Source organism: Jaculus jaculus, chromosome 5 (assembly GCF_020740685.1).
Source record: "Jaculus jaculus isolate mJacJac1 chromosome 5, mJacJac1.mat.Y.cur, whole genome shotgun sequence".
In the NCBI taxonomy this organism is placed as follows: Eukaryota; Metazoa; Chordata; class Mammalia; order Rodentia; family Dipodidae; genus Jaculus; species Jaculus jaculus.
Window position 1 is genome coordinate 29,720,510 of NC_059106.1, and position 144,179 is coordinate 29,864,688.

At 42.2% G+C, this 144,179-nt stretch overlaps 1 protein-coding gene and 3 pseudogenes across 1 annotated transcript; 2 read left to right on the forward strand and 2 right to left on the reverse strand.

Moving 5' to 3' along the window:
• Positions 1-25,309: 25,309 nt before the first annotated feature.
• Positions 25,310-95,164, reverse strand: LOC101600050 (zinc finger protein 883-like). The gene is made up of 8 exons (XM_045148948.1): positions 95,001-95,164; positions 81,735-81,861; positions 72,581-72,673; positions 58,744-58,838; positions 37,860-37,977; positions 30,520-30,612; positions 28,780-28,877; positions 25,310-27,293 (listed from the first exon to the last, which is right to left on the reverse strand). The coding sequence occupies exons 1-8, from the start codon at positions 95,019-95,021 to the stop codon at positions 26,022-26,024; spliced, it is 1,917 nt and encodes a 638-aa protein (XP_045004883.1). The 5' UTR covers positions 95,022-95,164; the 3' UTR covers positions 25,310-26,021.
• LOC105944095 lies at positions 59,756-60,759 on the forward strand (annotated as a pseudogene).
• LOC105944097 lies at positions 64,340-64,713 on the forward strand (annotated as a pseudogene).
• LOC123461364 lies at positions 71,178-71,298 on the reverse strand (annotated as a pseudogene).
• Positions 95,165-144,179: the final 49,015 nt, after the last annotated feature.

Sequence of the window (144,179 nt, forward strand, 5' to 3'; positions counted from 1 at the left end):
CCCGGTTCGAGGCTCGGTTCCCCAGGTCCCACGTTAGCCAGATGCACAAGGGGGCGCATGCGTCTGGAGTTCGTTTGCAGAGGCTGGAAGCCCTGGCGCGCCCATTCTCTCTCTCTCCCTCTATCTGTCTTTCTCTCTGTGTGTCTGTCTCTCTCAAATAAATAAAAAATTTAAAAAAAAAAAGAAAATTGTGTATGTCTGGATTTTCATGTGGATTGTAAATGTTATAAATCTGAAGATCGAGATTAAAACTTTAGAATATTACATGTTCTGTAGGGCTTTTCCCATCAGCTTCTTAAGATTGAAGTTGGTGTAGCTGGGCGTAGTGGCACACACCTTTAATCCCAGCACATAGGAGGCAGAAGTAGTAGGATTGCTGTGAGTTCAAGGCCAACCTGGGACTACAGAGTGAATTCCAGGTCAGCCTGGGCTGGAGTGAGACCATACCTAAAAATAAATAAAGATGAACACCCCCAAAAAAGAACTTTGACAATGGGGATGTTTGAACGTTATTGGGATTTATTAAAAACTATGGAGAGGCTGGCCATGGTGGTGCATGCCTTCAATCCCAGCACTTAGAGGTAGAGGTAGGAGAATGGCTGTGATTTTGAGGCCATCCTGAGACTACATAGTGAATTCCAGGTCAGCCCAGGCAAGAGGGATATCCTACCTTGAAAAAATAAAAAGGGGGGAAAAACTAAGGAGAGTTTTTAAAGCTGGTTGTGGTAGAGCACACCTTTAATCCCAGCACTTGGGAGACCAAGTGTATATACCCATTGTCTGTCTGTCTGTCTGTCTCTCTCTCTCAAATAAATAATAAATAAATAAACCTTTAGAAACTAACAAGAGTTTTCTGGGCAATTGAAATAGAATGAAAAGGCTTATGTTGGGGCTGGTGGCATAATATTGTGGTAAACTATATCCTCAGAAGATGCAAAGACATGAGTTCAATTCCTAACTCTGAAAGTAGAGCAAGTCCTATTTTTAAACTGTAGATCATGGTACCATGTGGATAAAATGTAGGGGTTGTGAAAAATGTGACAACACTAAAAGGTTTCTTTTAAAAACTGTATTTTATTTTTATTTATTTGTGTTTGTGTGAAAGACAGAGAGAATTGACTGGGCACTTCAGGGCCTCCAGACACTACAAATGAACACCAGATGCCTGCACCACATTGTGCATCTGGCTTACGTGGGTCCTGGGGAATCAAACCTGGGCCTATTGGCTTTGCAGGCAAGTACCTCAACTGCTAGGCTCTTCAGCCCAAAAGTTTTTGATCTGCAATGAACAAATATTGACTCAGAATCTAATATGTAATGAATCAAAAATGTTTCTGACAGGATGGAAAGATGGCCTAGTGCTTAAAGTGCTTGCCTTCAAGGCCAAAGTACCTAGGTTCAATTCCCCAGGACCCATGTAAGCCAAATGCACAAGATGGTGCATGAATCTGGAGTTCGTTTGTAGCAGTTGGAGACACTGGTGCACTCATTCCCTCTCTGTTTCTCTCTCTCTCTCCCCCTCCCTACCTCCCTCTCTTTCAAATAAATGATTTTTGTTTTTTAAAACAATGTTTCGGGTACCATGATCTCATGTAGCATCAGGTAACTTCACTGCAGCCTTTCGGGAAAGCTCATGTGCATGCTGCACTGTGCATGCCATCACGGCTTGCAACTGTGACAAGAACTCACAGCCTGAGGTACCTTGGCTCAAGGTAAGGTATGTTACAAACATTGCTGTTTATATTGCATGGATTTTTCCACACTTATAAGACTCTAATGATATAAGGACAGATAAAACACTTAATATTTTCTGTTTAAATTTTTATTTCCTTATTTATTTGAGATGGAGAGAGGCAGAGAGATGGAGAATGGCTGCACCAGACTTCTATCCACTGCAAACCAACTCCAGATGCATGTGCCCCCTTGTACATCTGGCTTAGGTAGGTCCTGGGAAATCAAACCTGAGTCACTACTTTTTACAGCCCAGTACCTTAACCACAAAACCATCTCTCCAGTCCAACTTTTAATATTTTGCCACCATTAGTCCTTGGCATTGAAACATCAAATTAGTATATAGATAAATTTTGTTATATTGGGCTAATGAGCAAATTCAATTGTGAGTGTGAAAGTGGCTTTCCTTTCTAGCAGGTGGTAAAATTGTATGCCTATCTGGTAAATTTTGCGGAGGGGGATTCTCAAGGTCAGGTTTAACTCTGGTAGCTCTGGTTGATCCTGAATTCAATATGTAGTCTCAGCATGTCTTGAACTCATGGCTATCCTGCTAAATTGGTCTCCCAAGTGCTGGGATTAAAGGTGTGCTCTACCACATCCAGCTTAAAATAAACTGTTAGTGGTTTCCTTTTTCAAAACATCTTTAATTTTTTTCAATGTTCTTTAGATGTTACTACCTCAAAATATCCCAAGGGTGATCTGGAACTCACTTGATACATTAACTCTCAACTTTTTCTGTAGGTTCTGTTTCCTTGTTGTTGCTTTCTTGTCTCATCTCTCAGAACTGGAGTACTGAAAGAGCTTGACTGCAGGAAAGCAACATGGAGCGTAGATCGCATCAGCACTGAGAGGGGAGACTTACTCAAAGGAACTACCAGCGGTCAGATGCAACCCAACAGTCACCTGAGTGCAGGATCGGGGGGCTCATTTCACAGTGCTTGGCGTTTACTACAGAGACCTATCACTGGTCAGAGTACTGAGGGTAAGTGGCCAGACGAGCTGGACACAGGGCAAGTGGGACGGGAAGCAGAGGACATACTGGGACACTTTGACAGAGTATTACATAAACTAGAGATTCAATTCAAAAAAATGGAGGAAGGGACCTCCTGTCGTCCTTGACTACACAACAAACAGAACATGGAATACTGGGAGTCAGTTGATTAGAATCCCATGAAGGGAGCTCAGTAGGCAGTACCCATCAGCGTGATGATGATGTGGTGCTGCTGTGCCTCAGCTAGTGAGGAACATGTTGAAAAGAAAAAGAAGAAGAGAAAGAAGAAGGGACGTTTGTCCCGGGCCTGGGACCGCTGTTTGCACCCACGGCGCCGACACCATCACGAAAACAACAGGAGGCCAAAAGAAGGAACTGCTGATTCCACCTATAAGCAGAATCCCGTTGGCCAGGTAAGCGGGCTGATCCTCCCAGTCTCCACTAATGTGGTCTGGAGTGAGTGTGATTGTGCTTACCCAGCAGACCTCAGAATGAAGTGTGAATCCTTAAGAGGATCATCAGAATGAGGTGTGAGTCACACAGGAGGATCACACATGTCTTGAGGTAGAATGCTTCCAAGCCTACAGGAAGCTGTGTACCAAACTGAACATAACCTTCTTGTTCCCCCTAGGGTCACATGGACATGACCACTGATAGCAGCCAATTAGCAGTAGAGCCTGTTGATCCTGCAGATTGCAGGCTGGGGCATGATGACCAACCAGGCCAGGTAAATACCCTTGTTAGCCCAGGTCTCCACCAAGTTAGGTCCAGCAGGGGTGTGTGAAGGAAATTCCCATAAACCTCATCATGAGCATGAGATGAGAAGTGTCTCATCATGGGTTATCACTTGGGAGACTGTTTCTGGTCCCTGCCCAGGCACCCTGTTCACTCATTCTAAACTTGACCACCTCGTCCCCTTTAGGATAACATACACATGGCCCACTCTGAGCGCCGGCTGGCAGAAGAACCGGTCCAGGCTGTGAGTAACAGGCTGGGCCAGGATGACCCCTCTGGACAGATATCTAATATCCTCCTCTGGGGTGTCCACCACATTTGTTGTGCATGTGTGTGGGTAGGAAAGTGCCATAAACCTCAGATTGTGCATGAGATATGGAGTGGTTTGTCTCACCACTATTTTACTCTTTGTTTTGAACTTACTGTCTTGTCCCTTCCCAGGCCTCCTGCACTCTGGCCCCTCTGGGGAAGACTCTCCAGCAAGGCTCCGCAGAGAACCTGGAGCCCATTGGGGATGATGTGCCCAAAGAGTACCTGTGCCAGGTATCTAGGAAGAAAGCCCCATGGGTCATTCCACACTTGACAATATGATGTGTGGCTATGGTGGCACTGGGAATATCACTGCGGCCTCTGTGTGAGCCTTGGCACAGACAGGTTGGGAGTCAGGAGGCATTTTTGTACTCAGAGATTTCCCTTTTTTTTTTTTGACTATGATCAGGTCCACAATAAATCCCATCTGAAGGCCGATGTCATCTCAGGCACCCTTGACCTGGCGGCAGGCGCCAGCCCCAGTGAGGCTGACACTCCAGGCCAAGTAAGCAGCCTTCTCTCAGGACTCGAGTGAATCAGGAAAAATTAAAAATGACTTTAAGACTGAAGCACTAGATAACCTTTTTCCTATGTGACCCTTTCTCCCCTGTCATTGTCCCAGTGAAATTTGGCTGTGGGTTCCCCATGCATGGAAGTCATTCCTGAACAAACCTATGTTCTCCTAGGTGAGACTGGATCCTAAGGTGGATATCACCATCTTCATGCCTCTTCTTCAATGCCCTTGTTTTCCCCCAGTCCCTCTCCAGATGTTTTATTATCCACGCCAGGTAAGCAGTCTTCTCTCAGGTCTCAAAATCTTTGCTTCTGAATATTTGGAGGGTTTACGCTAGTCAAAACTCACAGTCAGCATAAGACTCCAGCAGTGTGCCACTATTTTCCTGGGTGAGAGATCCTCTCATGGCCATTTCCAAATAAAAATCTAGAAGGGGCAGGTTTCCACAACACAGACAGAGAATCTCCCGGGCATGGCTGTGGGCTAGTATGTGATGCTGGGCTGACCGTAGATATCATCATGTGCAGGAATCACCTTTGTGACCCCTGGTTGCCCAAGGCACTCACTGTGGGTTACTTCTGCCTGGAGATTATCTATGTTGTTGTGATAGAATGCTTGTTAACTAAGAGACACTATGTACCATCCCTCTGACTGAACCTGACCTCCTTGTTCCCTTTAGAACCACATCCACTTGGCCCACGCTCACTGCCGGCAGGCAGCAGAGCCAACCCAGCCAAGAGTGTATAGGCTGGACAGTGATGCCCCCTTGGGACAGGTAACAAGACTTCTCCTGATAGTTCTGCACCAACTTGTGTTGTTCATGTGTGTAGATACAAATGTTCCATAAAGGTCAGCATGAGCATGAGATGTGGAGCAGCTGGACTCACCCCTATATTCCTGTGCAGCTGTAAAGTTCCTGTTTGATCCCTCCTTAGGCCACCTCCTCTCTTTCACTTCTAGGGCAGCCCCTGCTGTAGGGCTCACAGGAGGACCTGGTGCCCATTGGGCTTCCTAGGTCCACTTGTTACTGTGTATACTGAAGAGCACTTTCTGTGTAGTTGTTGCAGAATGGTTGGTAGTGAAGACAGAGTTTAGTACTGTCTGCCTGACTGAACTTGACACCCTGTCCCTGTCAGGACCACATGGACATGGTGCACACTCCCTGCCACCAGGCTGGGGAGCAGGCACAGCTGGCAGAATGCCTGCTGCACCAAGATAACACATAAGCACAGGCCATTGCTATTCTTGTTCCAGAACTCCACAAAGTATTGTCCTGGGGGTGGATATGTGGTAAAGTCCCATAAACCTCAGAAAGAGCATGATAGGACACTGTGCAATGAAGCTTACCATTAATTTTTGTGCATTGTGCTTCCTTTCTTGCCCTTTTCCAGGATACTGACACTCCTGCCCTTCTTGGGGAGTCTTCCAAAGAGGCCTCACCAGAGGACAGGGCACACACGGGGGATCATATGTCCAAGGAACATCAGTGCCAGGTATGTATTCAGAGGGACCCCACTCTACAGCTTGTTTCAGAACCCAGAGGGTGATGCGCAGGGGTAGTGTTACATAGAATATCCACGAGGATTTCTGTAGGGTTCTTCCCAGTCTACTTTGGAGTCAGGAATCATTTTTGTACAGCCTTGGTGATTTCATTTCCCTCGTTGACCACCCTTAGGGGGCCAGCGAGTTCCAGCCTGAAGCTTCTGTGATCTCTGGCCCATTTGATGAGACAGCAGAATTCCACCTACATGACGCTAATACTCGAGGCCAGGTGAGCAGTCTTCTCCAGGGAATGGGTCACCTTTCCTTCTGAAGGATTCGGAGTGTTTCCATCAGGAAACACTCACAATGACCAGGAGACTCTAGAGGTGTGCCAGTAATGTGGTGTCAGATGTTCCTCCCCAGTTCCTTTACTGGTCAAATGGCAAGGGGGCATGTTGCTTCTCCAACCAAGGGGGAAATGCATCTGTGCAGGCCTGTTGCATCCTATGTGATGCTGGAGTTTAAGGTGGGTGTCACCCTGTTTGGGCGTCTGCTATGATGTCCCCCTGTGGCCTCTGGACAGCTAGCAGGACTGGAAGCCTGAACATTGGTGGGGTACACAATGACCCCAACAATCAGGTTGTTGCAGTCAGGTTCACATTGCTGGTAGAAATCACCCAACCAAAAGCAGCTTCTGGGAAAAAGAGATTTATTTTGGCTTATAAGCTCGAGGGGAAGCTCCATGATGGCAGGGAAAAACGATGGCATGAGCAAAGGGTGGACATCACCCCCTGGCCAACATAAGGTGAACCTAGCAACAGGAGAGTGTGCCAAACACTGGCATGGGTAACTCGCTGTAATACCCATAAGCCCACCCCCAACGATACACTCCCTCCAGGAGGTGTTAATTCCCAAATGTCCATCAGCTGAGAACCTAACATTCTGAACACCTAAGTTTATGGGGGACACCTGAATCAAACCATCGCATTCCTCCCATGGCCCCCATAAACTGATATCCATACATGATGTAAAATACAATGCATTTAGTCTGACTTTAAAAGTCCCCATAGTTTTTGTCAATCCCAATGATGTTCATACATCCCCATAGTCCAAGATCTTTTAACTGAGCCATAATACCAAAAAATAACCTCAAAAAACCCATAATGGCACAGAATAAATATTCACACTGCAAAAGATGGCATTGGGCATAGAGAAACATTCAACCAATACATGATTTAAAACAACCAGGGCAAATATCAAACTGTAGCTTCAAGTCTAACAACTCTAGCCAGTGACAAACCTCCAAGTCTGATAATTCTAACCAGCAACAAGTCTCTGGCATTCCAATTCTGCCCCTCCAGCTAGGCTACTCACAGTCCTGGGAAACTTCATTGGGGCCGGCAGCTCTCATTGGCAGCCATCTCATGGTCCTGGCATCTCCACTGGGTCTCCACTGCAATCCACGGTTCATCCTCATGGCCCCATGGGGTCTCTATTCAAGCAACCAGCAAACCTGCTTCACACTGCCCATGGCCATTTCTAAAACACAAGACCTTGTTACAAACTCAATGACCCTCTTTCCAGCATTTCCTATACTCCACGATACCAGGTAGGGAGCCAATTTGTTAATCCAGGGGGGAATAAAGCAGACTTTGAAGAACAGGCCACTCCTTGAGTACCCAGGCCTCTTCAAAAGAGTCTACATTCTTGTTGCCCCAGTGCAGGTCAGCTAGCCCAGTCTCATAGGATGTAATCTCTCAGTTGCAGCTGAATGGGCAACAGTTCACCCAAAGATTTTTCTTTCTGTGCCATATCCCTCTGTTCACACCAGTTCATTTCTCTGCAAAGCAACCCTGCACAACTTCTCAGGACACAGGCATTATAGCAAGCTTTTCACATAAACTGCTAGCCCAGTCCAAGCACAGCTCTTTCTCACCCTCATGAGCCAAACCTCACAGTCCATAGTTCTGACCAGAATAGTCCATTGAGCTGTACTTACAGCAGTGCAAGGCATCTCTAAGGCCAAGGTTTCAACTTTTTCCACTTTCCTCTTGAAAATCAACTCCAAAAAGGCCAAAGGCACACAGTCAGCAATCTCACTCCTTGGTACCACTTTACTGTTGCAGTCCAGTTTGCATTGCTGGTAGAAATCACCCAACCAAGAGCAGCTTCTGGGAAAAAGATTTATTTTGGCTTACAGGCTCGAGGGGAAGCTTCACGGTGGCAGGGGAAAATGATGGCATGAGCAGAGGGTGGACATTACCCCTCGCCAATATAAGGTGGACCACAGCAACAGGAGGGTGTGCCAAACATTGGCATGGGGAAACTGGCTATAAAGCCCATAAGCCCGCCCCCAATAATACATTACCTCCAGGAGGCATTAATTCCCAAATAGCCATCAGCTGGTGAGCTAGCATTCATAAAACCTAAGTTTATGGGGGACAACTGAATCAAACCACCACACAGGTAAACAATCTTCTCTCAGGTAACCACCAACTATATGCCAGCCTGTGTATGGGTCCATATACCCATGCACCTCAAAATGAGCCTGAGATACTGAGAAGTACGTCATGCCACTCGCTTTCAATAGGTGACACTTTTTTCCTTCTGCAGGTTGCACCCACTCCCACTGTCTCTGCACAGACCCTACTGGAGGTCCCAACTGAGGCCCTGGAGCCCATTGGGCCTCATGTATCCAAGGAACACCAGTGCCAGGCATATACTGAGATGCCCCGTGGGTTGTTCCAGACCTCAGAATGTGAAGTGTGGGGGTGGTGTGACAGGAAATATTTCAAAGCCTGTTGGGAGTATAGACACATGCTCACAGTCTCAGTGATTTCATTTCCTTTTGTCCAACTTCAGGGGGCCAAGGACTCTCTTCCTGAGGCCTCTGCAATCTCAGGCACACTTCCCCAGGTGGCTGAGGACAGCCTGGATGAGGCTGTCTTTCAAGGCCAGGTAAAGAATGTATTCCCAGCACATCATGCTTTTGGAATGTCTGTGAATATTTATTCAACAAAATGTCATAATGACCTGAAGTCGGGCACTGCCAATATTTCCCTGAGAGTTTTAGTATCACCAGTGATCACATGGGGCCCAGGGGGTTTCCCCATCCAAGTTGGAGTTCTCCTGGGCATTTCTGGACACGTGTGTGATATTTGTTCATATTTGCATACCGTCCTTTGGGGAGTATCCTATGAAGCCCCTTAGCGGACTGTGGCCCTCGCTGTGGGTCATCTGTGGGAGATGATGAAGAGCGAAGAGGACTGCCTGTGTAGTAGCGGGAGAATGCTTCGTAATCCTGGAAAACTGTGGTATAATCTCACCCACTGAACTTGACCTCCATGTCCCCATGTGGACCACATGGATGTGGTTCATGCTCCCTGCATTCTGCCAGGTGAGCCAGGCAGGCAGACTAATTGCAGCCTGGGCCAAGATAACATGTCACATCAGGAACACAGTATGTCACTCACAGTTAAGTGTTCTTAATGATATTTGACAGTGAGAAGAAGCAAGAAATGCCAGAATGGCCAGGGGTCACCCAGTGACTCTTCTCCATTTTCTTGTCCAAAACATCATTTCTTTCCCCCTTATCAGCCAGCGACCTTCATTCCTTCCTTAAGCATCATTCCACATCCAGGTGGCTACTAAAATACCCCCTTTCTTTTCCACGCACTCTCTAGAGGTTATTTTTGTGTGTGAGAGAGAGAGTGAAAAATATGTAGATTTTCTTGTACTTTCATCTCCAGTCATGGGGCACAGCAAGCAATTTGCTACCACCTCCATGACTGATCCCTCCATCTATCTACCTCTAGAGCCCTACCGAATTGGTGTGTAGTCCAAGGCGTTCATCAGTTGAGGGCGACCCGCTTGCAGATGGGTGTCCGGGACAAGCCCACGCCAAAGACCAGGTTTGCACTCTGGGTGGACGTTCTGTTTGGTTTTCACATCATGGGGGGGTTTCAAGAGCCACTTTGCTAGTGTTTAGACTGATTGAACTTTTCCTCCATGCCTCTGCTCAGGGCAAGATCACATGCCCTGCAGTGTCTACTAAACACAGCAAGCTTTCAGCCCCCTGTGATGACATAGTTGAAAGGTACCTGAAAGTTGTGATATTTACCCTGCGGCATCGAGATTTCCGCTGTGTCCATTCATTCCTCAGGACTTACCGGTTTTTCGCCACCCCCCAGCATGTCCTTGAACTGCTCTTCAATTGGTGAGTCCGCACATCACTCCCAGAGGTTTCTGATCATCTCGCCCACTTCTTAGGTCTTCTCTGTGCATCTTAGAGCCTATTTCTTCAACTGCCCTCTTGTCAGTACACAGAAGTTTGAGACCAGATAATGCTCACTGTGGTGTAAGGCTGGAATTGTGCTTTACATGGCTAGGTATGCTGTGTGTGTGAAGCTTTGTGACAGAAAGAGATTTCATGCCATAGGCCTCTATTTCTGAGACCTCTGGCCAAATCTTCTCATAATTCTAAAAGAATACCTGAAACTCATCTGCCAATGCATCCAGAGTGGGGGGTGTTTTTGAGGGGATGCTGCATAACACATTGTCCCGAGACTTCCACAAAAGACCAGGCTGGGATTCCCTCACTGAACAAAATGCAGTGTCTCTGCTCTGTGCAGGCCCAATTCCAGGAATTCAGACACTGGATATATATAACAGGCTGCAGAGCCTACAATCCTTTAGCGGAATCCCTCTCCTCTTTAAATAAATGCCCAGGCATGTGCAAGAGATGGGACTTTCTCATCGACTTGCCTCTTGATTCTCTAGTGATGGATTTTCCCAGCTGACTTCTCAAGAAGAAAACTACATAAAAGGGTGAGTGCGATTTGCGTCAAGAAACCTAACTTACAACCTATACAGTGGGCTATGTGAAGAAGTGGGTTTGGGGACAAAGCAATCTCCAAATCCCTCACAGCTGTTCTGCTTACGATCCAAATCCTGAGTCACTGTCTAGAAGAGCAGGATAGCACAGCTGGTGTGAGGTCATGGCAAGGGAGGAGGCCACACCTGACTGCTGTGAGACTCTGTCTTCTTACCAGTCACTCACTGGCACATTTGCTCCATTTTTGGTGTTTATTTATTTATTTATTTATTTTTATCAGTGCCTGGGCAACAGGAGGACGGAGGCTCCTGTGCTCTTGGACCTCACCTCGTCCATGTTCAGTGGGCTCAGCGGCTGCTGCATGAGAGTCTCCTTGAGAAGAGACTCTAGTGGGGATATGCAAGGAGAGGCCAGGCCTCTGACTCAGGTGTCCTTTTTTTATCCCAATGCCATCAGTACCTTCTTGGAATGCTGGATGGACAAGTATCCGGAAGATTTTGTGAAGTCTGTGGACCTGGAAACCATGAAGCAGCTCATGGATTATGTTCAAGATGACCTGACAGACTTTAATCTGGTGCCACGTGTACAGTTTCTCCTATCTCAGCTTCAGAATCAGGAGTCAGGTGAGTCAGGGACTAGGGTGAGGAGGAAAGGGATAGGCTTCTACGAACCTGTGAGCAAGAGTCGGTACAGGCGCAGGGGCAGGGACAGAATGCAGAGCCTGTGTTGACAGGAGTTGGACAGATTTCCTAATGTTTGGACATGAACGGGAGATGGGCTGGCCGTCTGTGTTAGGGATGGACAGCTTAGGAGAAGGCGCTCATCACGGTGGTGTTGGCCCTCCTGCATATCCGCTGTCACATCTCTTTATACCCTGGTCTCTATCAGCTGAACCTCAGTTTCCCTGCTTAGATCCTGCAGCCCTCAATACCTACTACAGAAGCTGAGCTCCAGGCTGTTCATTTACTGTCAGGGAATCCATGTACAAGGCTGCCAGGACCAGCTTGAGCACCATGGGCCATGTGTGGCAGTGGTGGTCCTGGCAGCACGCTTGTTTCATGCCGAGGACCTGCGGCATCTCTCACTACGTCAGAGGAGACATCCTGCCTTTCACTGTTCCATCCTTTGCTGCAGTGGTGCTTATTCCCGCAACAAGGATCATGACACACCCACAGATCCTACGTGAGCCTTTGTATCCACTAGGCAGAAAGGGCCGGTTCTGCCCCCTCTAGAAAATACTCTGTATTAGCTCGAGCTTGATTCCTCTTTGCACAACCATTTTGAAACTGGCGTGACAAAAAGGCTTATTTTCTGGTCCTTTGAATCAAGACACCAAGGGTGAGGACATTGGCCAAGGGCTCAATGTGCAGAAAGTGTGTTGGGTTCAGAATATCCCTGGACTTTTGTGAGTGACTCGTATCTTTTAGGGGCTATGGTTGGGCCCCAGTAACAGAAGACACCTTCTGTGGGGACAACAGCTGGCAGACAGGGCTCTTCTTGGTCTTTCAAATGCTGAGGAAAGGTCATGATCTTGTGGATATAGTCCTTCTGGCAACTCCAGTGCCTCATTCCTTCTAGAGGACTTCCATCAGCAAAAAATCTTTTTCTGTCCTTAGATTCTGGGACTCTCCCAAGTGCATTTTCTGGACGGATAAAATCCAAGCCGGAGTCAGCACGTGAAGCAGCTGCAGAAAATTTAGAAGCCAACGGCGCTGAACACAGCCCAGTGTGTGCGAGCAATGCAGCGGCTTGGCATGGACCCTCAGAGGCCCCCTCGCCTCCTACGCAGGCTACCGCTTCATAGTCCTCATTCTGTTCTAGTGAAACACAGCGTTTTCATTTTATTTTTATCTTTGCAGTGTGTATTACTTCACTGTAAATGTTATTTGAAATAAATTCTCAGCATTTCTCCTGTGTATCAATTCAGGGGCTTGACATCAACACCCCATGCTCTGTGGGTTCTAGTCATGTCTTCCTGCAGACTAAATCCGGGAGCAGACCACATGGGTCCTGGGGGATGGGGTGGGTGCGCGGGTCTATGCACAGGCCATCCTGCAGCAAGGTTGAGGAAAGTTCCTGCCTGAGAGAATGCTGGTGAGGCCACGAGAGGTACAAGCAGTGCAGACTCTGGGAGTAAGGTGCCAGATGTAGGTGCAGTTAGGTAGACAGACCCTATGGTCAAGAGAACTGTGTTTGCTAGAAAATGAGTTCCCTGTAGCCTTGGCCCTCCATGTCTGTGTACCAAGCAGAAGTCCCTCCGCGGTGTGTTCATGATGAATGCCATGCAGTGCTACCAGGGGCTCCTGACAACGCTGAGCAGAAGGCAGTGTGCACAATCACCGAGGCCAACATGCAATGCAGAGTGTGAGGAGAGGGGCGGTCAGGGTGCACAGAGATTCATTCTCTTGAAGAAGTTGACACAATAGTGATTTTATTCAATGATTGCTAAGGTTTCCCACAAGGACCGAGGTAAGCTGGAGAAGACCGGGAGTGGGAGGTTTACACGTGACTCTCCTTTGGTACTGATGGGCAGGGATGCAACTGCCATCACCGTGCCCATGGGACTCCTCAGCCAATGCCATCCGTTACTATGTCAACGCTGGTCCCAGTCCCTGTGCTCTTGGCATCTCAGGTGCTGAGTCCTCATTAAGAGACACACAGTGTACGCAGAAAACTATACGCAGTGTTTAGTACTTGATCAAATGCAATGCCATGTAAAGTACTTCCTATTCAATTAATTCCACATTTATGTCTAAATCCTTAAACATATGCAGATTCATAGAACGTAGATGACATGGTCCCTCATGAAAAGTTTGGTGTATTCAAGAACAACATCCTGGAACTCCTCAAGGTGGTACATCATACGTCACTTCTCTGACATGCAGTTTTATTCCTGGAGCCTTTCTCTTAGTGCACTGGGACATCGTGAGCCCCATCTCAGTGACACACTCCAAACATCCATGCAGGGGCAGGCTGATATCTATGATTATGAGCGGCATGGATACATTTTTACATGAGACAATGCAACCCCATGCCAGGTATATCAGCTTGAACTGGACGTGCTAATTACAACCTTCATATCAGGGCAGGTTGCTACAGGAAAGAATACCAATAAAGGCAACAATATAAAGCCTGTCCCCTTAAGACCAAAATATGATTTGTTAGATCTCACTGACATACATCTGTTATGCCACTCTAAATAAGTTGTGTGTTTGGTATTTCTCATTTTATAGTGCCTTTCCCCCTTTCTTCTATTTTTTTCTTTGTTTTGCCTTACCACTCCATCTTCTCTCCCTCCCTCCCTCCCTCCCTTCCTTCCTTCCTTCCTTCCTTCCTTCCTTCCTTCCTTCCTTCCTTCCTATCTATCTTCTATCTATCTGTCCATCTGTCTGTCTATCTATCTATCTATCTATCTATCTATCTATCTATCTATCTATATGTATCATCCAATTTTATCTTTCTGGCAGGGTGAAAAAAACAATAATACCAAAAAGAATACTGAACATCAAAAATGAGGCTGGTGGTATCATCATTCCTGATTTTAAGATATATTACATGGCGCACGCCTTTAATCCCAGCACTCGGGAGGCAGAGGTAGGAGGATCACTGTGAGTTCAAGGCCACCCTGAGATGACAGAGTTAATTCCAGGTCAGCCTGGACCAGAGTGAGACCCTACCTCGTAAAACCAAAAAAAAAAAAAAAAAAAAAGATATATTACAGACCACAATTAACAGAAAAAGAATGGCATGGGTACAAATAACTATCTTGAAGATCAAGGCTATGTAGTAAAAATCTAGATATATATAGATAAGGAGCTATAGCCATCTGATTTTTTTTTTTTTTTGGAAAAAAGAGGTTTATTTTGGCTTATAGACTCAAGAGGAATCTCCATGATGGCAGCAATAACAATGGCATGAGCAGAGGGTGGACATCACCCCCTGACCCACATAAGGTGGACAATAGCAAAACGAGAGTGTGCCAAACACTGGCAAGGGGAAACTGGCTGTAACACCCATAAGCCCGCCCCCAACAAAACACTGCCTCAGAGGTGTTAATTCCCAAATCTCTATCAGCTGGGAACCTAGCATTCAAAATACCTAAGTTTATGGGGACACCTGAATCAAATTGCCACATTTCCTTATGTCTACAAGTAGATAATGAAAAAGGGTATTTGTTGGGAATTAAAAACAGATTCATGAGTTCCAGGATCACAAGGGGAAAAAATTACTATTCCTTTTATTGTTATTTATTCAGATGTGGAATTTCCAAACGATTATCCCTCAGGCTGTCTCCTGGGATGTGTGGACCTAATTGATTGCTTGTTCCAGAAGCAGTTTAAGGAGCAGGTAAGTAACGAGTGCTTTCCTTGGGCAGGTTCTGTATTTGCTATCACAATTGGCTCAGAGTTTGTGTATGTTTTTTTTTTTTTTCAGTTTCTTTTTAAAAAATATTTATTTATGAGAGAGAATGGGCATACCAGGCCCTCTAGCCACTGCAGATTAACTCCAGATGCATGTACCACCTTCTGCATCTGGCTTAAATGGGTTCCAGGGAGCCATCTGATTTTTGACAAAAATTTATACTGGAGAGAAGACATTCTCTTTTACAAATTCTGCTGTCAAAACTGCATACCTATATGAATGAAAATAAAAAAAGTAGGATGACAATAAGTCCTGGTCAGTATTAATACACAAGAATCTAATACCAAGATCTAACCATCAAACCTATAGACCTCAAAGTCCTTGATGCAAAAGTGGGGGATACACTTCACCACATAGGGAGAGGCAAAGACCTTCTGAATACAGCCACAATTGCTCAGCAAGAAAGGCCAAACTGCTGGGACACGTGAAATTTAAAACGGTTTTATACAGCAAAGGATAGGGCAAGGAAGCCACTTACAGAAGGCAAGAATATTTTTAACGTTTATACATCAGACAGAGGATTAGTATCTAAGATATACAAAGAACTCCAAAAAATTAAATAAAAAAATGCAACAATATAACATAAAAATGGACTATAGAATTGCACAGAGCTCCCTAAAGAAGAAATACAAATATCCAGTAAAGATCAAAAAACATGTTTTATATTTTTAACCATCAAGAAAATGCAAATTAAAAATAATTTGAGGGTCTGGAGGGATTTCTTAGTGCTTAAGCCAAAAGGACCCAGGTTCAATTCCCCAGGACCCACATAAGCCAGCTAAACAAGGTGGTGCATGCATCTGTAGTTCATTTGCAATGACTGGAGGCTCTGGTGTGCCTATTTGCTTTCTCTTTCTCTCCCTCCCTTTCCTTTTTCCTCTTTGTCAAATAAATAAATAAGAATGAAATACATTAATAGAAAAATTGAGATAATATATCCTTCCTGTCAGATGGCTGCCATCAAGAAATCAGATTACCATATGTGCTGGGAAAATGTGGAGAAAGAGGAACTTTTCTCCAGTTTTTTCTAGGATTGTAAACTGGCATAGTCACTGTAGACAATAGTGTGGAGGATCCTGAGACAATCTCAAGAGATTTACCATATGGTCGAGCTACATTACTCCTTTGCATATATTCTAAGAACTTGATTCCTTACTACAAAGATGCTTCCTTTTCCATTTTTACATCTGCTCCATTCACAGTAACTGGGAAATGGAACCAGTCTAGATGCCCATCAACTGATAAATGAATAATGACGATGTGGTTCTAGATACATAAACATAATGTTGTTTTATTCATTTGTAAAAAATGAAATTATGAACTTTACAAGTAAATGGGTGATTCGAAAATGAATGTATTTAGATATCACAGGCTTGGAAAGTCAAATGTTGCATGTTCTCTCTCATATGTGTATCTAAACTTCAAATGTTTACATTTCAGTGAGGAAGCTAGAAAGCACCCATGAGTGGAGAGAGGAAAAGGCCTAAGGGGAGGACATTGTAGATATGTAAGCAGAGGAGCAGGAGACAGGTGGAGAAGTGGTCTAGGTAGGGAGAAGGGAAACAAAATGGAAGATGTTATAAATAGACCATATGGAAACCTATGTCTTTGCTAGCTTAAGTTATCTTTGTTAGAAAACAGTCAGCCAGGGCAGAAGTATCCTGTCAGGGTGGATATTCAGAAGCCATAGATTGTTACAAGACAATTTCATTATCAGTGTGGGATACCTTCCAGGGAGTTGCCAGTTAAGAAGACCCCATGCCCTCCAAACTTAAAGACTATTGCCAATGTTCTTCATTGCCTATGAGAACTAGAAGGCAAGCACCTATTGCTGAAGACTCCACATGCTTGAGCTGCAGGTCACTGAGAAACTGGGCTGGAGCTAAGCTGGAAGGTGCCTCTATGTTGACCTGCTGTCAGGATGCCTGAAAGATCCATGAGCCTACTGGGGGTGAAAAGTCATCAACAGTCTTATCCAGCAGTGGCCTCTATAAGCTTTATGCCTGCAGGCCAGCCAAATGCCCCAACCTATGCAGTGGTGATTATGGGAAAATCAAAGAGCTCAGCAATGAAATATTAAAAGGAAATAATAAATTTACATGACCCCACAGCTCAAATGGGAAATGGGAGAAAAATTTCTGAGCATAAACCTCATTATTTTAAAATAACATAGCAGCTAGGTGTGGTGGTGCACGCCTCTAATCCCAACACTTAGGAGGCAGAGTTAGGAGGATTACTGTGAGTGTGAGGCTACCCTGAGACTCCATAATGAATTCCAAACAGGAAGCTAGAGAGATCACAGCTCAGTGATTAAAGTGCTTGATTGCAAAGCCTCTTGGTCAGGGTTCAATTCCCAAGTCCGCATATGAATTCAGATGCACAAAGTGGTGTATGCATCTGGAGTTCAATTGCAGTGGAGGATGTGTGGTACACCCATACCCTCCCTATGTCTTCATCAAAAGAATGAATGAAATATGAGAAGGTTAAAAATGGAAAAACATGAAGAAATCTGGCCCTTTAAATATACAGGCACCACCATTAAGAATGAAACAAGCTGCCTTTTGTGTGATCAAAAAGAAAAGACATGAATATATGGTTTCAGTGCAAAACACACATGCAGGTTGTGAAAAGTAAAAAAATTATGTGTCACAGTACAGTTAAAATGAGAAAAATCCAAAACAAATAAAGTTCTAAACACTTAAGAGTAAAGCCTACTGCTACATACAAAAGAATATCCAGGGCTACTGAGATGATTTAGCAACTAAGTGAACTTTCTGGGCAAGCACAAGGGCCTGAGGAAGTCTCAGAGATCGATTGCTGAAATCCCATCCACAGGTCCCACATTTATCGATGGGCATGACAGTGACGGGCTGACTGCAGTCCTGTGTGGAACAGAGAGTGGAGAATCTGTGAGGTTCATAAAAACAACACAAGCTATGGCATAAGTTGGGATCACATAAGAACAGGCAGAAGAGCAATGGAGGGAAAGATGTAACATTCCCTTCCAACCACAACAGGCAAGGGATCACCTGTCTCACAGGTAAGCCCACAGGGTATAGCATTGGAACAAATACAGGCATATACCATATATCTCGCAAACTCACACACACAATACCACCACCACATTATAGACACAGGCAAGGCCTCATCTTAATACCAATAACATCCTTCAGAGAATTAGAACACTGAGCTAATTAGTATTTCAACTGCCACAAACAGATGTAAGCACAAAGATCCCAACTGTCAAAAACCTTGACCCAAATGAGCAAATCAGAAGTTCTTGTGATTACCACTCAAGGAAAACTACAAAGGTCATAGGAAAAACATAATTGTATTGACATAGAGATCATCTGTAAATGTAATATAACATACAATGTGAATACTGAAATCTGCATATCCAGGGTGATGTTTTCCATCTAATATATCCAACAAAGGCAAAGTGCTAAAAACAGTGTCTGTGGTCATATTAACAGATAGAACATAATGCAAGGAAAAGGAATGGGGAATGCTGTAGTGGAAGTTGCGATGTCAGTCTATCTGCTTCTGGGCCGCAATGAGGTCAGCAACGCTGCACACCATGTGCTCCCTGCCAGGATGCTCTTACTACACATGGAATGAGCCAAAATAAAATCTATCCTCTTTTCAAGGTGTTTCTCTCAGGAATTTTTCAGAGTAATAAAAGCGTAAATCACACATTCAATGACCTAATCCGCAATGGTTTCAAGAACTTATATTACAAAGGTACTTCTCATATATACATTGTGTCAAGTAACATGACATCTGTAGATTAAGGGAAGACAGGTAACAGACTCCATCTTAAAAAAACAACAACAACAAAAAAAAAAAACATTTATTTTTTATTTATTTGAGAGAAAGACAGACAGAGAGAATGGGCACTCCAGAGGTCGCAATTGAACTCCAGACACATGCACCACCTTGTGCATCTGGCTTACATGGATCCTGGGAATAGAACCTAGGTCCATTAGGTATCCAGGCAAGTGCCTCAACCAATAAGCCATCCCTTCAGCCCTAGACTCTCTCCACCTTTTTTTAAACATATGTAGAAATCAAGTAAAAAGTTGGCAAATTTTTAAATATAAGTCCTGAAACTATGTAGGTCCTAGAATATATAGGAATCATTTCAGGACAATCATGTAGACAGAGTGCTTAATATTTGAGGAAAAAAGCAAAGAGAAGCAAAACTCAACAAATGGGATTACATAAATCTCAAGATCATCTCAGCAAAAGGCAAACAATTAATAGAAAAAATACACATGCAGACTATGAAAATATTGGCAAGCTGTCATTTCCAGAATAGATAAGAACTTTGAAAACCTAAATAGGAGAAAATGATTTGATTCAATCTGGGCAAATGGCCTGAAGAGACGTTTCTCAAGGAAGACATACAAATAGCCCATAAACAGCAACAATGATTCCACTGAAATGAGCAGTGAAGGGCCAACAAAAGCCACCCTGAGGAATCGTTGGTAACTTAGGAATAACAAATGCTGAAAATAGTGAGAAATGACAGGAACATGAGCTAGTATAGGAAGAGATGTAGTTTCATGCATCATCAAAAAACTAAATTTAGGACTGGAGCAAGGGCTTAGCGGTTAAGGAGCTTGCCTGCAAAGCCAAAGGACTTCAGTTTGAATCCCCAGGACCACGTAAGCCAGATGGACAAGGTGACACATACATCTGGAGTTCGTTTGCAGTGGATGGAAGCCCTGGCATGCCCATTCTCTCTCTCTTACACACATACTGTGCCTCTTTCCCTCTCTCCAAAAAATAAATAGAAATATTTTTTAAAAGCAACTGAATTTAGAGGAGAGGCAATATAGCCCAGCAATTCAAGGTGCACTTGCCAAAGCTTACCAGCCAATTTTCAATTACCAAGACAGCCATGTAAACTGCAGGTCAAAAGTGGAACAAGCATATGGTCTTTTCAGCAGCAGGATGTACACACCTCAGTCAGTCACAGACTGACTGCCCCAGTGTGGGGGACCACTAAGCAGTAAATCCTGAGCAGCCCTCAGGGACCATCCCCATTGTGGGCCAGCTGGGTGGGGAAGATTGCCTGGCCCTGGCCAGTGTCAACGTCAGAAGTCTCATGTGCAATGAGGGGCTGGTGGGCAGCTCCTGAGGCTGACGCTTCACCTCAGTAACCCTGCCCTGCCATTGCTGCTGCCCAGCGGAGAGGAGCAGGGAAGCCAAGAAAGAAGAGTCTGAGCAGTCTGCTGCTAACATGGGCTTTTGTCTTTTTGACTGAACCTCCTGTATGCGCTCATGGAAAGTATGCTGCTGGTCTTAAAAAAAACCCAGCTTTATGTACTTTTTAACTTTCTATCTGATCAGTTACTATTAAGCCATATAGCACCATGAGATTGATAAATGATGTTTCTTGCATACAGTCTCTAGTCCTCACCCTCATATTTCATGAGTCACTTTTAGTCAGAATCTTTACAGGAGTATTTTTTGTATTCATTGAAGTATTTTACCAGTTTTTTTTTTCTTATAACAAATAATTTCCAGTGTTCTGGCAAAGGCAGAAAGGAGAATGAGGTCAGACTGACTTGTTTATATAGAAAGACCCCATCTCAGAAAACCAAAAATAAGTTCATTAAATTTGTAATATTTATAAACTAAAACCAAAAAGTATTTTTTAAAAATTTTTATTTATTTATTTGAGAGCGACAGACACAGAGAGAAAGACAGATAGAGGGGGAGAGAGAGAATGGGCGCGCCAGGGCTTCCAGCCTCTGCAAATGAACTGCAGACGTGTGCGCCCCCTTGTGCATCTGGCTAACGTGGGACCTGGGGAACCGAGCCTTGAACCGGGGTCCTTAGGCTTCACAGGCAAGCGCTTAACCGCTAAGCCACCTCTCCAGCCCCCCAAAAGTATTTTTAATCCCTATCTTACAACTTTGGGGCTCCTCTCTCTCACTCTATCTATCTATCTATCTATCTATCTATCTATCTATCTATCTATCTATATATATATATATACACATATATATATATACACATATATATATATACACACACATATATATATATATATATATATATATATATATATATATATATATATATATATACACACACACACACACACACGTTTTTACGTCAAAAGATATGACTCTGGCATTGCTATTGTAAGAAATTTTTTTTATGTGCATAAAGAAAACTTGATATGTACATGTAGCAGCGTGCTACTCATTCATAAAAGGATGAAATCCTACCATTGCCAGTACATGGATGAGCCTGAAGGGCTTTATGTTAAGCAAAATGAGTCAGACATTAAAAGAAAGTTATTTCAAGATCTTTGATGTGTGATCCCATGGAACCAGACAGGAAAATGGTGAATTTCAGAGACTGGTGACAGGTTGGGACTAGAGGGTAGTCAGTAGAAGTGGTCCTGGGAAGGAATACGTTCTGAAATTCTGTTTGTTCTACAATAGTGTGATTATAGTTTAACAGTGATGCATTGTGTCTTAAAAAAACCCAAAAAACTAGACATGAGGATTTCAAATTTTATGTCAGAATTGAATTATAAATAATTACCATGAAATAGCAGACACAAAGTGCTTTCTTCTTTGTCCCCTTTCTCTCTCTCAGTCAACGTTTTATTACTGTGACAAAATACTTGATAAAAAATTAACTTAAAAGAAAGAAAGATGCTTGGCTTGATGGAGCATGCCTTTCTTCACAGCACTCAGGAAGCAGAGGTAGGAGGATCGCTGTGATTTCAAGGCCAGCCAGAGACTACATAGTGAATTCCAGGTGAGCCTGAGCTAGTGTGAGACCCCTTCCTTGGAAAAAAAAAGAGAGAGAGAGAGAGAGAGAGAGAGGGAGGGAGGGAGGGGGAGGGAGATGGAGGGAAAAGGGAGGGAGAGAGGGAGGGAGAGGGAGGGAAAAGGGAGGGAGAGAGGGAGGGAGAGAACAAAAGGAACGGTACATTTTGTGAATTTTCTAGGTTTCCTTCCATCCCTGTGGGAAATGGGGTGAGGCAATGGATGCATGTGGCAGAGAGGGCTGCTGGTCTGACAGATGCTGAAATAAAGAAAAAGAGAAGGGGCTATGGTGCCAGAATCCTCCTTAAGGGCACATGTCCACAGATAAAACTTCCCCCAGTAGCACCCTTTCCTAAGGTTTCCACTCCCTTCCAATAGGACTACCAGCTGAGGACCAAGGCTGCTCATGTGTATGTACCTTGGGGGCAGCAGAGGGACATTTAATGCAAAGACCATAGCATTTCCTTTCCATGCCCCAAAGAAGAAAGAGCTCTAATTCATCCTTTGCTCTGTTTTTCTCATCACTGTAGTTGATTTGGCCACTAGTGGCCTCAGTGTCTCTTTAGATTCTGCTTCCAGCCTGATAGAGATGGTGCTCTCTGTCCCACGCTGGAGAAGATGCAGAGATGGGAGTTCACCGTGGGAGGAGAGCAGCTAGAACCACGCTGCAATGTAGTGGTGGAGCACCTAGAGCATGTCCAGAATTTGTCTTTACGTCACTCAAGCATATCGAGACCCAGAAAGGCACTCATTCTACAGAATTCTACAGAGGCAGGAGGGCCCTCACTACAAAATCCAGGAAGGAGGGCTACAAAGAACAGGTGCATATGCACCTAAGACATGGTTTTAAGTTGGCTTTCTGAGAATCAGTGCCTCACCACAGCCATCAAGCTCTGTGAGGTGGTGGATTTGGAGTGCAACTGCTCTGGGGACAGGAAAGCCTCAATGTGAGTGACACACCACCTTGGCTCACCATGCAAACAAGAGGAAGGCAATGGGACCACTGGGAATAGCTCCCAGTTTTACAATGGAAGAGGGAGTTGGGTCACCAATCAGGTGCTTTTCAGGACACTGTTCTGTGTTCATATTCATAGAAAAATGTATCTGCTTCCCATGGCTGTGGTGACACTGACGACATCCACTTAGGAACTTGTATAGCTCTCTGCACCCTAAGAACATCCACCGCATGTTTCATTTGCCTTTCATAGAAGTTAAGTCGTCCCCTCTCCTTCCAAGTGGAACAATGAGAATGCTAACTCCCCAGCATATAGACATGAAATGAGAGTAAATGTTGGCTCATTTCGCATTAATATTGAGAGATTCAGGTTGGAATGAGGACTTCCACTCTTCTGCAGAGGACCTATTCAGGAGGGCTTTATCTTGATTATTTTTGTCTAGACTAACCACAGTATGTTCAACCTTGTGATCACCCTCATGGGTGTAACTGGTTTCATATGTATAATGTACAGTAAGATTTTGTCATTGGGAGGTTTCTTACCAAGTCAGCTTTAGTGTCCATCAGAAAAGTCAAACTTTCCCTTCCAATCCCCAGTTTCACCCGAAGTTCCTTTTATTTCCCATCAGGAGTTTTTAAAGGCCTGGATGTCCACTGAACATGGGAGACAAGTTGAAAAATGGTGGCCAGTAGATCAGCCAATTTGATACGTCCAACCTGATTGCATGACCCCGTTTGCCTGAATTTGATAGATTTGAGGTGAAAAAGAGAGTGTGGGACCAGGAGCACCATGGTGGCTGCTCATTAGTTCTCATGTCAAAGGAAACTCTTACATGGTATTGGCCAGTCAGGGTCTGAGTAGCATCCCCAACAAAAATAACACAGTGTGTGGCAATAGATTGTAGACATGTCTGTAAATTAAACTTTGTATAGACTATGGGCCCCGAGGATCCAGGGACCCACATCACCCCTGCTAGCCTGACAAACTCAGTGGAAATCATAAGCAATTCTTGAGGAGAAATATATTTTTTTAAGAAATCCAAAACACCTGAAAATCAAATAAAATGATTTTATTGAATTAGATATTAACTTTAAATACACACATTTTAATAAACATAAAATATTAAAATTTAAAAATATTTCTTATTTGAAAGAGATAGAAAAAGGCAGAGAGAAAGAGAATGCACACACTAGGAACTTCCAGACTCATGCACCATCTTGTGCATCTGGCTTACGTGGGTCCTGGGGAATTGAACCTGGGTCCTTTGGCTTTGCAAGCAAATACCTTAAACACCAAGCCATGTTCCCAACACAATACTCATACTTTTATTGTATGGTTTCTGTGAATGTTACTTGAAGTAAATAACCAGGACCCTTATATGTTTCAGCTACGCATACACACCACTCCAAACAATGCAGTGAGTTGGATTCTCCCTTGATGCTTATGTGGTCAGTTTTAATTCAAATGTATCCCTGATCATATGCTGGAAGTACAGTCAGGGAGCGATGCAGCTTGAAGTAGTTCAGAAACCAACCCCTCGCCCTCCTACTCCCATAAAAAGATGCCCCAAATAACTCCAGATGCTTTGGGCATTCTTGTTCAAGTAGCCTACTGCTGCCTTATAGTGTATTCTGTACTATGTTTTAATAGAACTCTTTCCTACTCTATTTGTGTATGCTTTTTCAATTTGAATGAGAGGCCAATAACCTGAAAACAAGTGGAACAAACAAATACCCTTGACAGTATTCTTGGTAACTAGAAGCCAGGAGACAAGTTCAACCTTTGACTCAAAAGTACACTAAATATTTCCAGATTTCCCTCTCAATCTTATGAAGCTCAACAATCTTCATTTGACAGCAGAGGCTGACAACTGCTTGAATTAAGTTTGTCGTCACCCTGCTGCTGCTCCCCTACTTTGCATGCATTGTATGGAGCAGGTGAAGGCAGATTAGATGCCAGGACTCAGTCTCTGGGCAAAGAGCAACAGTTGCAGAGGGCAATCCTAAGCCACCTGCTTTCTTGGGATGGGACAAAGATGAACCTGAAGAATGAGAGGCAAAAGGTGCCTTCCTCCTCCAAGTATAAAACAGACTTACAACCAAAACAATTCAGTGTTTGGAAGGAAGGGCATTGCATGCCTCCTTTACTGGGGGTTGTAAATGACACACAGCTAGCCAACTGAATTCAATAGCTAAAGAGACTTAGGACAACTGAGACTTACCTGCCCATTTCCAACACTATCTCTGCATCTGCATCAGAACTACTTGATGTTCAACTTGCTGTTTGGAGGCTCGGGTAGGAGAAGTCCTGTCTCCTCCAACACAATACAGTATCAGGCTAACAGGCATGTATGGTTAACCCCACCTTTATCACATGGGTGTTGAGAATCCAAATATAGGTCTTGTGTTTGAACAGTTAGTATGCTTACCAATAGAGGAATTTCTACAGGACTCTCAATTTGACATTTTACTGAATGAAGTATTATAAACATGAGAAAACCCATTACTACAATATGAAATCAAAGATTAAACAATCATGACCTCAGATATGTAATTATAAAATTTATTACAATGACAACAATGAAACAGATGTACAAAGTGACATTCTAAATTTGCTGCAATTTTCCATAATTGCTTATGTTTACAATGGGTATGTAGACATAAATGGTCAATACACAGATGTCAGTGAAGGCCTTCCTGGACCTTGCTAGGAAAAGCTTTCCACATTGTATATGTTCATAGGTGTTCACATACGTAGGGATTTCTCTTGAGGAACAGAGAGATACTCCTTGTAAGTGAAAAGTTTCTCACATTCTGTGTATTCATAGGGCTTCTCACATATGTAAGTTCTCTGATGATGGATGAGTACTGACTTGTTTTAGAAAGCTTTCCCATATTCTGTACATTAACAGGGATTCACACCTGTGTAAGTTCTCCCAGGAGCAATGAGGGTAGGGCTACAAACCTGTATTCGTTCTCTAATGTCTAATGAATGGTGAGTCCTAATAGAAAGGTTTCCATATTCTGTACACTGACTGGGTTTCTAACTGGAATGACAGCTATGATGAAGAGCGAGGTACTCCTTGAAAGTAAAGGCAGTCTCACGTTCTGTGCCTTTGTGATGGATCAATAATCTGATATTTAATGAGTGATGAATGGTTATATAAACCTTTCCCAAATTCCATACATTGACAGGACACTTACTTGCATGACTTCTCTCATGAAGAACGAGGTGTGCTTTCTGAGTGAAAGCTTTACCACATTCGGCACTCAAAAGGCTTGTCGCCTGTATGACTTCTCTCATGTACACTGAGGTATGCCATCTGAGGGAACGCTTTCTCGTATTCTGCACATTCATAGGGCTTCTCAGGTTTATGAGTTCTCTCATGTCTAGTGAGAGTTGACTTTTCATAGAAACGTTTCTGACATTGTGTACACTCATAAGGCTTCTTACCCATATGAATTCTCTGATGACGACTGAGGCGCCACTTTATAATGAAACCTTTCCCACAATCTGTACATTCATAGGGCTTCTCACCACTATGAGTCCTTTCATGTTTAGTGAGTTCTGACTTCTGATAAAAAGCTTTACCACATTCTGCACATTGATAGGGCTTGTCACCTGTATGACTTCTCTGATGACAAGTGAGGGTCAACTTCCGAGTGAAAGCTTTCCCACACACTGTACACACATAGGGCTTCTCACCCGAATGAGTTCTCTGATGACAAATGAGGGAATCCTTTGTAGTGTAAGATTTACCACATTCTGCACACTGATAGGGCTTCTCACCTGTATGATTTCTTTCATGAACAGTAAGTTTTGTCTTCTGAGTGAAAGCTTTTCCACATTCTGCGCATTCATAGGGCTTCTCGCCTGTGTGATTTCTCTCATGAATAGTGAGTTTTGCCTTCTGAGTGAAACATTTCCCACATTCTGCACATGCATATGGCTCTGCACCTGTATGAATTCTCTGATGTCGAATGAGATGACATTTGATAGTGAAAGCTTTGCCACATTCTGCACATTCATAGGGTTTCTCACCTGTATGAGTTCTCTGATGACGAATGAGGAGCCACTTCCTAGTGAAAGCTTTCCCACATTCTGTACATCCGTGGGGCTTCTCACCTGAATGTGTTCTCTGCTGTGGACTGAGATCTAACTTTGTGTAGAAGGCATTCCCACATCCTACACACGCACAGTGATTCTCACCAATATGGATTAGTTGATGTTGAGTGAGGCACACCTGGCTAGTGAAAGCTTTACTATATTCTGTACATTCAGAGTGCTTCTCACTTGTGTGAGTTCTTTGAGGACTGGTGTTCTGTAACTTCAAGAAAGTTTTCCTGTTCTCTTCAACCTCATATTCCTTCTTCTCCCTCAGAGACTGACATGGAGTGTGAGTACAGTTATAATCCAAAAATCTTTTGCACGTTTCAGACATCAGATTACTTGTGTGCTGTGACTCCTGGTAACACACTGTCATACATTCTTTACCTTCATAGCATTTTGTACTGTCCCAGATTTTCTGATGAACAATAGCATAAGTGTAGAGATAAAAAGAAAAAAATAAATAAATAAACTTGTTAGATTTTTCATATATATATATTGAGCAGGCAATTACCTAGCATGTCTTCCTGAAATTTTGTAAGCTATGATTCATTAGTACAATATTTCATACAATCAAGTTTCATTTTTCTCCTATATGTAAATTGTAATTTTGAGAACATGATCCTACATACATCATGTTCAAAAATTTATTTCCTGGCACATGCCTTTAATCCCAGCACTTGGAAGGCAGAGGTAGGAGGATCACTGTGAATTCAAGGCCACCCTGCAAATACAGAGTGAATTCCAGGCCAGCCTGTGCTAGAGTGAGGCCCTACCTCAAAAAACCAAAAAAAAAAAAAAAAAAAAAAAAAAAAACCCAAAAAACCCCAAAACAAACCAACATCATTTCCTTACAAGATCCAGTTCTTGAGCTATACAAATAAATGACATCTAAATAGTGACTTTAATGTATGACTACATGTACTAATATGGCCTTTGTTTAGAATGTTTTTCCCCAGGGGAATATATTGAAATGGCTTAGGAAATGGCTCAGTGGATAAATTCACATGCTGCAAATATTGATGAGACAACTTTGATTTCTCCACATTCATACAAAGTGGCACACAGATCTGTGATCTCAACTTGTCCACATCAAATGGAAAGTTGAGCCATATAGTCCAAACATTCATGGGTCAGTAGACTGGTGCACACCAAGAAAAGGAGCCAAACCACAATGTGAAACAAGGTCTCAATTGAGCGGAAGGAGAAGGCGCTACCTTCATATCCATGGCTAGCACACATTCACACTCATATTTACATACTCCCAAGAACCTACATATTCACATGCATCAAAAGATGCATTCAAAGTATCACCATGAAATTGGATTATTCTTATGTGGCTTAAAATCCTCAGGATGTCTGAATGGTTGTCGATGAATTAAAATTGTCTCCACACCACTTCTTCTCAGGCTCTTTATGCAAAAATTGTACATCTCATATGTGTTCACTTCTATTGCAAGTATGTATACATGATGTGTGCATCCAAAGGTACGCATCTTTTAAGCCAGAGGCAATTAAGACATCTTCCTGAATTGTTCTCCTCTTCCATTTGGAGAGAGGGTCACACCAGGACCTGACAGTTATAAAATTCTTCCCGGTCAGCAAATCCTAGGGATTCAACTCTTTCTATACTGCCATATTATAGGTACATGCCACCACATGACTACTTTTACATGGGTATGTGAAGCCAAACTCAGGTACCCATGCTCGGGCAGCAAACACTTTGCTCACTTAGGAATCTCCTCATGCCTGAGTTAAGTTCTTTAGGAAACTTTCTCAAACAGTGTCCACTCATTGTATAAAGATTTTAAGTATTTTGAGAACACATAGGAAAATCTGTTGACAACAATACAAATATATTTTGATGCATAAATTATTTGGAAACAAAAACATATTTAACTTACTTCAACACTTTCTTCATATAATATCTTGCTATTAGTGATTCCACCTTGCCACAAATGGCCTTTGTGATTTTTCTCAGTGGTGTCAATTGGGTCAGTAACTAGGAACATCAAATGACATTAAGAATGTCATTATATATAATTACACTTGACATTTTTGTGCAATGACATTGTAATATTGTGCCTTATTATCCTCACAGAAGTTGTAAAATAGTATTGACTTGTCATAGCTTTAAATTTTGGTACATTACTATTAAAAATTTCTTTGTTTTCCTCTATTGAAAGATACGAAGATAAATGTCCACCTTTTCTCAGTTTCTATGTTGTCTTTATATTATAACTTTCACCTTTTGTTTTCTTAGTTGAGCCATTCTCTATTTCATTAACTTAAGATAACATAGAGTATCCAACATAGCAGCAATTTGCACATGCCACATGGGAAGATTTTCTTCACCTAGCTACAATTAGGAGGCATGGATGGTTAAACATTTTCTCATTCTCAGAGGGAACATAGGTGACAGGAAGGATTCTAGTACACTTTCCCTTGAATTTGTTCACTTCATCCTGAGAAGAAAAAATATATAATTTTTGGTGGAGTTATCAAGCAAATCATCTATATCACAAAGAAGAATGCTTCTCAAAAATTATTTTTTCCCTTTCATGTTTCCTATAACCTATTAATCCCTTTGCACTACGTACTCTTTAGGTAAAAATAATAGCTTTTAGCCAGGCGTGGTGGCACATGCCTTTAATCCCAGCACTCTGGAGGCAAAGATAGGAGGATTGCTGTGGGTTTCAGGCCACCCTGAGACTACACAGTTAATTCCAGGTCAGCCTGGACATCAGTGAGACCCTATCTTGAAAAACAAAAAAAGAGCCATCAAAATTATGGACTGGAGAAATCCCAGCACTCGGGAGGCAGAGGTAGGAGGATTGCTGTGAGTTCAAGGCCACCCTGAGACTCCATAGTGAATTAAAGGTCAGCCTGGGCTAGAGTGAGACCCTACCTCGAAATACCAAAAAAGAAAAAAAAATTATGGGCCGGAGAGATGGCCTAGCAGTTAAGGCATTTGCCTGTAGAGCCAAAGGATTCCAGTTCAACTCTCCGGGACCCACGTATGCCAGATGCACAAGGGGGCCAATGTATCTGGAGTTCATTTGCAGTGGCTGGGGGCCCTGCATGCCCATTCTCTCTCTCTCTCTAATGAATAAATAAAATATATTTTAAAAAGTAATAACTTCTACTGAAAATGAAATGGGGCTGAACAGATGGATTAGTGGTTAAGGCCCTTGCCTGCAAAGCCTAAGGACACATGTTCGATTCTCCAAATGCCACATGAGCCAGACGCACAAAAAAAAGTGAGGCAAGCGAAAGGTCACATGTGTCTACAAAGTAACACAAGAGCCTGGTGTTCGATTGCAGTGACTGAGTCTCTGGCACACCTACTCTCTCTCTCTCAAAAAAAAAAAAAAAAAAAAAAGAAATGAAATGGGTGACAGGGTGATAAGACACTGTTAAGACACTGTGCTTACAATACAAAGTCTGGAATCTATTCAATTCCGTAGCACACCAGGAAAAAAAAAAAAAAAAAAAAAAAAAGAACAGAAACAAAACACGGAGAATGGGGAATTCTTTCTTTAGGACTAGATTTAGATACAAGTTGGTGAAAACAGCTCAATATAACTCATATTGAATGTGATCCTTTCTTATTGACTTCCCTTGCTCAGTATTCAAGCACTGACCTGGAGGTTTCCAGACTGAAGCTCCTGCTATACTCCAGGGCCCAAATCCATGCTCCAACTTGAATATCACATCTGGCTTGGTCATGCAGTGCCCTGTGAGTGGAAAATGATATACATATTATGCCAGAGTATAACATGAGAGACAACAGCTCCAGTGCAGGGACTGTGCTATAATTAGTGAATTAGAAACTTCATTGAGTGGGTTTAAAATTATATTCTTTACACTCTACAATATAACTTACAACTGACATAAAATAGAGAACCTCTCCTACACCATCTGCCAATATCAGGAGCACCTCTGCAGAACTCAGGCCTCCAAGAGACTAGAGGCAACCCCACACACACCTCACAGCATCCTGCACAGCTGATGTGAAGAGCAGACTGAATTAACCAACTGAGCCAAGCTTCACCAAAGGGGGAATCAACTTCACATTCAATGCTGGTGAGATAAAAGGTCACCACTAAAGGTTACTGGGCAGTTTTACATGAGGCAACGCAACCCCCATGCCAGGTATATAGGCTTGAACTGGAAGTGCTAATTACAACCTTCATAGCAGGGGAGGTTGCTACAGAAAAGAATACCAATAAAGGAAACAATATAAAGCCTGTCCCATTAAGACAAAAAAAACTGATTTCTAAGATTTCACTGATAGACATCTGTTATGCCACTCATAAATAAGTTGTGTGTTTGATATTTCTAATTTTATAGTGCGTTTTCTCCTTTCTTCTATTTTTCCTTTCTTTTGTCTTGCCACTCCATCTTAGCTCCCTTCCTTCCTTCCTTCCTTCCTTCCTTCCTTCCTTCCTTCCTTACTTCCTTCCTTCCTATCTATCTATCATCTATGTGTCTATCTGTCTATCATCTATGTATCTATATGTAGCATCCAATTTTATCTTTCTGGCAGGGTGAAAAAAAACCACAAATAGCAAAAATACTGAACATCAAAAATAAGGCTGGTGGTATCATCATACCTGATTTTAAGATATATTACAGACCATAATCAACAGAAAAAGACATTCTCTTTTACAAATGCTGCTGTCAAAAACTGCATACCTATATGAATGGAAATAAAAAATAGGATGACAATAAATCTTGGTCAGTATTAATATACAAGAATCTAAGACCAAGATCAGACCATCAAACCTATAGACCTAAAAGACCTCGATGAAAAAGTGGGGGATACACTTCACCACATAGGGAGAGGCAAAGACCTTCTGAATACAGCCACAATTGCTCAGCAAGAAAGGCCAAACTGCTGGGACACGTGAAATTAAAAACAGTTTTATACACCAAAAGATAGAGCAATGAAGCCACTTACAGAAGGCAAGAATATTTTTAACGTTTATACATCAGACAGAGGATTAGTATCTAAGATATACAAAGAACTCAAAAAAATTAAATTAAAAAAATGCAACAATATAACATAAAAATGGACTATAGAATTGCACAGAGCTCCCTAAAGAAGAAATACAAATATCCAGTAAAGATCAAAAAATATGTTTTATATTTTTAACCATCAAGAAAATGCAAATTAAAAATAATTTGAGGGTCTGGAGGGATTTCTTAGTGCTTAAGGTATTTGCCTGCAAAGCCAAAAGGACCCAGGTTCAATTCCCCAGGACCCACATTAGCCAGCTAAACAAGGTGGTGCATGCATCTGTAGTTCATTTGCAGTGGCTGGAGGCCCTGGTGCCTATTTGCTTTCTCTCTTCTTCCCTCCCTCTCTCTCTCTCTGTCACTTTCTTTCTTTCTCTTTTACAAATAGATAAGTAAAAATGAAATATATTAATAGAAAAATTGAGGTAATATATCTTTCCTGTCAGGTGGCTGCCATCAAGAAATCAGATTACCATATGTGCTGGGAAAATGTGGGGAAAGAGGAACTTTTCTCCAGTTTTTTTCTAGGATTGTAAACTGTTATAGTCACTGTGGAAAATAGTGTGGCGGATCCTGAGACAATCTCAAGAGATTTACCATATGGTCGAGCTACAGTATATATTAGTATATATACTGTATATATTTGCATATATTCTAAGAACTTGACTCCTTACTACAAAGATGCTTCCCTTTCCATTTTTACTTCTGCTCTATTCACAGTAGCTGGGAAATGAAACCAGTGTAGATGCCCATTAACTGATAAATGAATAATGATGATGTGGTTCTAGATACATAAACACAACATTGTTTTATTCATTTGTAAAACATAAAATTATAAACTTTACAAGTAAGTGGGTGGATCAGAAAATGAATGTATTTAAATATCACAGGCTTGGAAAGTCAAATGTTGCATGTTCTCTCTCATGTGTGTATCTAAACTTCAAACGTTTACATTTTATGTCAGTTGGAGTAATAGAGGTGGAGGGGAGGAAGCTAGAGAGGGCCCATGAGTGGAGAGAGAAAAGGGCCTAAGGGGAGGACATAGTAGATATGAAAGCAGAGGAGCAGGAGACTGGTGGAGAAATGGTCTAGGTAGGGAGAGGGGAAACAAAATGGAAGATGTTATGAATCGACCATATGGAAACCTATGTCTTTGCTAGCTAAAGTTATCTTTGTTAGAAAACAGTCAGCCAGGGCAGAAGTATCCTGTCAGGGTGGATATTCAGAAGCCATAGATTGTTACAAGACAATTTCATTATCAGTGTGGGATACCTTCCAGGGAGTTGCCAGTTAAGAAGACCCCATGCCCTCCAAACTTAAAGACTATTGCCAATGTTCTTCATTGCCTATGAGAACTAGAAGGCAAGCACCTATTGCTGAAGACTCCACATGCTTGAGCTGCAGGTCACTGAGAAACTGGGCTGGAGCTAAGCTGGAAGGTGCCTCTATGTTGACCTGCTGTCAGGATGCCTGAAAGATCCATGAGCCTACTGGGGGTGAAAAGTCATCAACAGTCTTATCCAGCAGTGGCCTCTATAAGCTTTATGCCTGCAGGCCAGCCAAATGCCCCAACCTATGCAGTGGTGATTATGGGAAAATCAAAGAGCTCAGCAATGAAATATTAAAAGGAAATAATAAATTTACATGACCCCACAGCTCAAATGGGAAATGGGAGAAAAATTTCTGAGCATAAACCTCGTTATTTTAAAATAACATAGCAGCTAGGTGTGGTGGTGCACGCCTCTAATCCCAACACTTAGGAGGCAGAGTTAGGAGGATTACTGTGAGTGTGAGGCTACCCTGAGACTCCATAATGAATTCCAAACAGGAAGCTGGAGAGATCACAGCTCAGTGATAAAGTGCTTGATTGCATAGCCTCTTGGTCAGGGTTCAATTCCCAAGACCACATATGAATTCAGATGCACAAAGTGGTGTATGCATCTGGAGTTCAATTGCAGTGGAGGATGTGTGGTACACCCATACCCTCCCTATGTCTTCATCAAAAGAATGAATGAATGTTCCAAAAAATATGAGAAGATTAAAAATGGAAAAACATGAAGAAATCTGGCCCTTTAAATATACAGGCACCACCATTAAGAATGAAACAAGCTGCCTTTTGTGTGATCAAAAAGAAAAGACATGAATATATGGTTTCAGTGCAAAACACACATGCAGGTTGTGAAAAGTAAAAAAATTATGTGTCACAGTACAGTTAAAATGAGAAAAATCCAAAACAAATAAAGTTCTAAATACTTAAGAGTAAAGCCTAATGCTACATACAAAATATCCAGGGCTACTACTGAGATGATTTAGCAACTAAGTGAACTTTCTGGGCAAGTACTTGGGCCTGAGGATATCTCAGAGATTGATTGCTGAAATCCCATCTACAGGACCTCCATTGATCGATGGGCATGACAGTGACGGGCTGACTGCAGTCCTGTGTGGAACAGAGAGTGGAGAATCTGTGAAGTTCATAAAAGCAACACAAGCTATGGCATAAGTTGGGATCACATAAGAACGGGCAGAAGAGCAATGGAGGGGAAGATGTAACATTCCCTTCCAACCACAACAGGCAAGGGATCACCTGTCTCACAGGTAAGCCCACAGGGTATAGCATTGGAACAAATACAGGCATATACCATATATCTCGCAAACTCACACACACAATACCACCACCACATTATAGACACAGGCAAGGCCTCATCTTAATACCAATAACATCCTTCAGAGAATTAGAACACTGAGCTAATTAGTATTTCAACTGCCACAAACAGATGTAAGCACAAAGATCCCAACTGTCAAAAACCTTGACCCAAATGAGCAAATCAGAAGTTCTTGTGATTACCACTCAAGGAAAACTACAAAGGTCATAGGAAAAACATAATTGTATTGACATAGAGATCATCCGTAAATGTAATATAACATACAATGTGAATACTGAAATCTGCATATCCAGGGTGATGTTTTCCATCTAATATATCCAACAAAGGCCAAGTGCTAAAAACAGTGTCATATTAACAGATAGAACATAATGCAAGGAAAAGAAATGGGGGTATGCTGTAGTGGGAAGTTGTGATGTCAGTCTATCTGCCTCCGGGCCGCAATGAGGTCAGCAACGGTGCACACTATGTGCTTCCTGCCAGGATGCTCTTACTACACATGGAATGAGCCAAAATAAAATCTATCCTCTTTTCAAGGTGTTTCTCTCAGGAATTTTTCAGAGTAATAAAAGCCTAAATAACACATTCAATGACCTAATCCGCAACGGTTTCAAGAACTTATATTCCAAAGGTACTTCTCATATATACATTGTGTCAAGTAACATGACATCTGTAGATTAAGGGAAGACAGGTAACAGACTCCATCTTAAAAAAACAACAACAACAACAAAAACATTTATTTTTTATTTATTTGAGAGAAAGACAGAGAGAATGGGCACTCCAGAGGTCACAATTGAACTCCAGACACATGCACCACCTTGTGCATCTGGCTTACATGGATCCTGGGAATAGAACCTAGGTCCATTAGGTATCCAGGCAAGTGCCTCAACCAATAAGCCATCCCTTCAGCCCTAGACTCTCCCCACCTTTTTTTAAACATATGTAGAAATCAAATAAAAAGTTGGCAAAATTTTAAATATAAGTCCTGAAACTATGTAGGTCCTAGAATATATAGGAATCATTTCAGGACAATCATGTAGACAGAGTGCTTAATATTTGAGGAAAAAAGCAAAGAGAAGCAAAACTCAACAAATGGGATTACATAAACCTCAAGATCATCTCAGCAAAAGGCAAACAATTAATAGAAAAAATACACATGCAGACTATGAAAATATTGGCAAGCTGTCATTTCCAGAATAGATAAGAACTTTGAAAACCTAAATAGGAGAAAATGATTTGATTCAATCTGGGCAAATGGCCTGAAGAGACGTTTCTCAAGGAAGACATACAAATAGCCCATAAACAGCAACAATGATTCCACTGAAATGAGCAGTGAAGGGCCAACAAAAGCCACCCTGAGGAATCGTTGGTAAATTAAGAATAACAAATCCTGAAATAGTAAGAAATGACAGGAACATGAGCTAGTATAGGAAGAAATGTAGTTTCATGCATCACCAAAAAACTAAATTTAGGACTGAAGCGAGGGCTTAGCGGTTAAGGAGCTTGCCTGCAAAGCCAAAGGACTTCAGTTTGATTCCCCAGGACCCACGTAAGCCAGATGCACAAGGTGACATATACATCTGGAGTTCGTTTGCAGTGGATGGAAGCCCTGGCATGCCCATTCTCTCTCTCACATACACACACTGCCTCTTTCCCTCTCTCCAAAAAATAAATAAAAATATTTTTTAAAAACAACTGAGTTTAGAGGAGAGGCAATATAGCTCAGCAATTCACGGTGCACTTCCAGAGCTTACCAGCCAACTTTCAATTACCAAGACAGCCATGTAAACTGCAGGTCAAAAGTGGAACAAGCATATGGTCTTTGCAGCAGCAACAGTTTCTGGTACTCTACACACACACACACACACACACACACACACACACACACACACACACACAGAGACACAGAGAGAGAGAGAGAGAGAGAGAGAGAGAGAGACAGACAGACAGAGAGGGAGAGAGAGAGGGAGGGAGAGAGAGAGGGAGGGAGAGATTGAGAGAGAGAGAAATTCCTAAAACACTAAGCAAGGAACAATATATAATACCACTATCCCACTGTTGGCTATATAGTCAAAAGAAGTATTCTACACGAAATCTACAGTTCTGAATGCCTGACAACTCATCACAGAAGCTGAGATAGGAAACCAACACAAGTGTTCATGGATAGAGGAAAAAGTAAAGAACACATGTTATGTACAACCTACTAACTGCAGCATGTTGAGAGAAATGAAGATGTGAGCACATACAGTAACATGGACAGAACTGGAGACTGCTGTATGATGTTCTAGTATACTGATGTCCTCTGGACTTGAAATAACCATGACCATCTTAAAATAGAACAGCTCAGAGTCACAGCAATGAAGAGAATCATACCGCAGATACATGACTCTATAGTCATGGTAAAGGGGTGGTTAAACTTCTTTCACAAGAATGCTCAACGAGACTCCAATACAGACTGGCATTTCCTAATGCCTGTGGCATGAAGAGGTATAAGCAGTAAAGGGTTGTGATTGTTCAGACACACCTGAAACCACGTTTGCTCTCAAGCAGGACTTGATGGAGTCTTTCCTTGTGCTAGCTGCTGTCCTCATATTTGTGTTCAGTAGGTATTTCTTCAATGTCTCCCCAGTAAACACAGAAGTACAATTAAGTTACACACAAAAAGAAGAACCATGCATACTCTCATTCTGCTTGCAAGCAAAGCTAACCTCAAAGAAGCAATTAAGCAGTGGCTATAAAACTGCTGAAAAGGTATAGAGGAGAGTGGGATGAAGAATGAATACACAGCATTTCCTAGGGCACATATGGAAGTGCGTACTTATGAGCTATAGTAGAAATTGATTGAATATTTCAAAGTAGTTATCAGAGAGATTAATTTTTATTTTTATTTATTTATTTGACAAAGAAAGTCGGCAGCGGGGGTGGGGGGCGAATGGGTATGCCAGGAATCCAGCCACTGCAAACAAACTCTAGACGTGTGCGCCCCCTTGTGCATCTGGCTAACGTTGGTGCTGGGGAATTGAACCTGAGTCCTTTGGATTTGCAGACAAACTCCTTAACTGCTAAGCCACCCCTCCAGCCCTATCAGAGAGATTTTTAAGGGTTCCCAATACAAACTAGTTCTGCCTGAGCTGACTTATCACTTACCTTTATCTGATTATTCAGTATTATGTAAGTGTATTGCAAAGCCATGTGTCACATAAATATGTAATAAAGAAATGCTATGAAAAGTTAAATATTCCTATATTCATCAACCACAGAGAATGTAATTGCTACTAAGAGTTATAGGGAATTAGACTCACCCAAGAACACCAAGTTGGCGTAGTTATCCAGTATTGCGTCCCTGGAGAGAGTCTTCTGAGCAGCATCCGGCTCCTCCAAGGTGAAGTCCACAGACATGTCCTCAGATGACAGGGACGCCTACAATGACACATTGCTCTTCAACTCAAGTCCACAGCCTTGGTAACCTACTCTGTGGGTTTTACCAGTCTCTTAAGAGGTGTCATTTGGTTTGGGTCATGGAAGTAAGAAAAATGGAGACAAATACCTTCCCTGACTTAATTCAAAGAAATATGACTAAAGATTTGGAAGGAATTACAATACAAAGTCTGCTGCCCACTCTAACCTCACTGAAATATCCATGAAGGTACCATGCACTGAGCTGAGCATCTCAGCTTTATCATGGGCTATTTGAGAGAAAATAGGATAGACTCTCAATCTCTGGGAACAAATGGGTCACGGTACATACAAATTCCCACCTGGACCTCAGGAAAACAAATGTTTCTAAGCTGACAAGTAACCACTCCTTGGTTTAGACATCCCCAACAGTAATGCAGAGGAGAGTAGAGGATAGTCAATTCCTGTCTACTCACAAAAGAATACTTCTATCCTTTCTTCTAGGGTCTGTCTGACAGCCTAGATTCTAAGGTATCCTCACCAGAGGATGAGTCCATCAAAGAGCAAATTCCTGAAATCTCAGCATGCCTGTGGCACCTGGCATCAGGCATTTCTGATACCTGAGGCCTGGAGGACCACAGATGAGAACACATTGTACTGCAAAGCTCAAGGTGGGAAGCTTAACTCAAATGTATCATAAGATTCTATGCCTAGGAACGATAGAAGCACACAGATTGTTTACATGCGGTCAAGTAAAACATGAAGCGTTCACAAACAATCCAATTCTTGAAAAATTCACTGCTTCGGGATTTGGAAAAAAAAAAAACAAAAACAGACAAACTACTGTTTGAAGTACACCATCAACAAAAACAGGTGGTCATACTGTACGACGCAGAACTTGATAGGTACGGCAATGCTTCCAGGGAGCTGGGACTTCGGGAATGGTTTAGATGGAGCTGGATATCCTCCTCAGGGTTCTGAATTTACAATACTCCATCCTACACCTCTGGGAAGTTCAGGAATAAACAAGTGACTCACAGGGAAGAAATTAGGCAGCAAAGGGTTGGCCATCCTGATTCTATATCCTATATTCCTAACACTGAAGGTGTATCTGGTGTGTGTTGGAAAATTCCTGATCTAGGGAATCAGAGACCACCACAAGATGAATCTAATTCCTGACTGTCTTCTTTCCTCTCACTGGTTTCTGCAAGTTCTCAAGGGACCACTTTCTCACCTTCCCCACAATGAGTCCTTAAACACTGCTCCTCCAGTCAGCAACATTGGCAAGTCAGGTGCTCCCCAGTACTATCTGTGGCAGCTCAAGTTCACTTCAAAGACCTCTACAGAGCTGAAGCTAGGATTCTTAATTTGCCATAAAAAAGAATACAGTGAGGAACCAGGACACAACTTAGAGTTTATACTAATTTTTCTTAAGACAAAGCTCATATATTGCTCTGACCTTGGAAGCGCTACGTAGCTAAGAATGACCCTGAACTTGACATGAATGTACCACACCAAGTTTTTACTGTACTGGGGATAAATCCCAGTGTGTTGTGCAAAATGAGTATGGAACCAGATCCTATCTCCATCCTCTTCAGTTTAATAAAAAGAAATTTCAAACAGGAATTAATCAGAGGAGTTAACAGAAAGGACACTGCAGGAAAAAAGTATACAGGCAAGAGTGTGAGAGTAAGATTATCAAGAGAATCAGGGTTAATTAAGTGTCTTACCAGTAACCACGTAAAAAGCATATTGGTGTTTTCTACTGTTACACCATAAAAGGCAGCTAAGGAACATACCTGGAATTGTAGTGGTTCAGTAGGTACACTGCCTAAGATTACACCTGATAAAAAACATTGTTTCCCTTTGTATGTGTTAACATGTTTTCTTTCTCTTTTCTACTGCTGCTTTTCCAATTCATCAAAGGGAAGGAGCAAGAAGGACTAAGATGTCACCTAGTCAAACTGGACAATAGAAAATGAAGTCTACAAGGAAGAACTGCAAGGGAAGGTCACATGCTCTGCTGTCTAAAAAAGTTTACTATTGTTTATGAGACTCACAGAAAATTTCAGGTTGATATCTGAAAAGGTATAAGTATATGGACAAAGTTCACATACACTTAGGCCTTAAGCATGGTTCATTGCTGTTTTAGCACAGTTATTTGAACTATTACTATACAGTCGGACTATATCTCCTTCGGATGTTGAAAACCTTCATAACAAATATTGCTAATTGTGTTGGAGTTCTTGAAGCTCAGCTGACCAGAGACTTAATCAGACTTCACAGTGAGAGGCTCCTTCCCCCCTTCCATGTACACTTGTTTTTCCTCCTCTTCATATCCTGCTTCAAACTTTCCCCAGGCCGGGCCTTCATGAGACCTCCTCAAATCTCACTCCTCCTGCTCCTCAGAACTGGCCTACATCATCAGTGTTACAACATGTGGTGTCATTTGTAAGAGTATCTCTGCGACCTGAGCTGGGGCAAACTTGAATGATCTCCCTTATCTGCGTGCCTTCATGACTCACCCCAAACTCCACACCTGCTATAATGAACAACCCACTGTTGCCAGAGAAATCTTTGTCCACATGGTTGATGGCTTTTGTTCCTATGTAGTGCTTCCCTGGGAATGAGCAGGGAGACTGACACCTTTTTCAAAAAGTCATAAAAGCAAGAAGCAGTCAGGTGTGATGTCCTTATTCAGGGACAGGACTCCACATCTAAAGTTCCCAAACCTGCCAGTGGCAAGGAAAGGTGTTTGGGGGCTTTGGAATAGACAATGAGGAGCATCAGCAGGCAATGCCAGTTCCATTGCTTACTAACAGCTGTCCTACCCTGGCTAAGGACTTCACCACACACTCACCATTTCCACCTTCCTGGACATCTAGTGTCCTCACTATGGTTCTTCCAACCAGCACAACAGAGCACAAACTGACCAAACCCAAGACAATCCCTGACACTTCTAAGAAGGAACAGGACTTAGTGATTGATCACAAGATGGGAAATTGATGTTGGGTTCTAGACATAGTCCTCAGCCAGGCTACAGAAGCCCACCTTCTATTCACTGTGTTGTGATCTGCCTTCCCAATGTCTTTCACTGAACATGGCTTCTGGTCCCAACCCCTCAGTCCTTGAGTGACGACAGATGGTAGGAACCAATGGATGAATGAAACCAGAATTACAACTTCTTAGTTGGGCATACTAGTTTCAGCCTATAATCCCATCAATTGGGAATCTAAAGCAGGATGACTAGAAGTTCAACTCCCCAGGACCAACATAAGCCAGATGCACAAGGTGGCACTTGCATCTGGAGTTACTTTGCAGCAGCTGAAGGCCCTGATGTGCCCATTCTCTATTTGCTTTTATATATATATATATGTATATATATTTATTTTTAAATTAAAAACTATGCTTCTATAGGAGAATATGACGGTATATGGAATAACAATGTTTTAGCCATCAATAGTATTGACTGTGAGACAAAGTATTGCAGGTGGTGTTCATTGAGGTTGCATGGCTTTATGATATGTATGTATAACACAAAAGACACATGTTCTATTTTCAGTACATATTAGGCAGTGAAGCCAACATAACACAGATGGGTGTTGCCAGAAACTTCTTTTTTTTTTGTTTTTTTGTTTTTTGAGGTAGGGTCTCTGCTACGTCCACGGCGACCTCGCCTGTGTAGCAAGCAGAGATGCTTCTGCACTGGAAGAGAGCTGAGGACAGAGGGCCAGCACTCCTCGGAGGGATGCCCCCGGTGACCCCTTGGCAGTCAGTTACTGTAATGGTTCCTGCTGCCCATGAAGTCACGACGACCTGATTACTGGTGCCAATGAGCTGTTTTCTGCGTTCTGTTTCTTTTCTGCTTTCTTCTAGTTGTTTGTCAAAGAACAGCTAGTTTCTACGCTATGCTTACTATTAATCATGCACACAATCAAAGTACAAAAAACAATTTGAGTATTGAATATGTCCCTCCTATGATTAGGGCAATGGAGGAAATGTATAACTCTACTAGGAATAAAAAATTAACTCTAGAACAGTTTTTAGATGATGTAAAGTAGAAACAGCTTATGATGTTTTAGAACAATACTGATCTTGAGAAAGTGAAAGTAGAAATGTTAATCGGTAATGTTCATAAGAAGCATGACAATTCTGCAGAAAAGAAGTTACAAAAGTTGGGGTATTCCCACCAGAACGCTTCCTGGGGGGTATGTTCAGTACTTGATCAAGGGCTGATAGTAGACTCCCAGAGCTGGGAACTACCTAGATCCACTCCCCTATGAGGGAGGATATGATGAATTCGGTAATAGATGAATGAATTATGAAGGAAAAAGGAGGCTATGGCATTCTCTTCCATTTATGAAATGCTTAGCAAAGACACGTAAGCCTTGGTGCTTATACTCTAGACAAGTAAGAAAAGAATTCCTGGAAAACATTAAACCAGCCTTAAAATATTGGTGGTCTTTTGGATAGAAACACTTTTATAATGAATATGAGGATTATATTAATAATCTAATAAGTGGAAAGAGATGGCTCTCTGCTCGGTTTATAAAAAATAAATAACCTATTGTTCACCTTACATCCCTTACCCCAAGCTTCTATTCATGTAAAGCTGTGGTCAATGGGGCAAGACGTCCTTCTTAAAAAAAAGGGAACATTCCTGCCTGATAAATATTACATGTATGCTTACAATAGAACAATACTTAAGATTATTTAGATTAATGATTTCTGAGATCACTTGTTGGCTTGCTAAGTTTCCCTGTTCAATCTGTATAAAACCTTCATGAAACCTTCAGTAAATTGCAACAGCATATTCAACTTAGAGTGTGTCTGTCTGTCATTTCCTCGCCAAATCCCAAGTTCTCCTTGAGCCTTCGCCCTTGTTCTCCCTCGGTCCTGATCTCCCCGAGAGTCAGTCCGCGGCAGGTCTCACTCTAGCCCAGGCTGACCTGGAATTCAGTATGGAGTCTCAGGGTGGCCTTGAACTCATGGCGATCCTCCTACCTCCGCCTCCCGAGTGCTGGGATTAAAGGCGTGCACCACCACACCCGGCTACCAGAAACTTCTTGAAGCCATTGAACATTTCATTTTTAAAATTTATTTATTTATTTGACAGAAAGAGAATAAGTATGAAATGGCCTTCACCCACTGCAAACAAACTCCAGATGCATGGGGCACCTTGTGCATCTGGCTTATGTGGGCACTGGGGAACCGAACCTGGGTCCCCAGGCCCTGCAGGCAAGTGCCTCAACAACTAAGCCATCTCTCTAGCCTGAACATTTGATTTTTGGATGTTGCATGTTCAGAAAACTTTTAAGGATGCCCATTTTTGCATCTATATACATTTATATATGCCCAAGTAAAGTTATGATCTACAGTCAAAAACAGTGTTAAGAGTTTTAAGAGATGGATGGGGTAGGTGCTTACAAAGCTGCATATACACTTGGGGCTGTAAGTACCAAACTGAAGTGAACTGGATTGGTAACTCTGAATGTATACAGGAGCTTTTACAGAATGATTAGCGACATGAAGGAATCATACCTTGCTAGCAAGCACTTTTGATTACTGTGCCATCTTCCTAGTACCTAAACATGCACCTTGAATGTATGTGTGGTGGGGTGGGTCCTGGTAGGCTGATGTGTTGATACAACGGATTTGTTACCTTGTATGTGTAGGCCAGCCGAAATGTTCATGAGTCAGCAAAAAGCATGTTTTTGATGTTTTGAAGGTCAGAGCATTAAGATTGTAGTTCCTAAACTCTGCTTTCTCAACTTATAAAATTTTTGCTAATGGTGCTAATCACAACTGTCAAGACATGCCAATATCTCCTTACAGTTTTGGGGACTTTAACTGCATAGCTACCTAAAAAGTGGGGGCTACCTTATTCTTATACATACAATACTATATCTATACTTCTATAGGAGGATGGAATTGAATCCAGGACATTGCATATTCTGGCTATGTATTGTACCACATTGCTATGCTAACAGCATCAAAATCTCCCTTTTGAATGGGTTGCTCATTATTTACAAACACTATTTTTACAGGGTTGGGATTACACACCTGCCTTCCTCTTGCTCTTAACATATACTGTCACTGGTATGTTTTCATCCTTGGATTTTATTTATAGGGAAATTCCATGAAAATCCCTTCAACCATATTTTCTTCCATTATTATTTAGAAAAATAATCATTGCATAAGTTAATTTATATTTTCACCATCAGTTTATGAGAGTTTTAAGAATTAGTTATTGTAGTAGATAGGCTCCCATTGCTGGGATGAACTTCCAGAATAGAAACAGCTATGGGAGGAAAGGATTTATTTAAGCTTACAGATTCAAAACTAGTTCCATAATGGCAGAAGAAGCTGGCTCACTTTTACAGGTCCAAGCAGAGAGGAAAAAACACACCACCAGCACAACAAGCAACACATGCAAGAACTCCAGGCAAAGCTCAGGCATTTTGCATATCTGTAGACCGGAATTCCCCAAACACACACCTTAGACCTGAACCCTTGGGTCCACCCACACTACCAACTCCAGCCAAGCTCCATTGGTCTACCAGGGTCATCACACACTGTCTATATGCTGCATCTCAGCAATGGCTCCTGGAACCATGTGTACTTCATAAGGCACACCTTGCATTTTCATGCTTCTAAAACCCATATCAGGTGTGCAGGACACAACCATATTCTCTTTTTAATTTTTTTAATTTTAATTTTCCGAGAGCGTGAGAGAGAACTGTAGTGCACCAGGGCCACTAGACACTGCAATCGAACTCCAGAAACATGTGTCACCTTGTGCCCATGCATGACCTTGTATGCATGCATCATCTTGTGCGTCTGGCTGACATGAGTTCTGGGGAGTCGATCCTAGTTTCTTAGGCTTCACAGTTATGTGATTTAACCACTAAGCCATCTCTCCAGCCAGAAAATAGCCATTTCTTAATTCTGGGATGAAAATAAATCATGAACTTGAATAGCATATTTCTTTTCAGATCTCCTTTCAAAAGGTGGGATCACCTCAAACTATTTCTATATTGTTTTAATGGAAAGCAGTTGGGCCACCTTCTTTAAGATGGCTAATGTGTTTGACAATAGCAGCTTCAGTAACATAAAACCAGTCCCTGGGCCAGTAAAATTTAAATTTGTCTTAATTTCTCCAATTTAAATCTTTTATCTCTCAGTCATATACCTTAGCCATGTGCATCAGCACATTACAAATTTAACCTTGAACAAACTCTCAGGGACATAGGCAGAACACAGCCAGCCCTTAAGTCAGTAGCCCAGTTCCAACAAAGTTTATAGCAGTCTTTCTTTTGCCTTAGAAAGTTCGTAAGTCAAGTCTCCAAATACAATTCTCTCTGCCTTAAGCATTTTCAAACTCTTACCAGAGTAGCTCAAAACATTTGGCTTACTGCTCTGGAAGGCATCTTCAGTAGCAAGTACCAAGTCTATGCCCATTCCTCCAATGCAAAAGTTCCCAAAGACAAAAATCCACATGGTCAGATTCATTATAGCAACTCCCCACTCCTGGTACCAAATCTGAAGTAACAGCCTCACACTGCTGAGATGAACTTTTAGAACAGATACAGTTATGGGAGTAAGAAATTTACTGATGTTAACACATTAAGAGGAAGTTCCATAATGGCACAAGAAACTGGCCCACTTTCACAAGTCCAAGCAGAGAGAGAAAAAATAGGCCACTGCAAGTAAGCACACTGGAGAATTCCAGACAAAACTCAAACACTTCCCACATCTTTAGACTGAAATTTCCCAAACACACCTTAGGTCTGGACCCTAGGATCCACCCATGCTATCACTTCCTCCAGCCAGGCGGCTAAAGATCTAAGTTACAAGCTTTAGTAGACTCCTGATGTACTGGGGGACATCCATTCAAAATACCAGTTACTTTGAGCTTTACATGATGACATTTTAAATTCAATAAACTGGCAAATTATCCTTTGCATTGATAGCTCTCTAAAGTTTAGTGTTTGGTATCAATTTTCTTTCTTATTCATGTTGAATATTTTAATGCCAAGTTTCAGAAATGTGAATTCATGCTATTTCCCCCAGCTATCATATCATTTGATTTTCTGCTCATTGTTTGAGTACCTTATATGTTCTAGAAACTAATTTTTGGATGGATAAAATTTGCCAGTATTATATTATCCTTCTGGTTGGCTGAATATTCATTCTAGTGACTGCTTTCTTCTCAGATAAACTTGCTAGATGCAATGCCATTTTTATGATTCTTCCTTCTTATTAGCTCCTTGCATATTTCTAAACACTATTATTGTCAAAAATATTTCCCATGTATTCTAGAGAAATCATAGTTTACAAGCTTATATTGAAAGATTGGATCAATCTTTAATTGATTTTGAATACAATGTGAAATAAGAGTCTAAAACCTTTCTTTTGAATGCAAGATCCATGTTTTCCTCTACAATTTATGGATGAGATCTTCCTTGCTGAATTTAAGTTACTGTCATATTTTCTTTCTTTTTTTTTGTTTAAATTTTTATTAACATTTTCCATGATTATAAAAAAATATGCCATGGTAATTCCCTCCCTCCCCACCCCCACACTTTCCCCTTTGAAATTCCATTCTCCATCATATTACCTCCCCATTACAATCATTGTACTTACACATATACAATATCAACTTATTAAGTATCCTCCTCCCTTCCTTTCTCTTCCCTTTATGTCTCCTTTTTAACTTACTGTACTGCCATATTTTCTGAAAGGGAACTAAGTGAGTGCTTTCTTCAGATATGCATCATTCAAACAAAATACCTCAGATAAACATCTAACAAAGAGGAAAGAATTACTGTGGATCAAAGTTTCCAGAGATTTCAAGATGGTTACTTGATCACACCACTTTCATTTTATATTGTGGAATAACATCACGACCAAGAAAGCACATGGTGCAGCAGATCTTCTTACCTCATTTAAGGAATTAAACAAAGAAAAAGAAGGGCCTGATAACCAAGTATCCACACAAGGATACGTATAAGTTGTATTATTTCCTTTTACTGGATTCTTTTTGTTGCTGTAGTTGAAAGTCAAATGGAGCAAAAAACTCTTTATAGATCTTAAGATAAGGAAATGCTAAGGTTCTCTTAAATAGAAGGGGTCTGACAGGCTAATCCCTCCTTCACTGGACTTTGTCTACTGTTTCCTAACACTTCTTTATTGATGAGAACCTAGTTCCTTAAAATAAGCATTTGTTGAAAATCAGTTAACAAAATGTATTAGCAAGTTTCCACCACACTGAAAAATATCAGTATGTTAATATGAATAAAGATTAATTGATCAGAATTGTGAACAAGACTTTAATAGCTATGCTCTGGAGAACATTTCTGAACAAAGAACGACACTAACTGTGGATTTTTGTTGTTGCTTTTATTGGTCATTACAGGGACAGGGTGTTTTCAACTTGTGAATTTCCATACAATGAATGCTGTACCATTGGGATGAATCACGTCTGGCCATAGTATTTAATCTTTTAATGTGATTTTTCATTTGGTTTTTGATTTTTCTCAAGATTTGTTTGCTTGTACATCACTGTGGATACTAAATCGATAGTTTGGTTTTGTGTCTACGTCTACTTGTTTTGAGAAATGTAAATAGGCAAACATACCATAATTTGATCTTAATCATCTCCCATTATCTCCCAACCTTTATTCCATGGAACAACCTCTTTTCAAGCGGTCACTTCTAGTTAGATAATTCATTTTCATCCTCTCTCTCTGTCTCCCTCCATCATCTATGTCAAAATGTTAAAGAGCTCAATATTGTGCATGTTTTGTATTGGTAGAAACCTAGCCTGACATGGTAGTTGGAGTATTTTCAGAGGCTATGTATGAGAGAGTGAGTAAGACATGTTGTGAACACTAAAGGAATCTGGAGGCCCTATCATAAGTTATTTCCTCCTTAAGAGAATCAGTTGGAGTCCAATAGAGTTCAAGAAATCTCTAATATGGGAGATTGAGTAACTTTGAAGGAGAGTAGCTGATATACAAGAAAGCCCTTTGTGGGACTGAGTACAAAGCAAAAGTCATTCACAGGACTTACATGGAAAATTTAAAAATGGTAAAGGAGTTTTTATCTCAGAAACAAAGGCCGAGAAACACTCTTCAGTATTACATCAGAAAGCCCATTGGGTCAAACGCTAAGGTCCAGGAAGGAAATCTTGAATATGATTAAATATGGTTTCCTTATTTGGCGAAAGGAGCCACTCATAGACCCTATGCCTTTTGGCCAAAATATGGTTAACAGTTCCGTGGAGGTAACAGCTGGATGTAAGCAGGATACAGCATGTACAAGGTAATTCTTCCTTTTGCTTTGCAGTGCCTCATTACATTGTGACATCATCCAATTTCCAGAACAAACTGATTTGTTTTTTTTAAGAAGGGCCATACTGGCTTTTATGAGGGCACATAGGAAGATATAGGACTGGTAGTGGAACCCAGGACTGTGGTGTCAGGGAAGCATTCTATCAGTGAGCTGGCACTTTGTCTTTTTTGTTTTGCATATGAAAGAGTTCTCACAAAATTGACCAAGTTCTCTTTGAACTCACTAGGAAGAACAGGCTTGTTTTGAATATTTGATTCTAAATCCTACCTCACTCACCTACTCATTTTTGTTGGAACATTCTAACTCCTCCACTTTGTTTTCAAGCTCATATATTCTTTTCTCTGCTTGATTCATCTATTGTCCCTCTTTAGTAAGATATAATGAAACAAAGGAATCATACCTTGTAATTTAAGAGGTGAATATTCAGTGAGATTTAAAAGGATCCACTGAAAATTAAGTTGGGCCAGTCCTGAGTTGACTGTGGACGTCAGGTTCTAAAGGAAAGTGATTATTTGCTGTGGTGGTTTTAATCGGGTGTTCTACTTCAACTTTTGTGTCCTGAATGCTTCTCCAAAGCTGATGGGAACTTGGAAGATGGAGATGCCCCACTTTCACCTGCCATTACAGAGCTTTCCCTTGAGAATGTAGTCCAGAATAAAAACCTTTCCTTCTATCAGTTGCTTTAGCAAAGTGGTACCAGAGGAGTGGGCTCATTCCTGCTAGAAGCCTACCTGACGTTTGGCCTTTTTAAAATTTATTTATTTTATTTGAGAGCAACAGACAGAGAGAGAAAGAGGCAGAGAGAAAGACAGGGAGAGAATGGGCACACTAGGGCCTCCAGCCACTGCAAACGAACTCCAGACGCGTGTGCTCCCTTGTGCATCTGACTAACATGGGTCCTGGGGAATCGAGCCTCGAACCGGGGTTCTTGGGCTTCACTGGCAAGTGCTTAACCGCTAAGCCATCTCTCCAGCCCTGTTTGGCCTTTTGAAACTGATTTGTAGGAGGAAGATGGAACAATTTAAAACAGTCCAAGAACAGTGCTGCAATGGATAAAACTATGGGGACTTTTAAAGGTTGACTGAATGCATTGAATTTTACATTATGGATGGTTGTGAGTTTATGGAGGCCACGGGCAAAATGTGCTGGTTTTAATCAGGTATCCCCCATAAACTTGTGTTGTGAATGCTCGCTCCCCAGTTGGTGGCAATTTGGGAGGTGGAGCCCTGCTAGAGGAGGACTTGTAGGTTTATTAACCCCTAGCTTGCCCATGTCAGCGGGTTCACTGTGCTGTCACTACTGTCCACCTAATGTTAGCAAGGGGATGTTTAGCCTCGGCCCACGCCACACTTTCCTGAGTCATGGAGCATCTTCTCAAGAAAGTAAATCAGGACAAAAACATGTCCTCTCATTAGCTGCTTTTACTTGGGTTATTTATCCCTCAATCAGACAGTAACTTCAACATGTGGCTTGAACAAGTACACAGGCCCAGTAAGGGCCAATTCTTTTTTTTTTTGAGTTTTTTTGAGGTAGGGTCTCACTCTAGTACAGGCTGACCTGGAATTCACTATGGAGTCTCAGGGTGGCCTTGAACTCATGGCGATCCTCCTACCTCTGCCTCCCAGGTGCTGGGATTAAAGGTGTGCGCCACCACGCCCGGCTTAAGGGCCAATTCTTAATGCATGCATGCTCACATGCACACACGTGCACACACACATACACATTTGGATGAGCTTAAAAATCTGTTTAGGCAGTATACACAATTTTTAGTGTTCTAATCTATATCACCCAGTTTAAGTAAAGTCTGTAATCACTGCTCATAAATAGTTTTACAAGCGCAAGTGCCCACTTTAAAAATTTACCCTCGCTTTCTACAGGGCAGTAAGTCTGACTTTGCCTTTGTGCAGGTTCCTCTTTTGACACAATTTATCATTGTCTTTTTAAAAGTGACTTTTTTTTGACTAAGGCTTGGGTCCACAAAATATGTGTAGGCTGATTCCTCAATATGTCATGTTAGAAACAATGGAGAGACCAATACCATTTGTGGTATTTTTGAATAGATGGCCCCCAACATTTTCAGTGTTTTGTTTGTTTGTAGTTTGCATCTGCAGCCATGTGGCTGGCGGCAGTGTCACTGGGCAGATCTTAGGGTTCAGTCCTAAGGAGAGATGGAGGGTTTAAAATTCTATTTAATGATATACAAATGCGTAGTTCCACCTGGAGTTCCTCAAGGGTGCTGTGTAGCTTTTGGCTTGGCTTGTGGCTTCTCTCTCTCTGCTTGGACCTGTGAAAGCAGCTTTTTCTGCCATCACGGTAATTCCCCTGGATCTGTAAGCTTAAATAAATCTCTTCCTCCATAACTGTGCCTGGTCTGATGGCTCATCTTAGTGAACCTGAACCTGTCTGCCACACCATTCTAAATATTATTGAGCAGTTTAAGGAAGGAAGGATAATCTCTGGGAGCAGGATTTTAATGACTTCTCTGGCCTTCAGTCAAGATGGGAAATGCTTCAACTCACCCTGAAAAAGTCAACAAAAGGAACATATGTCTCAACCTTTCTCACTTGGACATTTGAGTAAATTTGACTTGCTAATCCTTGATTAGATATTGACAATGATAGTTTTAAATCAATTTTGGTCAGTGGGGTTCGGGCTTTGGGTTGTTTGGCAAACTACGTCTGGCTGTTGTTTCTATATGGCATCAATTCGCCCAAGTCCTGCAACCCATGCTTGATCTAATTAGGTTCTCTCTAATAATAGGTAGACTTAGTTAACTGCTTAAATAATTGGTCGTACTGGATGGGCTAGAATGAATACTATTTTCTTATTTGTTTAATTTCTTGGTATCTGACCCAGACTCAATAAATCCCCAGCCAATGGCTGATCTTATGTCATAAGCAGAAATGTGGGGCTCAGTTTTAGACACTTCCATCATGGGGATGAATGCTTTTATTGTTATGTGATTTGGTAGTCTCAGCTGAGTTCATTTTCAAATCATTTGTTTTATGGAATTCACAACCAAAATGTGTCACCCAAACAAGTTATGATCGACACCTGTATAGAAGCCTGTAGAGTTTCCTGTATCTCAAGAATCCCTGCTGCAGATTTAATATTCTTTTATTAAAAATGAGTAGTCTCTACTCCATCCAGATTGAAGCATAATGAGAAACAAAAAAAATTTACCTGAATCAGTGTAATAGTGGCTCATTTCCAAAGCACAGTTCAAGGCTCAGGATGGAATGAGAACCACAGCCTTTTGTATAAAGGTCTGACAACATAGATTTTGCATGTGTTTTTTTTTTTAATGTAAACACAGAATATTCAGCCTTAAAGTTATCCTGATGGGTGAAACTGAGTCTATACGTATTGACTGTACAGGTGGCTTTTATTATTGGCAGGTTTATTATCAAATTAGTTTTAGTAAACATCATAGAAGTCAAAAGCAGCCTACCCATACCATGTTATCTGAAGGTCAGAGTATATTAAGGTCTGAGCATCTGTCCAGCTTGGAAGATAAGTAGCAAAATCATAGTGACTAGATCAGCTAATGCTGACAGTATGGCTCTGTTTGCCTTCACTGAGATGTGAAGTGGAAAAGGGTATGGGGGATCAGGAACATCATAGTGGCTGCCCATCAATTGCAAGGTGGAAAAGGACTCTTCTTATTTGGTATTGCTGAGCTGGGAATCTAGGAGAATCTATTGCAAAAATAACCCCCTATATGGCATACGATCAAGATTTTTATTTATTTTGTTCTTCACACTACCAATGCTTAGGCTGTGGGCCTTGCCTTTGCCAGCCTGACAAAATAAGTAGAAAACATAACAATTATCTTAAGGCAACATATAATTTTCAAGACATTTTTCAAAAAAAAAACCATGCAGGTAAAAAGATATATATATATATATATAGATAGATAGATAGATAGATAAACAGATATAAATATTTAACTCAGTAAAAACATTTATGTCAAAATCTATTAGCCATGAATTAATATTCAATGTACAATTTTATAAAGTAATCATACTTTTATGATTTCAATGAATGGTATCTTAAACAAACAACTGGGGCTCCTGTGTGCTTCAAGCTACACATATATAACACCTGAAAACATTCAATGAGTTGGATATTCTGGTAAATCCCTTTCTGCGGTCAGTTTCAATTCAAATATATCCTAGCACATATCCTGGAAATAAAAATGTTCATCCCTCTCCAATCCTTTTTCATTGGATACCTGGGGCTGACAGCTGCCTCAAGTATTCACTTTGGACTGAGATTCATCATGCTACTGCCTCCCCCTCAGCTGCCTGGACTATGAGGAGCACAGGGCTAGACTAGTGACAGCAAATGGATGGAGGTAGGACTCAGTCTCTGGGATCAAAGGGGATGACTGCAGCTGCTTTCTGGATCAGAATCAAACATTGATGTCACTTGGATTTTAAAAGGTTATTTTCCTCCATCTTTTCCAAATTTAACCCTCACTTTTTCTTTAGCATCGTGACTTTCAGGTACAGTTTCACATTATTAATAAAACTGCAGCACATCCTGCAATGGCCTGAGTAGTGGTCTCTGAAAGAACTCCACAAGCAGCTAACAGCAGAAGTGTGGAGCTGTGAGTCCTGTGAACATTGTGTTGACCATGACACAAGGAGCAGGTTAAAGGACCCTTTGAGGGGAAGTTAAGGGAGAGGTGTTTGCAGACACAGTAAGGACAGATAAGGGGGAATTAAAGGGAGGCCAAGTTAGCCTACCCGGAAGCTGTCTTTGATTTACCAAGACATTCTGTTGCTTAGAATAGCCCAAGTCGCACAGCAAATTCCTCTGCAGTTCACACAATGATGGATGTGGAACCAATTTAAACACCCTCCACCTGGCTTCTTGCATTGTAGGAATGGGGAACGGAAGCTTTCTGTGTCTGTCACTGTAGCTTTGGATACTCCCACACCTCATGAGATGATTCTGAATGAGTTCTAGAAATGTACCTCACAGAGCCTAAATGTCCTGTGCCTGAGGGATGTGATAAAATGGCTAGTTTCTCTGAGATGAACTTTCAGACTAGGCATAGTTATGGGAGGAAGGGATTTATTGAACCAGGGAAGTTCCAAGCAGAGAGAAGAACCACAAGCCAAAAGCACACCAATAAAAGCAAGAAAAGCTCAGGCACTTTACATATGGAATTTCAAATCCCACCCCCCCCACCACACACACCTTAGGTCCGGACCCTAGGAACCCCGCACAGTGACACCTCCTAAGCCAAGTGGCTAAAGATCAAAATTACAAACGTTAATAAAATCTGATTATATTGAGGGACATTCATTAAAACTACCACAAGGGGAAATTATTCCTCTCATCTCCATATGTTATCTGTGCAGGTGAATGACCTCTTCTTGAGAGATGGTCTCTCATATTGTGACTGACAAGCCAAGTTGCACTATCTCTTAAGAAAGGGGAAAACAGTAAGCCATGTAATCTGAATGTGATATTTTAGACTGGTTTTAAACATGAAAAGACCTAGAACCATGTGCATGTACACTAGGCAAGAGTAATCATGATTTGCACCACAGCTGAGTGTGAAATTTAATGATACTGATTCATCACGGGGCATCTCAATCATCTACAGGTATCATGAACACATCTTAAACAAACACCAAAGAACCTATGAATTATCAGGGCTATTTAATGGACAGCTTGATGAGTTTATTCATATATTTTATACACAGTAAAAAAGAGAAAGAAAAATGCCAGAGGACACATAACACATTATATTTAACAAGACATAGATGACAATTAACGTGGGATACTAAAACCTACTGTGGCTTGTGTTTTAAATATTAGACACTCAACTTATGGCATTGGATCAGGATGTAACTTTAAATTTAGAAGGCGCAGCTTAGGTGGATAGGGTGACTAAAAACATGGCACTCAAGATTAAAACTGGTACACAAATTCTTTGCTTTATAAATCTTGCCTTTTCTGACATACTCTCTTGGCACCTGAATCTTCTGTGATGAGCTTATGGTCAAACTACAATTGATGAAACATTCTGAAAACTTGATCTGAAACAAATACTTGTACCATCAGGTTGTTACTGTCACATATATCACAGTGACAAGAACATAAGAAATATATTAAACTCTAAAATTTATAAGCGCTGGGGATTGCAAGAAAAATGTTCAAGAATGTATCCTGTCACTGAGGAACATTCCATCAGAAAATATGTCCATATATAAACACCTTGATGTGTATTCTATGTACATATTTAACGTTTCCACCTCAAACTAACTTCAAAGAAACATTTACTTGCACTTTCTCAAACAAATTTGAGGCAGGAATGACCAGGGGTAGGAGGGGCATTTTGGTATACCCTTATCCCTCTGTATACGATTATGTCCTAGAGGAATGGTTTCACATTTGATATACAACTTGCTGTTTTAAGGGTAGGCTGAGTGGCCAGCAAGCCCCAGAAATTGTCCTGCCTACCCTAAACACAACACGGCATCGGGGTTGCAGACATGTACAGTGAACCCCAGCTTTACCACATGGGTACAAGGAATCCAAACACAGGTTTTCTTGCTTGCACAGCAAGTGCACTTGCCAACTGAGCCACTTGTGCAAGAACCTAAATTTGATGCTTTACTGACGCAATTCATGGTTGAACAATATAAACTCAAAGATTAAACAGGCATTATTTCAGAGGTACATAATTATGAAATTTATTGCACTGACCACAATAAAACAAATATTTTGATCCAATGAAATATTATTTACTACAATTCTTCCACAATTGCTTACATTGGCAATTGATAGGTGGACATAAATGTCCAACATACAAAGGACCGTGAGATATGCCCTGCTAGTGAAAGCTTTCCCACATTCTGTATATTTATAGGTCTTCACACACACATGGTTTCTCTTGTAAACAGACAGGTACTCCTTTAAAGTGAAAAGTTTATTACATTCTGTGCATTCATGGGCTTCACACCTGTCGGTTATGTGACGATTAGTGAGTACTGACTTGTCATAGAAACCTTTAATACAATCTATTTGCACTACAGACATGTATGAGTTTTCTCATGAACAATGAGGTTTACCTTCCGAGTGAAAACTTTCCCACATGTTATGCATTCATAGGGTTTTGCATCCACATGAGCCATCTCATGAACAGTGAGGTATGCCTTGCTAAAGAAAGCTTTCCCACATTTAGTACATGCATAGGGCTTCTCACCTGTATGACTTCTCTCATGAACAGTGAGATACACCTTCTGAGTGAAACCTTTCCCACATTCTGCACATTCATAGGGCTTCACACCTGTATGTTTTCTCTGGTGTTTCTTGAGAACTGTCTTGTCACAGAAACCTTTCCCACATTGAGTACATTTGTAGGGTTTCACATCTGTGTGAGTTCTCTCATGGACAGGAAGGTATCCCTTCTGAGAGAAAGTTTTCCCACAGATTGAACATGCATAGGGCTTCTCACCTGTATGAATTCTCTCATGAACAGTGAGATATACCTTCTGAGTGAAACCTTTCCCACATTCTGCACATTCATAGGGCTTCTCACCTGTATGATTTCTCTGATGTTTCTTGAGAACTGCCTTGTCATAGAAGCCTTTTCCACACTGTGTACATTCGTAGGGCTTGGCACACCTGTGTGAGTTCTCTCATGGACAGGAAGGTACCCCCTCTGAGTAAAGGTTTTCCCACATTTTGAACATGCATAGGGTTTCTCACCTGTATGAATTCTCTGGTGTATATTGAGATATGACTTGGTGTAGAAGGCTTTCCCACATTCTGAACAATTATAGGGCTTCTCACCAGAATGAATCCTATGATGAACAGTGAGATAATCTTTGGATGTGAAAGCCTTCCCACATGTAGTACATCCATATGGTTTCTCATCAGTATGGGTTTTCTGATGTTTAGTTAGTACTGACTTCTGGCAGAAAGCTTTCCCACATTCTGCACATTTATATGGTTTCTCAACCATGTGAGTTTTCTGATGCTTAATAAGTGCTGATTTGTCAAAGTAATGTTTCTTGCATTTTGTACATTGGTAGGGCTTCTCACTTATATGAGTTTTTTGATGTTTAATGAGTACAAACTTGTCCCAGAAATGCTTCCCACACTGTGTACATTCATAAGGTTTCTCAACAGCATGGTTTCTCTCATGAACAGTGAGGTTCTCCTTGCTACTAAAAGCTTTCCCAAGATCTGTACATTCATAAGGCTTCTGTGTATGGTTTCTATGATGTTTCTTAAGGACTGCTTTGTCATAGAACCCCCTTCCACATTCTGTACATTCATAAGGCTTCACACCTGTATGAGTTCTTTCATGAACAACTAGGTATGCTTTGCTAGCGAAAGCTTTCCCACATTCTGAACATCCATAAGGCTTACCTGAATGACTTCTATGATGTCTCTTAAGTACTGCCTTGTCATAGAAACATTTTCCACATTCTGTACATTCATATGGTTTCACACCCGTATGACTTCTCTCATGAACAGTGAGGTATGCCTTCTGTGTGAAAGTTTTCCCACATTCTGTGCATTTATAGGGCTTCTCACCTGTATGAGTTTTCTCATGTCTAGACAGTGCTGACTTATCATAGAAACCTTTCCCACATTCTGAACATTCACAGGTCTTCTCACCTATGTGGATTCTCTGATGACGAGTGAGGTATCCCTTGCAAATGAAAGCCTTCCCACATTCAGTACATTCATAGGGCTTCTCATTCATATGAGTTCTATGATGTTTAGTGAGTCCTGACTTCAGATAGAAAGCTTTCCCACATTCTGCACAAACATGGGGCTTCTTACTCACATGCGTTGGCTGATGTTGAGTGAGATACACCTTGGTAGAGAAAGTTTTTCCACATTCTGCACACTCATAGTGCTTCTCACTTGGGTGAGTTCTTTGACAATCAGTGTGGTGTAACTTCAAGTATGATTTTCTGTATTCCTCACACTCATATTTCTTACTCTTCTTTATATGAAGAGTCAGACATTTAGTGTGAGTACAGCTGTAACGCGATGAGCTTTTGCATGTGTGAGACATCAGATTGCTTCTGTGCTGTGACTCTTGGCAAGACATCCTCATGCATGCTTTACCTTCATAGCACTTTATCCTTCGGTAGATTTTCTGATGCACCTTTAGCTCAGTCTAGAGATAAAAGAACTTGTTACATTTCTTATACCCACCACGGTGATACTTAGCCTGTGCTTCCTGATGTGTTGTGAGCTATGATTTGTTAGTGCAATATTTCTTACAATCAAATTTTATTTCTCTCCTTCATATATGTTGTCAATTAGAGAACATGATCCTAAACACACTATATTCAATGACTTATTTCCTTAGCACATCCTTTTCTTCAGCTACATAAACAACTGCCATCTAAATGGTGATTTTCAATGTGTACTGGGTTTGATAACATTTTCTTAAGTACAAAACTTTATGTGCCAATATGACCATTTGCTTAAAATGAAGTCCCTAATCAGATACATTGAAATGGCTGAGGAAATGGAAAATGGTTAAATGAACATGCTGTCAAGCTTGCTGGCCCAAGTTTGACTCTCATCCACAGAAAGTGAGAAACAAAGTGGAACACATAATCTGTGATCCCAACATTCCTAAATCAAATGGAGGGTTGAGCCTAGAGAATCCAGAAATTCATGGGCCAGCTAGACTGATGCACACAGGACGAAGCAAATAGCCAAAACACTGTGTCAATTGGACACCTCAAAGCTATCGTCACATTTCCACATCTCACACATACCCATAGTCACAAACACCAAGTACCTACACAAAAGCATACATTAAAAAGTATGTTAAAAATATCCCTGTGAAATTATTCCTGTGGAGTTTTGAATTCTCAGGATGACTAAAGGGTTTGTCAATGGATCAAAATTGTGAGGTTTTTCTCCACATCTTATCAAGTGCATCATGGAGAAGTAGTAAATTTTATCATGCATACATTTCTTTTGCAATGGTGTGTAAATGTCATAGGCATGCAAATATATGCATGTTTTCACCAGAGGCTTATATTAAGTATCTTCCTGAATTTTGTCCTCCTTAAAATTGGAGACAGGGTCTCATACTGCATTAGGACCTTGGCAATTGTGGGAGCTTTCCAGCCAGTAAGCCACAGGGATTCACCTGTTTTCATCTTGCTAGAGATGGACTACAGGTTCATGACACTATCCCACTATATTTACACGGGTTCTGTGTGTATCCAAACTCAAGTACTCATGCTTGTGCACAAACACATTCCTGACTAAGCAAACTCCCCAGGAATGTCCTATATAGCTTCCATTAATTATGCTCAGGTTTTAAATATGTTGAGATCACAGAGGAAAAAATAGTGACAGCAAATTAAATATATTTTCAAGTTTAAATTACAGGGGGGGAAACTTACTGGGGGAAAATATGTAACTTACTTGAACCGTTTCTTCATGTAATGCCTTGTTGGTGATCTGACCTTGCCACAAATGGCTCTTCTGATTTTTCTGGATGGTATCAATTGAGTCAGTACCTTTAGGAAGATAAAAAAATAATAAAAACTCAGATTATATAAGTTACAAATGTCACTTTTATATAATTCTATTATGAAGGTGACCTTTAGGAAGATAAAAAAATAATAAAAACTCAGTTTATATAAGTTACACATGTCACTTTTATATAATTCTATTATGAAGGTGTGCCTTGTTATCCTCATAGAAGCTGTAAAATAATATAGATGTTGTAGTTATATCTTTTAGTCCATTGCAAATTATTACTTAATATTTCCTTGTTCCACGCTGTTAAAACATATGAAGATAAATTATCACTTAGTTTGCCATTGTGTGCTATGGAACATAACTCTCACCCTCCATTTGCTCACTTATTCTATTTTCTACTGTATTAAATAAACATAAATATACAGGATTATACCACTTTCACATATCAAATGGGAACACTTGCTTCAGCAAGCAACATTTAGGAGTTAAAACTTGTCTCATCCTAAGAAGGAATATAAATTAGGGGAAGGATTCTAATATACTTTTCTTTAAATATGTTCCCTTTACTCTGGGAAACAAAACAATATGGAATATAATGAGTTTTGTTAAGCAAACCATGCATATCACAAAGAAGATAGATTCTGCCAAATTATTTAATGTATATTATGTTTAACATAAAGTATTCACCTTCTTGCACTGGATACTTCCTAAATTAAAATTACTTTTACCTTAAAGGAAATGGGGGATGTCAGGGTGATGGTGAGGAATCTGCTTGCAAAGTCTGTGGCCAGCAGTCAATTCCCCAGCTCAAATGAAATGTCATACACAAAAGATACAAGTGTCTGGTTTTGAATTTCAGCTAGAAGAGAAGCTGGCATTTCTTTTCCTCTGCAGGCCCATGGCCGGAGCACCTGGGGCTGCTTGGCTCTCTGAGCTATCCATTGTCATCCTCGTTGCTGCAGCAACACCCGCATCAGCTGCAGTGATGACCAAGCAGATGGCCCTTCGTGGAACCCTCAGGGGCCACAATGCTGCATAGCCCAAATCACTACCAACCCGCAGTTCCCGATCATATCCCTGTCTGCGTCTCAAGACAATACTATCATCATATGGAAGCTGACCAGGGATGAGAATTACTATTGCATACCACAGCGTGCTTTATGGGGTCAGGGATGTTGTTATCTCCTCTGATGGCCACTTTGCCCTCTCAGGCTCTTGAGATGGAACCCTGCACCTCTGGGATCTCACAACAGGCACCACCATGAGACGATTTGTAGGCCATACCAAGAGTGTGTTGAGTGTTGCCTTCTCACCTGACAACCGGCAGTTTGTCTTTGGGTCCCAAGGCAAAACCATAAAGCTCTGGAATACTCTGGGTGTTTGCAAGTACATTGCCCAGGATGAGAGTCATTCAGAATGGGTGTCTTGTGTTTGCTTCTCCCCCAACAGCAGCAACCCAATCATTATTTCCTGGGGCTGGGACAAGCTGGGAAAGGTTTGGCTAATTGCAAGCTGAAGACCAACAACATTGGCCACGCAGGCTATCTGAACATTGTGACTGTCTCTCCAGATGGATCTCTTTGTGCTTCTGGGGGCAAGAATGGCCAGGCTATGTATGCTGTGGGATCTCCATGAAGGCAGGCACCTTTATACACGAGATGGTGGAGGCATCATCAATGCCCTGTGCTTCAGCCTCAACCACAATTGGCGGTGTGCCGCCACGGGCCCCAGCATCAAGATCTGGAGCTTGGAGGGCAAGATCATTGAAGATGAACAGAAGCAAGAAGTTTTCAGTACTAGCAGCAAGGCCCAGCCAACCCAGTGCACCTCTCTGGCCTGGTCTGCCAGTGGTTAGATGGTTTGCTGGCTACCTACACAGGAAACCTGGTGCAAGTATAGCAGGTACCACTGGCACAGCTAGAAGTTTATGGTAGAGTTTTACAAATTAAAAACTAGCTTTCAGGGGAAAAGAAGAAGGAGAAAGAGAAGAAGAGGAGGAAGAGGAACATCTGGCATGTTGTACACACAGGTGGATGCTTATATACACCACACACATACATACTCACACAAATTATTTTTTAAATGAAATGAAAAAAAGGAAATGGATTTAAAGCTGATTTTCACTGCATAGTTAAGAATGTAAAATGCAATTTCCTAAAATTTATTTATTTATTTGAGAGACACAGGAAAAGAAAGAGGCAGATAGAAATGTGTGCACCAGGGACTCCATCTACTGCAAACAAACTCCAGATACATGCACCACCTTGTGCATCTGGCTTATGTTGGTCCTGGGGAATTAAACTGGGTCCTTTGGCTTTGCAAGCAAGTGCCTTAATTACTAAGCCATCTCTCCAGCCCATGAAATGCAATTTTTAATCTCTCCTTTTACTACATATTGAATGTACAACATGAAGGATAATTGCAATAAATGTAATCCTTATGATTCAGTTGGTTCATTACTCTAAATGACTCCACCCAGTTTTACTCTCCTGACCACTAAGTTCATCCAATATTTGACATTAGACAAGACATGTAGTTGTTATTCTGTGACTTGTTTCTGTAAACACCACGAACTTATTCTATAGTAGTACATTTTATATACAACTCATTTTATTTTTGTTTTTCTGAGTGTGGTGTTTATATGCATTGGTACATGTGAGGGCTGGCATGTGTGTACAAATGTCAGAGTCTGTCTTCATTGCTCTCTATCTAGTTTTTGAGAGAAGATGTGTTGGTCAACCGACAGCAAACCAATTTTGTGTTAGAACAGATGGCTAGTAAGCTCTAGGTTCACACTAGTCTCTGCCTCCATAGCGCTGGGGTTACAGGATTTGACCACCATTCCTAACATTTTTACGTGAGTTCTGGAGAGTCAAACTCAGGTCTTGTCACTCATGTGTCAAGCACCTGAAGAATATCTCCATCCGCTATACACATGATCTTTATCAATGCAAGCAGCGATTGCCATGTACGACGCATGCTTACAGTGTCTCAGTTATTGGGAATAATCCCTCGGTCTACAAGAGCTGAGGGTAGAGCTCCTATCTTCTTAGTTCCATCGTGCATATAGGTGGGGTTAAATACTTCTACCATATAGTGATTGCACTTTTCATTATGGAAAAAAATCGATACTAGATGAACAACTCTGTATTATCACAATTAAAAGATCTTCCATATCTGTGTGTGTACATGTGTATGAGTGTGTGTGATGTGATATATGCAAGTGTGTATGTGTGTGTGCATGCTTGTACATATACATGCAGCAGAAGTGAGAGGAAAATGATGGGTGACTTCTTCTATTGCTCACTCACTCATGTGTTTCCTTTAGGCAAAATTTCTCTCTGAACCCAGAGCTGCTCTTCATGTGAGCTCTAGACAAACTGAGTAATGTAACTACTGATCCCTCCCTGGGAAAAAGACCGCATAACCTGAGGTAAAAGAAAGAAAATCAGTATGTGGTGAGCTGGCTTATAGGAGTCAATGGAGATATTTGTTTTTCATTGTCTGAGATCTACATAAATATCTGACTGGAAGAAGTGGCAGTTTGAGGCAGATGTCCCCCTTCTCCTGTGATTTGAATGCTTGGCACTAAGCTGGTGGCAAGTTGGGAGGTGAAGCTTGCAAGAGGTGTTTCTGAGGACAGGCTTCTTGCAGCTTCATATGTGTCTGACCACCTGGTCCAAAGGCATCCCAATTCTTATAGCTCTGCTGCCCCTTGCATTAGGCACACTGTGAATACAAACACATGCACTAGCTAGGCATGGTGACGCACACCTTAAATTCCAGCACTTGGCAGGCAGATGTAGGAAGATAGCTGTGAGTTTGAGGCCACATTGAGACTACATAGTGAATTCCAGGTCAGCCTGGGATAGAATGAGACCCACCTCAAAAAAAAAAAAAAAAAAAAAAAAAAAAAAAAAAACCCAAAAAACACATGCACTACTTTGCTTCCAGCATTAGGTGCCTGTGGGTGAATCGAGCATGGATGGCAGGTTTGCAAACCAGCCCCCTTCACTATAGCATCATCTTGCCAGCCCCAGTATTTACCCTTTGAAGTTCCTTAGTTCATTGCTATTATCAATGTTCTAAATACTATTTCTTGATTTATGGAGTCAATGCCTTCCTAAATAGAGGATATATTAGTAACTTATATTTTATATATGTAAGCTACTGTATTTAAAACACTGACCTCACAAGAATAGATCATCATGGAGTACAGAGAGAGCTCAGGAGTTAATGCTTCCTGTGCAAGCATGAAGACCTGAGAGACCACTTATGTAAAATCTTGACAACCCAGATAAACAGCTAGGCATATCCACGTGTCTGTAACAGGAGACCAGTGGGGAGCAAAGGCTGGAGAATTGCTGGGGCAGACATATACATAAAAACACACTCCAGTTTCAGCAATGTTCCCTTCCAACCATGATATGTGAGCAGACTATGTTTCAGGTGAGCACATAGTCCTCACATGGGCACAAACATGCATACACCACACAACACACATACACACACACACAAAGATAATACACCGTCATGACTATCCATCACTTTTGAGTACTCACAAAAATCAACTTATCTACATTTGCATTGTCATGACAGTCTCCATCAGTCATGCCTCTGACCCACATACTTACCTCCCATTCCACTTAATCTTTTGCTTATCCATTCACCCCTTCTTCACTTCAACATGCACACACTGCTACTCTCTGGTCTGGAAAAAATATCTACAAACACATTCATTCCAATTAGGACCCCAAGGACACAGTTTCTGTAAACTATAGGGAAAAATACATAATAGTAACCTAAAGCTGACCAAAGCCAGGATGTCAACAATTCTGTGACCCTCAACACTATGTTGAACCCTTAAAAACCTAAAAGAAGTAAAGACTTCCCCTAGGAAATGAATGATACAAAATAAAACAACCAAAAAGAATCGAAAAACTGGAAGAAATACAATTTGAAAACATATCCATCTCAAAAATTGCCCAAGTTACAAAAAAGAAACACAAAGAGTCCTACTGTTCAAAATGAAGACCCACAGACATCTCCCATAAGCAGGTGAATTATTGAAAAAGGTACACTGGAGACCTCACCAAGAGTCTCCAAAGTGAACAAAAAAATAAGAGGAAGAATAAGCAATATATTAGGAGAAAAATTCACCAAAGAACTGAGATATTGGAAAAGAACAATGGGCTTGGAAGATGGCTCAGAAGCTAAAGGCATTTGCTTGCTAAGCCTGCTGGGCCAGGTTTGATTCCACAGTAATTACCTAAATCCAGATTCACAAAGTGGAGTAATGGTCTACAGCTTGTTTGCAGCAACAAGAAACTCTGGCATATCCATTCTCATATTCTTCTCTCATAAGGAAATAAATAACCTTTAACCAAATGAAAACAGTAAAAGAGAACAGAAATGAAATATAAGCAATGATGAACAATCACTGAGTACTACATTAGAAAATGTCAACAGAGCTGTTTTCCGCCATCTTGGCTCCCGTGCAGGCCTGCTGGGAACAGGACTTCTAAAAGGCATAAATATGTCTGGTAGGCTCTGGTGTAAGGCAATTTTTGCTGGCTATAAGTGGGGTCTCCAAAACCAAAGGGAGCACACGGCACTTCTTAAAATTGAAGGTGTTTATGCCCAACACGAAATTGAATTCTACTTGGGCAAGAGATGTGCTTATGTGTACAAAGCAAAAAACAATACACTGACTCCTGGTGGCAACCTAATAAAACAAGAGCAATCTGGGGAAAGGTAACTCAAGCCCATGGAAACAGTGACATGGTTCAAGCCAAATTCTGAAGCAACCTTCCTGCCAAGGCCATTGGACACAGAATATGTGGGATGCTGTACCCTCCAAAGATTTAAGAAAAGTCAATAAATAAAACTGTATTTGTGCTCTTGTGTTTCTAAGTGCCTTTTAAAAACTATCTGTCCTTGGGCTGGAGAGATGGTGCAGCAGTTAAAGGCCCTTGCCTGCCAAGCCTGAAGGCCTGGATTCAGTTTCCCAGTACCCAAGTAAAGCCAGATACACAAAGTGAAAAAAAAAAAAAAAGAAGGAAAACGTCAACAGAGAAGATCATGTAGAAAAATAAATTACAGGGATGGAGGAAAAAGTTGACACAATAATACACACACACACACACACACACACACACACACACACACACATCTTTTTATGACATACCATAATTCCAAGAAGTCTGGAAAACATTCAAGGGAATAAAATTGTGAATACAAAAGATAGAATGGTTTAGATAAATACAAAAGAAAATGAACAGCTATTGAATGAGGTGATGAGAGAATGCCTTTATTGCTTAGAGAAAAAGGTGACAGCCAATCAAAAGAGGCATATAGGACTCCAAGCATCATGACCAGACATATCATAGTAAAGATGTGAAAAGTGCAAAATATAGAAATAATGCTAAAATCTGTAAGGGAAAAATGATAACTTACATGTAAAGACAAGACTATCAGAATAACCTCGGACATTTCATCCAGAACCCTAAAAGCCAAAAAAGAATGGAAGTGACTGAGAAGGCTATAGTCAGCATTCAGGTTAACCAAATCACTCTACCAAAAATTCTGATAGGAATATTATACAGAAAAAAAAATAAAGCCCCATCTGCTGGGACACATGACAGGATTCACGTCATGAAAGAAACAGATGGTCAAGTAAGATGTAGGAATCCATCATTCATGCCCAACACAGCAAATCTGCAAGGAAATAGGCATGTCAACAAGGTAGCCAATCCAATCGTCACCCCAAAAATAATTAGAAAAAGCCTACTTTAATAGTTACCCTAACTTCAAATGGTCACAACCCACTATAGAAAGACACAAGAGTAAATAGATGAATCTTAAAATTAAAAAAAAAAAAAATTGCCAGCTTGGTGGTGCAAACCTCGGGAGGCAGAGGTTGGAGGATCGCCAAGAGTTCGAGGCCACCCTGAGACTACAGAGTGAATTCCAGGTCAGCCTGGGCCAAAGTGAGACCTATCTTAAAAACAAGAACAAAAATAAATAAATAAATAAATCAACAAGCTGTGACTAGTTAGTAAAGATGTGCAAGATCTGAGGATTAGAAGGCAAAGGGAATCTGTAAAGAAGCAGGAATCACTGTCCTTATATTTCAGATAAACCAGACTTCAAATCAAAGGCGTCAGAACAAATATAAGGGATACTACATATTAATAAAGTAAACAATTCATTAAGAATATGTAACAAGCCAGGCATGGTGGTACATGCCTTTAATTCCAGAATGTGGGAGGTAGAGGTAGGAGAAAGGCCGTGAGTTCAAGGCCAGCCTGAGAATGCATAGTAAATTCCAGATCAGCTTGGGCTAGAGCTAGAGCTTACCTCAAAAACCAAAGAAAGAATATATAATAACAGCCAAAGCAGTCCTAAGAGGAAAGGTTATGACTGCACATACCTGTATTTTAAAAATTAGTGTGATCTAAAATAAATAACTTAATGAACCACTTCACGGTTTTAGAAAAACAACATTCCAATCCCAAATGCAGTAGGTGGCAAATAATAACAATAATAATAATAATAATAATAATAATAATGAATATTAGAATGGGAAATCAATGAAATGAAAAAACTACAAAGAATTAGTCAAATGAAGACTTGGTTCTTTGAGAAAGTCAATAAGAATAGTAAATACACAGCCAAGCTAAGAAAATGGAGAAATAAGATCAAAACCACAAAATCAGAAATAAAAAACTTGTTGTACCGTCATGCAAACACAACATCATTACAGAATAATTTGAAAATTTAAATTCCAAAGGGCTGAAACACAAGAAGAAGTGGTCCAATTGCTAAAAACATACAACCTTCCAAAGTTAAAATGGTAAAATGTCAATGTTGTAAATACACACACTACCAGCAATGAAATTAAAGCTAGAATTAAATCATCACACAAAGAGAAGCCCAGAACCAGACAGATTCACTGCAGAATTTTATCATAATTTAAGAAGATCTAAAATCACCTCTTCTGAAATAGTTCTACAATACTGCAGTACACTATCAAATTCACTCTATAAAGCCAAAATTACCATGATTCCAAAATAGGATAAACACAATAAAATAAGAAGCTTTAGACAAATTTTTCTGATGACCACTGATGTAAAAATTTTCAACAAGTTAGTCTCAACTAAATTCAAAACCACATTAACATATCATCCATCCATCAAGAAAAATGGACTCCCTAGCAGGAATGCAAGATTGGTTCAGTATATGTGAATCAATAAATATAATACATCACATAAGTTTTAGGACAGAACTCACAGGATCAACTTATCTGATAGGGAAAATGTATTCAATAAAGGCCAACCTGGCTTCATGATGAAAGTCTTATAAAAATTAGGAATAGATGGAACATAAATCAAGGCCACATTTGATAAGCTCACTTCCAATATTATACTAAAAAGAGAAAAACAGACCACTTCCTCTAAAATTGGGAACAAGACCAAAGTGACTACTCTATCTACTTCCATTCCACCTAGTGTCTGAAGTCTTAGCTTAGAGCAATATAACAAGATATAAAATGAATAAAAATAGAAAAAGAAGAAATCAAATTATCCCTATTTGCAGATAACATGATTCTTTATGTAAAAGATACAACACAACCTACCAGAAAATCCCTGATCTAATAACTTTTTCAGTACCACTGCAGAGTATGTGCAAAATTCAGTGCACCAATAACTCAGAGAGGGAAATCAAGTAAAATGTCTCATTCACAATTGTATGAAAACAGGTAAGTAGGAATAACCCTCACCAAAAAGCTATTATACAGATAAGCAAACCATCAACAGAGTCAATAGATAATCTGCAGAATGGGAGAAAATTTTGGCCAGCTATCCATCCAACAGACAGAGAAAGGCTTAATAGCTAGAATAAACTGAAAAAGAACTGAAAAGATGAAATAATAAAAAATCAAGCAACCTGCTCAGAAAAAAAGGGGGCAGGGAACTGAATAGAAAGTTTTCACAGGAAGAAATACAAATCACCAATAAACATCTAAAAAGATGTTCACCATCTTTAGTTACTAAGGAAATGTAAATGAAAATGACCTTGAGATTACATCTCACTAAAAATGGTTATCATCAAAAAATCTAATGACCAAAATGCTGGTGAGAATGTGGGGAAAGAGGAACCCTCATCCACTGTTGATGAGAGTGCAAGCTTGCATAAATGAAAATCAGTCTGAAGCCTCCTCAAGAATGTGAAAATAGTACTACCACTTGATTCAGCTATACCTCCGCTGGGCAGATACCCTACAGAACCCACTTTTTATTACAGAGATGTTTGTTGTTCTTCTATTCACAATAGCTAGGAAATGAAATCATGAAATTTGGAAGAAAAACAGGTGGAGTTGGAAAACAAAATCAACAAAGTAAGAGAAAATTTTTGCCAATCATCTTTGGCTGCACAAAGACAGGGGGTGGAGGGTTGGAGGTGAACATCACAATGTATAAAGAACTGAAAAAACTAAACAACAACAACAAAAAATCCATTAGATATTTTACAAAGGAAGAAACACAAAAAATATAGTAAAAAGTGTTCAACATTCCTAACCATCAGGGAAATACATATTCAAACTTATTTAGGAATACTATCTAGCCTCAGTCAGAAAACTCACAAAAACTGTTGGTCAGAGAGTAGAGAAAGAGAAACTCATATTTACGGCTAGTGGAAGTATAAAGAAGTGTAGCCATTATGGAAATCAACATGGTGATTTCTCAAAAAATTAGAAACAGGGCTGGAGAGAGGGCTTAGTGGTTAAGCGCTTGCCTGTGAGGCCTAAGGACTCGATTCGCCAGGACCCACATTAGCCAGATACACAAGGGGGCACACGTGTCTGGAGTTCGTTTGCAGTGGCGGGAAGCCCTGGCGTGCCCATTCTCTCTCTCCCTCTTTCTCTGTCAGTCATTCTCAAATAAATAAATAATAAACAAAAAAATTGAAAAGCTTTAAAAAATATTAGAAACAGAATTGCCATACAAATCAGCTGTACCACTCTAACCCTATACACTAAGTTTTCCACAATCAACAACTGAGATACATGCACATGCATGTTTATTGATGTTCTATGGACAACAGCTAAAACATATCAATCTACATACATCTATGCATGGATAATGAAAATGTAGTGCATGTACACCATGGAAGTTTCTCAGCAGTGTGGAAAAATGGAAGTACGAAATTTGCAGGAAAATGAATGCATGCATATAGAAAGAATGTTATGCAAAGTGACCCAACACAGAAAGCCCCAAATTATACATTCTTGCTCATATGTGGAGTCTAGCATGTAATATCTGTAGGTATGTATAAATGGAGGATAATCATGAACAAAATCTCTAAAAAGATTGAATGGTAACCAGGAGCAGGTATAATGAGATGAAAAGGAATGCAGCATTGACAGAGAGAAGATATAGTGACATACACAAAGAAGTGGGGAGAGAGGAAAAATGCAAGAATGATATTTAAAACTATATGCCAGCTAAAAAATAAACTTAAATAAGTAAAATCAAGTTTAAACAATCAGCAACATCAAAGCCTTTAATCCCAGTACTTGGGAGATGGAGGTAGGAGGATTGCTGTGAGTTTGAGGCCAGCCTGAGACTACATATGAATTCCAAGTCAGGATGGGCTAGAATGAGAAACTACCTTGAAAAAACAGTAATACCAAAGCAAATATATGTATTTTACGAGAGAAAGCAAGAGCGAGAGAGAGAGAGAGAGAGAGAGAAATGGTGCACCAGGGCCTTAGACATTGTAAATGAACTCCAGATATATCTACCACCTTGTGTGTCTGGCTTATGTGGGATCTGGAGTCAAAACTGGGTCCTTCGGCTTCACAGGCAAGAATCTTAACCACCAGGCCATCTCTCTAGCTCCAAAGCAAATAAATTTTATTCATTAGAAATCAAAACTGAACAGAGCACTAGTGAACACTGAAAAAGAAAAATACAGGAGTAAAGGTTAGCACAACTGTGAAGGCAAAAATTAACGAATGTATGGGACAAAAAGAAAAATTGATGCAGAAAAGATCTTGAGGCCAAGCCATCTGGACTTAGTATTCTCTTCCCCTGTGGTAATCTACAAGCTGGGGTTCACAAGTCACCAGAGGGTGTGAGCACTAAAACTCCCATACCTCCAGATCCCTGTGGCTTAATTTTCTCAGTGATTCTGCATTGGACACTTTTGGGTGCCAGAGTTGTCTGGCAGGGTGTCCACAGCCTCCAGGGGTTTTATCTGTTGCCTGTTTGCAAGTCCAAAGAATAGGTGACACCTTGCTTTAGTACTACATGTCATGTGGATATATGCAACCAATTTATTTGCAATTATTAATTAGTGTGCCATGCAAAATGAGATAGTGACCCCAAAACCACTCCATTTCACTACATACTGCAAGAACTATAGTTGGGCTGGTGATGCAGCTCAGGTGGAAGGTAGATCATCTCCTTAGCCTGCACAAAGCCCTGGGACTGACCACTACACTGCATAAAACCAGGTGTGGTGGGGCGCACCTGTACTCTCAGCACTCTGTAGGTAGAGGTGGACTAAGACGCTCAAAGTTACCCTGGGATACACAGCAAAGTTGAGGCCAGCCTGTAGTACATGAGAACCTGTGACAACATGCAAAGGAAGATTAAAAAAACCATGTCTTTTTTGTTTCTTTTTCCTATGGTGATGAATGTCTGTCTGCTCTACACAGGATCTCTGGACACCCTAGGTGTATGTTGTTTACATTGTGGGTGGGGCTTTAAATTATGCTTCCATTTTTTTTAAGCTAAAAACCTGTATTTTTAAGTCTAATGTAATGAACCTGCAGTTAATCAAACATTAATTTAGGTAGCTTATCCAAATGGATCTCGCAGATGTACTGGTGATGGGAACCCATCAGGGCATCACTCCACCACTGAGCACATGGTCAGCCTTTCCCCTCCTTTCCCATCAGGGTTCCCACAAACTGCCTGCCAAGGGTGGTTAATTACAGACCCGAGTCACTGCCCATACACTTGGTTTCAAGTTATGTTTGGGCTGAGGTGGCTTAACGGTTAAGGCGCTTGCAAAAGTCAAGGAGCCTAGGTTCGATTCTCCAGTACCCTAGGCGGCGAATTCATCTGGAGTGAGTTTGTAGACCAAAGGCCTTGGCGCGTCCATTCTCCATGTGCCTTTCTCTTTCAAGTAAGTATGAAGCTCCTGTCCAAACCAACTTCCAACCTGATCGCACATCCCAGTTGGGTTGGAAATCACCCAGGGCAGCGGACATGTTGTGGAAGGGAAAAGCATGCGAATACGCGCGCCCTGGGCACTTTAGCCCCGAGTGAACACCGCCTGCCCCCCTCCAGGCCCGGGAACGGCGATGTGGCTCGCGGTTAAAGGGGCCGCCCGCAGCGGGCCAAGCGGCCCCAGTTATGCGCGAGAGCGTACTGTGGCGCCGCAGCTAGACCCCTGCGGGCGGCGGGGGCTCAAAGGCAGCGCGTATGCTTCAATTTTTTTCCATTGCAAAGTAAACAAAAATAAATGAATAATTCCTTAACTTTGAGTTCCATTTATGCCTTTCCTAAAGTACAACAAAATATATTGTTAACTCTCCTTAGAGTAAACATTCTTGGGCTCTTACCTGCCTATGATACACTACAATAAAGCATCACTTTTCTCTCACAGAATGCAAGTGTTTTATGAAGAGATACACATGTATAGTTGCTATTAGTATCACCCCAAGAAAAAAAAGAAGACTGAAAATGAGGTCATGAAAGACCAAGTATTGGGAGAATATAACAAGAAAGGACAAATGAAACAATCTATGATAAAAACCCAAGAGAAGAGAGATTGTTCAGTGGTTAAGGTACTTGCCTGCAAAGGCTAATTAATGGCCCTGATTCAATTCCCCAGTGCCCATGGAAAGCCAGATACACAAGGTGGCACAGGCATCTGGAGTTCATTTGCAGGAGCTAGCAGTCCTGGCATGCCCATTCTCTGTCTCTCTCCCCCTGCTTACAAATAAATAAATAAAAATATTACCAAAAAAAAAAAAAAAAGAGGGAAAATGGGCACACCACATCTCTCCCTCTCTCTCTCTACTTCCACATAAATTAAGAAATTAAACAGAAAAAAAAAAAGGAAAGAATGACAAGTGTAAATGTAAGTAAACAATTAGCCTATAAAATCTCTAACTAGAGACTTGAGATGGCTTAGCAGTTAAGGCATTTGCTGGCAAAGCCAAGGGATCCACCAGGTTCAACTCCCCAGTGCCCACATGAGCCAGATGCACAAGGTGGCACATGTATCTGGAGTTCATTTGGAGTGGCCAGAAGCCCTGACATGCCCATTCTCTCTCTCTAAAATAAATAAATAATTAAAAAAATCTCTAAGTAAGTGGGTATGGTTGTACATGCCTGTAAGCCTAGAACATTGGAGGCCTAGAAGGAGGATCAATAGTTCAAGTTGTGCCTCCTTTACACAGCAAGTTTGAGGCCAGCCTAGGCTGCATAATATCCTGTTTTGAAAAGCCAGAAGGAAAATTTCTAAGAAGGTCTGTATGTGTATAGATGGAGCCAAATCTAAGAAAATATGCTTCAGTAGAAAATCAGAAGGATTGACATGGGTAATCTGAAAACGTAGAAATGAGATTTCTGATGTACAAGAACCCCTGTCTTTAGGACTCGGATTGGATAAAAGTTGGTGAAAACAGCTCAGCATGACCAATGTCTGATGAGATTCCTTCTTACTGACATCCCTTACTCAGTATTCATGTACTGACCTGCGGGGCTCCAGACCGAGGCTTCAGGGGCACTCCATGGCTCAAATCCATGCTCCAACTTGAAGATCAACTCAGGTTTGGTCATGCAGTGTCCTGTGAGTGGGAAATGATATACAAATTACTCCAGAGTGCAAATTGAGGTACACTGATAGAAGATGGCAGCTCCAATTCAGGAATTGCACTGTGATCAATGAGTTAGAAGATTTAAGTAGAGAGGATTTACACTTACACTCTTCACTAAAATGTCACTTGCTAGTGACATAAAATTTCATGGAAACAAACCCTAAATATTACTTTTAGGAAAATGTAGACAACCTCCCCTCCCATTACCACCAGCGTTAGCAGAGCCTCTGCAGAACAGAGGCCTCCAGGGATCAGAGCCGCCCCTCCCCCACCCACAGCATCCTGCACAGGTGAGGATCTGAAGACTGACCAACCCCTGAGCAGAGCTCACAGTGCACTGAAGAGGGAACCAGCTTCACACTCTAATGTAGCAGAGAGAGAAAGTCACCCCTAAAGGAAATTGGGCTGTTTCATACTGGGGCAAAGCTAGGTCTATAAGCTTGCTCTGAAGTGTTAATTGCAGCTTCAGTATCAGGGCAGACTGCTAAAGAACAGAATCCCAGGAAAGGAAAGAATTCAAAACCTAGCCCACTATGACAATAATAATGTCAGGACTGATTGATGGATGTTTAGCCTATTTTGCCATTCATAAATAAGTTGTGTCAAGATTAACTTTGCATACAGTATCCTTTTTTCTTCCTTCCTTCTCTCCCTCCCTCCCTCCCTCCCTCCCTCCCTTCCTTCCTTCCTTCCTTCCTTCCTTCCTTTTTTCCTTTCTTTCTTGTGGATGGGGTCTTAACTCTGGCCCAGGCTGACCTGGAACCCAGAGCATCCCAGAACTATTAACCTCCCAACTGACCACATTAAGAGTATGAGTCACTACACCTCACCAGCTTAAGAACCTTGGTTTTTTTAGTTTATATACTTGTTTCAATCCCACTTCAAGCAGAAATATCCCATTGTGATACCATTTGTGTATGACTCAAGTTATTTTTCTGCATGTCATTACTATTGGAATCTACTTGCTTACTTCTGCTTTCTTTCTGATTTCTTTCCCACATTCTCTCCTCCTTATCACCCTCTCCTTATAGTCTATAAGTACAACATGCCACAGCCTCAATAAGTTTTAAAATGTGTGGAAACTAACAGGATCCCCACTTTCCTCTGCCCAATACTTGTGTCAACTCCATCCTTTTCCAAAGTTAATATTAACTTTGAAGCCACCCTAACTGCTTCAACATTGCTTCCACATCAAAATAACCAAAACCCTAGCATGTTTCTACCGGCTTTGTTCATTTACCCACAAGCAGTTACTGAAGTCAAAAGGAACACTGTGGTTAATTCACTACTAGGACATTTGCATAGTAACCATGTGGTGGTTTGATTCAGGTGTCCCCCATAAACTTAGGTGTTCTGAATGCTAGGTTCCCAGCTGATGGATATTTGGGAATTAATGCCTCCTGGAGGGAGTGTATTGTTGGGGGCGGGCTTATGGGTATTAAAGCCAGTTTCCCCATGCCAGTGTTTGGCACACCCTCCTGTTGCTGTGGTCCATCTTCTGTTGGCTAGGGGGTGATGTCCACCCTCTGCTCATGCCATTGTTTTCCCCTGCCATCGTGGAGCTTCCCCTCGAGCCTCTAAGCCAAAATAAATCTCTTTTTCCCAGAAGCTGCTTTTGGTTGGGTGATTTCTACCAGCAATGCGAACCGGACTGCAACAGTAAAGTGGTACCGAGGAGTGGGATTGCTGCCAGACACCTGACTGTGTGGCTTCGGCCTTTTGGAGCTGATTTTCAAGAGGAATGTGGGAGGATTTGAAACCTTGGCCTAAGAGATGCCTTGCAGTGCTGTAAGTACAGCTTGATGGTCTATCCTGGTCTGAGCTGCAAGACCTGAATGCAGTAACAACTATGGACTGTGAGGTTTGGCTTATGAGGGTGAGAAAGAGCTGTGCCTGGACTGGGCTAGCAGTTTGTGTGAGAAGCTTGCTCTTGTGCCCATGTCCTGAGAAGTTGTGCAGGGTTGCTTTGCGTAGAAATGAACTGGTGTGTGCAGAGGGATATGGCACAGAAAGAAAAATCTTTGGGTGAACTCTTGCCTGTTCAGCTGCAACTGAGATTACAACCTTTGAGACTGGGCTAGCTGACCTGCGCTAGGGCAACAAGAAGAATGTAGACTCTTTTGAAGGGGTCTGAGTGCTCAAGGAGTGTCCTGTTCTTCAAAGTCTGCTTTAATCCCCCCTGGATTAACAAATTGGCACCCTACCTGGTATTGTGGAGTATTAGAAATGCTGGAAAGAGGGTCATTGAGTTTGCAACACGGTCTTGTGTTTTGGAAATGGCCATGGGCAGTGTGAAGCGGGTTTGCTGATTGCCTGCATAGAGACCCCATGGGGCCATGAGGATGAACCGTGGCTTGCAGTGGAGACCCAGTGGAGATGCCGGGACCATGAGATGGCTGCCGAGGAGCTGCCGGCCCCGATGAAGTTTCCCAGGACTGTGAGTAGCCTAACTGGAGGGGCGGAATTGGAATGCCTGAGACTTGTCACTGGCTAGAGTTGTTGGACTTGAAGCTACAGAGTTTGATGTTTGCTCTGGTTGTTTTAAATCTTGTATTGGTTGAATGTTTCTTTGCTATGCCCAATGCCATCTTTTGCAGTGTGAATATTTATTCTGTGTCATTATGGGTTTTTTTGGGGTTATATTTTGGTATTATGGCTCAGTTAAAAGATCTTGGGGCTGGAGAGATGGCTTAGCGGTTAAGCGCTTGCCTGTGAAGCCTCAGGACCCCGGTTCGAGGCTCGGTTCCCCAGGTCCCACGTTAGCCAGATGCACAAGGGGGCGCACGCGTCTGGAGTTCGTTTGCAGAGGCTGGAAGCCCTGGCGCGCCCATTCTCTCTCTCTCTCCCTCTATCTGTCTTTCTCTCTGTGTCTGTCACTCTCAAATAAAAAATAAAAAAAAAAATTTTAAAAAAAAAAAGATCTTGAACTATGGGGATGTATGAACATCATTGAGATTGATAAAAACTATGGGGACATTTAAAGTCAGACTGAAAGCATTGTATTTTATATCATGTATGGTTATCAGTTTATGGGGGCCAGGGGCGGAATGTGGTGGTTTGATTCAGGTGTCCCCCATAAACTTAGGTGTTCTGAATGCTAGGTTCCCAGCTGATGGATATTTGGGAATTAATGACTCCTGGAGGGAGTGTATTGTTGGGGGCGGGCTTATGGGTATTAAAGCCAGTTTCCCCATGCCAGTGTTTGGCACACCCTCCTGTTGCTGTGGTCCATCTTCTGTTGGCCAGGGGGTGATGTCCACCCTCTGCTCATGCCATCGTTTTTCCCTGCCATCATGGAGCTTCCCCTCGAGCCTCTAAGCCAAAATAAATCTCTTTTTCCCAGAAGCTGCTCTTGGTTGGGTGATTTCTACCAGCAATGCGAACCGGACTGCAACAACCATATCTAACAGGTTGGATCACTTCTGTGTTACTCTGGGAACAATAAAGAAGCCACCTCTGTCACCTTGAGCTCCTTCTCTGAAGATATAATTTCAGGTCTACACATCTGACATCTAAAAAACATAAGCATTAAAATAAGATGCAACAATCTCTACATAGTAACACAAAAAACAAGGCAACATACTTCCACCAAAATTCTAAGTCCAACAGTAATGACCTTCATCCAGTGAGACTGAATTAAATGAAATGTCAGAGAATCCCACCTTCAACGCAAGGTGGCCAATCTAGAACATTCCAGCAAAAAGAAACACAAATTAGTAAGGAGGTATGAGTAGGAATTTCAAGACATTCAGAACATGAAGAGATCTCGGGATAGGACGGGAATTTCTAAAGGCATAGTGACTAATTTTAACAAAATTATAGAAGAAAATTCCTGAAAACTAGGGAAAGCAGTGCCAACATAGATACAGGAGTCATTTACAACACCAAACTCTTCTTCACCATATTATAACTAAACTACCATTCGCAGAAAACAAAGAACACATATTGAAAGTGATAAGAAAGAAGCAGCTAGTCAGATGTAAAAGCAAGCCCATCAGAAGAACAGCACATTACTCAATAGAAGCTTGAAATGTCGACAGAGCTTGAAACGATATATTCCAAGTTCTGAAAGACAACAACCGCCAACCCAGACTACTATATCCAGCAAAGTTTCCATCATAGTTGAAGGATAAAAATGAACTATCTGGGCTGGAGAGATGGCTTAGTGGTAAAGGTGTTTGCCTGCGAAACCTAAGAACTTGCTTGTGGAGATCATTTGCAGAGGCTAGGGGCCCTGGTGGGCCATTCTCTCTCACCCTCTCCTCCCCACCATAAATACATAAAAGTAAAATAAAATGAACTATCCATGATAAAAATAAGCTGAAGGAATATATGTCCACTAAGCCAGCTCTACGGATAATACTTGAAGGATATTTTGGTCTGAAAGAAAGGAAAAGTAAATACATAAGACTACACGAAATAAAAAATCAAGCTTGAATAATACTAAATGCAAGAGAACAACAGAAAAGCAGCAAATGCTACAAAATCAAGGAAAAAAATAACAGGAATAAATACACATCTATCAACATAATTTTTAATATTGATGGTCTCAATGCTCTAATGAAAGGCACAGACTTGCAGGATGGATTAAAAGCCAAGATCCTTGTGTTTTCTGTCTACAAGAACAAACCTCTCCATACCAGACAGCAGTACCTTAGGGTAAAGGGATTGAAAATGGTATTTCAAGCAAATGAAACAAGCAGGTGTTACTGTTCTAATAACTGACAGGATATACTTCACACCAACACTGGTTAGAAGAGATAAAGAAGGTTACTTTATACTGACTAAGGGAACAATCCAACAAGAGGACATGACAGAAAGAAACACATATCTGCACCAAACATGTGTGCACTCAACTTCATTCAATGAACACTACTAGATGGAAAGTCACAGATAACCCCAAGCCCAAAAGTACTGATTGACTTCCACACACCACATTCACACACCGACGGTCATCCCAGAAAACCATAAACAGAGAAGCATTTGGAGTAAATGACATCATAGAACAAATGGACCTAACAGACATCTATAGAACATTCTTTATAAATGTTTCAGAAGACACATTCTATAAATTAGACATATTCTCTAAAATATAACATATATTAGGACACAAAGGAAATCTTAACAAGGAAAGTTGAAATAATTCTTTGTACTCTCGTCTGTTCACAACTGCATAAAGGTGGTTCTTTGAAAGGATAAATAAGATGGATAAAAGCTTAATGAAAAGACACCAAATAAATAAAATTAGACATGAAAACAGGACCTATTATAATACATACCAAAGAAATTCATAAAATCACATGGATATACCTAAAAATACATGCTCCACTAAATTGGAGAATCTAAAACAAATGGGTGAATGTTTAGATACATATGGCCAACCAAACTTAAAGCAAGAGGAGATAAACTACTTAAACAGACCTATAACAAGCAATGAGATCAAAGCATTTATTAAAAATCTCCTGACAAAATTAAGTCCAGGACAAGATTTCACTGGTGAAGTTTATCAGACCTTCATAGAATAACACCAATCCTTCTCAAACTATTCCATAAAGCACAAAAGGAAGCAATAATACCAAACTCCTTCCATGAAGCCAGTAGTACTGTGACATCAAAGCCAGATAAAGACACAATAAAAAAGAAAATTATATCAGGGCATGATGGCACGGGCCTTTATTCCTAGCACTTGGCAGGCAGAGATAGGAGAATTGTGAGTTTAAGGACAGCCTGGGACTACAGAGTAAATTCCAGGTTAGCCGTGGCTAGAGGAAGACCCTACCTCAAAAAAAAAAAAAAAAAAAGAAAAGAAATAAAGGAATATTAATTACACACCAATCTCCCTCATAAACACAGATGCAAAATTTGTCAGCAAAATACTAACAAACAGAACACAGGAACACATAAAAAGAATTATTCACCCTAATTCAAGTGAGTTTTATTTCAGAGATTCAGGGTTAGCTCAACATGTGTTAATCAAAAAATATAATATACAACATATAAATGAACTCAAGAATAAAAATCACCTGATCTCAAAAGATGCAGAAAAGGCATTTAACAAAACCAAATATCCCTTCATGTTAAAAGTACTAAAGAAATTGGAAATGAAAGGAACCTTTCTCAATATAATAGAGGCTATTTATGACAAACCTATAGCCAACATTATACTAAATGTGGGAAGACTCAAAGCATTTTCACAACAATTAGGAACAAGACAAAGATGTACACTTTCACAACATTTATTTTTAAAAGTAATAGAAGTCTTAGCTACAGCAATAAAACAAGGGACACAAATAAAAGAGATACAAAATAAGAAGTCAAAAGATCACTATTAGCAGATTATATGATTCTAATAAGGGGCCCTAAATATACTACCAGAAAACTGTGAAAAGTGAAACACTTTCAGCAGAGTAACAGGATACAAAATTAACACTCAGAAATCAGTAGCCTTCCTACATACCAATAACATAGTAAGGATGAAATCGGGGAAATGCTTCCATTCACAATTGCCTAAAAGGAAGGGAGGGAGGGGGGCCAGGAGGGAGGGAAAAGAAAAGAATAAAAAGAAAAGAAAAGAAGTCAGAAATCCCAGCAGATTGCTGAGAGTTCAAAGACAGCCTGAGACTAAATAATGAATTCCAGGTCAGCTTGGGCTAGAGCAAGACCCTACAGCAAAATAAATAAATAAATAAATACCTTGGAATAAACATAACTAAGGAATGAACACTTTAAAACACTTAAGAGAGGGCTGGAGAGATGGCTTAGCGGTTAAGCGCTTGCCTGTGAAGCCTAAGGACCCTGGTTCGAGGCTCGATTCCCCAGGACCCACATTAGCCAGATGCACAAGGGGGCGCAGGCGTCTGGAGTTCATTTGCAGTGGCTGGAGGCCCTGGCGTGCCCATTCTCTCTCTCTCTCTGTCTCTTTCTCTCTGTCTGTCGCTCTAAAATAAATAAAATAACAACAAAAAAATTTAAAAAACAAAAACAAAAAAACACTTAAGAGAGAAGTTAAAGACACTAGGAAATGGAAAGACATAAGCTATTCATGGACTGGAAGAGTCAATATTGTGAAAATGTCTACCTTACCAAAAGCAATCTACAGATATGCTATCCTCATCAAAATTCCAATAGCAACCAGGCGTGGTGGCACCCGCCTTTAATCCCAGCACTTGGAAGGCTAAGGTAGGAAGATCAAGATCACTGTGACTACATCCTGAGACTACATTGTGAATTCCAGGGCAGCCTGGGCCACAGTGAGATCCTACCTCAAAAAAACAAAAAATAAATGAATAATAAATAAATCCAGTGGCAATCCTTAATAAAGTAGAAATAACACTAAAAATTCATTTGGAACCAGAGGAAAAAAATACAAACAAGCCGGGCATGGTGGTGCAAATCTTTAATCCCAGGACTTGGGAGGCAGAGGTAGGAGGACCGCAGTGAGTTCAAGGCCACCCTGAGACCACTGAGTGAAATCCATATCAGCTTGGGCTACAGCAAGACCCTACCTCGATAGATAAATAAAATAAAAAGCAAACAGCCAAAGCAATTCTGAGCCACAAAAATGAGGCTGGTGGTGTCACCATACCTGATTAGAAGATATATTATTACAGAGCCATAATAACAAAATCAGCATGGTACTGGCACAAAAACAGACATTTCAATCAAAAGAACAGAGTAGAGAACCTAGATATAAATGTAGGCAGCTACAGCCATCTGATTTTTTTTTTACAAAAATGCAATTATTCACTTAGATAAAACACAGCCTCTTCAATAACTAGAGCGAGCACTAGAGGAAAAAGCAAGGGACACACTCCAACTTCTAGGCACAGGCAATGGCTTTCTGACTAGAACCCCAGTTGCTAAGAAAAGAAGGCCACTAATTAATTACTGGGACCTCAGAACATTAAAAAAGCTTTTGTACAGCAAAGGACATTGTGAATATAGAATGCAAGAAAATCTTTGCCAGTTACAATCTGAGAGAAGATTAATATCTAGGATATACAAAGAACTCAAAAAAAAAATTATGCCCCTCAAATATTGCAGGCTATTGGCAAAGCTCTTGGTTGCCCACCATAACCAAATGCAAGAACATATTGCTGAAGATAGCACATGCTTGGGTTATAGGTCACTGAGAAATCAAGCTGGAGCTGAGCCAGAAGGCCCTTCCCTAGTGACTAGCTATCAGGGTGGTAGAAAGACCTATGCAATCTGTTGGGAGAGAAGCGTCATCAACAGTCTTAAAACAGTAATGGATCCTGCAAGCTTAATACTAGTCAGCCAGGCCAAATGCAAAAATTAGTGTAATGGTGGCATATCTGAAATCCAACTATTTTCTGATTGGACTTGAAGCCCACTCCACAGAAGGGAAACCCCTAACTGATACTGTAAACCTAATAAAAAGCCTATGGCTGGGGAGGTCATAAGCACTAGGGGAAAAAAGTACTACTGTTTTGTCTGCCTACATGGATATATTATGTCCATAAAACAGCCCTCTGAATACTAACGTTTATGCCCTGAGATCAATGCTATTCTCAATTTTGGTGAGAGAAGTTTCTCTTTATAGCTGGTAGTGACTATGAGGGTTCTCAAAATTCACCAAAGTGCTGAAAAGAAACAACAGTGGCTATACGACTGTTGAACAGTATAGAGGAGAATGGGATGGGGAGTGCATAGTATTTACAACATACATATTTACTAGGCTGCATATGGAGGTGATGAGTAACTTCTGGGCCATAGAATAGTAGTACTTATATGGTAGATATCAATTAATTATTTCAAAATAGCTATAAGAAATTTTAAGGGTTCCCAATACAAATTAGCTCTGCCTGAGATAACTTAACATTTATATATCTGATCATTACAAACTATGTCACTACTGCAAAGCCATGATATTCTCAATAAACATGTGGTATTGCCATGTGTCAGGTAAAGTGTGTAATACAGAATTAGTATGAGACGCTAACAATGACTCCTCTACTCATCAACCAAAGATAATGTAATTGCTGTAAGAGTTACAGGGAGTCAGACTCACCCAAGAACAGCAGGCTGCTGTAGTTCTCCAGCATCACATCCCTGTAGAGGGTCCTCTGGGCAGCATCCAGCTCCTGCCACTCCTCCCAGGTGAAGTCCACAGACACGTCCTCAAATGACAGGGACCCCTGCAATGACACAGTTCTCTTCAACACAAGTCCTCAGCCTTGGGAAGAAATGGTGGGAAAATTCACTCTACTCTGTGCCTGAGGTCCTGAAGCCTTCATAGACTTCTTGCCTAATAGCTAAACCATGCCTCAGGTCCCATGAAAGCCTAGCCAAAGTAGTCTCCCAAGGGTCAGAGCCATGTGGGTGACACCTAATGTCATCAGAACCCAAAGAAAGAGATTAGGACAGAAACAGAGTTCAATGTGTTTGGAAGACAGAATAAAACTGGATGTTCCAGGAAGAAGTATGAGCTCGTCTTAGGCATATGTTTTGAGTTCGTTCAATGATTATGGCTAGGCAAAGCTGCTTTCAGCACCTGGAACTGGGGTGCTGCAGTGGGCAAAGCCATGCAGCACACAAATGTCCTATCACTTGACAGGAGCACCTTCCTCAGGGACAAAGGGACCATCCAGATTAGTGGTAAAAACAGCTCCTGGAAGCCCGCTGGAACCCAGACACCTGGTAACCCACTGATGTCTGTGTCTGACTCCACAGAACTTCCATCTTGAACTTCCTATAGGTCCTCTGCCACCAACCATCAAGACAGATATCACTGGTGCCGTGGCTATTCATCTCATCACCAGAACTGTGTGGTTCAAGAAGAGGACTATGGAACATCTGATGAGACTCCCTTGGGAGCTCTTCTAATCCAACTCTGAACTCTTGGACTAGGCTGAGCCACTCCAACTGAGTGAAGAGATAGAGAGGTGCCCTGCTGAGGCCTAGCTAAGGCAGGGGAGAGCTCCATGTATGGTTGTTCACTTAGAATGTCATTAGCATAGCTGTCAGGTGTGAAGTGCTAAGTAAACTGTGTGATGGATAGTGTTATGCCCAGTTCTCGGCCCAGTGACCACCAAGGAGAACCAAACACATATGCAAAGGCAAAGAGCTTTATTTTGGGCTTAAGCTCGGACTCTTGACTTTACCAGTGCAATGGATCCATGCAAGAGCCCAGAGTGGCATGAGAGCAGGGTTTTTATAGGGATTTGAACAAAGAAGTAGGGGATGGTTACATGATTGGTTGATTTAAACAGTAACTGCACTTGTACTCTACTGATTGGCTTAGGGTACTAGAGGGCAAAGTTGGAGGGCAGAGGATAGGAGAATTCCAGGCAGATTAGGTAACCTTTATTGTGATTGGCTATGTGTACTTGAGGAACTTTAAGCAAGCTTAGAGGAACTTTAAGCAAACTTATCTATGACCACAGGAATGTATGGCATAAGCAGTTTATAGTTTTTCCAGTAACTGGTAAACCCACCCTTACCAGAAAATAAAAACTTAGACTTTGCTGGGAAACTGAGGACTCTGAAGCCTGTCATGGCATCCCTCTGGTTCCTGAGTCCTTCATTCCCCCCTCTCTTTGTACCATGAGGAGCCAATCTTGGATCCTGGTTAGGTTAATGAGTGGAGTCTAATGGGCCTAATGATATATACTATGATTTTAAAACCATAAGCTGTACTGTATTAATGCATTCTCTAGCAAAAGCAACCATTCTATTTATAATGCAAGGTCCTATTGTGATCAGCAACAAAAATAAAAGTAATGGCCCTGCTAAAGCAGACAACATAGTAGTTAATCATGGGAAATGACTGAACCATGACTCAAACCTTCCTTGAGAATCTTCTCATTCTTTTTTTCTTTTTAGCAATCCCTCATGAACTTTGGCTAGTGATTCTTTAACAACTCCGGAGTGATCAGCGTAGAAGCAGCATTCTTCGCCCAGGGCTGCACATAGCCCTCCTTGTTGAATAAAAAGCGAATCAAAACCCCTTCTATTTTGAAGGACTACCTCCGCTAGAGAAGCGAGTGACTCCTGCAGGTGAGAGATTGGTTTTTCTAATTCCTGAATGTCCAAGTCTATAGCTGTTCTAAGGCCAGTGCACTGCTGCTTTTGGGTTATTAAGGAGGTTATTCCTGTTCCTGCTCCTGTAAGGTCCAAACCTATCAGTAAGCGAACAGTTAGGGCAGTAATAGGTTCTCTTTTTATCCTAACTGGATCCTTACCTAGTTGTTGGTTTATTTCTTCAACAGAGTGATAGGTTATGTTGGGGATTACCCATACCTGGACACAGAAATCCTTAGCATTATTTAACACAGATGCACTAACACAGGGGGTGAGTCCTCTGCTGCAAGCCCACCAGGAGTCTTTGAAGGGAATGAGATAGGAGGAGGAAGTATTGATAAAAATGCTCTGATTGCACAAGGGAGGGGGGAATGAATTAGGGCTGGTACCACTAATGCATAGTCCTTCTCCTGATACTTGTCGGATGGTGAGCCTTATAGTTCTTGGCTGTTGCCATCTACATTTATTTACATCTGATCACATATTATATGAATCAGAGACTGTGTTGAAATCCCAGTCTGGTCTAGTCAAAGGGAAGAAGGTATCAACGATAGCCTGATTATTGGCGGGATTCCCATCATCGCCCCTCTCTAAGACATTCACCTTCATCTCAGAGCCATCACTCTTCCCTAGGGCCCTGCTCACCTCCCTCGCACCTTATCGTCTTTCCATACACCTTTCGGGCTCATCTTCCTCCAGAGATCCTCCTCCCAGTCCAAGGTCCATCAGCAACATCTCTCTGAGCCTTCTGAAGCCCTTGGAGCCTAGTGCTCGCAGTGATTTACACAGATCAGTGAGGGCCAGCAGGCCAGCTGACTTCCTCTGTGGAGGTAGTATACTGTTGGGGGCAGGCATACAGGTGTTATTGCCAGCTTCCTCTTGCCAGTGTTCAGCACTCTTCTATTGCTGCTGTCCATCTGGACTTGGCCAGGAGATGATGTCCACTCTCTGATCATGCCATTGTTTTCCCCTGGCATCATGAAGCTTCCCCTCGAGTGAAAGCTAAAATAAACCTCCTCCCCCCCTCCCCATAAGCTGCTCTTGGTCAGGTAGTTTCTACCAGCAATGAGAACCTGACTACAACAGTGACTGAAAGTGGGATTCAGGGCTCTAAGCCTGGCACACACATGCTCTCTACCACTTAAGTGTACAGCCTGTTTTTATAGTTTTCTGTTTGAACAGGGTTTTACTAAGTTGAATTTTGGTTTAGAATCTGATCAGTACTGAGGCTGCTTTTGAGCTTTCACATCTTCCTCCTGCCTCAGCCTCAGGAGCCAGAATTACAGGCCTGCACTATCTAGCATAGAGGTGAGGCTGGAACTTGGATCTAAGGCCCCTCTCCATCTCTCAGAGTAACAAGCAGGACATGTTAAGACAGGGGGATGGATGTGAAAAAGAGTGAGGCCTCTGCTCACGTATGCTTCTGGAATCCTGCATCCTGAGTTAATCATCCACAGGGCTGGGGGCTGCCCCAAGTCCCTTCCCAGAGCAGGGCTCCACGCTATGGTGTCAAAGAAACACAACTAATGACACACAGGTATCAAAGGACAAAAATTGACAAAACTAAAACTGGTGGCTCATACCTATAAATCCCTGTGCCCGGGAGGTTAAGTCAGGAGGACTGCCATAAGCTTAAGGCCTGCCTGGGTTACAGATGGCTCAGAGTTAAGAGCCCTTGCTGTCCACGCATGGAACCGACTTCAGTCCCCAGCATCCACAGAAAAAGCTGGGCGTGGCTGTGCACATGTGTAGCCCAGTGCTCATGGGAGCAGACAGGAGGGCTGCTGGGGCTAGAAGGGAAGACGGGGTTACTGAAACAGCATGAGCTCCAAGTTCTGTGAGAGAACCTTTCTTAAAGAAATAAAGTGGAAGAATGAGTTGAGTATAGAGCCTCAATCTTTAATCCCAGCACTACAGAGAATGAGGTATGAGGACTGACATGAGTTTGAGACTAGTCTGGGCTACAGAGTGGGCTCCAGTCCAGCTTGGATCAGAGTGGGACCCTGCCTCAAAACAAAAGCAACAAAAAAGTGAAAGAGTAATAGAGGTGACCACCTGATACTGTCCTCAAGCCACATCTACTACTACCACACAACGCAAAATAAATAATACACACACATACATACAAAGTAGTAAAACAGAGTAGGGATGAAGGGAGCAATGCAGGATAGGAAAGATTTACTGTAACACAGGGACAGACAAAAACAGAACCAAGGACTCCATGGGAAGTTTGGAGTACAGACTCCATCTCTCTACCAAATCTCTAAACCCTCTCCACTGCCCTTGTGATTCAGTTACCACGCTTTTTCCAAAGCCCCATGGTGTGGACAAGAAGCTGAGGTAGCTATGCCAGGGAGGCAGAAGCACAGTTATTGTCTGATACCTTGCAATGTGCTAGTCCTTGCCAGGGTTTTTAAAAGGACAGGGTGTTAGCCCTGATGTCACAGGACTATAATGCCAGCTATTTGAATGGCCATGGATCCCAAGTTCATGGCCAGCCTGGGATTCAAACTGAGATCATCTCTCAAAACTAGCAAACATAAAAAAAAAAAAAAAAAGGCATGGCATAGTGGTTAACATTTGTAATACTAGTACTTGAGAGCCTGAGGTAGTTGGGTGACTGTGAATTTGAGGCCATCTGGGTGAGTTCCAGATCAACCTTGGCTAGAGAGATTCCCTGTCAACAAAAGAAAGATAGGGAATGTACTCATGGATGGCAGAGAACTCAAGAGGGATTGCTTCACTAAAGCCACTGAGCCAGGAACTGGGAATCTTAAGGACTCCAGGACCTGAAGGAATGTGACCCAGAGATACTAAGAAAGATAGGTGAGTGAAAGCAGAGACAAAGGGGGTGGTGCTCACATGCCTATTTGGACAGTCAGAGAGATAGATACAGATGCTGAGACAGAGTCATTACAGAAATACAGAAATTCATGACCTTGCAGTACCTGACACTACGCAAGACCATCATAATAGGAGGAAAAGATAATGACATCAAAAATAAATAAATAAATAAGAGAGACTGATTGAGAGGGGGAAGGGGTATAATGGAGAGTAGAGCTGCAAAGGGGAAAGTGGAGTGGGTGGCGAATTACCATGGGATATTGTGTACAATTATGGAAGTTGTCAATTAACAAAAAAAAAAAAGGGGGCTTGAGAGAGCAGATGGGGCACTTGCCTGCAAAGCCAAAGGACCCAGGTTCAAGTTCCCAGGACCCATGTAAGCCAGATGCACAAGGTGGTTCATGTGTCTGGAGTTCATTTGCACAGACTGGAACGCCCATTCTCTACCCCCCCACCCCCACCCCCACCTTCCTCTCTCTCAAATAAATAAATTTTTTAAAACTTAAAAAAAAAGAAATACAGAGATCCAAAGATAGACAGCCAGAGACACCATATGGGTGGGGCTATGAGCTCTTACTCAGCCTCCCTGGGGGCAGAGAAGAGATTCATGGATCCAGGAAATTCCTGAGGTGGAAACAAGGAAGAGGACAGACATCACCCAGTTAAGCTGGCAGAACCCATGTTGTTAAGCTGCACCAGGCTCTGGTTCCAGTCCCCATCTCTGGATGCTCTGTATCCTGGTAGATACTCTGCTGCAGCCATGACAATGGGTCCTGGTACCTGGGCACCAGATCCAACAGCACACAGCCTTTAGTACCATACAAGTCTAAAGTGCTGATGGGCATGAGACTCTTTGGGCCAGCTCCAAACACAATGGCAGTACTTGGGCACCATGATAGATTGGTCTCCCAAGGGTAATGCCAAATGGGGCCACCAAAAGTCACTAGAGGCCAGACACAGATCTCAGGACACAAATAGATGGGTCTTAAGTAGCTGAGTAGTGGAAGGGAACCAAATGTCCCAGGACATATGAGATTGTCTAGACACCAGGTTGCAATGCAGACCAACAGAAACCCTAGAGAAGGGTCCCAGAGTTGGGGATCAGGCACCCTGGTAACATTATTCAGAAGCCAAGTGGCATGGACAATTGGGAGCAAGAAGACACTGTCTAGTAGTACAGATATGGGGGTTACAACATCTCTCCCCTTGATCAGGAAGCCAGCCCACAAACTAACCATTTCTAGCTGGCGGGTCATATATGTCCTCCAGTGGACCTTCAGTCAGCAGCGTGTCACAGGGATTCCTAAAAAATTCAAAATTTCAATATATCTGGAAAAGGAAGAAGGCTATATATTAATGTCATACATGCTCAGGACTTAAGCATGGTCCATTACTATTTTGTTTTGTTTTTCATTGTTTTTTTCTTTTTTTGAGATAGGACTCATATTAGCCCATGCTGACCTACACTCTGCAGCCTCAGGTTTACCTAGAACTCAAGGCTCTCCCTCTACCTCACCCTCCAGAGTTCCGTGATTAAAGGCTTGTGCCATCAAGCTGGCTTTGTGCTAAATTACTGACACACGGGACAGAAGACTTTAAGCAGATTCCACAGTGAGGACTCCTTTCCTTTCCCAATCCCTTTCACTCTCCCCCTCTTTCTATCCTGCCTCATTCTCTCCATAGGTCATGCCTTCATCCGTCAGATTTCCTCAACATGGCCCTTACTTTCAGAATGTGGTTTTCCCCAACAGTCTCATGCCTTAGAACCTGTTCTCAGACTGCTACAGACTGACCTCTCCCTCAGATCCATACTTCCTTGCTGGAAATACCACCACATCCCGCAGACTTCCACCTAACCCTGAAATCCTCCCATACTCCCAGGGATATACTTATTCCCTTAGGAAGTCATCATGTTATGGCCCTAACATTCATCTCTTAATCCAGGTCTCTTTATCAGGCCCTTATTTCCATGCTTACACCCTGAGTTCTTCCATCACAATTTTTATGCCCATCTTCCTTACTCAGTCCACTTAGTCACTCAGCCAAATCTGGAGAATGGGCCCCATTCTCTCCCATCCCACCGAGGCTTCTCTTTGCTTAGTGTAGCCACAGCCTTCCAGAGTCCGGTGGCACTCAAGCTACAAGCCTGTGTTTCCCAATGTGGCAAAAAATAAGAGTCTCACCCTCTCCTATCATCAGCTTCCTTTTCTGTACAGTGAGTCAAACAAGTTCCCTATCACAGCCACTGTACAGACAGGGCTAATTCATTTTGATCCCCACAGTTGTAAGTGGTAAAAGTGGAATTCAAAAATCACAAAAATTTGTTTTTTTTTTTTTTTTTGTTGTTGTTGTTTTTTGAGCAAAGGAGCCACTATGTGGACCAAGCAGCCTTCAACAGGCAATTCTGACATGTCAGGCTCCCATGTACTTGGATTACAGGTGAGCATGACCTTTCTATGCTCAATCTAAATAAGGCTATAGTGTCTCACTTACAGATGAGAACCATGATACCCCCCATTACATGGCCTGGCTGTCTGCCATACCCTCACTGTAAACCATGTCCTTCTGTCCTAAAATGTTCCTGAGACCCACTGATGACAGGACTCAAAATCCACACAGGCTGAGCAATGCTGCAGTGGTGGTGGCGGGGTGGGCGGTGGGGGGGGGGGGCAACACAGTGTCTGTTTCCCAGGTGTCCAAGGAAGCAAGCCTGATGTCACCATGCTGTGATTTGGCTCTTTTTGTAGACCCAGCTCAAGGATAAAGGGGAAGGATAAAGTCATGGATGAGCCCCAGATAGGTTGTTTCTCTTCTGTGCCACAGACATAGGTCTCACTCCTGGAAGCTGGTCTACATTCACATCTGGTGTCAACCTAAGCTTGTTCAAAGGATGATACTTAGACATAGAGAAGGATCACTTGACCTTAGGACAATCTCTCCCAATCTGTGATCCCTACCAATTTTCCTCAGTTGATAGAATCCACTGGCTCTTGCAGAAGCTCTCCATTATTCTATGAAAAAGTTAAGATCTAATCTTCCTCCTTGCTGCTACAATTCCTGCATTTGGAAACAGCAAAGCCAAGGTAGTGAGAGTTGTGCTGTCAGATACCTGCAGATGTTCCTGAAACTAGGAAGTCACTCCTCCCATGCCTCAGCTTTCCCATCCCAACTGTTCTGTACTAGGGCTTAACAATTAGAGCTGGCAAGGCCACTGAGAAATCCTGCTGAAACTGAGCTGATAGCCTCCTCCATGTAGACCAGCTGACAGATAGCTGGAAGAAGCCATTCTGCATGCAGTTCAATGGGTGAAAGAGAAATCACCAGTGAAGATACTCAACAGTGGACACTGCAAGCCTTACATTTGGCCAGCCAGGCCAAATGAGCCAACAGGTGCAATAGTGGAATGTCTGTTACAGGGGAAACCAACTGCCCTCTACCTGGACTGGAGGTCCGCTCCATGGAAGGGAATACATCCCTGATACTGAAAACTTAAAACAGGAGTAGTCATGAGCCCTAGAGGTGTAACGTCTGCTGTTGTCTGGCTAAATGTATATAGTATGCTTATCAAACTGCCCAGTAAGCACTTCTGTTAATGCTCATCTCCTTTTATTAATGGTACTCTCACTTTTGGTAGAGAATCTTCTCTTTTCAGATGGCAGTGACCTTGAGATGACTCAGAAGGTATCATGATGATGGAAAGAAATGACTGCAGTGCTCAGTACTGCAATATCTCTATCACACCTTCCAAGGCTCAGGGTCTAATGTGGAAGAGGTGGCAGAAAGAATGTAAGAGCCAAAGGAAGGGTAGGACTCCTTACAACGTGCTCCCTCCAGACATAAAATGGCCTGGATATTCATGGCCTCACAGTGCCTGATACTACATGCATAAGACCATCATAAGAGGAGGAAATCATGACATCAAAATTAAAAGACTGATTGAGATGGGGAGGGTCTATGATGGAGAATGGAGTTTCAAAGGGGGGGGAGGGATGGTACTACCATGGGGTATTTTTTATAATCATGGAAGTTGTTAATAAAAATTTGGAAGGAAAAAAAAAGAATTAGAGCTGTTCCATAGCCACTAGCCTGTTACCAGATCAGCTGGTTAGAAACAAGATGCTGGAGCCACAGAAATCAGATTTTAAATCTGTTGTCTCCTAGTACATGGCCAGAGCAGTGAGTTCAGATGTGACTTTTAGCTGAATTCTCACATGTGCAAGTTATTACATGATCCAACTTCTAGCTTGGCCTATCTCAACTCATCTGTGTCTTTAAAAGGTGAAAAGGATAAGACAGCAATGCAGGCAGAAATGGGAGCACATGATTTAATGCCAGCAGTCGAGATGCTGAGACAGCAGGCCTGCCACGAGTAGGAAGCCAGTCGAGACTACACAGTGATTTCTAAGTCAGCCTAAGCTGAACCAAACAAAAACACAGAAAGCCTGATGTGGCACATGTCTGTAATCCAACCCATGTGTAGGCTGAGGCAGGAAGGAGGAACACTCTGAGTTGGAGGTCATCTTAGGGTGCAGGCAGAGGTCTTGGTCCATCAACACTGAAACAGGGTGGGTGCTCATTATACTTCTGCATCAGGGGTGGCCCTGACGCTGGAGGGAAGCTGGTATGGGAGCTGGACTTTCCATATCAGCAGAACATTCTGGAATTCAGACAGCTGCAAGATAGAACTGACTCCTGTTCCCTCCCCCGGACCCCATGAACTTTCCCTTTTAGGTGCTTTTTGCTAGCCAGGCACCTCTGCTTTTGCCTTGGCCCACCTGGGTTCTCAAGCACTGTTCCTCCCATCAGGTTTACATCTGGGAAAGGAGTAAAGGACACACTTAGAGGTCACATCCATTTCTGTCTTAAGATTGGCTCAGTGCTAGTTTAACACTTGTATTAAATATCTCTATTCAGAAGGAATGTGGACTCTGTAGAGAAGTTTCACAGCCCAGCTTGCTAAGTGTTTTGGAACTCAGGGCTGTAACCAAGATCCCACAGTAGGGAGGCATTTTTTCTATCTCGTGTCTCATTTATTTTCCATGATTTTCCATCCTGCATCATTCCTAAGTGAAGCCATGCTTCCACCCTCAGACCTTCAAAATCTTCTCCCTCAAATCTCCCCACCTTCCTCAGAACTGGCCTGATCCTAGCTAAAATGTCATCTTCCCTCAAAACATTTTGCCCACAGTTGTCTCACAACCACTTACTTATATTCTCAGATTACTGTAGGCTCTACGTCCTGCCTTAGCCTCCCTCATCTCACCTCCTGACAAACTACCTTCTAATCAGGAAGACTCCCTCTCTCAAGGTGTCACACTTTCAGACTCCCTTCAAATCTCTTCTTCTCTCAACTTCTCCTTCTTCAAACTGCCCCACCCTACTCAGTCCTCACCCTTCTGCAGACTGTGCTTCCTCTCTCACACCCTCACCACACAGAAGATCACTTCCTCCTTCAGATATTCACCTCATCCCTCAAGCCTACACCTCCCCACTAGGGCCATAACATCTTCCCTCAGGCCCTGGTACCACCCCCACACCTTGTCTTCTTCCCAGGCCTGTCTTCCTCCCACAGTTCCTTCTCCCTCAGATAATTTATTACCTCATCTATCCACAGACACTGTGGACCATCAACAATATCTCTCCCAGCCCTGCACAGGCTCCTATAAGCTCAGTACAGGGCCACTACATGAGCTTCCCCAATGTGGGTCAGTGGGGAAACACCCCTCTAAGCCAATCCCTTGGGATTATCTTCTCCTAAAGTCCAGTGGGGCAGAGCAACCTATCCCACACCTCACCTGGTTTTCAGGTCCCAGAAGGAAGGATGGGCGGGCTCTAAGGCAGCCCCCAGGGTTTTCAAGGCAATTCTTTTCTCTGTCATGGCCCCACCATGATGGCAGACAGGGAGTGGTGCAGCACCACTTACCCATTTACCACAAGAACAAACTGAGACATAACAGCGAGGGAGGGAGTCTTCTCTGAGGGCCCACATGGAGATCATGATTGGAAAGTAGGACCCTGTGCATGTCAGGGAAACCCTCTATCACTGACCTGAACCCCCTTCTTTTCTTGCTTTATTTTTTTAAGACAAGGTCTCACTAAATTCCCCAGATTGGCCTTGAACTCAGTCTGCAGTGCAGGCTTGTCATAGTATCTGATCCTTCCCCCTGCCTTACTCTCCTCAGCAGGCAGGACTATAGATCTACATCACTACATTTGCCTTGGAGGTGAGATTTTCACCAAGGTCTACTCCTGTTTCACCTCAGCAGGGCACTGAGGAGGAAATCAAACACACAGGGAAAGAGGCTGAAGGGGTGAAGCTGCTCCTGGAATCCCCTGTCCACAGTTAAGGATACAAAATCCTATGAGCCATAAAATCCCTTCCCAGACCAGACCAGACCTTCACACTCACACTCAGGGTGTCAGAGAGACACCAGGAGGGGCACAGCGACAGAGATGGTGAGACAAAACAGGGCTTGCTGCTGGGGTTGGTAGCTCAGGCCCATGCATTTCAATGCTTAACAGCTGAAACAAGAAATCTGTTCTAAGATTGAGGCCAGTTTAGGCTAGACTGAGACCAAGTCTAAGCAAATAACAAGAAAATGTACAAACAGAATAAGTTAGGGGACAAGGGATGAAGGAACAGATTTGCAGATAGATGTATGAAGACAACTGGAATCTGCACATCTTCTGGCATGTTTGGGATGAAGCCATCATTATCCTGCCCCAAAGCCCCCCCCACCATCCCTGTTACTCAGTTACCATGACTCAACCCCAGTTAAATCCTGAAAGGTTGCGGGACCCCACCTTAGGAGGAAGATGAGGACGAGGAAGAGGAGGAGGGAGACTCTGCCCTACCTAGCCAGGCCCTGAGCATCTGCTTCAAGCCCCCTGACTTGTTCTTCTACCCAAGATAGTAGGGGAAACAGTAAAACAGGGAGAGCAAACCATCACCCACATTGAAGGACTGGGGCCTGGGGACCTAACTGTGGCTTGCTAGCTTTCTTTGCATCTTACTGTCTCTCCCTCTTCTCCTCATAATCTCTGCACCTATGTCTCCAAGTCTCTTTGGCAACTGCCAGAGCTCAGTCCGGTACAAGGGCTCTGGCTGGGCACAGGGACCCTTTAGCACTAAGACACAGTCAGTGTTTCTGTGAAATTACTCCTCTCCCCCAAACTGCCCTTGGGAAGGTGTGCAGAAGGCCAAGCTGGAGTCAGGGACTGAGAAGGGCAGCGAGAGCTTGGGGTGCTGACATGTGCCAGTCACTGTCCTGGGATCCTATCTCCCTGCCACAAAAGAGGACACAGAGCTGGCCCTGTCATACAAAACTGTCATCCTACCTCCCTGGGAAGCCAAGGCAGGAGACCACATTGTAAAGACCTGCCTGGGCTACAGTGAGACCATATTTCATAACAGAGAGCTTACTTAACAAGCATGAATCTCTAGGTTGGATCCCCAGTACCTGACACAGAAACACAAGCACACACCAGGAAATGGCTCAGAGAAGGAAGGGAAGTGCCTAGTCATGATCACCCAGCTGGGAGGTGGGAATCTTGATTCCAGGATAGGGAATCATTGCAGGGCCCGAAGGAAAGGCAGCAGTGGAAGAAATGTTGAAAGACCAAGAGACACTAGGGAAAAATGAGCCAGTGACAGTGGAGACATAGGGAGTGACACACACCTAACAGTCAGAAAGATAAACACTGACATTTTGAGACCACCGAGATTCAGAAACGGGCACACAGTGACACAAACCCAGAGGTGCACAGTGAGCTGAGGGTTGAGAGCACGATAACTGGCCTTGCCTCCCTGGGCTTGGGCCCAGGAAACCCCTCAAATGGATGAGAGGTGTCATCACGCAGGCAGACAGAAGTACCATCGGTTCAGCTTGTAGTCAGGCACTGGGGGACATCAATTTCATGCTCAGGGCCAGGTGGGAGCCACCTAAACACACAGTAGGCCAAGGATAGAAGCCAAGACACAATCAGATGGAGTTCGGGTACTTAGGATGCAGATTTGGAACACGAGGTCTCAGGGATGGATAAGATGTCATCTAGACATCAGGTTGCAACAACTGGTGTGGGGCATCAAGGGACGTTGGGGAACAGAATGCAGAAGCTAAGTGTCATACAATGGGGAGTTAGTAGCCAGGAGTCCACCGGTATTCATAGGCGTTTTACCGCATCCGGGCTCTGGTCCTGGAGGCCAGCCCTATACCCTGGACACAGCTACGCAGACGGGGCTACAGCCGGGTTCGGGAGCCGCCCATTCCCCACCCCACAGCCGGAGGGATCGGGGTGCACAGCGGCCCAAACGCAGCGCTCGGCCCGTCCCCGGGGCGCGAGGTGGAGCCGCCGCCAGCTCCGCCCCGACAAACCCCTTCCTTCCCGGGATCGGGACGCCGCTCCTCACCATTTCCCGCTGCCCGGGCATCTGGCGTCCTCGTGGGTCTCCGCACACCCCGAGGAGCAGGAACACGGGGACCGGGACACGATCTCCACAGAGTACTGAGAGAATGGTGCACGTACTGACAGCTACTAATATGGACGACAGAGAGCGGGTTCAGCAAGAAAGGCTCCCGCCAGGCTGCGGAGGCCCCGCCCCCTACGCGCGGTCGGCGTGTCTTATTGGACGGTATTCACGCCAGTAAGACAGATTGGGCGGGACTTCCGTACCCACTTCCTCAGGACCTGAGTGACGAAACATGGAAAGAATTCACTGGAGAATGATCTGCTTTGCGAACTTGCGGGCTCAGCCTGCAGGATGGCGCTGGAGGCCGTGGGAGGAAGCTGCGTGTCCGGAAACCCTGAGAAGCAGGCGGCGTCTTGAGTTGGGAGGGAGGGGACCTGTAAGCCGCGGAGCTGGCGGCTGCGGCAGGTCCCGGTCTTGCGCTCCAGAGCCCCAGGCCCGAGCGCTCCGTTTGGGCCGCTGTGCACCCGTCCCCTCCGCTGTGGAGTGGACCAGGCCGGGCTCCGGGAACCCTGTGCGTTCCATGCTGTCCGTGAAGAGAACCTCAGCTAACACACTGCATCATTGTCTGGACGGTTCTGGCTTGGCGTGTGTGACCGAGGTTCTGAATCAGGGGAAGGACTTTGAATCCCCCATATTTGCAACATTAGACCCTGCCCCTGAGTCTCCATTGTTTATGCCACCAGCTTCTGTTCTGTCCCTCAGACGCCCTGATGCCCCACACCCCAGATCTTTGGCATTTCTGTATCTGAGTCTACTATCAGTACCTGGAGCATTGGGTTCCATTCTGCCACCTAGCTATCTAGAACCCCATGTTTGTGAGCTGGGCATTGTATCCCTGTATGAGTGACTTTGGTAACCCCCACTTCACCCTACCTAACCTCAGGTGTCTCCAACTTTGGTAGTAAAGCACCTCTGGCCCGAATCATGGGGACCAGGGGTACACACAGTGCTGTGCAAGCCCAAGTATGAGGGGAGGGAGGGGCTGGGGGAACTTAAAGACCAGCAGCACCGCACAGGTGGCCCAGGTGTTTGTCCAGGAGCACAGGGACACCTGACCCCCATCCACAGCCCCTGCTGAGCCGTCGCAAGCTCTGAGAGGTGGTTGTGCCAAGTATCCTGCTGCTGGGTAATTTTAGAGACTTACATTAAGCCTGGGGATGGCTGGCTTTCTTCTGGCCCTGGTATGCCACGTTGTTGCCTGTGATCTAAAGTTCCCAGAAAAACAGCTCTATCTGCTGCACCTACTTCCAGCCAGGATGAATGGACAGATAAAGCTCCTGTGATCACAGAGAGATGCAATGTTCCAAATGAGAGCCAAATTACCTTGGGCTACCTTTAGCCCCTTAATAGCCATTTATTGCTCACCTCTGTGTCTGAACTAACATTCTGGTGACTATCAGTTGATAAGGTATAATCCCTGTTGGAATGCAAGAACAGACCCCAGCTTCCATCAGCCCCAGGGCTAAGAGTGTCATCAGATAGCATCAGAGACCTATGGTGGATATTTCTCCCCTTTGCTATAACCCACCTATCTGATGGTCAGCCAATGTATTTGAAAATTGTCTTGATTTATGATCTTTTTTTGTTGTTCTGTAACTATAAAACCTTCACAAAATTATTAACACGTTGGAACATGGAATTTAGGGTAACCTAAATCTGTGTTACTGGGCCATAGTCACTCATGTTTCAGAATAAACTATCTCTTATCTGCTTTGAGGTGAGAGCTGTATCTTTTGCATCAACACACCCATCTCCCACCTTTGTTTCCTGGAACCAGCCTACCCTGTTCACTCCCAGTCCCATCACGACTCAGCAGACCTGCATGTGACTGTGGGTTCCTGACTCTGGATGTCTACCTCTGAGTCTCTGTGGTCTTTTTTATCTGTATCTCTGTGACTGTCTGTTAGATTCTAAGCATGGGAGTCCCATCTCCTTCCTCTCTGCTGTCAATGGTCCATTCCTTATTGTCTCTTTATTTCACCAACAAGACCCAGGAAGCATTTCCTTGAGACTCTCAGGTCACCAGAAAAAGGACTGGAATCCCAATCCTACTTCTTCACTGGGTCACCCTGATTAGGTGCTTCCCTTGTAAGCCATGTCACCAAGGTGTGTGTGTGTGTGTGTGTGTGTGTGTGTGTGTGTGTGTGTGTGTGTGTTACTGGAGCCAGAATCCAGGTACTCCTGCATACTAGGCTAGTATTCAATCATGCCCCACATCCCTCCTGGTTTATTTTTGTCTCCCCGTCTGTGTCTTTGTGCTCAATGGATTCTCTGAAAATCTGAAAGTGGGAAGCCTAGATGAAAAGTACTTTTGTTGGGCTGGAGAGATGGCTTAGCAGTTAAGGTGCTTGCCTGTGAAGCCTAAGGACTCATGTTCAACTCTCCAGATCCCACATTAGCCAGACGCACAAAGGTGAGGCAAGTGCAAGGTCACACATGCCCACTAGGTGGTACAAATGTCTGGAGTGCAGTTGTGGTGGCTGAGGGCCTGGCATGCCAATTCTCTCTCTCTCTCTAAGAAAGAAAGAAAGAAAGAAAGAGAGAGAGGGAGGGAGGGAGGGAAAGAGAGAGAGAGAGAGAGAGAAGAAAAGAAAGAGAGAGAGAAAGAAAATTAAAGGATTTTTGTTGTCTGCCCCCATCTAAGGTGGCTGGGTTAGCCAGATGTGGGATTCCAGATGCAGCTTTGTGCAGAGGCCTCACCCCTTTCCCACTCCTTATGTCTCTGCATGTTCATCTCAGTGCCCTGTTAAGATGAAACAAAGAAGGATGTTTAGAATTGAGTTCAAATAATACCATCAAGTTAGGCATGGTGGTGCAAGCCTGTAATCTCAGCTACTCAGAAGTCTGAAACAGAGGAAGGATCACAGGTTGAGACAAGTCAGGGACACAGAGTGAGGTAAAAGCCAACCTGGACAGCTTAATAAAACCCCCAAACAGGGAAAAATTTAGTTGTAGAGAATAAGCCTGCCAGGTCCAGGTCTCTAGGTTCTACTCCATATTACCTCCCTGTGAGTCCTAAGAGTTGCAAATCCCTGACTTGGTTGTTCTTTTATGTTGGGATGAACTAAAAAACAAACTGTTGGAGTGAATTATAAGAATGAAACATGGAATGAACTATGGGAAAGAACTGTGGAAATATTTCTTATGGTCCTTAGAAATAACTTTTCTGACATTATTGCTGTGAGATGCAAAATTCCTTACTTGTAACTTGTTCTAAAGTTAATCTTAGAACTGCGTAATCTATCCACTTAAAGCAATGCAACTCAGTTTCCTCTGCCTTGGTGTACCTTTGGCCTGAATAGCACAGATGACCAATATTGACAAGCATTATTTAGAGATGCTGACTGATCTTAAGCTATGCTCTTTGCTCCACTTTCTCAATGGCCTGGTTAGACCCTCATCTCAGAGTAAGCATACATGCATAAGAAGTGCTCACCATAGCGTTCAGGACATTGAGGTCAGTAAGAGCCCACAAATATGTTGAAGGCAACAGGTGGGATTCATGTGATTCAGTTGTGATCAGAGTGCATGTGTGTTCTGAATCAGCAGAGTCCAACAGGTCATGTCTCCAAATTCCTTCCTTTAACAAACGTTTAAGGATTATCCAAAGCCAAAGTTCCTTACCCTTTGCTCATGCAATGTATTACTTGTTCACATATTACTGGTTTGGGACTGTTCAATAAAAATGCCAATAAGTACCTATATACAAAAATCTACAGCTGCAGTAAGCTTTGAGCAGCAGTGATAGCAGATGCAGTGAGGTCACTAATGGCTTAAATCAAACTCCTCAGCTTCCGTCTTTCTCAGGAAATATTCAAGGCTGAGCCTCTTAAATAGGGCATTGTCACATTTTAACTCCTGGTGCGGTAGGCAAGAAAAGTCAGGAATTACCTTGGATAATTCTAGACTCCTAAGAGCCTTCCAGTCTTCCCCTCTTGAACCTGAAACCCAGAAGAAGCTTGAGAGAAGAAGCTTTGACCACTGTCCATAGGAAAGCGGATGCCAGGATCGGGGACTTAGAGAATGACTCCCTCACTACCTCTCACCATGGGGCAGGCAGGGCACCCACTAGACTGGATAAGCCTTCATCTGTGCTAGGCTTATAGGGGCCTCAGAGACTGGGAGAGATGGTGCTGATGGTCCCAGTGTCAAAGTATGGTTAAGAGACAAAGAAGCTAAGGGTGAGGGTCTGTGGAGAAAAACAGGCCTGATTGTTGTCAGAAAAGAAGACATGGTATGAGGGAACAATGCAGGGCCCAAGTGAGGAATTAGGGCCCTAAGAGAGAAAGTAACAGATGATAACATATGAGGGATTTGTTGAAGGTCTGAGGGAACATATTATGGTTGGAGGGAGGAGGTGAAGGCTTAAGGGAACAAATACAGACTGCAAAAGAATGAGGACGTAAGTGAGGAGTTCTGGGGGATGAGAGTGTGAGAGTAGAGGAAAAGGGTCTGAAGGAGGAGGTTTGAAGGGGGGTTGTTTATGAGGGTGGTTATGTTATGAGGGTGGAAGTCTAAGGTAGAAGAATAATATCTGAGAGAGGAAATGAGGCTCTGAGCAAGGAGCCATGTGTGAAGGAGGGGATACTGAGGACTAAGTGGGGAGACGAGGTTTTGCAGAAAGAGATTCAGAGGAACCTTAAAAACAAAGGACAGTTCTGTGAAAAGAGGCTTGCAAGGAGTCTGTGGGTGGAGGTGGCTATCTGAGATAGAAGGATAGGGTCTGAGAGAGGGAGTCATGTTGACAGCTATATGAGTACTAAGTGGGGAGAAGTGATTTTGAGGGAAGGCATTTGGAGAGGTCTTGAGAATGAAGGCCAGTTCTGATGGAGGAGGGAGGTTTCAGGTGAAAAATCTAAAGCTCTGAATGTGGAGGCATGGCTTATGGGAGGAGTGAGCCAGGACAGTAAGGGAGGGGAAGTGAAGGGAACATGGAAAGAGAAAGGAGCCCCTCACTCTGTAGTTTAGTAGATGCCTGTCATGTTCACAATGCACTGGGTTCCATCCCCCATACATTGTGAAAGGGTTGTGGAGGTACAAGCTGCAATCCCACCTCTTGGGAACTGTGTATAGGGAGAGCCCATCCTTGCACATGGTCTCTGACCATAGATATAATCATCTCCAGAAAGTTGCAGCCCGTAAGTCTACCATATAATGTGTGGCTGACAACCTGAGTCCTTTTATCTATCTCATTGGTCAATGTTCCCTGGTCCCCAATTGTCTATTCCACTTGATTCTGTCCCTAGGGATTTCTGAGACCCTCATATCTGGATTCCATGGCTTTGCATCCAGGTGCCTAGATGATCTCATATCGATCCCTAGGTCATCAGGCTCTATTTTGTCCCTCTGCTACCAGGACCTCCATCTGTTTATGTCCTGAGTACTGTCTCTGGACTCTGGTGACTTTAGGTTGTCATCCTGACCCTGGGAAGATGGCTCTTGACTGGGTAGGAAAGTGCCTGTTACTTAGCCAGGCAGTGGTGAAGACTGGGAGACTCATAGTCACTACATAGGGAGTGGAGGGCCAGGCATATCAGGTATCAAAGCGACATCTGGGGTGACAGGCTCAGGGAGGGCATGTGGAGAGGATCTTGCAATATAAAAGTTTGTCTGTAGGGACTGCAGAGTTGCTGGTCAGGGTGTGCAGGTGCAGGGGACCCTTGTTTTTGACCATTATGTCATAAAGCATCAGGGCATGAGGTGACCTGAACATGGCACAACTTAGAAAGGTGGTCTTGTCAGGTGCCTTGCGACTCACTGAACTGACCGCACATTTGTCAGCTGGACTGATGACTGCTGCCCCCCTGCTCCCCTGGAGGTCCAACAATCTTCCCCAGTGGTTTCCTGGAACTGTAAGCTAAGGCTGGTAGTCCCACACTACTACCCAAGCTCTGGCAATGCCTCTCTCTTGTTTTGTGACTCCATTTGTCTATCTCTGTGATTCTGTCTCTGGCTGACTGCATCTAATCTTGTGAGCATCACCTCCCCCCACCACTTTGTCTCTGCTGTCACCAGTCATCTTTCTGTAATATCTTTGAGTCTCTCATCATTTCTTTCCTAGGGACAGTTTCTGTGCCACCATGGACCTCAGGCCATGGATTGCAATCCTGATTTCTGCCTGTTTGCATGATGGGGTATATTCCTGTGTGTTTGTGTGTGCGGTAGGGGATACTTAGAATGGGACCTAGGAATTAGTGCCTGCCATAAGATATGTCTTTAAAATTCTTTTTTTTTTAAAGTGGCACAGCCAGGCACGATGGTTCATGCCATTTATTTATTTATTTATTTATTTATTTATTTATTTATTTGAGAGCGACAGACACAGAGAGAAAGACAGATAGAGGGGGATAGAGAGAGAATGGGCGCGCCAGGGCTTCCAGCCTCTGCAAACTCCAGACGCGTGCGCCCCCTTGTGCATCTGGCTAACGTGGGACCTGGGGAACCGAGCCTCGAACCGGGGTCCTTAGGCTTCACAGGCAAGTGCTTAACCGCTGAGCCATCTCTCCAGCCCTCTTTTTTTTTTTTTTTAAATGCACCTTTTCCATCCATAGTCAAGGCCCCATTCTGGAGCTCACACTGACCTTCAACTTGAGATCCTTCTACCAAAGCCTTCAAATAGCTTGGGTTGCAGACTTACACTATCAGGGCAGGCTCCATGTCATTGTGAGAGTGAAGGCAGGTCAGAATGGCACGTGTCAGGAGCTCAGGCTTTAAATGACCTTTCACCTCACAGACTCCACCTTGGCCTCCTGCATGCCTCCCTTCAATCTGTCAGGGTGTCCCTGTGTCTACAGGTCTGTACCTCCATGCTTCTACCTTCAATCAGGCTCTTTGCTCTATGGCCAAGACTGGCCTGAAACCCACTATGTATGCCCTGCTGGCCTCAACCTTGCAGCCATCCTCCTACCTCAGTCTCCCAAGTACTGGGATTCACATACACGAACCACCAAACTCATGTTACCTGTCCCCTTTGGTCATCCCATATCATTATCTATACTCTATTTGTCCTGTATGGTCTGTCTCTGAGACACTGAAATTTTGTATGAAGCATCAGTCAGGTAAGGGACTTCCACAACGCAGTGGGATGGTTAGCACTGGATGCAGATTCTGGGAGTAGCTGTGCACAGAGGGCTCATCCCTTCCTGTCTCTTTCCTTCTTTCCGTGGATGCCAATTTTCTGTGTCCCTCTCTTGATTGCTCTCTCTAAAAATAAAAAAAAAAATGTTTAAAATGATCTATTTGTTTATGATCTTTGAACATTGCCTCATTCCTTTTGTAGTTATAAACTTGAAATATTCTGTGACACATTGCTGTGGGAAGGGATGACACCTTATGCCCTGTAAGCTGAAAATAATGAGTTTGTGGGCTAGGTTCCTGAGCCAGAATATACAAGCTGGGATCCCCAATACTCTACCAATAAATCATTGTCCACTGGCTTGCCATCTTCTATGCCACTTAACTCTTGGAGTATGTCCCCCAATTTCTCTGATGCCTAGCTCTTGGGATCTATATCATATCTGGTTTCCAGAGTTTTTTTTTTTTTTTTTTTTTTTTTTTTTGGTTTTTCGAAGTAGAGTCTCACTCTGGTCCAGGCTGACCTGGAATTAACTCTGTCATCTCAGGGTGGCCTTGAACTCATGGCAATCCTCCTACCTCTGCCTCCCGAGTGCTGGGATTAAAGGCGTGCGCCACCACGCCTGGCCAGAGTGTTTTAATCTGGTATCTAGAGGATCTCATATCTGTCCTTGGACATTAGTTTCCATTCTATCTCCCAGCTCCTGGGAGCTCCACCTATTTGCATCCTGGGCTCTTTCTCTGGGCTCTGGTGTCATAGGCCAGGCTGCCATATTCACTGAGGACCAGCAGCATGATTCAGTTGCCAGACAGGGGCTGGGAGAGATCAGAACATCCACCACTATGGCAGGTGGGGGGCTCAGGGGTGCTATAGTGTTGTTGGACAGGATGTTCAGAAACAAGGGATCAGAGATCCATACACACTAGAAAAGTGCATGCTAGGAAAACTCTCTGCCACTGATCCATGTCTACAGGCTTCTTTTTATTCTATTTTTTATGAGAGAGAGAGAGAGAGTGACAGAAAGAGAGGGGATGGTGGGGGAGAGAGTGTGAGAGAATTGATGCACCAGGGCCTGCAGACAGTGCAATCATGCTCCAGATATGTGTGCCACCTTGTGCACATGTGTGACCTTGAGCACTGTGTCACCTTATGCATCTAGCTAACTGGAAAGTTGAGCATGGGTCCTTAGGCTTTACAGGCAAGTGTCTTCACTGCTAAGCTATCTCTCCAGCCCCCTTTAATATTTTTTAACTTTTATTTTGACATTTGCATATGTAGGATGTGTGGTGTGGTGGATGTGTGCTGTGGATCTATAATGATGGACATGTGTGTATACCTTTGCACATTAAAGTGGAGACCAGAGGAGATCTTTAGGTGTCCCCTCTATTGCTCTTCCACATGGTTTTCTTGAGATGGAGTTGCTCAGTGAACTGGAAGCTACCAGATTTGGTTATACTGACTGACCAGTCAGTAAGCCTCAATGACCCCTTTGTATCCCCTTCCATGGGTCTAGAGTTATAATTGTGCAAGACCATGTCTAGCTATTTATGTGGGTGCTGGGGATTGAACTCAGGCTGTCCCAGGCCCTCAGGTTTGTTTGGCCTATGCTCTTTCCCACTCACCAATTTCTCCCGACCCAACTTTTTCTTTGGAGACACAGTCTGTAAAGCCCTGGCTGGCCTTGAACTTTGGATCTTCCTGCTTTCGACTCCCAAGTTGCTTGAATTATGAGCCTGCACCATCAGAGCTAGTTCCATATCCTTTGGGGTAATGAAGAGTGGAGCTCAGGGCAGGTACCAGTTACCCTTCTGACTCTCTGGCTCCACCTTGGTCTCCCGTAAGCAGCTGTCAGTTATGGCTTTGTGGTGGGCTTACATAAAAATAAGATGTGTCTTTCTTTGTGGGGTTCTTGAATCCATCCAGAGCCATTAAAGTACAAGGTGGTGCCTGGAGAACCCCAGAACCAGAACCAAAGAGACCTGGAGATAGACATGCAGAGACAGTGAGAGATGGGGGGAGGTACCAACACCAAGCGATCAGAAAACACATTTATTACTTCAAGGGGAGCTGCAGGTTCAATCCTTTTGCTGGCCTCTTCTCTTCCTCCTTCAAGGAAGGGGGATAGACTGGGGGCGTGGGGGCAGGACAGGAAGCCCATGCTCGTGGTCTAGGGAGGCAGGCCAGAATTTGCCTCCTGTTTCCACCCTGATTTTGGGCCCCATGGCTCCCAGCTTTCAGGATTTTCCTGGGGTTGAGTCTTGGTAACTGTCAGCTGGCAGAGGGGAAAACTCTGAAAAACCTTGGGGTGAGGAACATGGCAACTGCATCCCAAACCTCCCACAGTTCCGGTAGAGTCCCCTTGTTCTCTCTGGCTGATCCTGCATCTACAAATCTGTCCCTCCAAACCTTGCCTCCTTCCTCTCCTCCCTCCCCATTTGGTTGTTTTGCTGCTGGTTGATTTTTCAAACAGGGCCTCCCTCTAGTCTAGCCTCGAGCTTCTGGAAGTCCTGAACTAGCCTCCTGACAGCTGGATTTATATGTGTGAGCCACCAACCCCAGCTGCCCATCTCTCATTTGCTCACTGTCTCTGTCTCTGTGCCCTCAGTTGTCTCTCTGACACTCTGGAAGTAGGTGTGGACCATGTTTTTGGAAAATAGCATGCCTGTGTCTCAGGACTCAGGAGCCCAGGACCAGTTGTATACTGAGGCCTCACTCTTGTCTCTCCTCCTTCCTTCTTTCTCTGAATGTCCTCCTCATTGCCTTGTTAAGGTGAAACAGGGGAAGAGGGCTGGATCTTGGTTCAAATTTCAGCACCAAGCCAGGTGATATAACATGCCTGTAGTCCTGGCCTCAGAGAGGGTGAGCCAGTAGAAAATACAAAAAGACCCAGACCTGCTTTGTTTACACACCAGTTCCAGACCAAAATGTGCAACTAAGATCCTATCTCAAACACACACGTACACATACATGCGCGCCAAAACAATAAGACAAAGGTGTACAGTTTACTGATAGAGTGCTTGGCTGGCATGCACAGAGCCCTGGGTTCACTTCCCAAAAACCTTCTTGTGAGACCTCAAAGTAGTCAGGATTATTGCCTGAAACTCAGGTTGTTCTTTTTAAAAAAGTTTATATATATATACATACATACACATACATATACATACATATATATATGTATATATATACATATACATATACATACATACATACATACATACATACATATATATATATATATATATATATATATATATATATATATATATACAAACACACACACACACACACAGAAATAGGCAGGGAGAGAGAGAGAGAATGGCCTCGCCAGGGCCTCCAGCCACTGCAAATGAATTCCAAATGCATGCATCCCTTGTGCATCAAGCTTACTTGGGTTCTAGAGAATTGAACTTAGGTCCTTTGGCTTTACAGGCAAGTGCCTTAACAGCTAAGCAATCTCTCCAGCCCCTGGGTTGTTCTTTTTGGTAATAATATGATTCAACTTTTTGTCTGCCAGTATGGAGGGGCCACAAAATAGTGCAAGAATATAAAACTGTCCTGGAAAGACCCGAGCTGCTATAGAGCTTATCATCAACTCTTCCTATGGAGGCCCTCAAGCCCTGGAAAGGTGTGTGATATGGAGGTCTGCCCACAGAAAGCTAAACCTGGCAAGGGGACAGAGCTTAAGGGAGTGACTCCACCACTGCCCACCACCCTGAGACAGGCAGCACAATGATTTGGCCCTCCCAGCACTGAAGAAGGCTGTATCTGCATTAGGCCCAGGTGGGGTGGGGCCTCAAAAGGGCTGGAGAGATGGTGTTGATTTTCCCCAGTGCCTAACAGTGGAGGAAGAACTAAAGTGTCTGAAAAGAGGAAGGTCTATGGAAGACAGGATTGAGGAGTGTAAGATCAGAAGACGAGGTGTGGAGGAGGGAAGCACTGAAGGAAGAGGACTGGCCTTGGGGAGAGAGGATCTAAGGTTCTTAAGGTAGAGGTAAAGGTCTGAGGAAGTTTATGAGGGTCTTCAGGAGGGGACACCGTGTACACAGGGCTGAGTACTAAGTGTTCAGACACAATTGTGACACATGAAAGACTTGAGAAAATAGGAAGTTTGGAGAGTTCTTAGGGTTGAGATAATAGTTTGAGAGAGGATGTGAGCATTTTGTGACAGGAGTATCTGAGCAAGGAGGTGAGGAGCTGACAAAAGGGATGCAGCCTGCAGTTACCTGAAGACTAAGTTGGAAGATAGCTGAGGAAGAAGACACTTGGGTAACCAGGATTCTGAGGGAAGAGAATATCTGAAGGGGTTCTGAGGGTGAAGGCCAGTTTTAAGGGAGGAAGAAGCATAGAAGAAGGTCTAAAGTCTGAGTTGAAGGCATGCTCTGAGGAAGGAGTGATACAGAAAAGAAAGGCAAGGAAAAAGAAGGGGACATGAGAAGGAAAAGGGGCCCCTCACTCTGGAATATATGTATTAATTTTATTTATTTATTAGAGCGGCAGAAAGAGAGAGAGAGTGAATGGGTGCACCAGGGCTTCCAGCCACTGCAAATGAACTCCAGACATACGCACCACCCTGTGCATCTTGCTGACGTGGGTCCTGGGGAATCGAACCTGGGTCCTTTGGCTTTGTGAGCAAGCACCTTAACTGCTAGACCTTCTCTTGAGCCCTGGAATCTTTTTGAAGTCTGTCAGCAGCTTACAGAACTGTATTACAAAACTACTGGCATATTTACTGCAAATGTGACTACATTACAAAGTATTTCTTTTTATATAGGGAGATTTCAAACACTGCTAAAATTGCAAGAAACCATTTTTATTGTAAATGCAAACCATGTTTATAATCTATACATATTTTACCTTTGAGTAAGGTTTTGCTTCTTTTCCAGAGGTGAACCTGACAGGAGGAACAGTGATTGAGGACCCACTTGGGCAGAGGTGTAAAGAGAGGTGCCTGGAAACCCAGCAGGCACCTAGTGGAGGAAAGGGCCAGGAAGGGAATGGAGGCCCAGAGTCCACTCCACCTGCAGCTGTCTATGGCTCCCCAGAATACTGTGTTTCCAGGAAAGACCCAGCTCCCTTGAAGCCATAATTCCAGTGCTGGGAACACGGGATGCAAATCCATGACCACCACCCTGCTCTTGGCCCTGGTTCTCACACTCCATGCTCAAAGGACCAGGTCCTTCCCACCCTGGCCCCAGAATTCTCCAGGTCCTCACCAGGGCAGCCAGCCTCTGGATAACTACCTGAAACTTAAAGTGGACCCAGAAGTTCCTCACAAATGCCACCCTCTGTATCTGTATTCAGATCTTTTCTTCCTCTCTCCTGTTGCTAGTTCTCCAATTTCTCCTCAGGAGTGATGAGGAAGGGCCAGGACATTACCTGCTATTGTTTGACCTTCCGCGCCTTCACTGGGACAGTAGCAGTTGAGGATGATGTCAGATCTTGCCTTACATGATTACTGAGCAGGAAGAGACCAGAGTGCAGAATGAATAAATGAATGAATGACATCTATCCTATCTCTATATTGCTTGTCTTTTTTTTTTTTTTTCCTGTCATGGGGACTGAATACAGGGACATGCACATACTAGCCAATCATTTTATTCCAGCTATACCCACAGCCCTCTCTTTTAGAACTTAAAAAAAAATTGCATGTGCTTACACACACACACACACACACACACACACACACAAATTTGCACAAGAGCCTCTTGTTGCTGCAAACAAACACCCACCTAGCTTTATATGGATTCCTAGGGTACTGAAGCTAGTACTGGGATTAAAGGCATGAGCCACCATGACCGGCTCAATGTCTATTATTTAAAAAAAAAACAACCCTCAATGAAATTAGGGCAAAATAGAAATTGAAATGGAAAAGAAGTGATTCTGGGTGTAGGCCGTGTAATCGCAGCTCTCAGGCGGCCCAAGGCAGGGGGACTGCTTCAAGTTCTCAGCAATTTGGGCTGCCTCCAGTCAAGATATCCTTTAACTGATGAGTAGATAATGAAGATGGAGGCCATTTATACAATGGAGTAGCAAAGAAAATTGAAATTATAGAATTTGTAGGGAAATGGATGGACCTGAAAAGGATTATAGTTAGTGAAGTAACTCAGGCCCAGAAAGCCAAGCACCACATATTTTCTCTCATATGTGGATACTAGCTACAAATGTTTGGACTTGTGTGTGAGTTGGAATAGAATTTGGTAGCAGAGGCTAGTAAGTTGGAAAGGGGCTATAAGGGAGGGTGGTAAGGTGAGGAATTAAGGGGATGGTATTGTATACATGTAAGTAGAACAGATTACTGGGGGGAGGGGTGGAAAGGTCTAAGTGAGGTCAGAGGAAAAGACTGAGTAAAGGAAGGGTCAAAATCAAAATCAAAATCAAAATCAAAATATAAGAGGGTATGAATATGTCATATGGGAAGCTATTTTTATTGGACAATGGCACACCCAGAAGCCATAGATTGTTACTAGAAAATTTTCAGTGCCAGGGATGGGATACCTTCCAGTGAGTTGTTGGCCAGGGAGGTCCCTGATATCCCCGAACCATTATAGGCCTTTACTGAGGCTCTTGGTTTCCCATCAGGAATAGATGATAAGACTCAATTGCTGAAGACTCCACCTGCTTGAACTGCAAGGTCACTGAGAAATCTTGCTGAAGCTGAGCTGAAAACCTCCAAGTAGACCACCTAAAATTTGGAAAAAACTATTCTCCATGCAGCTTCATGGGAGAGAAAGAAATCATCAGTACAGACAAATAGCAATGGACATCGCAAGTCTTAAAGTTGGGCCAGACAGGCCACATGAGCCAATGGGTGCAATAGTGTCATGTCTAATATGAGGGAAACCAACTGCTCAATAATTGTCCTGGAGGCCTACTCGATGAGAGAGAATACATGTCTGATCCTGAAAAACCTATGATGAGGAAAGTCATGAACCCTAAGGGTGTAACACCTTCTGATGTCTGGCTACATAAATATATTATGCTCACCAAACTGCCTGGTAAACACTTCTCTCAATGTTCACACCATATGTTAAAGCTATTCTCACTTTTGGTTAGAAAAGCTTCTCTTTTCAGATGGCAGTGACCTCTGGGATGACTCAAAAGGCACCATAGTGCTGAGAAGTGAGAGAGGAGTGTTCAGCACTGAAACATCTCTATCACACCTTCCAAGGCTCAGGGTCCATTACATAAGAGGTGGCAGAAAGAATATAAAGGCCAAAGAAAGGGCATGTCTCCTTACAATGCACTCTTCCAGGCAAAAAAAAAAAGAAAAAAAAATGGCCTGGATAGCTATGGCCTCACATTGCCTGACACTACCTACACAAGACCATCATAGTAGAAGGAAAAGATAATGACATCAAAATAAAAGAGAGACTGGTAGAGATGGGGAGGGGATATGATGGAGAGTGGAGTTGTGAAGGGGAAAGTGGGAGGATGGAATTATAATGGTTTATTGTCTATAATTATGAAAGTGGTCAATAATAAAAATTTAAATTGGTCTCTTGAGAGGCAGAGATAGGAGAATCACCATGAGCTCAAGGGCACTCTAAGACTACAGAGTTAATAGGTCAGTCTGGACTAGAGTGAGACCCTACCTCAAAAAAACAACAGCAAAAAAAGGAGTTATAGAGATGGAGAAATGGCTCAGCAGTTAAGATGTTAGCCTGTGAAGCCAAAGGTCTTAGGCTTGATTATCCCAGCACCCCTCTAAGCCAGATGCACTAGGTGACACATGCATCTGGAGTTCGTTTGCAGTGGCTTGAGGCCCTGGTGTACCCATTCTCCCTATCTGCTTCTTTCTTGTCTCTCACAAATAAGTAATTAAGTAAATAAATAAATAAAGTGTTTTTTTTTTAAAAAAAGAAAGAAAATTGGTCTCATTATATATCTCAGGGTAGCTGGAAGCTCACTGTGTAATTCTTTTCTTAAATTTTTTATTTATTTTTATTTATTTATTTGAGAGAGACAGACAGAGAAAGAGGCAGAGAGAGATAGAGAGAGAAAGAGAGAAAATGGGCACACCAGGGCCTCCAGCTACTACAAACAAACTCCAGATGCATGTACCACCTTGTGCATCTGGCTTACGTGGGTCCTGGGGAATTGAGCCTCGAACCGGATTCCTTAGGCTTCACTAGCAATCGCTTAGCTGCTAATCCATCTCTCCAGCCCCTCACTGTGTAATTCTTACTGGCCTCAAACTCAGGGCAATCCACCTGCTTCAGCTTCTTTTTATTTAAAAAAATTTTTTTTTTGAGGTATGGTATTGCTCTAGCCAGGCTGACTGGAATTCCCTATGTAGTCTCAGGCTGGCCTGAAACTTAGCTACCTCACTCTCTCAAGGGCTGAGATTAAAGGCATATGCTACCATGCCTAGTTTATTTTAGTTGTATTTTTATTTTTTTATTTATTTATTTTTTTGCAGTACTGAGGATAACTCCAGGGCCTTGCACTTGCTAGACAATCACCCTGCCACTAACTTGTATGTACAGCTCTACCTCAGACTTTTGAGTGTGGGAATTGCAGGTATCATGCCCTGCTACGTGCTTGTCTTACCCTTTCTCTAGTTATCAGGGCACAACTACTTATCACCTTTTAAAGCACACAGATGAGTCAAGATGGATGGGCTTGTCCATGCAGGGCCAAGCTCCCACTAGAAACTGGCTCACAGTAGCCCTTCCACATCTTGTGAGAAATATCAACTCAAGTTCTCATATGAAGTCACAGCCAGGGTCACAGAGTATAGCCTAGGAGGAGACATATTTTAAATCATGTCTCCAGCATCTTGTTTCCAAGCCCTCTTGCCTGGGAAGGAATGGTTTGCACGAGGAAACTGAGGCATGGAAAGGTAATGTCAGTGTTTCAGTAACATCTGCAGGGATTTGACACCCCACTCGCACTCTCCTGTCAGAGGCAAAAGGATTGGATGTTCTAGAACAGCCTTCGTTAAGACCCTGTTGCATTCAGGTTCACATTGCTAGCAGAAATTACCTAACCAAGAACAGCTTGTGAGAAAAAAAGAGGTTTATTTTGGCTTACAGACTCAAGGGGAAGCTCCATGATGGCAGGGGACAATAATGGCATGAGCAGAGGGGGGACATCACCTCCTGACCAACATCAGGTAGACAAAAGCAACAAAAAAGTGTGCCAAACACTAGCAAGAGGAAGCTGTCTATAACACCCATAAGCCCACCTCCAACAGTACACTGCCTCCGGAAGGCGCTAATTCCCAACTCTCCATCAGCTGGGAACCTAGCATTCAGAACACTTAAGATTATGGGGAACACCTGAATCAAACCACCACATTCTACCCCTGGCCCTCATAAACTGATAACTATACATGATATAAAATATAATGCATTCAGTACAACCTTAAAAGTCCTTATAGTTTTTATCAATCCCTATAGTGTTCAAACATCCCCATAGTTTAAGGTCTTTTAACTGAGCTATAATACCAAAAGGTCCCCCTCCCTAAAACCCATAATGGGCCAGAATAAACATTCACACTGCAAGGAAGGCATTGGGTATAGCAAAGAAATATTCAACCCAATACAAAACTTTAAAAAACCAGGGTAAACATCAAACTCTGTAGCTCCAAGTCCAACAACTCTAGTCAGTGACAAACCTCCAAGTCCGATAACTAGCAACAAGTCTCTGGAGTTCTGATTCTGCCCCTCCAGCTAGGCTACCCACAGTCCTGGAAAACTTTATTGGGGTCAGTAGCTCACTTTAGCAGCCATCTCATGGTCCCTGCATCTCCTCTGGGTCCCCACTGTAACCCATGATCCCTCCTCACGGCTCCATTGTGTCTCCATGCAGGCAAAACAGCAAACCTGCTTTACACTGCCCATGGCCATTTCCAAAACATAAGAACCCATGCTGCAAATTCAATGACCCTCTCTTTTCTGTATTTCTTATACTACATAATACCAGGTGAGGTTCCATTTTGTTAATCCAGGGGGGAATAAAGCAGACTTTGAAGAACAGGACACTCCTTCAGCATTCAGGCCCCTTCAAAAGACCACATTCTTCCTGTTGTCCCAATGTGAATCAACTGGCCCAATTTCAATGGACGTAATCTCTTATACAATTACAGCTAAATGGGCATTAGTTTTGGCCCAAATATTTTATTTTTTTCTGTGCCATATCCCTCTGCTCATACCAGCCCATTTCTATACAAAGCAACCCTGCACAAATTCTCAGGACATGGACATAATAGCAAGCCTGTCACACAAACTGCTTCTAGCCCAGTGCAGGCAAAGCTCTTTCCCACCCTCACAAGCCAAACCTCACAGTCCATAGTTCTTACTGCATTCAGGTATTTCAACTCTGATCAGAATGGTCCATTAAGCTGTACTTACAGCACTGCAAAGCGTCTCTTAAGCCGAGATTTCAAATTAATCCACAGTCCTCTTGAAAATCAGTTCCAAAAGGCCAAAGTCACACAGTCAGGTTGCAAGCAGCAATGCTGTCAGAAATCACCAGATCAAGAGCAGCTTGTGGGGGAAAGGTTTATTTTAGTTTACAGACACTTAAGGGGAAGCTCCATGATGACAAGGGAAAGCGATGGCATGAGCAGAGGGTGGATCACCTCCTTGCCAATATCAGGGGTCAACAGCAACAGGAAAGTGTGCCAAAAACTGACAAGGAGAAGCTGGCTATCATACCCATAGGTCTGCCACAACAATACACTGCCTCCAGGAGGTGTTAATCGCCAAAACTCCATCAGCTGAGAACCTAGCATTCAGAACACCTACGTTTATGGGGGACACCTGAATCAAACCACACAGACCCTATCTCAGAAAAAGTACACTGTTTGATTGTACTGAAATTCCAGTTACACTCCATATCAACTGTCAGATCCTGCATAAGTGATATTTCTTTCTCTGAGCTTCTAGTTGCCTGACCTATAGAATGGGGTAAAATCTATGCATTATGGGATTGTGAGGATAAAATGAGTTATTCCCTTTCAGCACAGATGTGAGATGATATAAATATTCAGTATGAACTGGGTGCTGGTGCACACTCCTGTAATGCCAGCACTTGGGAGGCAGAGGTAAGGGAAATAGGAGTTTGAGCCCAACTTGAAATACATATGAAGAGCTTGTCTCCAAAATAGGAGGGGAGCTGGAGAGATGTTTAGTTGTTAAAGTACTTGTCTGCAAAGCCAAAGGACCCAGGTTTGGTTCCCCAGTACCCACATAAAGCCAGATGCACAAAGTAGTTAATGTATCTGGAGTTTGTTTGCAGTAGCTAGAAGACTTGGCATACCCATTCTTTCTCTTGCTCTCTCTCTCTCTTTCTCTCTGCCTTTCACTCTCTCAAATAAATAAATAAAATATTGAAAAACAAACAGAAGGGTACTGAGACTATTTCCCAGGCTTAGGATACATGGTTACCATGTTCAGGACCTGAGTTTGACTCTAAGCACCACAAAACAAAGAGCAAGAAAACAAGTCATTCCCTAAACACAGACACACACAATACTCCTCCAAAACTAAATGAGAATCTTTGAGTACAGGATACATCATTGTTAAATGAGTAATTATTAATGTAGGGGCAGGGGAGTGGATGACACAAATCATGCTATTACCATCTCCCTTCAAAGAAGGACATGTGACCCAGTTGCTGGGTGTCCAGATCGATGGCGGCCTCCGATGGTCATTCCATTGAGGTCACATTGGCTTGCCAGGTGTAGACACAGTCTACAATTCTTTTGTTTATGGTCCAGACACACAGGGCTAAAAGGTTCTGCTGATTTCACCTCTGTGGGATCCATAACAGCCTAATTCCCCACTACTCTATCCTTTAACATTTTCTCAGATGTGGCACTTCAATCTTTTTTTATTAAAATTATTGACAACACCCATTCATATACATAATATTCTTTGATCATAATCCCATTGCACTAACCTCTTTAATCTCCTCTCCCTCATGCCCTCTCTACTGAACCCCTTCTTCTTCCCAACTAGTCCCTCTTCTTTTGATGTTATCTATTTTTTGTTTCTTTTCCCCCTTATTATTCAGGTCTTGTGTAGACAGCATCACTCACTGTGATGTCATGAATTCAATGGCCATCTAATATCTAGAAGACAATATTACATAGCCCTCCTTTCCTTCCTTTGGCTTTTATATTCTTTCCACCACCTCTTACACAATGGTCCCTGAGCCTTGGAGGGGGTGATAGAGATATCTCACTTAGTGCTGAACACTCCACTATCCCTTCTTCTCAGTACTTTGGTGAGTTTTGAGTCTCCCCTGTGGTGACCACCATCAGAAAACAGAAGCTTTCTAACCCAAAGTGAGAGTATCATTAATATTTGGGCATAAACATAAGTACTTAGAGGTCAGTTTTGTGGGCAGAATATATCCATTTATCCAGATAGCAGTAGGAGGAGAAAACATGGAAAAGAGGTTAGCAAGAGAGGGAAAGAATACAAGTTGTACATGACAAGAGTAGTGATGAGATCTCAGTAGTAGGCTGTGTGGAGGAAAATATGGAAAAACCTAAACTCCAACTGAGCAATCTACAAATACAAACAGTAACAGCATAAAACATGTATGCATAAGTGGAGATTTAAAAAAAAATTAAAGACTCTAAGTCTGGTGTGGTATCTTGAGCTCATACCCTTAATCCTGTCACTTGAGAGGCTGAGGCAGGAAGTAAGATAGAGAGCTGTCTGTGAGCTCAAGGCAGTGAGTTCCAAGTCAGTCTGGGCTACAGTGACACCTTGCCTCAAAAAAAAAAAAAAAAAAAGGAACTAAATATGTCCATATCTAATTTTTTTAAAGGTACTAAAAATTAAGAAATATCAAAAGTGACAAATGTTATGGTAAACACACAAATTATTTAAAAATGGCTAGGTATCTTAAACTTCCACCAGATCTAACAGATCCATATTTTTGCCTTAGTGAACTAAGTTTTAAATTTTTCTCTCCCTGGGAAATTTTTTTTATTTTTAGCCACCGCTCTGATATGAAAGGTGCAATTAGCAAGCGCTTAAGTTCAATCTTATATATCCAACTATTGGATATACACCAGCCCAGTTATCTTACAGGTGACTGTCTCTCTGGCTTATGTTGAGTTGTGAACCTGGTTTTCTCTTTGGTGCATGATGGGCTTGTCTCAGCTGGTTAAATCAGTCAGAGTTTCAGATTACCTGGCTTGGATTCTGGGAGTGAGAGGGGTGATGGGATCCCCTGGAGTCCTGTGATCTCCAGTGGTGTTCACAGTCCTGGTTTATGGGGGAAGCGGTTGTAGAACCTTGTCTGAGGTGTTCTGGAGCTGTTCAGCTGGTCCACTTTGTCTTTTCCTTCAGATTATTTTGAGTTTACAGAGCTGGTGGGAGTGTGGAGAATCCCTTTCCAGGAGCTCCCAATGCTCTTGCTGACTCAAGGGGGGAAAGGCGAGCAGACACACTTCAGGCAGCCCCTTGCTAGAGCCTAGTCCTCATTAATTCCTTGACAGTTGACTGTTCCACCCTGCTTCTCTAGGAGGGTCCCACCTGGCTGAACAAGGTCCTTGCACACTAGACTTTTTTGGAGCTGGTTGGGGGTAGCATTCAAAACACTGGAGGAAGGCAAAAGCAGCCTTCTGTCCCCACCCTGGACGTGGCCCTGAAGCTCTGGGCTTTCTTTCCTTTTGCTGGGAACAGGGCATTGCTGGTTTGAGTCTTGGTTACTGAGTAACAAAGGAAACAAGGGAAGGCTTTGGAGACTCAGACGTCCAGATGAACGGTATTGCCTCAGAAAGAAAGAAAGAAAGAAAGAAAGAAAGAAAGAAAGGAAGGAAGGAAGGAAGGAAGGAAGGAAGGAAGGAAGGAAGGAAGGAAGGAAGGAAGGAAGGAAGAAAGGGAGGGACAGAGAGAGGGAGGGAAAAGAAAAATTCTTCCCTCAGGTTTACTGGTGTGGTGGCACACGCCTTTAATCCCAGCACTGGGGAAGCTGAGGAAGGAAGATTGCTGTGAGTATGAGGCCACCCTGGGACTACACAGTGAATTCCATATCAGCCTGGGCTAAAGTGAAACCCTACCTCAAAAAAAAAAAAAAATAAAATAAAATAAAAAAACAAAACAAAAAGAGTATTTCAGGTTTACTGAGTTAATCATGTTTAATACTTTCTACATTCCAGTGTTTGTTCTAATAATGACATATATCACCCCCTTCCCTTTCATTCCTCATGTTCACCTTCTTCTCTGACTGATGTAAATTCCTTAAGATATGCATGTAATTACTAATTTTATCTGTTACAAAGGTCATCAAAGAGCAAACGAAGCACACCTTTAAGTATCTTCTGCAGTGGTGACTTAGTATTCATTGACAGGTTTAGTTGATACTTGCCATGGAAGCTTGTTAATTCTTCACTGATTTTAAAGGTTAACTTGCCTAGATAAACTATGCTGGCTGTTACTTTGTTTCAAGGTTTCAAATATTTGAGCCCATGTTTTCTGGTAGTTAGCATTTCTGATTATAGATTTATTTTGCACACAGGCTTGTCTTCCTAAGTCAGTAAGCACTTCTCCCTTCTCCACCAGATTACTCTCTCTTTCTTTCTTTTGTTTTCTTGCTGCAATCTTGGCATTTTGAGGATAATCTTTGAGAGAGTGTTTTTCTGGAAATATCAATTAGAGGTTCTAAATGCCTACAATACCTGGGTTTCTGTTTCTTGTCTATATTTGAGCAATTTTTACTACAACTTTATAGAATCCACTTTCTATGTCTATTCCCCTCTACTCCTGATAAACATTTTTGTGGCTTTACAATTTTTTTTTTGTTTTTTTGTTTCTTATCTGGTATTTTGTCATAGCAATGATGAAAGTGTTGAGGTAATATATCAACAAATGCCTATTAAGAAAAATTATACTTAAAACCATGGATAGGCCAGGTGTGGTGGCGAACGCCTTTAATCCCAGACTTGGGAAGCAGAGGTAGGAGGATCGCCTTGAGTTCAAGGCCACACTAAGACTACATAGTGCATTCCAGGTCAGCCTGAGTTAGAGTGAGACCCTACCTTGAAAAAAAAAACTTGGATAGGATAATTAAGAATTTATGTAATCAAAGCATAACTATAATCTATATAATGATTAGACTTAAGAAATATTAAAAAATGTACTTCAATAACAAAAGGGGAAGATGATTTGAAATGGATAACTCTTCAGAATATGGATAAAACAAGTGGCTGATCCATGAGACCAGCTGTCTTCAGGACTGGGCTGATGAAAACAGAAGATGATTTTTCAGAAATGTTGACAAAAGCAGCTCAAGCTGTCTGGTATCTGACAAGCTCTATTCTTGGTGAATTCTCTTGTCCAGTAATACTGGCTGACCTGGGAGTCTCCAGATGGAGGCCTCTGTTGTACTCAAATGGCCCCAGTACATGCTACAACATGAAGATAAACTCAGATTTGGTCATACAGTGCTCTGTAAATTGGAAACTATGTGTAATTTCTGCCAAACTGCTATGTCAGGCCTCACTAAGGAAAGACAACAGCTCCACTGAAGAACAGTGTGTTGATGGTTGAATTGGAGACTTTTGTTACAGAAGGTTTATACTCACATTCTTTACTGACTAGAATATTATATTCAAGTGACATTGAATTCTATGATGTATAACTCACAGTTATGACTTTAAGAAATGTAAAAATTTTCTGGAAGGGAATTTCATCCACAGTTTGCTAACTGTCATTGCTGTTGATGAGCTTTTGTGTAACCCACTCCTGGAGTTGGTAAGGCAAAAATCAGTATAACACCAGTAGCCTGGCTGGGTTAGCACTTCCTGAGTCAGAGCCCCCTGCTTAACTCAATGACATCCTCAGACCTACTACTTCCTTGTGGAAGGAGATTGTCCCTGCACTGTGCCTCACAGGTTTCATATTTTCCATTTGAGGGAAAACAGACTAAATTAAGAAGCTCTAAGAACAATGAAATCTGAGCACTTAATAGTCTCCCTGAATTGTAGAAAAACAGATTTTAATTACTTAGTTACTTAATTAATTAATTAATTTTGGTTTTTCAAGGTAGGGTCTCACTCTAGTCCAGGTTGACCTGGAATTCACTATGCAGTCTCAGGGTGTTCTTGAACTCTGTGGCAATCCTCGTAACTCTGCCTCCCAAGAGTTGGGATTAAAGGCATGTACCACCACACCCAGCTTGTTTATTGTTTTATGTTTTATTTTTATTTTTGGAAACTAATAGTTTTAGGTGGATATGGAACCACTTCTATGATTTAAAATCCTGTAGAAAAGAGTGAAAAAATTCAGATCTCTGTTTATTCCCAGACTGACACGAATGTATGTTCATCCAGTGACAAGTTGGATGCCTGGATTCTCACAGATTTGCAGCAGGGACTGAATGCACCACATAGCAGATGTCCTGCAGTCGCAGCACAGCTGTCCAAGTAGCCATGGCAAACAGTGACAGATTTCCAGTGACCAAGAGGACATGGCAAAAAAAGGAAGCCTAGGACTCCTCTTAAGAATATAATAAATTTAAATTATAAAGACAAGCACTGCATGCTCTCCCTCCCATATGTGGATCCTACATTAAAACAATCATCTATGTGTGTTATTGTGGGAGAGTGTTGAAGATGTCCAAAAACTAGAAAGGAGCCCATGACAAGAGGTGCTAGGGCGGGGAAAGATTCAAGACGGAAGAGTAGAGAAGGTGGTAGATCATAAGCACCACGAGGGTGGAAGCTGGAGCACCCCGGGGAGTGATGACAGTGACAGCAGAGTAAGGAGCAGGGTCGTCAGGAAGAAGGAAGGCAGAGGGAGTCTTAGCCAAAAACTAAGTGTGTACATTAATAAAGAATAAAAAACAAATTACATAAAGCTCCACTTACGGTGTTGCACATATTTGTAGGAATATGTAAAAATAAAGAACTAAGGATGAGTCAGTACGAAGCAGTGTCAGAAAGTAAGAACAAATTTAACAACGATTCAAGGAGAGGGTTAGTGGATAGGGAGGGCATGGGGAAGGGAAAGTGCACAGCCAGGAGCAGGGGGTGGGCCTCTCGAGAGAATTTCCTTTAACTGTTCAACCAGTAATCACATCGATGACTCGGTGCTTGCGCCCTTACATCTCAAGTGGCTCACGATGAACTTAAATGAGACTATAGAGCAGTTCTTGAAGTGCGCTGTCCAGGGTTACAGCCCGTAAGGTAAAGCCCTAGATGAACGAGGCTTGCATGGAAGTTCAGCTGCTTCACTGTAGATGAAATTTATACCTCTTTTGTTTTATTTTGTTCAGTTGTTTTGAGGATGGGTCTCTCTCCAACTCAGGCAAACATGGAACCAACTGTGTAGCATCAGGCTGGCCTCAAACTCATGGAAATGCTCATTACTCAGCCACCCCAGTGTGGGGATTAGAGGTGTGCACCATCACATCCAGAAAAAAAAATTATATTCTTGTTTGTAAGATTCCCAGAAACTTTCAGGTTTACATCTAGGGAAATAGTAAGGTTATACTTAAACAAGATTATATATATTTAGGTCTTAACCATCGTTAGTTGCAATTTTAACATGTTTATTTTTTAATATTTTTATTTATTCATTTGAGAGAGCAAGGGAGAGGGAAGGAATGGGTTTGGCAGGGCCTTAAGACACTGAAGACAATTCCAGACACATGTTCCACCTGGCTTAGGTGGGTCCTGGGGAATCGAACTTGCATCCTTCGGCTTTCCAGGTAAGCACCTTAACCACTAAGCCATCTCTCCAACCTAACATTCTTATTCTTGAAATGTTTTAGAAGTTTGCCTGTGTGTGAGGGAGCACATATGCACATATATGAACGTGCTCATGCCATGGTGCACATGTGGAGGTAAGAGGACAACTTTAAGGTGCCTGTGCTCCATCGTGTTTAAGACAGTGTCTCTTGCTGCTGCAAAGTACTGCCAAACTGCTAACAAAGGCCACTCTAGCTGGCCAACAAGCATTGGTGTCTCAGTTATGCTCGCGTTGTTGGCAGAAAACACCAAACCAAGAGTAGCTTGTGGGGAAATTAAAGGGGGCTTATCTTGGCTTACAGACTCAAGGGGAAGCTCCATGATAGCAGGGGGAAATGATGGCAAGAGCAGAGGATGATCATCACCCCCTGGTCAACATAAGGTGAACAATAGCAACAGGAGAGTGTGCCAAACACTGGCAAGAGGAAGCTGGCTATAACATCCATAAGCCCACCCCCAGCAATACACTTCCTCCAGGAGGATTTAATTCCCAAATTTCTATCATCTGGGGACCTGGATTCTCTTGGCTGCATCTCAGTTGCTATAGGCACTCACATGATCACAGATGCAGGTGCCACTTTGTATCTGGCTTCATGTGGGTGATCGGAATTGATCCCACATCAACCAACTTGACAAGCAGGGACCTTTAACTACTGAGCCACTCCCCTATCCCCCTTAATGTTCTTATTTGAAATATTGTTATACAGGGGTTGGGAAGATTGCTCAGAGATTAAAGATGCTTGTTTTCAAAGCCTGACAGCCCAAGTTAAATTCTCCAGCCACCCACAAAAAGCCAGATAATTTATTTGCAGTGGCCAGAGACCCTGTTGCACCCATACACATATGTGAGTGCACACAAATGGACATGTGTGCACAAATAAATAAAATTTAAACTACTGTTATACCAGAGGACTAATTTCTGTATATAGGCAAACTTCACACCAAACATTAATTATGTCGGAATACTTGTGTGTGGTGTGCAATTGTATTTGTTCTGCACACATGCATGCAGAGGCCATAGCAGGATGTCAAGGGTATTCCTCTATCATTCTATCACTGGACCTGGAGCTCGCCATGTTTTTCTCAGATCCAGGGATCTTCCTGTCCCTTCTGTCTCAATGCCGAGGTTACAGAGCTACATGGCCGTTCTCATATTTTTACATAGGTGCTGGTCATCAAAAGTTGGTCCTCATGCATGTGTGGCAAGCGCTTGTACCCATGGGTCCATCTCTCCAGCCTTTGAGCTGCAATTCTGCCCTCGACTCCAGAATGAGAGGCCACTCTCACTTCCTGCCTTAGACCCTTCCTCAGACCATGCCTCAGCCTTCGGACTCCAGATCACCTCACAGCATTCTTTCTGTGCCCTGAACATTTGCTTTCACCCTCATTCTCCTCTCCTCCAACTCTCTCCTTCCTCAGGACCTCTTATCTTTACTTAAAATTTCATGTTCTGTGAACTGTCCCCTCCCTCAGATGCTCATTTTACCAGACCTTCTACTCCTTCAGTTTGTCATCTCCATCCACATCACCCTGAAAATTGCCTCTTTCTTGGGAGCCTGTTTTCTACCATTGTCTCTTCCCTCAGAACAAGATCTCCCTCCTTAGTCCTCAGAATTCTGCAGACTGCCCCCTCCCTCAAACGAGAATGCCATCTCTTAGACCCACTTGTTTCTGAGACTGTCATTTCGCTCCTCAACTCATTTCTCAAGCCCTCGCCTCCTCCCTCAGCACCTTCCTTACTTGCACACCAAAATTCTCCTGTTCCCATTCAGCCTTCAGGTCCATCTTCCTCCCACAGATCCTCCTTCCTCTGACTCTTCTGTCCATTGTTCACCCTTACAGAATTGAGGAAGGAGCTATATTTCTAATGTGTGTGCATAGCTGCATGCCTATATACATACTATATACGTACATATGCAACAATTTTATGACAATTCGGTAAAAGCAAAAAAAAAATACTGAATGAAAACCTAGTCTGTGTACATTTGGTTACATAAGATCCTGTCTCAAAAAGAAATAAATGATATGTTGAGATATTTATATTTCTAAAGCTATCCTAGGAACCAATTTTAACCAGAAACCTCTGAGAAGGTGTGGAGGATCGTGGGCAAACATCCACCCCTGTCTTTTGGTGGAATCCTACTCTAGCAGGCCTGACTCTGTCTCTTTAGTTGTCACAATGATGCATGACCACACTTTTTCTGTTTTCTTTTTCTTTGATTGATAGACGAGACTTTGATTTTCTTTGTTTATAGTTTATTCCTGAGGCTGTTGAGGCCATTTCTTCTTTTCACAGAGAGACTCTCATGTAGCTCAGATAGAAATCTCCCTGAACCCCTTCTCAGGTGATGGAATATTAGGCATATGCCACCATATGCAGCTCTTGCATTTTCATTTTTCCCTTCATTACTTACTTAGATCCTTATCTTATAGTTAAATACTTTTGTTGCATTCAGCACAGGTAGTGTCCTCCTGTCTGGTACCCCAGCCACCATCCCCCTGGTCTCTGTAAATAAATAAATAAGTAAATAAATAAAACCTTAAGTAAGTAACATAAGTATGCAACTTTTGGTGATTGTAGGTAAGCTTTTCCATGTTACTTTGTTGCTTTTTCCTCCTTCCCTTCTTCCTTTCTTCTTACCTATCTCACTTCCTTCTGTCCTCCCTCCCTCCTTTATTATCTCCCTCTTTCCCTCTCTCCCTCACCCTTCCCTGTCTCCTTCCTTGCTTCCTTTCCTTCTTCCTTCCTTTCCTTCCTCTCTCTCTCTTTATCTCCCCTCCCCCGCTCTTTCTTCTTTCTCTCTTTCTTTCAAAAGTAAATCTTGGACAATATTGCTTTAATTACCTCATTTGGCAACCAGAAGCTCATTCTATAAGGCAATTTAGAAAACACAGCTCTCATCGTTACAGAACTTGAGCACTAGGTGGCATGAGTTACCTTCATTTTAAGAGGATTGTGCAACTGTCAGTGTGTGTTTCTATGTAAGGATGTGGAGAGGAGAGGGGAGAGGAAGGGGAGAGGGGAGAAGGAGGGATGGGGAAGGAGGATGAATTTTGATCGTCATGATTTCTCATTTTCTTTCAGAATTATTTGAAGATGTGTGTGATGAATGTACATATAAAGGTCCCAGGGATAAAAACTAAGAGCCACCTCCTGTTCCTCGGAGGCTGAGTGAAACTTGGGGACAACTCAGTGGGTCAACGTTGGACAGAAGAGTGTGATTTTTTTTACCTTTAAAATTTTTTTTTCTTGACAACTTCCATAATTATAGACAATAAACCATGATAATTCCCTCCCCCCCTCACTTGCCCCTTCGCAACTCCGCTCTCCATCATATCTCCTCCTCTCAAACAGTATCTTATTTATCTTGATGTTATCATCTTTTCCGCCTATTATGAGGGCCTTGTGTTGGTAGTGCCAGGCTCTGTGAGGTCATGGGTATCCAGCCGTTTTGTGTCTAGAAGAGTGCTTTGTAAGGGGTCCTTCCCTGTTTTTGTTTTTGACCTGGAACTCACTCTAAAACCCAAGTTGGCCTCCCTCTAGTGTTTCTATGTGGCAAGTGCAACTCACTTCATTCTTGGATTTCTTCAGGCAGGGATTCATGCTGCACACTGGACTTTAGTCACTTTGAAGCCCACTTTAATCCTAAACTTACTATGGTCCATTTCCTTGACATCTCCTGGGATGATGGGTAAGTGCCACTCCCCCTTCCCTCAGAGTTACTCAAGTTTTGGGGACACCTCAACAGTGGAACATTTAACTTGAACCTGATGGGTACCTTAGAGAATGACATTGGTGGAAGAGCCTATGATTCTGATGTGTGTGCATAGCTGCATACCTATTTGTAATAACCAGGGAAAAGGGAAAAAGAACAGAAAGAAAATCTGTTAGGTGTTCATATACATACAAAATATCATTTGTCAAAGTGAAAAAAAAAAGAAATAGATGTTACCCAGAGATCTGTGTATTTCAAAAACTACACCAGTTTTAACCTACACACATCTGACGAGTTGTATTTGGGAGCATATAGGAATTACGCATACATCCACCCTCACTGTTTTAGTAGAATCTCATTCTCTATACTGGACATACTTTAACAGATGTGCGATTGATATTCATTTCTTTCCTGATGTTCTAGGAGTAGTAGAGGAAGGAGCAGTCCTCATAAAGTAAATAATTCAGTGATTTATTAGGTGAGAGATTAGCAAAACTCAAAAATAAAATCAGGAACAAAATTTTACTAAGAACTATGTTTCTGAAATTTTGATCAAGCATTCAGTTATAGCAATGTGAGTGAAACTGTTCAACATATCAGTATATTCATAAAACCCTCATCATACCCCTCATGCTCCAATATCTTCTTCTACTTTTTTTTCTACTCCTTATTTGTCTTTCTCAAGGTAGGGTCTTGCTTTAGTCATGCATAACCTGGAACTCACTACTCCCAGGCAAGCCTCAAACTCACAGCCATCCTCTTACCTCTGCCTCCCACGTGCTAGGATTAAAGGCATGCAGCACACCAAACCTAATAACACATTTTGATGATAAGCTCTCATAGTCATTTTGTTTTTCAGGCCTGCAGTGGAGGTGGTGGATAGGAGCTCACACATCTTCATTACACCTCCAGACATTGAGAGAACTGAGCTTTCACCAGGAGTTTCACTTTGTCAGGTAGCAAAGGGAGTTTCATTCTTCCCTATGAACAGTCCTTTTGAAAGACGTTGAGTTAGGATCTCAGAACCCTTTGGATGGGACTGCTCAAGACTTGTTAACTATATGTCTCCCTCCCATCTCTCTCTCCTTAGTATGTGAGTCCGCCTGGCACAGTGTACATGATTACATATTGTCGGATCTTCAAGAGTTCCTCATCTGAAAAGAAGCAGGCATTAGAGGGTGTTGCATTTGTCAGGTTTGCATTGCTGTAGAAATCACCCAACGAAGTGCAGCTTGTGGGAAAAAAGAGGTTTATTTTGGCTTATAGGCTCAAGGGGGAAGCTCCATGAAGTCAGGGAAAATGATGGCATGAGTAGAGGGTGGACATCATCCCCTGGCCAACATCAGGTGGACAACAGGAACAGGAGAGTGTGCCAAACACTGGCATGGCTAAACTAGCTATAACACCCATAAGCCCATACCCAGAAATATACCGCCTCCAGTGGGGGGCTTTAATTTCCAATTGCCATCAGCTGGGGAATCTAGCATCTAGAACAACTAAGTTCATGGGGGACACCTGATTCAAACTACTACAGAGGGTGAAGGACAAAGGAGAATGTGGATGCTGAATATGATCAGGGAATATTGTATATATGTGTGGAAGTTGTTAATAAAGTGTTCAAACAATGAACTTTAATATCAGTTCCAACAGTCAAAATCCTCACCCAAATTGGTAAGTTCCTCAAGGATCCGGAATTTCAAAGCTCAAGGACACAGTCCTTGTACATTTAGGGGATAACCTCAAACTATGCCAGATTTGATAAGTTGCTGAGCAGACTCAAATAATTCATTAAAACCTATTATTTTGTGGTGTCAGTTTATTACAAAAATGAATACAGATTGTCATCCACCATAGGAACATCTAACTGAGCATCTGTGAAGCTTGGGAGCCCTTTCTTGCTCTCTCTGTGAGTGAGAATGTGCTACTCTACTAGGACAGGTAAAACATGCATGGGACATTGTGAACCAGGAAAGCTCACCTGAGCTAAAGTATTCTCACTGTGGCATCACTGTGCATCTATGATTTGATTGCTTGATTGGACATGTGGTTAAACTTGGTCTCCAAGATGACTGGAAATATATAATCCAGGGCCCCATTCTAATTCATATGGTTTGTCTTTTTCATATGGTCAACTACTGTACTGTGAATCTGAGGTATGGTTGACTCATTCTGAAATTCACTGTGACCAGTTACTATCCTTGAAAAAAACTCAGAGGACCTAGGATCACCCCACCCCCCTCAAAATGCAAGGGTAAAAGCCAGCCCTCTCTTTGGGCAAGATAAATATTGTGTGTGTGTGTGTGTGTGTGTGTGTGTGTGTGTGTGTGTGTGAATTTTCCTTATTTTTTTTGTGTGTACAGGTATGTGGTTCATGCACAAGTTTTTGTATGTTGTATGCATGTGAGTCCATGTGTATGTGCGCATGTATGTGCATGTGTGTGGCATCAGGTGTTTTCCTTATTCATTTTCCATGTTACTTTTGAGATCGGGTCTTGTGCTGAGCCTAGATCCTACTGATTTGGCTAGGGTAGATGACTAGCAAGCCGTAGACATTCTCCTATCTCCATTTCCTTAGTGCTGAGATTTACAGTCATGCACCACCATGCCTGGCTTTTATGTAGATCCTGGGGATCCAAACTTGGGTCCACATGTTTTCATTACAAGCACTTTACCCAGTGGGCATTTACCCAGTCCTTGAGACTATTTTTTGAATTTATTTTGAAATAAATATTTGGTAGCAGGTACTAACTGGGATATTACTATTATAGCAAAATTCTGTTGCTAGATTAATATCTATACATTCTAGAATTATTTTTAAACAGCACTTGGCATTTAACACCATCCATAAAAGCCTATATTTCAATTCTACTCTTACTATGTAGGAATTCTTCTTTATAATAGTAATCACACACAAAAAGCTAGAGGATCTCTCTTACTTTTTATCCCAAATTACATAAGACAATTAAGATATAATTGATTGAGCAATAAGCAACAAGGTCATAAATTGAGTAATCTCTGAAACTCTTCATCCCCTGGAAAGAATAAGCGATGACCTCCATTAAACAACAGTAAAAATCACGATGGCACTCACAAAGCCATAGGTTTTCCTTATCTCTAATACATTTTACATCTATTACTTAATGTTTCCCATATTGTATTAAATCCTAGGTATAGACTTAGGACTCATTATTACTCATAAAAGGGTTTTAGGGTAGGAGAACAAATGTTGACACACATTTCTATAATGGAAGTTTTCTACAATCTTCTGGGACCAAAAGTTCCAATGTTGGCATAAAAATGAAAACATTTCTTCATCTTTTCTCCTTCTCCTCTTTTTTTCTTCCTCCTCCTCCTTCTATCTCTTTCTCCCATTCCTTGAGAAAACTCTACACTTTCTACAAAACACATAATGTACAGTTTAAAATAGTCATTTTAAGGGTTAGTCTAAAGTAGTGACTCTCAATCTAAGATACCTTTTCTCTACAGTGGGACATATGGCAATATCAAAACATTTTTGGTTATCACAGTTGGGAGAGAGGGGTGCAATTGCTACATTAAGTGGGGAGAGGTGAGAGATGGAGTTTAAACCCTCTATGAATGGGAGTCAATATTGACTTAATCACATTTTAAAGAAAAAGTGTTTCTTTTTTTTTAAAATTTTTTTGTTCATTTTTTATTATTTATTTGAGAGCGACAGACATAGAGAGAAAGACAGATAGAGGGAGAGAGAGAATGGGCATGCCAGGGCCTCCAGCCACTGCAAACGAACTCCAGACGCGTGCGCCCCCTTGTGCATCTGGCTAACGTGGGACCTGGGGAACCGAGCCTCGAACCGGGGTCCTTAGGCTTCACAGGCAAGCACTTAACTGCTAAGCTATCTCTCCAGCCCAGAAAAAGTGTTTCTTAAAGGCTTTATGTAAATGTATAAGCATTTAATATTGTTTTTGTAAATGCCAACCTCAAGAGGTGAATAGGGCTAGAGTACTGAGTTCTGAAGTCCTCTTGCATGGCTGAGGACAATTTACGGTTGTAGTTTTTTTTTGTTTGTTTGTTTGTTTTGTTTTGTTTTTTGGTTTTTCGAGGTTGGGTCTCACTCTAGTCCAGGTTGACCTGGAATTCACTATGGAGTCTCAGGGTGGCCTCGAACTCACGGCAATCCTCCTACCTCTGCCTCCTGAGTGCTGGGATTAAAGGCGTGTACCACCATGCCTGGCTATGGTTGTAGTTTTAAAAATAGTTGTATATTAGTTTTAAAATAGCTTAGAGTCAAAATCAAATTTTTTTTTTTAAAAAAAGAGCTGGAGATATAACTTAGCTGTTAAGTGCTTGCCTGTGGAGCCTAAGGACCCCAGTTCGAGGCTTGATTTCTCAGGACCCACGTTAGCCAGATGCACAAGGGGGCGCATGCGTCTGGAGTTCGTTTGCAGTGGCTGGAAGCCCTGGTGCTCCCATTCTCTCTCTCTCCCCCTCCTTCTCTCTGTCACTCTCAAATAAATAAAAGTAAACAAACAAAAAGATTTTTTAAATAAGATTTTTTATGTACACCCTGTATAACCCATTGTTTTCTCATTTTTTCCATCTACATTGGTGTCCCTGTTCTTGTCCCAGATTCTTTCCAGTTCAGTACTGTGAAATCAAGCATATGCATATATATATATATATATATTTGATTTTTATTTATTTATTTGAGAGTGAGAGAGAGAGGAATAAAAGAGGCAGAGAGAGAGAGAGCGCAGCAGGGTCTCCAGCCACTGCAAACAAACTCCAGATGCATGCACCACCTTGTGCATCTGGCTTAGGTGGGTCATGGGGAACTGAGCCTCAAACCGTGGTCCTTAGGTTTCACGGGCAAGCACTTAACCCCTAAGCCATTTCTCCTGCCCTCAAGCCAATATTTTGAGGTCCTTTCTCCATTCCTTGCTCAACTTAGTGTGATCTTTTCTCACCTCTGCTATTTGTGGCACCAATAATCTGTCACTTATATCTGGCCATGGACTGTAAATTATATGGGGTGAGTATGCTTTGCTATGTGCTTAATCCTATCAAATTCCTAGTTTTGACTCATTTACATAGCCTGATTTTTTTTTTCCCAGGTAGGGTTTCACTGTAACCTAAGCTGACCTGCAATTTACTATGTAGTCTCAGGGTGGCCTTGAACTTAAGCTATCCTCCTAATTTTGCCTCCTGAGTGCTGGGATTAAAGGCATGCACCACCATGCCTGGCATAAATTTTAGTTTTAGTTTCTTGTCTTTTTGATGAATGTGCAGTTTTTTTTGTTTTCTTGGATGGTTTGGGGGACAGTTTGTGATCACTTTAATTAAAATAGTGAAATAAGAATTTTTTAAAAAATATTTTATTTATTTGAGAAAGAGGCCGATAGAGAGAAATAGAGAGAGAATGGGATTTCCAAAGCCTCCAGCCACTGCAAATGAACTCCAGGTTCATGCACCACTTTGTGCATCTGGCTTTCATGGGTACTGGGGAATTGAATTGAGGTCTTTAGGCTTCACAGGCACGCCTTAACTGCTAAGCCATCTCTTCAGCCATGAAATTATATTTTTAAAAAATATTTATTACAGAGAGAGAGAATGGGAGAATTAGGAACTCCTGCCACTGCAAATGGACTCCAGATGTGTGCAGGCAAATGTTTTAACTGCTATGTCATCTCTCCAGCCCAGAAAATAGATTTTTAAAGTGATCCAAAGTAATTGAAAATTGACTGTTTACATTGAGGTCACTCTTGGTTTAACTCTGGCATATGTTACTGAAAGATATAACTAATTTGAGAGTTTTGTGTGAAGGCACAAATGAGAAGGGAGAAGGAGACATAGTTCAGGGTTGCTTTTATGATCCACTGAGATACACCTTGGAAAAGTGGGGGTTATCTCCTACAATGACAGGACCTTCCTGTCTGGGAAATGACATGGATCCAATGTATCCAGGGGAGATATTATTCAACTTTCTTATTCCAGTTCATGTTTGTTTACACGGCTAAAGCTCCTCAGTTCCTATGGAGGATTTCTGGAAGCTGGCTAATGCCAAACATCATTGGGGTCTAGTTTAGACTCACAGAAATCCAAACAAGTGGTAATACTATCCCTATTTTGCAAATGAGGATTCTGAACCCTACATCCATCCTGACTGTGGAGCAAGGGTTTTAATGTAGGCAGCATACTGCCAGGGTATATGCAGGACCCATCTTCACCTCTCAATATAATCCTCAGAATAAAGGACTCTGTTTGAGTGAGAGAACAGCCTTCTTATATAAATTCCTAACAATGAGAAAGAATTCCACTTCTAACCAATGAAAAAGGATGACTTTGAGAAGAGGAGAACAAATAGAGAGAAAAGAATGTGCGTGATGGGAAAATGTGGGGGGGGGGTGTAAAACCATCTTTTAAAAGAAATGATAAATGTAAACCAAAAGCTTATAATTAAAGTTCAAAAAAAAATAATGCCAATAACTCCATGATGAAAACAGCTCATTTAGATAACTTAGAAAATATATTTTCTTCAGCCTTGCACATCTTCACCTAGTGGCTTGCTTTTGTATCTTGGATGCTTCCATTTTCCTAGCCATTGGTCAGAGCCACAGTGTCATTACCTCCACTGTTCACTAGCTGTCAGATAACACAGGTTCAGATGGGCCAAGCTGACTTATGAAGCAGGCAGGACAAATGAGAAACTTTATTGACTCTTGAGAATAAATCATCCACTGAATATCTCCCCTGAGTACTGGCTTCTTTCTAAAACTCATATAACAGTGTACACAACCAGTTTCTGACTTGCATTTTATGCAAGCACATTTAAGGTGAGTATTGCAAGCTCATTTGTACTGTCGACAAAATACTTAAAAATGAAATGTGTTCCATGAAGTGGGTGGTAAAAAGGTCACTTCTCAGTTTCTAAAACAATTTATTTCCATGCATCTTTTAAAAATTTGGCACACTCTTTCAGGCAATGTGTACTAACTCTACTCCAGAGCTGGTATGTGGATATGACCCACTTTGGAACAAAGGACACGGCTTGTATCATGGAACTCCACTTCTTCCTTCTCCTTTTCCCTTCTCTTTCTTGCTCATTTCTCTCTTATCCATATACTCCAAACACTATGTTCTGATAAAGGAAAAACACTCATGATTTGCTCAACAAACTGGACAAATATTTTCTTGTAATCAGCATGGAATGTTATCACTCATGTCCTGTGTTTCCTGTCATTACCTTCAGTTTCATATGTTGATGGCCTGAATGTGGTACAGGCAAACACAGCCTTTGATTTTTGGCTAAATATTACCAGTGTTTTTGAAAAAGTACATGTGGTTTCTCCTACACTTAAATACTGACATCTCCATCACTCATGCTTGATATTATGAGGGCTTTCCTTCTTAACCTTACTTTCTCTTATAAATAAAGATATTTTAAAAAAATAAAGTACAAATATCAAAAGAAATAAGCATTTCAAAAAATTTATTTACATTGCCAAACTGATTTCAAGAAAAATATCAACGTATGTTCCTGCTGAAAATATAGAACATTATCCATTTTTCCAATCTTTATTGAAAACTAACTCCCAATCACTTAAGTGTTTGCCAATTACTGTGGTAAAAATTGATTTGTCCACTTGCAGGTTGTACTCTAAAAAGAAAGGGAGGAGGGTAGGAAATTAGGCAATGGTCCCAGCTAGAGATGAACTTGACTGAAAATGGGGACAAGGGGAGAGGAGAGCAGTGTCCTCAATAACAATGGGGTAAATGGGGTAAATCTTCCTAGAGTAATGTTAACCTGAAATAGCTCAATGGAAAAACCTAGCAAGCTTGAGGTCATAGGTTCAATCCCAGGGTCTAGGAAGGCAGGAGAGAGGCAGGCAAGAAGAAGAGAGGTGGTAGGGAGATGTGGAGATATTACAGTAAGGGTTAGGCTTCGTGTTTGGCTAGGCACAGGGTGACAGGCTTTGTGTTAGGGTCAGGTTTCAGACTAAGTCTACTTAGGGTTAGAGTCAGTTTTAGGGCTTCTTAGGGTTAGGATTAGGTTTGGAATTGGTGTTAGAGATCAAGTTGTAGTTACATATGAATAGGGTTATTTAGATTTATGGGAAGGTTACTTAGGGTTGGAGGTATTTAGGTTAGGGTTATGTTTAGGACTACATGGCACTGGGGATAGGGTAATGATCGGTGTTAGGGTTATATACAGTTAAGGTTAGGTTTAAGGTAACATAGTTATGGTTGAGGTTAGTTTGGACTTAAAGCTGGAGTTAGTGTTAGGGTCATACAGGGTTAGAATTGGGTTAGTGTTACATATGCTTATGGTTAGGGTTTGAGTTGCACAGGGCTAATGTTAGAGCCAGGATTCGATATTGCTGTTAGGGTTACAGAGGTTTAAGATTAGGTATTATGGTTAGGATTAAGTTTAGGTTTTCAAAGGGTTATATAGGCTTAGGGTTACAGACGGTTAAAGTGAGGGTTAGGGTTAAGGTTTGACTAGGGTTGGGGTTATGGTTTTACAGTGTTAATGTCACCTATGCTTAGGTTTAGGATTAAGGTTTCCCAGGGTTAGTGTCAGAGTTACATAGTGCTATAGTTAGCTGTTGGGGTAAACCTCCAAACCCAGACATAGTTTATGAGGGAACAGGATTTTTTTTTTCAGGCTTACAGATCCAGGGGAGGTTTCATAATGGTGGATGAAGCTGGCCCCCTTTCAACAGATCCATTCACACACACACAAAAACTACCACCAGTACCACAAGTAAGCACCAAACCACAGCTGCTCCCCCCTCCAGTTTACTCTGCATGCCTTAAGCTGGAATTCAGATCTGCTCCCAGTGACACCCCCACCCCATCTTCCTGCTAGGGGCAGACATGGCTAAATCAGTTTTAGTAACACCTGAGCCTATGTGAGGGGGAGGGGAGTAATATCATACTCATAAGGTGAGCATTAGTGTTAGGTTATGGTTACAATTAAGGCTACATCAGGGTAGAGATAGGGGTTAAGGTCACCTTGAGCAACAGGGTTAGCATAACAGAGGTTTATGGTTAGGGTTAGGTTTGCATAGTGTTGTAATTAGCTTTATGGTTATAGATAGGGTTACATAGGGGCAGGGTTAGGGGTAGGCTTAGGGATACATAGTGTTAGGGTTAGGGTTATGATTGGGTGTTATTGTTGAGGTTATATAGAGTTAGGGTTAGTTTTTAGGGTTAGGATTATTGTTAGGGTTTAGGGTCAGGGTTACATAGGGGTATATACTGTTAGGGTTAGGACTGAAGGTTAAGATTAGCATAAGAGTGAAAGGGTTCTTGGCATTAGTGTTACATAGAGAAGAGTTAGGGTTAAGGCTGAGGGTTAGGGTTAGGGTTAGGGTTTGGAGTTAGGTTTAGAATTATAATAAAGTTAGTGTTACATAGGGTTAGAGTTAAGGGTTAATATACATTTTAGGGTTTCATAGGGCTAGAGTTAGGATGAATGTTAGGGTTACATTTATTTAGGGTTAGGGTTTGGCTAGGGTTAGGGTTACAAAGGCATAAACATAAATATGTAGAGAGAAATTTGATAGGCATGATATTTAGCTAAATAACAATGGTTGCTTTTCCCTGGGCTTTTGACTAGGTTCTCACTACCGGACATGAGTTGCCTTCCATGGAAGGCGCAGGCCTCAAAACCAATCAGGGAACAGTTGACTATCCCCATAGTATTCGTGACATTATTGCACATCTTTCCTGGCTGTTTAGTTGTATATGCTTGCAGGGTCCACTGCTAAGACCATTGATGACACTTGTTTTTAGTAAAACAAATTATAAAGCATTTAATTTTTTTTTTTTTTTGGTTTTTCAAGGTAGGGTCTCACTCTGGTCCAGGCTGACCTGGAATTAACTCTGTCATCTCAGGGTGGCCTTGAACTCATGGCAATCCTCCTACCTCTGCCTCCCGAGTGCTGGGATTAAAGGCGTGCGCCACCACGCCCGGCTTAAAGCATTTAAAATATCAGTTGAATTCAATTTCCTTCAAGCTTAAAGAGCTAGAGTAAGAATATGTAGCATAAAAGAAACTAGTGATGGTTTGTTTTATGATTTCATAATAAAGCAGAACGTGGTGGTGTATACCTTTAGTCCCAGCACTTAGGCAGGTGAAGTAGGAGGATCTCCGTAAGTCTGAGGCCAGCCTAGGACTATGGAATGAGTTCTAGGTCAGTGTGGTAGTTTGAATTGATGGCCCCCAATATATTCAGTGTTTTATTAGCTTGTAGTTTGAATCTACAGCTACCTGGCTGGAGGCAATGTCACTGGGTGGATCTTAGGGTCCAGCCCCTCAGGTGTGGTGGTGGGTTTGAGATTCTAATCTAAAGATATGCACAGTGTCCCTAGCTTGAATTCCTTAAGTGTGCTATGCTATGTGAGTTTTGGCTTTTGGCTTGTGCTTCTCTCTCTCTCTACTTGGACCTGTGAAGGCAGACCAGCTTCTTTTGCTACTATGGAACTTCCCCTGGATCTGTAAGCTTCAATAGATATTTGTGCCTGGTCTGGAAGTTCATCTCAACAAACCTGAATCTGCTACAGTCAGCCTGGGCTAGAATGAGACCCTACCTCAGAAAAGTAATACAATTAATAATTATAATGATAGTAAAAGTAGTGATTTCATATAGGATTTCTCTTAATGACACATAGACATGTATGTGGTTGGTGGATAAGTTTTCCTGTTTTTCTTCATTTATCTACAATCTGCACACCCATTCCAATAAAAGGATCCCATTACAACTTAGAACCAAAGTTCTACCATTTTAGCCACATTCAGAAAATATTTTATCAGGCTGGGCCTGGTGGTGCATGCCTTTAATCTCAGCACTCAGGAGGCAGAGGTAGGGGATCACCATGAGTTCAAGGCAACCCTGAGAATACATAGTGAATCCCAGGTCAGCCTGAGCTGGGGTGAGACCTTACCTCAAAAAGCCAAAAAACAAAATTATTTATTTGAGACAAAGAGGCGGTGGGAGGTGGGAGGGGGAGAGAGAGGAAACAGGAGCACCAGGGCCTCTAGCTACTCAAACGAACTCTAGACACAGGCATCACCTTGTGCATCTGGCTTATGTGGGTACTGGGGAATTGAACCTGGCTCCTTAGGCATCACAGGAAAGTGCTTTAACTACCAAGCCATCTCTCTAGCCCCCTTTTAAAATATTTTACTTATTTATTTAAATTTCAGCCACTTTTGATGGCATGACTTAGTGGTGTTATTATCTACCCATTATGGCCAGTCATCATCTACTCTCCTCAGAACAAGCCCACCTTCCCAAAGTGAATAGAGTTTCTTATTTCTAACAGGAAAACTGAATTGAACTATTTGCAAGATTATTGTGAAAATTCCTTGTAAATCTATCAAAAGAAGTTAATTGGGGCTGGAGAGATGGCTTAGCGGTTAAGCGCTTGCCTGTGAAGCCTAAGGACCCCGGTTCAAGGCTCAGTTCCCCAGGTCACGTTAGCCAGATGCACAAGGGGGCGCATGCGTCTGGAGTTCGTTTGCAGAGGCTGGAAGCCCTGGTGCTCCCATTCTCTCTCTCTCTCCCTTTATCTGTCTTTCTCTCTGTGTCTGTCACTCTCAAATAAATAAAAAATTAAAAAAATTAAAAAAAAGAAGTTAATTGATTTGGCCTCTACTTTTTTTTAATGGTCAAAGCCCTCCACCCCACTCTTGTAGACCCCCTATGTGTGAGTAGGACAGTGAGACAATACTGGTTGCTTCAATGTGGTGGTTCTTCCTCTTTGGTGGAGAGATGCATGGTTCCTTCATGCCCTGTAGTTCCAGTTTCTTAAGGTGGCAGGTGTGTGTGTGTGTGTTCTGCTTGGTTTCAGTGCTGTCCTGTATCCTAACTTGCAGCCCCAAACAGCACTGCTCAGAAAAGTCAGGTTGGCTCAGAGGTCTTCCCTGCCTTGAGATATGAGGTTAAAAGGCTGCAGCTAGACCCAGCTGACATCTCACTTGCTCCAAAGAAGTCCAGGGTCGTGAGGCATTGAAACTGGCCAGACCAGGCTGGGATATCTCCTGGGCTTCACCTTACTGCTCAGAAAAGACACTTTCTTTTGTGCCCCTAGCCCCATGCTAAATAACTTTTATCCATTTTCTGATGCTTAGCCTTCATGAAAACACTAAAAACCAAGAGAGCACAGGTTGAGAGGAAGAAAAGACTGGAACCTAGAGATAAGCTTGGTGGTGCATATCTGTAATCCCAGCACTGGTTGGGCAAAATCAGGAGGAGTGCAAGATTAAAAACAGTCTATGATACAGACTGAGATCCTTTCTCAAGAGAAAAAAACACAAACTTGAATCTAGAACAGGGGTTTCTCAACTAGCATTCTCAATGTTGAATCAGCATTGGGAAGAGATTTTCCTATTAATTTCAGATGTGTGCTATCCCTGCCCCTGCCCCCTGAATGATAGGTGTGCCCCAAATTCTGTGCCAACCCAAAGCCTCCTCTGTGTTTCTGATGGTAAAAGAACAATCCAGAGGAAGGGTACTCTAAATAGCCGGCTTCTCTCAAGCGTCATGTTCATCTATCTAATGGGACCGTGGTCCTGGAGGTTAGTTAGCTATTGGGAAACACTCATGATTCAACAATGCAGGTGTCTCTTCCTGAATTGGGAAGTCTGTCAGAGATTTTCCTTGTAGTCTCTGGAGCTCATCTGTAAAGCAGGGAGCTCCCAAGTGTCTCAGATGGGAGTCTAAACAAGTCATTCTGTCTTAAATAACCTTTCTGTTCTCACCCAAGCTCACAGAGGACTCAGTGGGCAGAGCACTTGGTTAACCATCAAGGTTTGCAGGTCTGAGGATACCAGATATGACACAAGGGGGCAGCAATGGGCAAAGAATGGAGCAAGAAAAGGCCTCCGGGAGTATCTGAGAAAGAGGTACTTGTGGCTTTTAAATACATCTGTTGGGTACTCATTGTCATGAGGCTGGTGAGCTAGCACATTTCATGCCTTGCCAAGTGACTTTGGAGACAAATTAAGATATTCCTGGGGGAGATGGAATTCCTGAAGAACCTAACTTTCATGGAGGAAAAGACTTTCCCTGGGAGATGATTTTCTTAGAGGAGTTGGCCTTCCACAAGGAGATGGCCTTTAAAGGTTACATGTCCTTTGTGAGATAGATGGCCTTCCTTGGGAATATGTTATACATAGAGGGGATGGCCTTTGTGGAGGCTATGACTTTCCTTATAGAGATGATCTTCACGGGGAGCCGGTCTTCCGAGCAGATGATTTTATTATAGAAATGGCATTTCTTCCTTCCTGAAAGGATAACCTTCCTAGAGGAGATGACCTTCCTCTGGAAATGACCTCCCTGGGGGAGATGACCTTCCTGGGGTAGATGACCTTCTTCTAGAAATGACTTTCCTGGAGGAGATGACCTTCCTCTGGAAATGACCTCCCTGGGGGAGATGACCTTCCTGGGGTAGATGACCTTCTTCTAGAAATGACTTTCCTGGAGGAGATGACCTTCCTCTGGAAATGACCTTCCTCTGGAAATGACTTTCCTGGGGATGATGGCCTTCTTCTGGAAATGGCTTACCTGGAGGAGATGATCTTCCTGGAGGAGATGGCTTTCCTCTGGAAATGACCTACCACAAGGAGATGACCTTCCTATGGAAATGACCTTGTTAGAGGAGATGGCCTTCCTCTGGAAATGACCTTCCTGGGGGAGATGGCCTGTCTGATGGAGATCTCCTTCTTGGGGGATATGTTCTTCCTGAAGTCAAGAATCTTCCTTGAGGAGATGGACTTCTTAGAAGAGATGATCATCCTCAGGGAGGTGACCTTTCTGAGGTAGATGGCCTTCTTGGAGGATGTGACCTTCATGAGGAGATGATCTTTCTGGGATATAACCTTCTGCAGGAGGTGGTCTATCTGGAGGAGATGGTCTTTCTGGGGGAGATGATATTTCTGGGGGAAGATGATCATCCTGGAGGACACAGCCTTTGTTCACAAAGAACCAGAATGGGCTCCAAATCCAGATGATAGTTGTCAGTCTCTGAGTGCTTAGTTGTTAATAATTTTTTTTTTAGAGATAGTGTGAGTGGGAAGGGTATATTGGCAGGCCAGGGCCTCAGCCACTGTAATTGAACTCTAGACACTTGTACCACCTAGTGAGTATGCGCCATCTTGTATTTGTATCACCTTTGTGCCCTGGTTTACATGGGATCTGGAGAGAGAGATCGAACATGGGTCCCTTAGGCTTCGCAGGCAAGTGCCTTAACTACTTAGCCATCTCTCCAGCCCAGTTTTTTTTTTAATCCTTAAAAGAAAGATGAGAAAAATGTATGACAGTTCTGTAAACTAGTTAATTAAATAGCACCGAGTTCATGTAGTATATCTCTGCAATAAGGTAGGTGGCCCTGGTGTGGCATATGTTCTGTATTTCACCTCATATTATCACAGCCTCCAGTGGAAAATGAAGTGAAGGAAGAGTCCATAAAAATGCATCTGAGCACTGGGTGTGAAGGTGCATGCCTTTAATCTCAACACTCCGAGGTAGAGGGATCACTGTGAGTTCGATGCCAACCTGAGACTATGCAGTGAATTCCAATTCAGCCTAAGCTAGAGTGAGACCCTACTTTGAAAAAAAAAAAAAAACCTGTCTGAGTGACCAGAAGGGTTTACCACTTAAACACAGACTAAAAGGATTTCAACTCTTCAATTTGGGATGACAAAGGCTATTGTGAATGAAAATCTTTAAATCCATGATGACATTAATAAGAAATCTCCATCAAAATGTCAATATGATGACCCTTGTGTGCCTGCCCAGGAGAAAGGCATGCTAGATTGTGCAGATCCCAGGAGAGTACTCCTCCTGCTCTTGTTCCAAGTCCATGTATGTGTGTAAACTTCCTGTTCACACCTGCCCTGAGCAAGTCAGACTATGCAGCTCATATCCCAGGTGCCAAGGAAGCAGTGTCATAGACTCCACCCATGTATCCAGTGCAAATCCACCTGTAGACTGCCCATACATTCCTTCCCAGAACAAGGTGGAAGGTGGACCAGGCTGTTCAGGTCCCAGGTAAGCTCTCTCCTTGCTCCCAAACCAGTGTCCACCCAGAGTAAGGAGGACTAGGCCCACTATGTTCTGGTCCTGCTCTCCCATGTACCCAGTGTAGACATGCATGTACACTGCCTGCACATGCCTACTCTGAGCACAGAGACTAGGCTGCTCATGTCCCAGGTTCCTGGTAAACAGTACCATGGGCTCACCCCTGCACCTAGTCCATATCTGCATGTAAATGACCTACCCACACCTGTCAAGAGTAAGGTAGACACAGGCCCCAGAGAAGCTATTGTTACTGCACTCCCAGCTAGACAAGGAGACCATCTCCATATGGGCAAACCCCAAGGCAAAACAAATAACATAAGAAGCCAAGGCAAGATAACAAAACTTTCAGAGAACTGAAAGCAAAGCATCTCAAATTATTCCATAAAATTGAAAAGAAGAAATGCTCCCTGATTCCTCATATGAAGCCAGCATTGCACAAATACAAAATGAGACAGAGACACAATAAAAGAACATTATAAACCAATATCCCTGATGAATGTAGATGCAAAAATTTTCAACAAATTCTTGTAAATTGATCCAAGAACAAATCAAAATATCATTCTTGATCAATTAGGTTTCATTCTAGCAATGCAAGGGTGGTTCAACATGGAAATCAATAAACATAATATAACATGTAAATAGGCTTAAGACAGGAATCACATGGTCCTATCAATAAATGCAGAAAAGGTCTTCAACAAAGTACACCTCTCCATGATAAAAGCACTGGAGAGTCTAGGGATAGAAGTACCATATTTAAACATAATAAAGGGTATATACAACAAACATAAATCCAATATCATACTAAATAGTGAAAAACTTGAAGTATTCTCACTAAGTCCTGGAACAAGACACTGCTCCACTGCTATTTAACATAGAACTTGTCTTAGCATGAGTGATCAGACCTAAGTAAGACATAAAAAGGGATAAAATTGGAAAGAAGTCAAATGAGCCTTATTTGCAGATAATGTGATTCTATACTTAAGAGACTCTAAAGGTTCCACCAACATGCTAATAGAGCTGATCAACACTTTCAGCAATGTGGTAGGCCATAAAATTAGCTTTTGTATACATCAATGACAGTCATATTGAGAAATAAATCAGGGAAGCAACCCCATTTATAATAGTAACAAAAAATTAAATACTTGGGATCTCCCTAATCAAGGAAATGAAAGACCCCTATAGTGAAAACATTAAAACATGGAAGAAACAAACCAAGGAAGACATGAGAAGATCAAAGATCTCCCATGCTCATGGATTGGAAGAGTTAATATTATGAACATGGCTATCCTATCAAATGCAATACACAGAGTCAATGCAATTCCAATCAATATTTGAGCACCATTTTTCATAATCCCAGAATTTATATGGAAACACAAAAGGCCTCAGATAGCAGCTAATATCCTCAGCAAAAATACTGATGGTGGTATCACCAGACCTGATTTCAGATATACTTATCACCATAGTAATAACACTACCATGGTACTGGCACAAAAACAGACATGTTAATCAATGGAATGGAATAGAAGATCCAGGAATAAGTTCCATCTTAAGTCATCAGGGGAATGCAAATTAAAACTACTTTGAGATTCCATCTCACTCCAGTCAGAGTAGCTATTATCAAAATTCAAGTTATGACTAATGGTGGCAAACATGTGGTGAAAGAGAACCCTCATCTACTGTTGGTGGGAGTACAAATTTGTACAGCCTCTATGGAAATCAGTATGGAGGTTTTTCAAAAATCTCAAAATAAATCTACGGTTTTACACAGCTATACCACTCCTGTACATATACCCTATAGACTCCACTCTTTACTACAGAAATACTTGATGAGTTGTTCTTAATTCATCAGAGTTAAATGATTCATGGGGGAAAGTGATTTTCAGTTAATGAGCCTCTTGCCTCCAACCTTTCATCAATATAGGGCATAAATGCTCCATGTGCAAGCGTAAATCTTCCTAAACACATTTCTGGTAATTTTTTTGTACCCCAGTCTGCTGTATCACATTGCATAACAGGTAATTACTTTCAAATACATCCAGGGCACAAGGCTTCTTGGTCCCCCTCCTTCCAGAAGAAACTGTATCATAATTACCAGGTATCTCCCCTGCAATTACTCAGAGAACCTTTGAACTTTTCCTTTACAAAACAAGGGACACTCCCATATTATTGTACAATGTTTTGCTTCTTATTGCAAGAAATCATTGCATGCTCCCTGAAATATTTCAAGGGTCCCAATTCTCTGAAATTTTTTCACTTCCTACATGACAAAGCATAGGAATTTGAATATTGTTTCAATAAGGGATGTCTTAACAGAAATTATGTAACATGAAAAAGAAAAGCCATAAAACATATACTAAACTCCATTTGGAATTAAGTTGCCATACACAGTTGCTGTGACAACTTAAGCTTGTTCTATTCAAGCAGGCTCTCAAGACTCAACAAGTCATCTTGTGACTCAGGCAATTCCTAAGCAGAAACAAAATGCTCTGTTCAAGTTATGTTTCTAAAGCATTTACAGGGTGTAGCCCTTTGCAATCCAGCTGAATTCTTTGTGCAAAACATGCAACAAAGAATTTAATCAGCAAAGCAAAACAAGCCTGTAGCATTCCTAAAGGATTCTCTAATCTAAATATAAAATATGCAAGTTACAACTGATCTGGCAGATCACAAATGAACATGGTAGGATTGTCATAGACAAATTAAAACAACAGGAAAAAAAAAACACAACCTAATGCTGACAAAGTAAAATTGAATTTCATCAATTATTTACACTTGATAAAACCAGAACATTAAAATATTTTAAAATTGTGACAGCTTGTAATGGAATGCATTCAATGGAAACTCTGCTTAAATAAACTCTATGCACTATTGAAATGATTAGGAAATGATAGTCTTTGGTGTACAACCCAAAGCATTTTTACAATTATTCCCTTAACTTTTATGCATCTTCACAATTATATATGTTTATACTGGTCAACACAGATGGGATTGCTTTTTTTCTTTTCTTTTCTCTTTGATTTTTCAAGGTTGAATCTCACTTTAGTCCAGGCTGACCTGGGATTCACTTTGTGGTTCCAAACTCACAGTGATCCTTCTACTAAATTTGGGTACCGCTATGCCTGGCCCACAGATGGGATTTTTTTAAATACATGGGTATGTTTTATTTTATTTATTTATTTGAGAGAGAAAGAGGCAGAGACAGACAAAGAGAGGGAGAGAATGGGCACACCAGGGCCTCTAACCACTGCAGATGAACTCCAGATACATGCACCTCCTTGTGCATCTGGCTTACATGAGTCCTGTGGAATCAAGCCTGGATCTTTGGCTTTGCAGGCAAGTGCCTTAACCACTAGGCCATTTCTCCAGCCCTCACAGATGGGATTTCTTTATTTTTTCTCAATTTTATTAAACATTTCCCATGATTATAAAAAAATATCCCATGGTAATACCCCCCCCCTTTTCCCCTTTGAAATTCCATTCTCCATCACATCCACTCCCCATCTCAATAAGTCTCTCCTCTATTTGGGTGCCATGATCATTCTCTCCTCTTATGATGGTCTTGTGTGGGTAGTGTCAGGCACTATGAGGTCATGGATATCAAGGCCAATTCTTTGTCTGGAGGGAGCATGTTGTAAGGAGTTCAACCCTTCCTTTGGCTCTTACTTTCTTTCCGCCACCTCTTCTGCATTAGACCCTGAGCCTTGGAAGGTGTGATAGAGATGTTACTCAGTACTCTAGTTACTTCTTTTCAGCACCATGATACCTTCTGAGTTGTCCCAAGGTCACTGCCATCTGAAAAGAGAAGATTCTCTATCCAAATGAGAGAAGCATTAATATAAGGATATGAATATTAAGAGAAGTGCTTACTGGACAGTTTGATAAGCATAGTGTATACACTTATCTAGACATCAGCATATGTTATAACCCATGACTCATGACTCATGACTACCCCTGTTTTAAGTTTCCAATACCAGGGATGTAGTCCCTCCCTTGGAGCTGGCCTCCAGTCCAATTGGAGGGACAGATGGGATTTCTGAGGGTTAAAAAAGAACTGTGAATGCTGAGACAATGGTTATGTATGCCTTTTAGTTTTATAGCACAGGTTGAGTGTCCCTTGTCTTACATGCTCAAGTCCAGAAGGATTCCAAATTTCACTTCTTTTTTGGACTTTGGAAGAATATCATAGACAGAATGAGACATCTTAGAGATAGAACCCAAGTCTAAACATGAAATTAATGTTTGCTTCATCTACATCTTATGTATATAGCCTGAAGGTAATTTTGTACAATATTTTTAGTGTGCCTCTGTTTTGAATGAGAACCATCCCATGAGGTCATATGTGGAATTTTCTACTTGTAGCATCATGTTGGTACTCAAAAAGCTGTGGAGTTTTGGAACATTGCAGACTCAAGAATTTTTTTTTTGCCCAGTGATGTTCAACCTGTACTTATCCATTTGATTTAATTCCTATAGTACTCAATGTCCTAGCTTGGCAAGTTTTTATATTTAAAGTAAATTCTTCTTTCACAGTAGTTATTAAATTGAAAGTAAAAGAGGCAAATATAAAATAATTACCATAAAGTAAGCTTATTTTTCTTGTTAATTCATGCACACTATGGATTCTCTTATTCTTATTGTTTAATTTCCATTTATTTATTTGCAAAAGAGAAAGTGAGAGAGAGAATGAGAAAGGAGAGAGTATGAGCACACCAGAGTCTTTTGCCACTGCAAATGAACTTAAGATGCATGTAACACATTGTGCATCTGGCTTTATGTGGTTACTAGGGAACTGAACCCAAGCCCACAGGCTTTGAAAGTAAGCACCTTTAACTGTTGAGCCATCTCCTCAGTCAATGTATTAATTCTACTTATTTAGTGGAGTTTGTTAACCAGTACTGTTTGGAAGCAACATTACCTTGCCTTGATTTATTTTAAAAATTTAAAGAACTATAAGAAAGTTAAAGAATCATATGATAAACACATATATTTTCCCAAATTCATCACTTTTTAATATTTTTATATTTGTTTGATATACCTACCTATACACACTTTAGACACACATGCATACAAATGTATCATATATATACATATGTATATATTCACAATCTGAAAAGCATACCTTTTATTAAGTTTTTTTTGTTCTGTATCTTGCAAAATAAGAATTCAGCTGGATCTTCATATGTATGCACACATATGGACAGAAAAAGAGGAATTCAAAATTCTTTAAGAATAGGATATAATTTGTATGATCATAGCACAGTAGTTATACTTAATAAAACTAACATCGCTTGAACAATATCAACTAATAAATAATCTATATTGTATTTTCTTTTTGGGGGGGGTTTGAGGTGGGGTCTCACTCTAGCCCTGGCTGACCTGGAATTCATTAGGTAATCTCAGGATGGCTTCGAACTCATGGTGATCCTCCTAACTCTGCCTCCTGAGTGCTAGGATTAAAGGAGTGCACCACCATGCCCAGCAATATATTGTATTTTCTTAATTGTTCCCAAACTGTCATTTTTTTTTCCTAATCCGGGTTTCAAT

Bases quoted from the DNA above. Each gene is read 5' to 3' on its own strand.
- LOC101600050 (XM_045148948.1), bottom strand. From the start codon at position 95,021: ATGCCCGGGCAGCGGGAAATG. The intron at 30,613-37,859 runs GTGAGTCTAATT...TTCCACTCACAG, and splicing joins CGCCAACTTGGTGTTCTTGG to GGCACTGCATGACCAAGCCA. The intron at 28,878-30,519 runs GTCAGTGCTTGA...TGATGTTCCTAG, and splicing joins TTCAGTCTGGAAACCTCCAG to TTACTGACCCAATTGACACC.